A 144,179-nucleotide genomic window follows, 5' to 3' on the forward strand; every position below is an offset into this window, starting at 1 on the left:
TGTAAAGGACATAGCAATATGAGCTATCTTGGCCAAAAAAAAACATCTACATTGTTTGGCACAGTATGATATTGGACCTACCAGGAGGAGGGTCAGCACTGATGTCAACACCTGTGAGTCCGTCTGGTTCGCCAAGCTGCATGGGCTGTGGAGGGGCTGAGATCCGTGCTACAGATGAACAAATTGCAGGTTGGGGAAAACAAAAAAAGGACAATTGGAAGGGCAAGTATCACATTCTCTTAATGTCACACATAGGATAGTAGTTAATCTTTTCCAAACAACTCACACAATTGACATCCAAGATAATATCCTACCTCGGTGCAAAGCATCCGAATCTAAGTCCTCTCTGGGAAAGATGGTATCGGGTCCTATGATGTTCAAGAAAGGTAATTGATAATCCCAGAGAGAACTTCGTGCACGTTCATCCAGCCGACCTTGACGGTCATAAAGACCCTCCGCAGCCCATGCAATTAGCTTCTTCCGAACGGACCCACAGATGTCGTTGACCTTCTTCCGCACACTGTCACGGTGGCGAGGTGCTTCACCCAGTGCATTTACAGCATCCCGGATTTCATCCCACAATCTGTTCTTCTCTGTTACTGAGTAAGACGCGGCCCTGGTCCCATGTATCGCCTGATATCTGGCCATATAGGCGTGGACCAGGGCACAGCACTGATTGTGGGTGAAACGGGGAAGCCGGGTTAATGTGGACAAGCTGACTCTGGTGGACGGACCCGCTCCAGGACTACTGTCAGAAGAGCCAGCTTGTCCACTTGGTGTGTTAACACCTCCCCCGGCTTCCTCCTCCGGGATGGGGATGGTGGACTCCCTCATGGATACAGCTGGAGCCTCCCTCACACCAGAGCCAGACGATCTGCCCACCCTGCCCCCCCTGGCCCCCCTGGCCCCCCTGGCCCCCCTGGCCCCCCTGGCCCTTCTCATCCTTCCAGTGGGTGGGGCCATGGGAGCACGAGGTGGGCAGAGAATCTGGCTGTCCAGCAGCAGCAAAGAGCCCCAAACTCCTAAATCTGAAATGACAAAAGAGAAAACAGAAAAAACAGGATTTGCAGATTGCTCTTCATATACAGTATAATTAGTGAACAGTTACAGAACACACTTACCTAATGGCACAAACAGACTTGGTCGTGGTGGTGGTGGTAGTAGTGGGCAAAGAGCAGAAGAGGCTGCAAAGAAAAGGAAAAAAAAAAACACATAAGAAAACTCATAGGGGTACAAATCACACGAGGCCCTCCAAACACTTACCTAATGGCACAAACACAGTGGTGGTGGTGGTGGTGGTGGTGGCAAAGAGCAGAAGAGGCTGCAAAGAAATGTAAAAAAAAAACACATAAGAAAACGCATAGGGGTACAAATCACACGAGGCCCTCCAAACACTTACCTAATGGCACAAACACAGTGGTGGTGGTGGTGGTGGTGGTGGCAAAGAGCAGAAGAGGCTGCAAAGAAATGTAAAAAAAAAACACATAAGAAAACGCATAGGGGTACAAATCACACGAGGCCCTCCAAACACTTACCTAATGGCACAAACACAGTGGTGGTGGTGGTGGTGGTGGTGGTGGTGGCAAAGAGCAGAAGAGGCTGCAAAGAAATGTACAAAAAATACACATAAGAAAACTCATAGGGGTACAAATCACACGAGGCCCTCCAAACACTTACCTAATGGCACAAACACAGTGGTGGTGGTGGTGGTGGTGGTGGTGTTAAAGAGCAGAAGAGGCTGCAAAGAAATGTAAAAAAAAAACACATAAGAAAACGCATAGGGGTACAAATCACACGAGGCCCTCCAAACACTTACCTAATGTCACAAACACAGTGGTGGTGGTGGTGGTGGTGGTGTAATCCTTTATAGGCAAAAGGAGGCTGCAAACATTAAACATACATGAGAAATCGCATGACCTACATACGTGCACATAATAAATTACAGTTATCAGGAAAGCAAAAATGGTGTCTTTGGAAGCTGGGAAGGTAAGGGGGCAGGTTTAGATGCCAAATCTAGACTGCACACCTTTAACAAACATGAGAAAACACATGTCCAAACCACATGCACATGGGGCCAACTGCCAATGATTAAAAGACACTTGAGGGGTTCCCAAGCTATTGTGGGTTGGAGGGGATTCACCATAGACAACTTAAGCACACCCAAGATAAGTACAAATTGTCTCCTTCCTTTTTTTTGGGAGAGAGAGATACAATTGTCTTACCTCCAGATAATGTAGGTTGTGGGTCACAGGGTCTTGCTAGCACATAAGAAACATCGATCTATAACATCCAGCAGCCATATTGGCCATGTGCTCCTTTTATAGCTGGCTCACAGGTGTGATAATTAGCGGCCGTTTCTATATATATCTGCGCATTCGCGAATTTGCGCGTTCAAAATGGAGGACGATATCCCAGACGCATTAGATGGTGCAATGCTGGCATTTATTGGTGCCTTGTTTGAGGAGGCCCTGGCACAGGAGGCAGCAGAAGGTGGGGAAGCTGCAGCAGCAGCAGCAGCAGCACCTTCAGCAGCAGCACCTCCAGTCCGTGTGCCCTTACCTCGCCAGCCACGCATTTTTGCTCCAAGGATCTATTTGGACAAGCTGCGGGATTCTGATGTCAGGAGGAAGTTCCGGCTCGAGCGAGGAACTATTCTACACCTCTACCAGCTCATAGCAGAGAAAATTGACCCGGACACACAGCGCGGCCATGCGGTGCCCGGCATGGCCAGATTGCTGGCCACTTTGTATATTTTAGGGCGTGGCAGCTTCCAAGCCACTTCGGGAAGTATCATGGGCATTAGCCAGCCCACAGTTTCAAGGGTGTTCATGTTGGTCATTAATGCCATAGTGGATATAGTGCCCAATTTTATCCACTGGCCACAGAATGAAAATGAGTGGAATGAAGTCAAGTTGGGTTTCTACCGGCGGGCACACATGCCGCAAATCCTAGGGGCAATCGATGGCACCCACATAGCCATTAGGCCCCCAAGGAGCCACGAAAGTGAATACCGGAACCGCAAGCAGTACCACTCTGTGAACGTCCAATTAGTGTGTGACGCCAAACAGCGCATCATGAGTGTCAACACTGGTCACCCAGGGTCGTGCCATGATTCCAGTATGTTAAGAACAAGTACTCTGTACGAGGTGTTTGAAAGTGGACAAATGCCCGAAGGGTGGCTTATTGGTAAAGTATTTTGTCTTAACAACATAAACTGTAAGATTACATAGACATAGGAATAAGCTACATCGGTGTACACCCTGATTTAAGCAAAGCCTACCTAAAATGGATGTGTTATTAGTTGTCAGGCTGTTCACACACAACCAGATCAGCAGCTTAGCAGCTCACAAAAGAAAGATTTGCAAAGTTGTCTTTGAGTCCAATGAAGGTGGTTAACCAATGTGTAAATGGTGTCCTCTAGCCACCCAAAGAAAACCTACAAATGATTCCAATGGTATTGCCATATCCCCAAAGTACTTTGCATAAGTGAGTCAATATTGGTTTCCTCACTCTAGTTGCAGATATATTCCAGAAGTAAGACCTAGGCTAATGTAATAGGAACAGAATAGGGGCCAAGTTGTAACTTGCAAGAGAAACCCACCACTTTGTGTGTCCTTTTTCCCATTTGTATTAGTGATTTAGGCAGTTAGACAGAGTTGAGATGTTTCATATGATTTTTTGCAAACAGACGAGCAGGTTGTTTAGTAAAATGCCTAATTGTCTCCCATTTTGAGGAGTCATCTAAAGTCACATGATATGAATAACTAATGTATATTTTTCTTATTTTTCAGGGGATGCTGGTTACCCGCAGCTGACGTGGCTGATGGCTCCAATCAGGTACCCCCAGGGCCCAGCAGAGAGGAATTACAACAGGGCCTTGCGGAGAAGCCGGAGTATCATTGAGTTGACCATAGGTCTTCTCAAGTCCCGGTTTCTCTGCTTGGCCCGGCCTGGGGGTGAACTCCTGTACTCTCCTACAAAGGCTTCCAAGATCATCCTGGCGTGCTGCGTGTTGCACAACATGTGCGTTGCCCGGGATGATTCTTGGGAGCTGACGGAGGAGAGGGAGCCAGAGGTCCGTCAGCCGGCGGCCCCCAGGCGGCGGAGCACCGCTGCCGGTATGGCCACCCGGAATACCCTGGTTGCTAGCCACTTTACATGTAAGTACTGTAACCGGTCAAGATAGGGCATGTGTATTAATTAGCTAGTTAGCAGAGGTGCCACTCACAGGGAGACAGAGGGTGATTATCATCTGCCAATGACACTTGCCATTGTAGATAAAGTGTAGTCAACATTGGTAAAATTGTGTTACTTGAGCAAAAACATGCACCTCTAACCATAAACATGTTGGTATTGTGAATAGTGTAAAGGGCTGAGAAGAGCTGGCAGGTGTTTATTTGTGTCTATGCCACCTGTGTAGTTATTGATAACATGAACGGCTGCTTGGTATCTTATGGTGTTGTAATTTTCCAGAACATCAACATCTTGGAATCATGGCACGTACCATGGGAAGCCTGTGGTGATGGGCTGTCTGGCGTCACAGGTGTGTATTCAAATGTTTACATTAATGATTTCTGGTTTGTGTAAGTTGGCATAAAATGTGTTATTTCACTCGTGATGTCGAAATTAAATGAAGTTCAGAATGAAGCAAACAGGCATTAAGATGTGATTTTCATAATGAAATGTCTTATCCTTTGTTTTATTTTTCCAGGAGTGGTACTGCTTGCGGGTGTAGGTGGTAGAAACCCACCTTGATGGACTCCACTCATTTTCTTTTGTGGTCAGTGGATATTTGGTAAGGCACATGGCCAATGACCAACATGAACACCCTGGAACTTCGAAAGTGGCTTGGAAGCTGCCCAGCAACCTTGCCATGCCTGTCCCCTATGAGCTGGTAGAGGTGCAGAATGGATTCTGAACTCTGCCGGAAGTTGTGGAAGACATCAGAATCCCGTAGCCATGGAGCAAAGATCGTGGTCTGGCGCTGTAAAGGCACACGGACTGGAGAGTGACAATATTCTTTTGCTGCATCCCTCCTTCTGCTGTCATTCTCAAATAAATAAATACATTAGAATTGAACATGTGTTTTTTTGTTTTGTGTGGGTGCCTACAGACAAAAGGGCCATCCACACTGTAAGATTTAGAGAAGACTTTATCCTTCCGATTGACATTTTCTATGTAGTGCAAGGGCCTGCCTGATTGCATCCAAATTGAAAGTGTTGAGGTTTGAGCTTCTATTATATGGTTTGGTTAAGTCTACAGGAAAAAGTCTAGACAAATTCTTAGTGTATGTGCCATTAAGCTGCCAAGGCCGGAGTTTTGCACTTTGCATGCTGCTTGTACTGGTGATGTGAGGGGTTGTAATGTAGAGTAGGGATGTGACAGTGTTGTGTTGAGGTGTGAGGCAAATGTAGTGTTGGACTATGAGGGCCTGTGTTGTTGAAATATGGAGAGAGTCCAATATCAGACACCTATGTTTATTGGTCAAGAAATTGTAAGAACCATGGTAAATATGTAAAGAATTGCATCTCGATAAAACTAGGACCACACTCATAAAATCAAAATTGTGTTGTTTCCATTGATGTGCTTGAAATTTGGGTAGGACACCCCCCTCCCCCCCCAAATTCAAGATAGTTTAAAAAAACTGTTTAAAAAAATGAGAGTGAAAAGAGATCCCAAGTGTAGTGATGTGATTTGAACCCATGACGTTGTGAACTGCAGTGAAGTTGCAAAGCACTTAGCTATTGTGCAGAATAAAGCTGTATGGTGGAAAAAATGGAGTGTGTTAAGGCTAAAAAGCACATATAGCTAAAGAACTAAACATTGTATGGAATGTGGGAAGAAGACCATGGTAAAATTGTGAGGTTTCATCTTGCCCTGAAGTAGGGTAGGGGTTTGGTCACTTGCCTTTGGTACTTTCCTTCATAAGATCGATTCGACACACAGACAAGATCAAAAAAACACTTAAAATGGTGTAAGCTTGCAAGCGCTTCTGAGTGTAACATTATTTAGCAATATATATGATGTAATCCGTTCCATTTTAGCAATATAAACAAAAAAAGAAAATAAAAAAAGTAGGTGGAGATGGTAAGCCTCGAACCTACAGCAGAGGGAGATGAATTACAGACATGTGATGTGTGCACTAATCCACTAGCCCACATCGCTATGTGAAACTGCTATAAGCAGGAAGACATAAGTTTGCGAATTGGCGAAGCCGCGATCGTAAGTGAATCCCGCTGACGGCGGAATTCATTATTGCTGTTTTACTCGCCAATTCGCCGCAGCGCCAGTTAATTGATTTGAACGCGGCGAAACTGAAACACGTCATAGATGTTTGAAGCTGCAGTTTCTTTAAATCCGGCCCCCCGTAACAACTCGTATATGTCCCCAGTCTCCAAAAACTCGTATATATGTCCCTAGTCTCCACCAATTTGTGTACGTCCCCAGACTCCAACAACTCATATATGTCCCCAGTCTCCATTAACTCGTATATGTCAACGATCTTCAACAACTCATAGAAGTCCCCAGTCTCCAACAACTCGTATACACTGTATGTTCCCAGTCTCCACCAATTTGTATTTGTCACCAGACTAGAAACAACTCGTGTGTTTCCCCAGACTCCACAAATTCCTATATGTCCCCAATCTCCAACTACTTGTATATTTCCCCAGTCTCCACCAGTTCATATATGTCCATGGTCTTCAACAACTCGTGTATGTCCCCAGTCTCCACAAATTCGTATATGTCCCCAGTCTCCAATAACTTGTATATATCCCCAGTCTCCAATAACTTGTATATATCCCCAGTCTCTAACCAATTCATATATGTCCACGGTCTTTAACAATTCGTATATGTCCCCAGTCTCCAATAATTTGTATTTGTTCCCAGTCTCCAACAACTCGTATATGTCCCCGGTCTCCAACAACTGAAATATGTCCTCAGTCTCCAATAACTCATATATGTCCACGGTCTCCAACAAATGATATAAGTCCACAGTCTCCAACAACTCGTACATGTCCCCAGTCTCCACCAATTTGTATATGTCCCCAGACTGCAACAACTTGTATATGTCCCCGTTCTCCACCAACTCGTCCATGTCCACAGTCTCCAAAATGTTGTATATGTCCTCAGTCTCCCAACAACTCGTGTGTGTGTCCCCAGTCTCCACAAACTTGTATATGTCCCCAGTCTCCACCAACTCGTATATGTCCACGGTCTCCAATAAATGATATAAGTCCACAGTCTCCAACAACTCGTACATGTCCCCAGTCTCCACCAACTCGTCTTTGTCCACAGTCTCTAACAACTTGTCTATGTCCACAGTCTCCATAAACTCATCTATGTTCACGGTCTCCACCAACTTGTATATGTCCCCAATCTCCATCAACTCGTATGTGTCCTCAGTCTCCACCAACTCGTCTTTGTCCACAGTCTCCAACAACTTGTCTATGTTTACAGTCTCCACCAACTCTTATATGTCCGCAGTCTCAATCAACTTGTAAACTTCCCCAGTCTCCAATAACTTGCATATGTCCTCAGTCTCGAACAACTCGTATATGTCCACATTTTTTTAACAGCTTGTATATGTCCATAGTTTCTAACAACCCATATATGTCCACATTCTTCAATAACCATTACATGTTTTCAGTCTCTAACAACTCATATATGTCCCCAGTCTCCAATGACTCATATATGTCCCCAGTCTCCACCAACTCGTATATGTCAACAGTCTCTAACAATGCATATATGTCCCCAGTCTCCAATGACTCATACATGTCCCCAGTCTCCAACAACTTGTATATGTCCCCAGTCTCCAATAACTCATATATGTCTCCGGTCTCCAACAACTTGTATATGTACACAGTCTCTATGGATGCCCTGTATCATTTCTGCAAAATCTCTGATCATCCCTTGTAACATGCCCTTTCAATAGATCACAACCAAAACAAGATCTCATCCTCTTCGATCACAATTGAGGAAGGGACATGAAAAATCTACGGCCGATCAACTGCAGGAGTTACAACCAATCAGGTAGCCTCTCCATTCACCTCTTAAAACCACCCCAAAAAAACTCTCAAAAGAAGTTCATTTTAGGTTAATCAACCAGTTAAATACAAGATACAGCACCAATGCAATCAATGATGCACTACAACTAGATGCCTCAGAAGGTCCTATTTCCCCCCTCATGCATAGCAAATATCAAATTACAGCCTTCTCTTCTCAGTCCAAAATTAAGGAAAATCACCATTTTCTTCCCTTTAAGAGGTCTGAAGAGTCAACATACAGGACACAGCAGGAGGATGTAGAGGAGGAAGGAGCAGAAAAAGATCTATCACACAGCATGAAAAAAGTGAAGCGTCATTGAAGATGTTTAACTCATCCACATACAATTTATCTGCTTTGGTTCTGTAAAACCACATCTTTTTGAATGAATTGAAAATGTACAAAGCTTTGCAAGGAAGCCTACTTTGCAAAGAGTTTTGCATGCCTATAGTCTCTAACCATCTCCTGTGTCATGTTTGCAGTCTCTGACCACCTCTTGTAACATGCTCATAGTCTCTAACCTACTCTTGTTGCATGTCTACCGATTCCAACCATCTCTTCTAGCATGCTCATAGTCTCTGGCCATCTCCTGTAGCATGTTTGCAGTCTCTGACCATCTTCTGTAGAATAGTTGCAGTTTCTGACCATCTTATGTAGCATACCCATTGTCTCTGACCATCTCCTATAGCATATCTGTAGTCTCTCACCATCTTCTATAGTATGGTTGCAGTCTCTGACCATCCTATGTAGTATGGTTGCAGTCTCTGACCATCCCTGTAGCAAGCCCATAGCCTCTGACCATCTCCTGTAGCATGTCTACAGTCTGACAATTTCTTGTAGCATGCCCAAAATCTCTCACTATCCCCTGTTGCATGTCTAAAGTCTCTGACCACCTCTGTTAGCATGTCCAAAGTCTCTGACCATCTCCTGTTGCATGTCTGCAGTTTCCAACCATCTCTTATGGCATGCTCATAGTCTCTGGCCATCTCCTGTAGCATGTTTGCAGTCTCTGACCATCTTCTGTAGAATAGTTGCAGTTTCTGACCATCTTATGTAGCATCCCCATTGTCTCTGACCATCTCCTATAACATATCTGTAGTCTCTCACCATCTTCTATAGTATGGTTGCAGTCTCTGACCATCCTATGTAGTATGGTTGCAGTCTCTGACCATCTCTGTAGCAAGCACATAGCCTCTGACCATCCCCTGTAGCATGTCTACAGTCTGACAATTTCTTGTAGCATGCCCAAAATCTCTCACTATCCCCTGTTGCATGTCTAAAGTCTCTGACCACCTCTGTTAGCATGTCCAAAGTCTCTGACCATCTCCTGTTGCATGTCTGCAGTTTCCAACCATCTCTTATGGCATGCTCATAGTCTCTGGCCATCTCCTGTAGCATGTTTGCAGTCTCTGACCATCTTCTGTAGAATAGTTGCAGTTTCTGACCATCTTATGTAGCATCCCCATTGTCTCTGACCATCTCCTATAACATATCTGTAGTCTCTCACCATCTTCTATAGTATGGTTGCAGTCTCTGACCATCCTATGTAGTATGGTTGCAGTCTCTGACCATCTCTGTAGCAAGCACATAGCCTCTGACCATCCCCTGTAGCATGTCTACAGTCTGACAATTTCTTGTAGCATGCCCAAAATCTCTCACTATCCCCTGTTGCATGTCTGAAGTCTCTGACCACCTCTGTTAGCATGTCCAAAGTCTCTGACCATCTCCTGTTGCATGTCTGCAGTTTCCAACAATCTCTTATAGCATGCTTATAATCTCCTACCACCTCCTGTAGCATGTCTGCAGTCTCTTACCATCTTCTGTGGTATGGTTGAACTCTCTGACCATCTCTGTAGCATGCTCAGAGCCTCTGACCATCTTTTGTAGCATGTCTACAGTCTCTGGCCATTTCTTGTAGCATGCTCGTAATCTCTCACCATCTCCTGGCACTGGCATCGCTACGAAGGGAGACAGGAAGTGAAGCCTTGCGGCTTCAAAGCCTGTTTCCTACTGCGCATGCGCAAGTCACACTGTGCCTTATGAATGGGCCCCTAGTCTTCTGGGACCTGTGATGTGTCCCAGAAGACTGCAGGGAAGGGGCGGGGAGGCAATTTTCGGCTCAGTTCGGAATCCTGTTTCTTTGATTTTGCTCATCACTGCAAACATGAGTTTGATTCCTCTAACCATTATGAAATCAAACTTTCTTGAAACAAAAAAGATTTCAAATGAAATCCTACTAGTGTATGGCCAACTTAATATAGATATTGTAAAGGTTCAAAAAAATAGCACGAATCGGCTAAAATAATTTGCATTAGGGGGCAAATATAAATACTTTTATTTCAGTCCTATAGAGTGAGGGTCTTGGAACTACAGACTGTTGGCCACATCCAACCCGCTAAAAGATTTTGTCTGGCCCACAGCTAGGGTCAGTGGCGTATCCTCAACTCTGATCAGTTGGTCCCCGATTCTGATGGGAACCCCGATATAAGGGGGAGCTAATGGGGATCCTGATGTATAGGGGAACTCTGGTAGGAACCCTTATGTAAGAGGGGCTCTGAAAAATGGGGGGCTCCTGATGTGAAGGGGGGCTCTGATATGACGGTAAGGCTTTGATGCGAAGGGGGACTGTGATGTAATGGGGAGGCTCCTGATGTTAGGGGAGGACTCTAATGTGAAGGAGGACTTCTGATATAATGGGGGCTCTGATGTGTAGGGAAGACCCTGCTGTGAAGGGGTAGCTCTGATGTAATGGTAAGACTTCTGATATGATAGGGATGGGGGGGGGGGGGCTCTGATGTGAAGGGAGGACCCTGATGTGAAGGGGGACTCTAATCTGAAGGGGGTAGCTCTGATGTCAAGGGGGCACTCTGATGTGAATGAGGTTGTGCTGATGTCAAGGGGGCACTCTGATGTGAAGGGGGTAGCTCTTATGTGAAGGGGGTAAGGCTGATGTAATGGTAAGGCTTCTGCTGTGCAGGGGGTCTTCTGATATGATGGGGGGGGCTCTGATATGAAGGAAGAACCCTGATGTCAAGGGGTGACTCTGGTGTGAAGGGGGTAGATCTGATGTAATGGTAAGACTTCTGATGTGAAGGGGGACTTCTAATATTATGTGGGGGCTCTGATGTTAAGGGGAGGCTTTGATGTAAAGGTGGACTCTGATTTGATGAGGGGGCCCTGATGTATAGTGAGGACCCTGATGTCAGGAGGGCTTTGATGTAAAGGGGGTAGCTCTGACATAACGGTAAGGCTTCTGGGGGGGGGGGGGCTTTGATGCAATAGTAAGACTTCTGATGAAAAGGGGGGACTTCTAATACAATGAAGGAGGGGGGGGGCTCTGCTGTTATGGGGAAGCTTCTGATGCAAAGGGGGGGGGACTCTGAAGTGAAGGGGGGCACTGATGGGAAGGGGGAACTCTGATGTGAAGGGGGTAGCTCTGATGTAATGGTGAGACTTCTGATGTGAAGGGGGACATCTAATATGATGTGGGGCTCTGATGTTATGGGGAGTCTTTGATGTGAATGTGGACTCTGGTGTGATGAGGGGGCTCTGATGTATAGTGAGGACCCTGATGTCAAGGAGGGCTTTGATGTAAAGGGGATAGCTCTGACATAACGGTAAGGCTTCTGGGGGGGGGGGGGGCACTGATGGGAAGGGGAGAATCTGATGTGACAGGGGTAGCTCTGATGCAATGGTAAGACTTCTGATGTAAAGGGGGGACTTCTAATATGATGGGGGGGGGGGGGGGCTCTGCTGTTATGGGGAAGCTTCTGATGCAAGGGGGAGGGGGGCTGTGAACTGAAGGGTGGTTACTGATGGGAAGGGGGAACTCTGATGTGAAGGGGGTAGCTCTAATGTAATGGTAAGACTTCTGATGTGAAGGGGGGACATGATGTGGGGGCTCTGATGTGAAGGTGGACTCTGATGTGATGAGGGAGCTCTGATGTATAGTGAGGACCCTGATGTCAAGGAGGGCTTTGATGTAAAGAGGGTAGCTCGGATGTAACAGTAAGACTTCTGAGGGGGGGGGGGGGCGGACACGGATGGGAAGGGGGGACTCTGATGTGAAAGGGGTATCTCTGATGCAATGGTAGGACTTCTGATGTAAAGAGGGGACTTCTAATATGATGGGGGGGGGGGCTCTGCTGTTATAGAGGGGTTTCTGATGCAAAAGGGAGGGGCTCTGAAGTGAAGGGGGAACTCTGATGTAAAGGGGGGGCTCTGATGGGAAGGGGGGGCTCTGATGTGAAGGGGTAGCTCTAATGGGAAGAGGGGGGACTCTGAAGTGAAGGGGGGACTTTGATGTGATGGGGGTAGCTCTGATGTGATAGTAAGGCCTCTGATGTAAAAGGGGACTTCTGATATGATTGGGGGGGGGGGGGGCTCTGCAGTTATGGGGAGGCTTCTGACGCAAAGGGGGGGGGGGAACTCTGGAGTGAAGGGGGGACTCTGGAGTGAAGGGGGGGGAACTCTGAAGTGAAGGGGGTAGCTCTGATATGATAGTAAGGCCTCTGATGTGAAAGGTGACTTCTGATATGATGAGGAGGGGGGCTCTGCTGTTATGGGGAGGCTTCTGACGCAAAGGGGGGGGGGGGAACTCTGGAGTGAAGGGGGGACTCTGGAGTGAAGGGGGGGAACTCTGAACTGAAGGGGGTAGCTCTGATGTGATAGTAAGGCCTATGATGTGAAAGGGGACTTCTGATATGATGGGGGGGGGGGGCTCTGCTGTTATTGGGAGGCTTCTGATGCAAAGGGGGGGGGGACTCTGAAGTGAAGGGGGGACTTTGATGTGATGGGGGTAGCTCTGATGTGATGGGGGTAGCTCTGATGTGATAGTAAGGCCTCTGATGTGAAAGGTGACTTCTGATATGATGGGGAGGGGGGCTCTGCTGTTATGGGGAGGCTTCTGATGCAAGGGGGGGGGGGACTCTGGAGTGAAGGGGGTAGCTCTGATGTAAAGGGGGTAGCTCTGATGTGATAGTAAGGCCTCTGATGTGAAAGGGGACTTCTGATATGATTGGGGGGGGGGGGCTCTGCTGTTACGGGGAGGCTTCTGATGCAAAGAGGGGGGGACTCTGAAGTGAAGAGGGGACTCTGATGTGAAGGGGGGGGGGGCTCTGATGGGAAGGGGGGGGCTCTGATGGGAAGGGGGGGCTCTGATGGGAAGGGGGGGCTCTGATGTGAAGGTAGTAGCGCTGATGTGATAGTAAGGCCTCTGATGTGAGAGGGAGACTCCTGATATGAAGTTATTTCTTGGAGTGTAATTATTCATTCATTTATAACACTTTATTTTTCTGCACAGAATATTTGTAGGATGCAGAGTGTTGGACTCTGGAAATCTTGGAGATCCTCAGTAGAAGATTTTGTATAATTGTCGGTGAGGAAGTCATTCCCCAACCAATCGTCCTCCTCCGAAGCCCCACAATTACGGCACACAGGAAGGATCAGGACAGACAGGAGCATCTGGAGACCCTTTGATGGACACTCGATGGCTTGGGATGAGCCCCATCCATAGCAACAGGCTGCAGTCGGTGGAGTCCCGCATACCATTTGGATGCTGCCAATGGGAAGACACTGTAAACTCCTCTAAGGGTCCCTGAGGGGACAGTGATGCTCCAAAATAAAACATTTATCAAACGCAACATTTGTTCAGGGTGAGAAAAGAAGCCAAAAAAGCTTCTCTGCCATGTCTGGAATCAATGAGATGCGTCTCCCAAATCAGCCAACCTTATTCTTTCCATTAATAGCCGGGTGATTAGGGCTGTGCCGGGGAGGTGATTAGCATACACTGAGCACTTGGTTAAAGGACTTGTTTAAAGGATGGATGCCCTCATGCCAACAAGTTGAACAAAACAAATTTATAAGAGCAGATAACACTGATTATATTCTTACATTGAATTTAGTGTTTAATACATTTGTGGTCTAATAAATCTAAATAAAAGCCCGCTTTAAGCACAAATGCACTGCTAATGTCATTTCTTGGGGGGTACCCACCAAATTTTAGATGATGGGGTTTCGGCAGAACTGACCTTATTCATGACAATTACCATAGCTGCCAACTGTCTCTGATTTCGAGTAGTGATCGACCGATATCGTTTTTTCATTGCCGATATCGGTATCGGCCGATGTTGGCCAATATTTTCGTACATTTTTTTTTTTTACTTGACAGGTACTCTTGTCGAGGGATCTGGGGATCTAAAAGACCCCAAACCCCTCCTCTGCACTTAAAAGCATTAAAAACGCCAAGTTTGGCTGGTTTGAATGCTGTCATTTTTTGAATCTGGGCCGAGTACCCGGAAATGATCGCATGACATCACTTCCGGGTTTTTGCATGGAGACCCGATCAGAGCCAAATTCGGCTTTGATCGGGTCTTTAGTGGCCATGCAGGCTGGTTGGCGGCGGGAGGGGGGGCGGTTGTCCCCTCCCGCTCCTTGTAATGACAGTTCAGCGGCTTCTCAGCCACATCGGTTGTCATTACAAGTCAGCCGACCGTCGGCTATGGACGCCGGTACCGGGGTAATGCCTCTAGCTGCAGGCATCACTCCAGTATAATACTTTCCGAAATATCTGCAATATCGGTAACCTCCGGGGCCGATTCCAATATATCGGGGAAAGTGCATATCGGCCCTCGATATATCGGCTTTGCCGATAATTGGTCGATCCCTAATTTCTAGGAACTTTCCCCGATTTGGAACAAAGTCCCTCTGTCACTCTTTCCTCCTCATGTGTCCCTTATTTTGGTCTGATCTATATAGTTCTATATAGAATGCACTTTTTATCTTTCAAAAAGTGTTTCCCAGTGCTAAACCTTTCATCCAATCTCTAAATTGCTGCATTGGTAAATTGCTGCATTGGTATATGTCAAAAGCCGGTATAAAGGAATATTAGTGATAAAAAAGCACTTTTGGGTTTGACTAATCTTTCTTTTTTCTTTTTTGCATAATTCTCCTTTAAGGGGGTGTAGCAGGAGGTGTGTCCTATCCTATGCCTACATAACTTTGCTAATAGGTGTCCATCTCAAAAAGTTGGGAGGTGTGCGATTACCATCAAATTCTCACCAGTATCAGAGGTTGTCCATTTCTTCATAAGTCCTTGAATGATCGATGGTTGCAGAAGCGCAACTAGAACCTTCAAGGCCCTGGAGCAACAAACCATGACCGCTGGGGCCCTTTCCATCAGTCCCAGGACCCTTTCCATCAGTCCAAGTGCCCTTTCCTCTGGTCCAGGGCCCCTCCCTCTGAGCCCGGGGCCCTACCTACTGATCCTGGGGACCTTTACTCCTGTCCTCAAGCCCCTTATAAGCCCTGATTCACACTGCTGTGAGTTATCATGCGCTTTGTGACACATAAAGTCGCATTGCAAGTCAAAACACATTCATTTCAATGGGTGCTTCCCGGTTTATGTTCACATATATGCAAATTGGATGCGTTTTGCATCATATTCAATTCACATGACTGTCAAGGTCCTACTATGCCCTCCTTTTAGCAGCTATCTTGGACATGTGCAGACTGCTGCCTCTTATATACTCTGATTGCATCATCACTTGCCTGCTGGCTGGGTGTTGCACAGTGATGATGCAGCACACCTGACTATATCTATCACCTGATGGGTTGCAGTCCTTGCCCTTGTGTTTGTGCTCCAAGGTGCATCTCTGCTAGCAGTCTTCTGTTCTCCGTGTTCCTCCGTGTATGACCTGGCTTGGCTGGTGACTCTCCTGGCTCTCGACCACGCATCGGCAGACGACTCGGCATCGGCAGACGACCCACTTCTGGACTCGACCCCTGGCTTGAATGACTACCCGATTCTGGACTCGGCCCCGGCTTGGATGACTACCCGCTTCTGGACTCGACCCCGGCTTGGATGACTACCCGTTTCTGGACTCAACCCCGGCTTGGATGACTACCCGCTTCTGGACTCAACCCCAGCTTGGATGACTACCCACTTCTGGACTGGACCCTGGCTTGGATGACTAACCGCTTCTGGACTCGTCCCCGGCTTGGATGACTAACCGCTTCTGGACTGGACCCCGGCTTGGATGACTACCCGCTTCTGGACTCAACCCCAGCTTGGATGACTACCCACTTCTGGACTGGACCCTGGCTTGGATGACTAACCGCTTCTGGACTCGACCCCGGCTTGGATGACTACCCGTTTCTGGACTCGACCCCGGCATGAATGACTACCTGTTTCTGGACTCGACCCTGGCTTGCATGACTACCCGCTTCTGGACTCAACCCCGGCTTGGATGACTACCCGCTTCTGGACTCAACCCCAGCTTGGATGACTACCCACTTCTGGACTGGACCCTGGCTTGGATGACTAACCGCTTCTGGACTTGACCCCGGCTTGGATGACTAACCACTTCTGGACTCGACCCCAGCTTGGATGACTAACCGCTTCTGGACTCGACCCCGGCTTGGATGACTACCCGTTTCTGGACTCGACCCCGGCATGAATGACTACCCACTTCTGGACTGGACCCTGGCTTGGATGACTAACCGCTTCTGGACTTGACCCCGGCTTGGATGACTAACCACTTCTGGACTCGACCCCAGCTTGGATGACTAACCGCTTCTGGACTCGACCCCGGCTTGGATGACTACCCGTTTCTGGACTCGACCCCGGCATGAATGACTACCCACTTCTGGACTGGACCCTGGCTTGCATGACTACCCGCTTCTGGACTCATGTTTAGCTACTTTATACATAACATTTTAGGCCCCTTACACAATTATGCGCTTTTGCCACTCATATGTGAACAGGGGCCATTGAAATTAATGGGATTTTGCTTGTTGGGCGTTTTGAGACTTCAGAGATGAGCGTTTTATGAGCTGAAATATGCTCAGGTGTGAACAGGGCCTTATGCATCTGTGAACTGAGGGAATGTGATCACTTATAAAAAAGGGAACAAAATATTTATAATGTTTTCTTCTATCTATACACAATTTTTTGCCTTTCGTTTCTATTACAAACTTAATGGGTTGTTTTACAAGATGATTGTTTACAATCACTTTATTTTTTTTTATTTGAAGCTGCATATTTAAAAAAAAGTTTTATAAGGCAATTTCAAACTGTACAATAGATTAAACTGATTGGGTTTCAATCGACTTTAATATAGTTCTATGATTTGTTCAAGGTCTGAGCCTGCTGACACACAAATCCGTCAAGCTCCTCGGCCACTGAAAAGACTATTCAAATGTAGATAATTGATAATGAGAGCATATCATAGGGTAACAAACAGATAATAGATTAGATCCCCCAACTCTCCAGAGGATCCTACAAGAAGCCGAAATGATTGTTTCCCATCCCGTTCCGCGCACTGGTTCCTCCCAGTGGCTGGTAATCTCTCTCGGACAGGCTCCATGGATGGTGGCAGGTTGCCCCCAACTAATGTGTGTGAAACATATTTATGATCCCCCCCCCCCCCCTGTACATTGAAGGGGTGGGGAATGGGCTCTTGATTGCTCGGCTTCACAATGGGCTGACCATCAAGATGTCGGTTCTCAGGGTAGAATCACTGCAACGTGAAGATAACCAGAGACACTGAGATGATGGAGATTACTCCAGCTAATGCCCATAGGATAATACTAAAACACTATCATGAACATTGCCTTCAAGATGACATCTAGATACTGATAACTAGCAGAAGAGCCCCCCCCCCCCCCTTATATAATGAGAATTACACAGCATCAGCATAGATAGAAAAGTGTTAAGAGGTATGCTGGTGTAAACAAGGATAAAAGCTGAATTACAGACGAAACTCTTATCAGTGCCACGTGCATCAACATCTCAGTGTCAGCTCATTGGATTATTGGCCATTATACCAATCGCTAAGGATAGTTAAAGGATAACTAAACCCAAGAACAAAAAATATAATGTATTGCATCTTACCAGTCAGTGAGGTGGCTGCATTCGTTTTAATTTTTCAAGCTTAGAACATTTTCAGCAAGTACAGAAAATTACCTGTTGATCTTGCCTAAATATCCGTGTCCTTGTCACTTCCTGTGAGCTGAGCCGAAATCAAGAACAATGTTATTTTCCTTCTGTACATCACAGCACCTTTACATCAGTGTCCTCAGTCCCCTCGTCATATCACAGTCCCCCCCTTACATCACAGCCCTCCATTATATGAGTGTTCTCAGTCCCCTCTTCATATGACAGTCCCCCCCTTACATCACAGCCCCCCTTTATATGAAAGTCCACAGTCCCCTCTTCATATCACAGTCCCCCCCTTACATCACAGCCCCCCTTTATATGGGTGTCCTCAGTCCCCTCTTCATATGACAGCCCCCCCCCCTTACATCACAGCCCCCCTTTATATGAAAGTCCACAGTCTCCTCTTCATATCACAGTCCCCCCCTTACATCACAGCCCCCCTTTATATGAAAGTCCTCAGTCCCCTCGTCATATCACAGTCCCCCCCTTACATCACAGCCCTCCATTATATGAGTGTTCTCAGTCCCCTCTTCATATGACAGTCCCCCCCTTACATCACAGCCCCCTTTTATATGGATGTCCTCAGTCCCCTCTTCATATGACAGTCCCCCCCCTTACATCACAGCCCCCTTTTATATGGATGTCCTCAGTCTCCTCTTCATATGACAGTCCCCCCCTTACATCACAGCCCCCCTTTATATGAAAGTCCTCAGTCCCCTCTTCATATCACAGTCCCCCCCTTACATCACAGCCCTCCATTATATGAGTGTTCTCAGTCCCCTCTTCATATGACAGTCCCCCCTTACATCACAGCCCCCTTTTATATGAATGTCCTCAGTCCCCTCTTCATATCACAGTCCCCCCCTTACATCACAGCCCTCCATTATATGAGTGTTCTCCGTCCCCTCTTCACATGACAGTCCCCCCTTACATCACAGCCCCCTTTTATATGAATGTCCTCAGTCCCCTCTTCATATGACAGTCCCCCCTTACATCACAGCCCCCCTTTATATGAATGTCCTCAGCCCCCTCTTCATAAAACAAGCCCCCCTTACAGACAAAGACCCTTTTCACATCACAGCCCCCCTTTAGGTCACAGCCCCCTTTCACATTACAGCCCCCTTTCACATCACAGCTCCCCTTTACATCACAGCCCCCAATTCACATCATAGTCCCCTCCTTTACATACCCTTCAGTCTTTAGTCACCCCTCCATTTCCTAGACCCATCCCCCTTTTACATCACATCTCCCTGTTCACTTCACAGTCCCTCCCATTCACATCAGTGTCTATAGTCCCCCTTTTATATCACAGTCCCCCTTTATAGCACAGCCCCCCCTTAAACACACTCTCCTTTTTACTTAACAGTTCCTCGTCTTCACATCAGTGTCTTCAGTCTCTCCCTCATTTCACAGCCCCCCCTTACATCACATCCCCCAGTTCACTTCACAGCCCCTCTCCTTCACATCAGTGTCTATAGTCCCCCCTTTATATCACAGTTCTACCTTACATGACCCCCACTTACAACACATTCTCTTTTTCACTTCACAGCCCCTCACCTTCACATCAGTGTCTTCAATCCCTCCTTCCTATCACAGTTCCCCCCTTAATTACAGCCCCCCTTTAAATAACAGCCCCCCTTTACATTACAGTCCCCAATTCACTTGACAGCTCCCCCCTTTACATCCCCTTCAGTCTTCAGTCCCCTCTTCATATCATAGTCCCTCCTTTACCTCACAGATCACCCTTACATCATGGCCCCCCTTTACCTCACCGACCCCCTTTACATCACGTCACGGCCCCTCACTTTCAAAACATTCCCCTTTTCATTTCACAGCTCCTCCCCTTCACATGAGTGTCTTCAGCCCCCCCTTCATATTATAGTCCCCCTGTCACCCCCAATAGTCCTTACACCCCCTTAATCACAGACCCCCTTTACATCAGCCCCCATTTACATTACAGTACCCAATTCACTTCACAGCTCCCCCCTTTATATCACCTTTAGTTCCCTCTTCATATCAGTCCGTCCTTTACATCACAGACCCCCCCTTTACATCACAGACCCCCTTTACATCACAGACCCCCCCTTTACATCACAGACCCCTTTTAGCTCACCCCCCCCTTTACATCACAGACCCCTTTTAGCTCACCCCCCCCCTTTACATCACAGACCCCCCCCCGTTCACTTCACAGCCCGCTCTCCCTTTACAAGCCCTTCAGTCTTCAGTCTCCCCTTCATATCACAGTCCCCCTTTTTTTTTACCCCCCCTTAATGACCAGGCCATTTTATGCGATTCGGCACTGCATTACTTCAACTAACAATTGTGCGGTCATGCATTGCTGTACCCAAATAAAATTGATGTCCTTTTTGTTCCCCACAAATAGAGCTTTCTTATGGTGGTATTTGATCACTTCAGCGGTTTTTATTTTTTGCGCTATAAACTAAAAAAGAGCGACAATTCTGAAAAAAAAATATATATATATATTTTTTACTTCCTGCTATAAAACACAGCCAATAAAAAAATGAAAAAAAAATCCAATTTTTTCATCATTTAGATCAATTTGTATTCTGCTACATATTTTTGGCAAAAAAAAAAAAAGTGTATATTGATGGTTTGTGCAAAAGTTATCGCGTCTACAAACTAGGGGAAATATTTATGGCATTTGTATTTATTTATTTATTTTTTTACTAGTAATGGCGGCGATCAGCGATTTTTAGTGGGACTGCGACATTGCGGCGGACAGATCAAACACCTAACTGACACTTTTAAGGGGACCAGTGACACTAATACAGTGATCAGTGCTAAAAAATATGCACCGTCATTGTACTAATGACACTGGCAGGGAAGGGGTTAACACCAGGGGTGATCAAAGGGTTAAGTGTGCTCCTAGGGAGTGCTTTTTAACTGTGTGGGGGGTGGACTCACTAGATCAGGGTTTCTCAAACAGGGTTCTTCCTGAGGTTGCAGGGGGTTCCTTGAGCAATGAGCAATTTCTGCCTCTCAGATAAGTTTCCAATGACACCATTGTTACTTTTAGCTATCTGTAAGGGGGTAATTCTTCCCAATGATGAGAAGAGTAAGGAGCATTCTTCCCACTGACTGTCACACTAATGTGTCATGAGTTGTAGATTTTTCATTTTTAGCAAGGGTTCCCCAAGACCAGAAATTTATTTCAAGGGTTCCTCTGTGCTGAAAAGGTTGAGAAAGGCTGGAGTAGATGAACACAGAGACCTGTGTTCCTGAATAGCAGAAACACGGGATCTCTGTGTTCATCTGACAGAACAGCGGTCTGCCTGGTTTTATAGGGAGTGACCGCGGGTGGCTGGTGGACATCGTGCCCGCCGGACCCACTGATTGGCTCCCCCTCTGGCGCCCCCACTGGCTATTACACCAAACGATGTACAGGTACGTCGTTTCGTGTAATAAAGCCGACCTGCCGCAGTATATGTGCGGCGGCTGGTCGGCAAATGGTTAAATTACACATTTATTTAGGAATAGGGTTTATTGTAGTCCAACCATGTGTCATTTTTAATTTATTTATTAAGTTATAAATGAATGTTTTCGTTGTTTTGGATAGAGTATGTAAAAATTGGAATTCTTGTTGAGTTGAACTGCTTGCCAGGGCTCTGTTAGATTTATCCCCACTTCCTGTCCTGCTGACAACATGCTAACCAAATGGGAAGTGAGGAATTATAATATCCTTGTTGTGTCCTTGTTGCAGATTTTTTTTGGCAAAAACATTGTCACTATGAAAAAAAAATGGGAAAAGTCTCTCTAAGTGCCGGTTCACACTGATCCGACTTGTCAGGTCGCCTGACAAGTAGCGGTCCATGCAGTGCAATGGAACCGTTCTAATAGGAGCGACTCAAGTCGCTCTGACTTAGAAAAAGTTTCCTGCACATTTTTTTTGCAAAGTCGGAGCGACTTGCATTGACTTTCATTACGTGAAGTCGTTGCAAGCCGCGCCGAAGTCGCAGTGCACGGGGGACTTCATTAGTCGCCCGAAGTCGGGGTGACTTCGAGTCGGATCAGTGTGAACCGACTGTAAAGCTGGCCATACATGATACATTTTCTTATTCAATTTCCTTTAGGTTTATTTTCAACTATGTAGTGCAAGGGCCTGTCTGATTACATACAAATTGAAAGTGTTTAGTTTTGACCTCATATTATATGGTTTTGGTAAATCTAAAGTTCAAAAAATTGTGTTAAAAAAAAAAAAATTGTATATTGTATGGCGAGCGTAACAAAGCTCTGGATAGGCAGCTGACCATGCATTATGCAATTTTCCTATTCGATTTCAGATTTACCTTCAGCTATGTAGTGCAAGGCTCTGCCTGACTGTGTAAAAATGTAATTGTTTAGGTTTCACCTCATATTATATGGTTTTGGTAAATTTAACCACTTCTGGACCAGAAGGATTTGCCCCCTTAATGACCAGGCTATACAGTATTTTGCGATTCGGCACTGGGTTACTTTAACGGACAATTGCGCAGTTGTGCGATGCTGTACCTAAATAAAATTGATGTCCTTTTTTTCCTACAAACAGAGCTTTCTTTTGGTGGTATTTGATCACCTGTGCGATTTTTATTTTTGCGCCATAAACATAAAAAGAGCACCAATTCTGAAAAAAATATATATATATTTTCACATTCTGCTATATGACATTCCCAAAAAAAAAATGTAAAATCAAATTTTTTTGAGATTTTAGAACAATTTGTTTTCTGCTACATATCTTTTGTAAAAAAAAATCGCAATAAGCGTATTTTGATTGGTTTGCGCAAAAGTTCTTGCGTCTACAAACTACGGCAAAGATTTATGTCATTTTTATTGTTTTTTATTTTTTTACTAATAATGGCGGCGATCTGCGATTTTTTGCGGGACTGTGACATTATGGCGGACAGATCGGACCCCTAACTGACATTTTTTACACTTTTGGGGGGACCAGTGACATTACTACAGTAATCAGTGCTAAAAAAATATGCACTGTTACTGTAATAATGACACTGGCAGGGAAGGGGTTAACATTATGGGTTATCAAGGGGTTAAATGTGAGCCTAGTAGAGTGATTCTAACTGTATGGGGGCAGTGCTTGTGAAATGATCATAGAGACATGTGATCCTATATAGAAGGATCACAGGCGCTCTGTGATCATTCCAGGGAGAAGAATGGTCAGCTGTGTTTACAACATCTGATCGTCCTTTTCTCTCAGTGGGGAACGATCGCGGGTGTCAGGCGGCAATCGGAGCTGCCTGCCTCGTGCATCAGAGTCCCCGTTGGTGAATGGGGGCGGCAGCGCGCACTCGCCCCCTAGCTGCAGGCGCACGAACCGACGTATACCTACGGCGGTTCGCGCAGGAGCGACTGCCTGCCGCAGTATAACTGCAGCGGGCGGTCGTTAAACGGTTAAAGGAAAATTGTACAAGAAAATTGTATAATGTATGGCCAGACAGGAGCCGTCATTTTCCCCATTCAGAAACTAAAGAAAAAACTCTTGGCTTGACATACACTTTAACCACTTCAGCTCCGGAAGATTTACCCCTCTTCATGACCAGGCTATTTTTTGCAATACGGCAATGCGTTACTTTAACTGACAATTGCACGTGTGACGCTGCACCTAAATAAGATGTATGTCCTTTTTTTTCGGACAAATAGAGATTTCTTTTGGTGGTATTTGATCACCTCTGCGGTCTTTATTTTTTGCACTATAACCAATAAAAGACAGGCAATTTTGAAAAAGAAAACAATATTTTTTACTTTCTGCTATAAAACACATCCAATAAAAAAATGTAAAAAAATCAAATTTCTTCTTAAATTCAGGCCAATTTGTATTCTGCTACATATTTTTGGTAAAAAAAAAAAAAAAAATCCTACTAAGTGTATATTGATTGATTTGCACAAAAAAATATACCGTAGCTTCTACAAAACTATGGAATCAATTTATGGAATATTTATTTATTTTTTACTAGTATTGGCGGCGATCAGCGACTTATAGCGGGATTGCGACATTGCGGCAGACAAATTGGACACTTTTTTTGGGAACCAGTGACACCACTACAGTAATCAGTGCTAAAAATATGCACTGTCACTGTACTAATAACAATGTCTGGAAAGGGGTTAACATCAGGGGCGAACAAAGCATTAAATGTGTGCCTAAAATGTGCTGTGGGGGAGGTGCTTGTACTGTGGGAAGGCAGAGATCCGTGTTCCTGCTTTACAGAAACATAGGATTACTACCTTCCCTACTGACAGAACGACAATCTGCCGTGTTCACATAGTCAGACCACCGTTCTGCTTCTGTCCCAAATGATCTTCGGATCCCGGTGGACATCAAGCATACCAGAACCACTGATTGGCTCCCGCTGTGTCCAATCACAGTAAATGTGGGTCGCCGGTGGCACACGTGCATGCCCTAGACTCAGAGGTGCAGGATTACGTATAGGTACGTGATTTTTCACAGAGCGGCAGAAAATCTACGTGGGACGGTCGGGAACCGGTTAAATAATATTTTGGCTCTTTTTCTTTTTTTTAGACACTTTCATACACTTATTAAGCTGTTCGGGGCATTTTCTTTTGGTTAAATCTAGACAAGAATTATGTAGACAGTGCCTGAAAAAGATTACTCAGAATTTATTCTATATATATTAATAAATAATTATTTTATTTATTTTATATTTCAGTTCCTAAAATATTTTCCTAAATAAATTATCAATAATGTATTGTATATCTTTACATATTTATTTATTTTTATATATTATGCAGTGTAAATTATATGAAACAATCGTTCAAAAGATACACAAAAAAAAAAACAATTTAAAAAATCTAATTTCTTCATAAATTTAGGCCAATTTGTATTCTGCTACATAATTTTGTTTAAAAAAATAAATAAAATACCAATAAGTGTATATTGATTGATTTGCACACAAATTTTAGCCTCTACAAACTATGGGATATATTTATGGAGTTCTTGTTTATTTTATTTATTTTTTACTAGTAATGGTTAAATCTAGACAGGAATTTATTTTATATATATTAATAAATAATGATTTTATTTATTTTATATTTCAGTTCCTAAAATATTTTCCTAAATAAATGACCAATAATGTATTGTATATCTTTACATATTTATTTATTTTTATATATTATACAGTGTAAATTATATGAAACAACCGTTCAAAATATACAAAAAAAAATTAAAAATCTAATTTCTTCATAAATTTAGGCCAATTTGTATTCTGCTACATAATTTTGTTAAAAAAAAAAAAAATACCCCAATAAGTGTGTATTGATTGATTTGCACAAAAATTTTAGCCTCTACAAACTATGGGATATATTTATGGAGTTCTTGTTTATTTTATTTATTTTTTACTAGTAATGGTTAAATCTAGACAGGAATTTATTTTATATATATTAATAAATAATGATTTTATTTATTTTATATTTCAGTTCCTAAAATTTTTTCCTAAATAAATTACCAATAATGTATTGTATATCTTTACATTTTTAGTTTTATATATTATACAGTATAAATTATATGAAACAATTGTTCAAAATATACAAAAAAAAAAATGTAAAAAATCGAATTTCTTCATAAATTTAGGCCAATTTGTATTCTGCTACATAATTTTGTTAAAAAAAATCCCAATAAGTGTATATTGATTGATTTGCACAAAAAAATTAGCCTCTACAAACTATGGGATATATTTATGGAGTTTTTATTTATTTTTTTACTAGTAATGGTTAAATCTAGACAAGAATTTTATAGACAGTTCCTGAAAAAGTTTACAAAACAGTTTACTAAGAATTTATTTTATATATATTAATTAAAAATTATTTTATTTATTTTATATTTCAGTTCCTAAAATATTTTCCCCAAAATATTACCAATAATGTATTGTATATCTTTACATTTTTATTTTTATATATTATACAGTGTAAATTATATGAAACAATCGTTCGAAATATCCAAAAAAAAAAAACCTAAAGCAATATATTTTCTAAGTTTCTATGGAAATAATACAATAGGGTAAGTGAAGTCACCTGATTGAATGACCCTTCCATGCATGCATACAATGTTTTTGTTTTTTTTAGAGAGGAATTTGGTTTTAAATATGTTTAGATCCTATTATAACGTTAGATAAACATTGACATCCAGGCTTGGACTAGACTTGGTTTAATAAAGCGACAGACTGCGTGTCTTGTGTGGTTTGCTCCAGGCTTCAGCTGGATACGGAGTTGGCCATACATATACATACAGAGTCATCTAACCTGACTGGGAAACCCAAGAAACCATGAAAAAGTTCAACCATCTTGGTTGTCTGCTACCAAACGTCTAGTGTGTGGTTGCATGACCTGATTTTCCAACCTGTACAAAAATGAGCAATTAGCAATCAGGCATAGAAATTATGTTTTTCCATACCTGCTGATAAGTTAAAGCGAAGGGCTCATTCACATGAGCTAAGAAAAAATTCACAGTGTATGGCTCTCTGTGCCTAAGTGAATGAGCTATTTGTATAAGGGCATCTTAACCACTTGCCGACTAGTCACGTTGACTGTACTGCGGCAAAGTGGCTCGTTATCGTCTGGCGACGTAGACCTACGTCACCAGACATTCCCCTCTCTCGGCAGCGCATGCGCGCCGCCGGAGGCTCGCTCCCGCTGTATTCAGTTACAGCGGGAGTCGGGCCAGGGGAGGAGTGGCGGTGATCACCGCCGCTCTTCCCCGATCATCGGGGATCGAGTGTGGAGATCCGCCCGCTTGTGTAAACAAAGCGGGCGGATCTCCTCTGTGACAGGCAGGGTCAGATTGCAGGGTTCAGCATAGCTGAACCTGCGATCTGTCCCTGTATCACATAGTCACCTCCCCCCACACACGTTAGTAAGCACCAGGCATACATTAACCCCTCCCTCTCCAATAAAATTAACCCCTTCCCTGCCAGTGTCATTTTTACAGTAACAGTGCATATGTATAGCACTGATTACTGCAGTAATGTCACTGGTACCCCCAAAAGTGTAAAAAATGTCAGTCAAGGGTCCGATCTGTCCGCCGCAATGTCGCAGTCCCGCAAAACAAATCGCAGATCGCCGCCATTACTCGTTAAAAGAAAAAAAACACCAAAAATGACAGAAATCTTTCCCTTAGTGAGTAAACGCAATAACTTTTGTGCAAACCAATCAAAATACGCTTATTGCGATTTTTTTTTACCAAAAATATGTAGCAGAAAACAAATTGGCCAAAAATGATAAAAAATTTTGATTTTTACATTTTTTTGGGGGGGAATTTCATATAAAAAAATGTGAAAAATATTGTTATTTTTTTCAAAATTGTCGCTCTTTTTTTGCTTATAGCGCAAAAAGTAAAAATCTTTTTTGGGTACAGCGTTGCACGACCGCGCAATTGTCCATTAAAGTAACGCAGTGCCAAATCGCAAAATATGGCCTGGTCAGGAATGGGGTAAAACCTTCCAGTCATAAAGCGGTTAAAAATACGCTCATTGAGAATTTTTGTTTGTCCAAGACATGTAGCTAAATACATTTTGGCCTAAATATATGACAACAATTGAATATATTGGATATTTTTTAACTGTCAAAGTAGAAAAATATTGTTATTTTTTAAAAATTGTCGCTTTTTTTAATTAATATCGCAAAAAATGAAAATTGCACAGGTGATCAAATACCACCAAAAGAAAGCTCTGTTTGTGGGAAAAAAAGGACGTAAATTTAGTTTGGGTACAGCGTTGCATGACCACGCAATTGTCAGTTAAAGTCGCACAGTGCCGAATCGCAAAAAGTGGCCTGGACGTAAGACAGCAAAATCCTTCGGTGGTAAAGTGGTTAAGAAAAAGGTGCAACTGTGAACCTTTGGTCTGGATTGCAAACACAAGCCAACACAATTGGTCCTTCCTAGAAGGGACAGATTTCTTTGGGTTTAATAAAGTCAAGTGTGCCATTGTGCCTCATTGGCAGGCGTAGTGAAAGGTGGCTGTCCCTAAAGGATGTGGTTTATTTTGACACACCTTCTAACACTGTTCAACATCCGCTTCCTTTGCGACTCATGACATTTGATCACATGACATCCTGGAGATGCAAAGTAAGATGGTCCTGGAAGAGTTCCCTCTGCTAAAGTTGACCTTACATGGATCAAAATTTCAAATTGGCAGGCTTATTGTACCCATGCTGATCCAATGATTTAGGTTTAACCATCCTGTTGGGTTTTTTGGCATGTGGGTTCTGCTAGCCAGGAGATTCCCCCATCAACACGGAACCTGTGGTAGAAGAATAGACAATCAAATAATCTCTGGGATGCCTAAGCAATGTGATTGCAGATCTAAACAGGGCATGTAGATGATGGGCAGACTATGTCACTGACTGTAGGACCTGCTCTGACAATGTTTGTATCTCCTCTTAGGGCCATCAGCCCAACATATCCTATAGCACTTGCCCTAAGTCTAAAGCCCCGTACACACGATCAGATTATCGAACGATCTGTGGTCCGTTTTTTGTGGCATGCTAGTCTGATGTGGAAATTGAAGAGGTTATTTTCATATGAATTTTCCTGTATGACAGAATTCTACTTCAGAAGTGACGTCATGTGTTGGATTGCTTTGTATGTGTTCTGTCTCTCTGAGTATGCCTAGTCTTGCTCTTAAGATTTTTTTCTGTCGAAATCTGTACTGAGACGAAAATCGGATGTTGTATTACGGACAACAAAAATTATATAGCCTGCACATCAGGATTTTGTCAGCTGAAAAGTCAGAGTCGGCTGTCGAAAGCACCATACTAACAATCCGAAAATTGGCAGATCGGTCGTCGGACAAATTTTCCCTACAGATTTTCTTATCGTGTGTACGGGGCTTTAGTGTTAGCAATAACTGATACCCACACTGCAGCTAACAAGAATCTGGGTGCAGTCCACTAGCAATTTATATTCACATGTAGCAAGATATGGGCATTCTTGAGATTCGACAGGAGGACTTCTCAAAACATTGCTTTGAATTCCAACATTTTGGCAAGGTGAAGACTTTGATTGTGTGAGTGCCCAGATCGTGATACAAATATCAAGGGAGGACTGTGAACCTTTAGTCCTGATGGCAAACACAACCAAGTACGTGGTTCATTCCTAGTAGGGACAGATATCTTTGAGTTCAATAAAGTATACCATGAAAAGTGCACCATGGTGCCTCATTGATTGGCGGGCATGGTGATGGGTGGGTGTTCCTAAAGGATGTGGTTCATTTTGACACACTTGATGTACAAGGGACGTTTGAAAACTTCTCCTGAACGCTGGAACTTGACAGCTAGTAACTGACGGTTAAAAATAGTGATCGACCGATATTGTTTTTTACCGCCGATACCAATATTTTGGTCATCGGATATCGGTATTGGCCGATATTTTCGGACATTAAAAATGTATTTATTTATTTATTTTTTTAAATATCTACAGGTACTGTGGTGAAGGGATCTGGGGGTCTAAAAGACCGAAAAAACCCCTCCTCTGCACTTAAAAGCATTAAAAATGCCAAGTTTGGCTGTTTTGAATGCTGTAAGTTTTTGAATTCTGCGCCGCCAGTACAGGGAAGTGATGTCATGTCATCAGAACATCTGGAGTTCAAAACATCTGGAGTGCCAAGGTTTGCCATCACTGTTCTAGAGGATTGTAGAAATATAATGGGAGGAAGGACAGAATAAGCAGCCTTAATGTTATGGCACTCCAGCCAATCCTTGGGGCTTGCCCAGAAGGAGGTAGAGAGAGCTTATAAATAGTCTGAGGCCTGAGCAGCAAGTGGGTCCAGTCCTGCAGGAGGATACCCCTGGGAGGAGGCTGTGCCACGTGTGCAGGATCCTAGGGGACACCATGAGTATAACACAGAGGTCCTAGTTAGGCTTAGCTGGGGTGCCTATTTGCAGATCCATGTCTGAGAAGTAACTTGGAGAGACCCAGGAGGAAGTTGGAGGGTAAAAGTCCAGGTGGTGTAAGTCCACATTTCCCTCGCTAGGAAGAACCTGATGTATATCAACAGGAGGCAACCAATGATCCTGTAGCTGAGTAGGTAGATGACCCCCAGTGCTGAAGGAATGTGAGTTTGTGAAGCTCTTAACTCTGGAAGTATAGAGATCCTGTGGGACATTCAGCAGTTATTTTGTAGTGCAGCCAGAAATTGAGTTTTCAAGTAATCCAATTCTAAAGTTTTTGGGTCTCCTGTGCTCCCAACTCCAGCATTTCCTTGTTCACAATAAAAACCCTTCAAAGAACCTTTAGATTGTTTTCTGAGCTAGTGGAAGAATTAAGAAAATGCTGTGGGCCTAGCTGTGGGTGCTCTAAATGGGGAGATAGCACTGTATTCACCAGCGGCTCTTACAAAGGGTTTGCTACATATATACAGTATACTGTACTGTATATATTAGGGGAGGACTGCAGTGGCGGCAGGTGTGTTGGGAGCGCAGGGGTGCCGCCCCCCCATCCATGCGACCGACCCCCTAATCTACATGCAGGGCGCCGGACGCATGGAGTTCAATGGGCTTTTTATTTTTTTTTCATCACTTGATTAGAGCCAGAGGCTCTAATAGGGTGGTGCAAAGGGTGGACCCGGGGCGCAGAGCAGTGCGCCCTGAGCCCACCCATTGTGTGACATTCGATATTGTCACATGGATCCTCCTCCTGGCCAATCAGAAAGCGCGTCCAATACGCGCTTCCTGATTGTCCGAAAGGCAAACCCCATGCAATTGGCTGGTAGAGGAGGCGGGAGCCGGGAGCCGAGGACTGAGGACTCAAGGAGACACCGCCATGCCGGAGAAGCCGCGAGCCGCCGCTGGAGGACTGTGAACCTTTGTCCATTCCTAGTAGGGAAAAATTTCTTTGGGTTTAATAAAGTATACCATGTAAAGAGTGCCATGGTTCCTCATTGGTTAGTGGGCATGGTGAAAAGTGGCTGTTCCTAAAGGATATGTTTTTTTTTTTTTACATAGCTTTTAAGGCTCCATTCACATTTGTGTGACTTGTCATGCAACTTTGAACATCAAAATCGCATGACAAGTTGTTCCCTATGTTTTCCAATGATACCCATTCATATACAGTATGTGTGATTTAACGTTGCATCAACTTCAAAGTAGTTCATGCACTGCTTTGTTCCGTATTTTATGCAACTTGAGGGCTATAGACTTCAATGTTAACCCTCAAAAGTTGCATGAAAGTCGTACCTGAATGTTATACAATGCAACAGTTGTCCAATATCACTGGTCAAAGCCAAAGTCGTATCCAAGTCGCACCCATCCAAAGTTGCGTCAAAGTTGAACCAAAGTTGCACTCCAACGTCAACGCAACTTTAGAGTTATACAAGTGTGAATGGAGCCTCACGCTTTCCAGCATTCCTTCATTCAGCCTTACCAAAATGTTGCAACTAAAAAAAATATATATATTTATTAATAGGTATAGCAGACACTCAAAGGACTTCCACAGATGATCAAGGAGGATAAGCACGGTCAAATAGTACAGATATTTTGGCGAGTCAGAGCCCGCCTTTCTCAAGTTTATGCAATAAAGCTATTATACCATCCTGCTTGTTTATCTGGGGAATCCCTTTGGGTGCCTACCTATTATATCTGTTGCTACAATATTCAATTTGTGTGGAGCACCAAGGCATTGGGGTGCTAATGCTGCAATGCTGCATTATTTTGCTTATATTCAGTAGATATACACTCACTGGCCACTTTATTAGGTACACCTTACTAGTATCGGGTTGGACCTCATTTTGCCTTCAGAACTGCCTTTATTCTTCATGGCATAGATTCAACAAGATATTGGAAACATTTCTTAGAGATTTTGGTCCATATTGACATGAAAGCATCACGCAGTTGCTGCAGATTTGTCGGCTGCACATCCATGATGCGAATCTCCCATTTCACCACAACCCAAAAGTGCTCTATTGGATGAGATGTGGAGAATGTGAAGGCCATTGGTGGTGAGATGATTGAAGCTTTGTGACATGGTGCATTATCCTGCTGGAAGGAGCCAAAGAATTTCTGCACAAACTGTCAGAAACCATCTCAAGGAAGCTCATCTGCATGCTCGTCGTCCTCATCGAGATCTCAACCTGACTGCAGTTCGTCGTCGTAACCGACTTGAGTGGGCAAATACTCACATTCAATGGCGTCTGATGTTGGAAACATTTCTTAGAGATTTTGGTCCATATTGACATGATAACATCACATGGTTGCTGCAGATTTGTTGGCTGCACATCCATGATTCCAATCTCCTATTTCACCACAACCCAAAGGTGCTCTACTGGATGAGATGTGGTGACTTTGGAGGCCATTGGAGTACCGAAACCTCATTGTCATGTTCAGGAAACCAGTGGTGAAGATGATTTGAGCTTTGTGACATGGTGCATTATCCTGCTGGAAGGAGCCAGAGAATTTCTTCACAAACTGTCAGAAACCATCTCAAGGAAGCTCATCTCCATGCTCGTCGTCCTCATCGGGGTCTCGACCTGACTACAGTTTGTCGTCGTAACCGACTTGAGTGGACAAATGCTCACATTCTATGGTGTCTGGTGTTGGAAACATTTCTTAGAGATTTTGGTCCATATTGACATGTTAACATCACACGGTTGCTGCAGATTTGTTGGCTGCACATCCATGATGGGAATCTTCCATTTCACCACAACCCAAAGGTGCTCTATTGGATGAGATCTGGTGACTTTGGAGGCCATTGGAGTACAGTGACCTCATTGTCATGTTGAAGAAAACAGTGGTGAGATGATTTGAGCTTTGTGACATGGTGCATTATCCTACTGGAAGGAGCCAGAGAATTTCTGCATAAATTGTCAGAAACCATCTCAAGGAAGCTCATCTCCATGCTCGTCGTCCTCATCGGGGTCTCGACCTGACTACAGTTTGTAGTCGTAACCGACTTGAGTGGACAAATGCTCACATTGTATGGTGTCTGGTGTTGGAAACATTTCTTAGAGATTTTGGTCCATATTGACATGTTAACATCACACGGTTGCTGCAGATTTGTTGGCTGCACATCCATGATGGGAATCTTCCATTTCACCACAACCCAAAGGTGCTCTATTGGATGAGATGTGGTGACTTTGGAGGCCATTGGAGTGCAGTGACCTCATTGTCATGTTGAAGAAACCAGTGGTGAGATGATTTGAGCTTTGTGACATGGTGCATTATCCTGCTGGAAGGAGCCAGAGAATCTCAAGGAAGCTCATCTGCATTAGTGATCGACCGATATCGTTTTTTTACCGCTGATACCGATATTTTGGTCATCGGATATCGCCCGATATAGGCTGATATTTTTGGACATTAAAAAACTTGTTTTGTTCTTTTTAATCTCTACAAGTACTGTGGTGGAGGGATCTGGGTGTCTGAAAGAACCCAAACCCCTCCTCTGCACTTAACAGCATTCAAAACGCCAAGTTTGGCTGTTTTGAATGCTGTAAGTTTTTGAATTGGGCGCCGCCAGTACCCGGAAGTCATGTCGTGACATGACTTCCGGGTACTCGGCGGCGCCAAATTCAAAGAAATGGATACCCGGTCAGACGGCGGCGGTGAAGGTAGGATGCCTGGGTCTCCCGGTGGGACAGGAGACCCGGGCGAGCCACGGAAGGCAGCGGGGGGGGGGGGGGGTTCCTTCCCACTCCTTGGAATGACAGCCGAGCGGGTTCTCAGCAGCATTGGTTGTCATTACAAGACAGCCAACCGTCGGCTATGGACGCCGGTGCCGAGGTGATGCCTCTAGCTGCAGGCATCACTCTGGTACAAGCACTTTCCCGAAATATCTGCAATATCAGTAAATCAAAAGGCCGACTCCAATATATCGGGGAAAGTGCATATCGGCCCTCGATATATCGGCTTTGCCGATAATCGGTGGATCCCTAATCTGCACGCTCGTTGCCCTCATCAGGGTCTCGACCTGACTGCAGTTCGTCGTCGTAACCAACTTGAGTGGCCAAATGCTCACATTCGATGGTGTCTGGCACTTTGGAAAGGTGTTCTCTTCACGGATGAATCCCGGTTTTCTTAGATCTTTGAGTTCAGCTCATGAAAAATGGGGGCAAAAACAAGTGTTGTCTTTATAATTTTGTTCCTTATAGATTACGTATATAATATGTATAGTATTTATATTGCAGAAAATAAAGATAAAAAAAGAAGCCGCCACATTCTCCTGATATGAAACAGAGAACAACACCCTTGAAATAGTGCGGCGCTGACAAAAACAAACGCGCTTGCTACAGTTGTCCTTTTATTGACTTTTTTATGCTTTCCGTTGTGATTCCTTATTGTATCCCTCGGAGACTGCGTGCTTCTATAAACTGACTTGGTTTTCCCTTACAGGAAGTGAGGGTTTTCCACATCTGCTTTTAAAGAGAGAAATAAAAACAGAGTTTTGCTAAATATTTATAAGACGACTTTGATTTCCTTTGTTTTCTCAAACACGTTTTTGGATGGATTTTGCCTTAATGTCTGTTCCTTCTTCCTGTTTCCTCGTTACTTCCCAAATTAAGTAGCCATCACATTCGCAGTGTAAACACAAGCCAGCGGCACCACTGACAGATATAAACGACCTCGCGGTGAACCTTCTCCGTTTACCAGTGGAAGGTTTTTTCCTTCTATGTCTACCTACTCTTCCCAGACGTGGTTTTTATTATTCCCTAATAAAACCCTTCCGTACATTCCATGCGTCCTGTCACATCCAATGCCCTGATTTATTTTTATACGATTAAACAGAAGGAACGCCGAAGAATGGCAAGTATTATGAATCATGGATGCCGCAATCCAATCGCTTCCAAGAGAAAGTGATGGCAGCAAAGCGAAGAAACTTTTCATCCCCCTCCCCCCCACCTCCTCTCTATTTTATGTCTATTTATTTCATTTAATTATATGGCAATAAAAATAAAAATAATAATAATCATAATAGGCTTCAGAGACTCTTCCAATCATTATTTTCACCAAAAATCCTTTCATAAGCTTATATTTGCATTTAACCACTTCTGGACCGGAAGGATTTGCCCCCTAAATGACCAGGACATTTTTGCGATTTGGCATTGCGAAAAATTGCGCAATTCTGCGACGCTGTACCAAAATAAAATTGATGTCCTTTTTTCCCCACAAATAGAGCTTTCTTTTGGTGGTATTTAATCAAATGTGCGATCTTTATTTTTTGCGCTATAAACAAAAAAAGAGCGACAATTCAAAAAAAAAAAAAAAATTTTTCTTATATATTTTAGGCCAAACAAATAAAGAGCGACAATTCTAAAAAAACAATATTTTTCACATTCTGCTATATAACATTCCCCAAAAAAAAAATTTTAAAATCAAAATTTTCTTATATTTTAGGCCAAACAAATAAAGAGCGACAATTCTAAAAAAACGATATTTTTCACATTCTGCTATATAACATTCCCAATAAAAAAAAAATTAAAAAATCTAAATTTTTTTATATTTTAGGCCAATTTTGCGCTATAAACAAATAAAGAGCGACAATTCTAAAAAAACAATATTTTTCACATTCTGCTATATAACATTCCCCCCAAAAAAAATTTTAAAATCAAAATTTTCTTATATTTTAGGCCAAACAAATAAAGAGCGACAATTCTAAAAAAAAACAATATTTTTCACATTCTGCTATATAACATTCCCAAAAAAAAAAATTTTAAAATCAAAATTTTCTTATATTTTAGGCCAAACAAATAAAGAGCGACAATTCTGAAAAAAAAAACAATATTTTTCACTTTCTGCTATATAACATTCCCAAAAAAAAAATTTAAAAATCAAATTTTTTTTATATCTTAGGCCAATTTTGCGCTATAAACAAATAAAGAGCGACAATTCTAAAAAAAACAATATTTTTCCCATTCTGCTATATAACATTCCCAATAAAAAAAATTAAAAAATCTAAATTTTTCATCCTTTTAGGCAAATATGTATTCTGCTACACGTTTTTGGTAAAAAAAAAAAAAAAATCGCAATAAGCGTATTTTGATTGGTTTGCGCAAACTAGGGGAAAGATTTATGTCATTTTTATTTACTTATTTATTTTTTTACTAGTAATGGAGGCGGTCTGCAATTTTTAGTGGGACTGTGTCGGACAGATCGGACCCCTAACCTACATTTTTGACACTTTTGGGGGGGACCAGTGACATTACTACAGTAATCAGTACTAAAAATATGCACTGTTACTGTAATAATGACACTGGTAGGGAAGGAGTTAACCCAGGGGTGATCAAAGGGTTACTTGTGAGCCTAGGGGGTATTTTCTAACTGTTGGGGGAGGGACATGTGAAATGATCATAGAGACCTGTGGTCCTATATAGAAGGATCACTGGTGCTCTGTGATCATTTCAGAGAGAACAACGGTCAGCTGTGTTTAAAACAGCTGAGCATCGTTCTTTCTCTGCGGGGAGCGATCGCGGCTGCAGGTCCCATGGACCACCAGCGGCGCACGCTCGCCCCTCAGCACCACTCCTGCGAACCGACGTACCCCTATGTCGATTCCAGCAGCTGAGCCAGCCTGCCGCAGTATATCGGCAAGTGGTTAAAGCTAAACTCCAGGATAGGTAAAAATTTTCTAAATACATCCGTCATATATATTCTTCTTGAACCTTGGTGTGATTTTTGTATTTCTTCCAGATCTGTGCAGTAATCCTGTGTGAGACTTCCTGTAATAATGACCCTTCACTGCTGCGCTTTCTCCTTGTGCAGGGGGACTGGTCTGGTCTCCGCCCCTTCCTGTAGCTTTCTGCAGGCAGCCTGTAGTGGGTGGAGCCTGCTGGACCCCTCCCACAGCTCTATTCTCTGCACACGCTATGTACAGCATTGTGATGATGTCACTGCTACTTTTACAAGGTGATATCTGAGTTTGCGAAAGCAGTTGGTGCACAAAAAGAGGATTTATATCCTTTGTGGCTATTGAGGAGTATGTTTAAATGAATGTATTTGTGCCTAGAGTTTAGCTTTATAGGGTAACTTTACTTTCGCGGGGGAAAAAAATAGCAAATAAAGAAAAAACAATATAGCGTATACAGTTGCGACACAAATCATATTGTAATTGAATGTTATTAAAAATGACCTTTCCTTTTCAATCTGCAACTGCTGTAATTTTCTGAAAATGCAATGCAATATGGCCGCCTGGAGGTGTTTTGTACACAGAATGTATACTGACCATCCCCCAGAAACATAATTTCCTGCTTGTGTGATTGGCTCCCCAATTTTCCCAGAAGTCTGCCTAAGATACAAGTCAGATTTTTGGCATCCCCTGCAACAAAAAATTAAATTTTTGGTGAGATACTCCCAGTAGGAACATGTCTAAAGGGATGCAGGCCCAGCAGCTTTACTCATTAGTGCCTTGCAGCTGCCACAGCTGATAGATAATTATGAAACCACTCCCATTACACCCACTCAGCACAGATGCATAGAGAAACAAGCAGTGATTTCTTCAGAATAACAAAAGGTAGGAATCTGCGACAAAGTTTGGTAAAATCCCTGCAAAGTACAGAGATCACCCAGAGGGGAATGGTTTTTTTCTCAACAAAAGTGGAGTTATGCTTTAATATATTTGATGCATATTACTGTATCTGCCTGTGTAGGCATCCCAAAGCCCTGAGACGGCTGCTGGGTGTTGCCATCTTCGATGTGGTGTCTGCAGTCCCGGCAAACTCACTCAAGTAACACTCTATTTCAGCCTTTTTCAACCAGGATACCCAGGTTTCTTCAGGGGTGCCTTGGCAAAATGCCTGAAAAGTTCCCAAAATTGTATAAAAGCAAGCGTGTGGATGAAACCTGCCTTTTAGTTACACAAAGCCACAGTTATTCATTATAGTCCAGTGGCGGTCGGTGCGTTGGGGCCTAATTTACATGCGGGGCGCCGGACGCATGGAGTTCAATGGGGTTTTTTTTTTCTTCTGAAGCACGTGATTAGAGCCAGAGGCTCTAATAGGCTTCAGAAAAGGGTGGATCCGGGGTGCAGAGCAGTGCGCCCTGAGCCCACCCATTGTGTGACAATAGTGAATGAATATTGAATATGAATATTTGCTATTGTCACACGGATCCTCCTCCTGGCCAATCAGGAAGAGCACTGGTCACTCTGCATTGAAGGGGGCACGCTGTGGTCACTCAGCATTAAATGGAGCACGCTGTGGTCACACTGCATTGAAGGGGGCACGCTGTGGTCACTCTGCATTGAAGGGGGCACGCTGTGGGGCACTGACCGGATTGTTCTGGTGGGGGGGGGGGGCTGTCCCCCTCTCATAGTTACATAGTTACATAGTTACATAGTTAGTGAGGTTGAAAAAAGACATCAGTCCATCCAGTTCAACCTATGATGCGTGTGTGTGTGTTTGCTTTTAACCGTATATTGTATACCCCTGTATGTTGTGGTCTTTAAGGTGTCCATCTAATAGTTTTTTGAAACTATCAATGCTCCCTGCTGATACGACTGCTTGTGGAAGAGAATTCCACATCCTTACTGTTCTTACAGTGAAGAACCCCTTACGCACTTTAAGGTTAAACCGCCTTTCCTCTAGTTTTAGTGAGTGGCCACGTGTCTTATTGTATCTCCTTTCTCTGAATAGTTTGTTCCTTATGCTCGGGTCACCAGTACAGTATTTGTACATTGATATCATATCCCCCCTCAATCGTCTCTTCTCCAGAGAGAAAAGGTTCAGTGCTTGTAGCCTTTCCTCATAGCTGATGTCCTCCATTCCCCTAATTATTTTTGTTGCCCTTCTCTGGACTTTCTCCAATTCCAGCACATCCTTCCTGAGGACCGGTGCCCAGAACTGGACAGCATACTCCAGATGTGGCCGGACCAGAGTCTTGTAGAGTGGAAGAATAATCTCTTTATTTCTGGAGTGAATCCCCTTTTTTATACAACCCAGTATTCTGTTGGCTTTGCTTGCGGCGGCTTGGCATTGTATGCCACTGCCAAGCTTGTTGTCAACCAGTACCCCCAAGTCCTTTTCCATCCTAGACTCGCCCAGAGGTTCCCCCCCTAGTGAGTAGCTTGCTTTCTGGTTTCTGGCCCCCAAGTGCATTACTTTACATTTATCAACATTAAACCTCATCTGCCATGTAGTTGCCCACCCCGTTATTTTGTTCAGGTCTGCTTGCAAGGTTTCCACATCCTGCATAGAAGATATTGGCATGCCTAGTTTAGTATCATCTGCAAATACTGAGATTGTGCTAGATATCTCCTCCTCTAGATCATTTATGAACAAATTAAACAGGATTGGTCCCAGGACAGAACCCTGGGGGACCCCACTTTCCACACCCGCCCAATCCGAGTACTCCCCATTAATCACCACCCTCTGTACTCTCCCCTGGAGCCAGTTCTCTATCCAGGTACTCACCTTATGGTCCATACCTACCTTCCTTAGTTTGAACAGTAATCGTTTGTGGGGAACGGTGTCAAAGGCCTTTGAAAAGTCCAGATACACCACATCCACAGGCTTACCTTTATCTAGGTGGCTGCTCACTTCATCGTAGAAGGTTAATAGATTGGTTTGGCAAGAACGATTTTTCATAAATCCATGCTGATTACTACTTATAATACCGTTTTCATTACTAAAGGCTTGTATGTGGTCCCTTAACATCCCCTCCAAAATTTTGCAGACTACAGATGTTAGGCTGACCGGCCTATAGTTACCCGGGATATATCTCGGCCCCTTCTTAAATATTGGTACAACGTTGGCTTTTTTCCAATCAGCTGGCACCATACCCGTCTGTAAACTATCCTTAAAGATCAAGAATAATGGTCTGGAAATCACCTGGCTGAGCTCATTAAGAACCCTCGGGTGCAAGCCATCCGGTCCCGGGGATTTATTTATGTTAAGTTTCTCTAGTTTAGCTCTAAGTCTATCTTCTGTTAGCCATGGCGGCACTTCCTGAGGTGTGTTGTTTAGTTCGGCCTTACAAGCTGGGTTCGTGTAGCCCCCCGATTCTTTTGTGAAGACTGAAGAGAAGAAATTATTTAACACTTCCGCCTTTTCTTTGTCCTCAGTGGCCATATTTCCTTTATCATCTTTTATGGGGCCAATATGCTCTGGCCTCGCTTTCTTACTGTTTATATACTTAAAGAACTTCTTGGGGTTCTTTTTACTATCCTCCGCTATATGTCTCTCGTGTTCTATTTTAGCCGCCTTGATTTCGTCTTTACATTTCTTATTACACTCTTTGTAATGCTTAAATGCTGCCAATGACCCCTCAGTCTTGTATTTTTTGAAGGCCTTTTCTTTAGCACTAATATACATTTTTATGTTGGAGTTTAGCCATCCAGGGTTTATTTTTGCTCTTTTAAATTTATTTCCCTGTGGAATGCACTGGCCCACCCCCTTGTTAAGTATGCTCTTGAAGCGCTCCCATTTTTCCTCCCTGTTCTTTGTTCCCAGGGTTCTATCCCAATTGATATTTTCTAGCAGCAAGCGCAGTTTAGGGAAATTGGCTCTTTTGAAATTCAGTGTTCTTATATTACCCCTCTGCTTCCTATTACTGTAATTAATACTGAAACTTATTGCCCTATGGTCACTGTTTCCTAAGTTGTCCCGTATTTCTATATCCGTGATCAGGTCTGTATCGTTGGTAATCAGTAGGTCAAGTACCGCATTGTTTCTTGTCGGTGCATTCACCATCTGACCCATAAAATTGTCCTGCCAAACATTTAGGAACTGCCGAGCCTTGGCTGAGTGCGCAGTTCCTTCTGCCCAGTCTATCTGGATAATTAAAGTCCCCCATTATAATGACATTTCCCATCCTTGCTGCCAATCCTATCTGTAAAAGGAGGTCCGCCTCACCCTCCTCCCTCTGGTTGGGGGGCCTATAGCATACGCCCAATATTACCTTCCCCACCGTGCCATCCCTTTGAAGCTCTACCCATAGGGATTCTGCCTCATCCATAGCTCCATTATTAATATCATCCCTCATATTTACCTGTATGCTGTTCTTAATATACAGACATACCCCTCCCCCTTTTTTACCTTCTCTATCTCTGCGATAAAGGGAATACCCCTGAATGGTCGCCATCCAATCATGAGAGCTGTCAAACCAAGTCTCAGTTATCCCAACAAAATCTAAGTCCTCCTCAAACATCAGCAGCTCCAGCTCTCCCATCTTGTTGGCCAGGCTTCTGGCATTGGTATACAAACCTCTTAATTTTGATCGGTTACATTTATCCTCATTTGATGTTTTTAGGCTGCTCTCTTGATTTTTCCCCATATCCACCCTGGGTATAGGAGCTCCGAACACCCTACCGCTAATGACCCCATTTCTGCCCTCTGAAACTTGCTTTCCACTGTCTAATTCTACATCTGTACCCTCCCCCCCATTCCCTAGTTTAAAAGCCCTTCTAACTTTTTGGCCATCCTTGCACCCAGTACGGCTGCACCCACCCCATTTAGGTGCAATCCGTCCCTACCAAAGAGCCGGTGACCGACTGAGAAGTCAGCCCAGTTCTCCAGGAACCCGAAACCCTCCTTACTACACCAGCTCCTCAGCCACTCGTTAACTTCCCTAATCTCCCGCTGCCTCTCTGGTGTGGCTCGAGGTACAGGTAGTATTTCGGAAAATACTACCTTGGAGGTCCTAGTCCTCAACTTAGCGCCTAAGTCCCTGAAATCGTTTAGGACTCTCCGTCTTCCTCTGCCTATGTCATTGGTACCCACGTGTACCATGACAGCTGGGTCTTCCCCAGCCCCACCCAATAATCTGTCCACCCGATCCGCGATGTGCCGAACCCGAGCGCCCGGCAAACAACAGACTGTTCGGCACACACGGTCTATGTCACAGATTACACTGTCTGTCCTTCTAATAATTGAGTCCCCTACCACCAGCACCTGTCTTTCCTTTCCCTTTCTCCCGGCCTCACTGGAGGAGTTCGTCCCCTGGCAGCTAGGGGCGTCGCTCTGCTCTAGCAATGCTGGTCCCTGACTGGTTTCCCCAACATCACACAACGGGGCGTATCTATTGGGGTGCTCCAGCCCAGGATCAGCCTCCTTGCCTTGTTCCCTTCTACCCCTCCTAACTGTCACCCCTCTAAACTGCTCTGATGCCTGCACCTCCGATACTCCGCCCACCTCTGTGCAGACCCCTGCCTGCACCTGACTGGTACAATCCTGGCTCTCCTCCGGTATGGACATTCGTCTCAGTGTTGCCAGCTGCTTCCTTAGATTCAGGACCTGAGCTTCCAGGGAAACAACGTGCTCACATTTTGCGCATATGTATTCGCCCTCGATCACATGTCTGAGGAACGCATACATATTACAAGATGTACACCGAGTCGCATCTCCACACCAGCCGGGCATTGTACCTACTATCTAATCTAATGGGGATTCAGCGATTTAAGTCTATCCTATGTGGCTATTTCCTGGCTTCCTAACTCTACCTTCTCACCCTCTGGTACTCCGCTTCACTCACTTGACACTCAGTTGCACAACACTCACTTACTTACCAGTCGCAAAGATACCTCAGACGCAAAGATACTCACCAGTCGCAAGATACTCACTAGACGCAAGATACTCACCAATCGCAAGTTACTCCCAGTCGCAGAGATACTCACCAGTCGCAGAGATACTCACCAGTCGCAGAGATACTCACCAGTCGCAGATACTCACCAGTCGCAAATATACTCACCAGTCGCAGATACTCACCAGTCGCAAATATACTCACCAGTCGCAGATACTCACCAGTCGCAAAGATACTCACCAGTCGCAAGGATACTCACCCGTCCAAAGATCTTCACCAGTCGGTCGGTCACAGAACACTGTCAGTCAGTCGCAGAGCACAGTCAGACAGTCGCAGAGCGGTCAGTCGGTCGCAGAGCGGTCAGTCGGTCGCAGAGCAGTCAGTCGGTCGCAGAGCAGTCAGTCGGTCGCAGAGCGGTTAGTCGGTCACAGAGCAGTCAGTCGGTCACAGAGCAGTCATTCGGTCGCAGAGTCAGTCGGTCGCAGAGCGGTCAGTCGGTCGCAGAGCAGTCAGTCGCAGAGCGGTCAGTCCATCGCAGAGCGGTCAGTCGGTCGCAGAGCGGTCAGTCGGTCGCAGAGCGGTCAGTCGCGGTGATAGTAGTGTTGTGCTTTTAGTCACCCCACCAGCTGATCAGTTGTTACCTTACGTCAGAACACAATAGAAAGCAGGGGAGATCGTTGTACTAATATTGAATTGTTAGTACAGCGGCTCCGACCTGAGGTGTCAGGTTTTTTTTTTTGTTGAACCCGCTGGTGTGTACAAGGCTTTATACCCTGACTGCTAAATAAAAGGTTATGTAGGAAGATGAGAGGAAGACAGAGCAGCTAGGCCAGCACAGACAGTAATTAACCACTTGACCTCCGGAATGTTTACCTCCCTTAATGACAAGGCCATTTTTTGCGATTCGTAACTGCGTTACTTTAACTGACAATTTCACAGTCGTGCGACGCTGTACCCAAATAAAATGGATGTCCTTTTTTTCCCATAAATAGAGCTTTCTTTTGGTGGTATTTGATCACCTCTGCGGTTTTTATATTTTGCGCTATAAAGCCAAAAAGATCAACAATTGTGAAAAAAAAAAAAAACAATATTTTTACTTTCTGCTATAAAACATACTCAATAAAAAATGCAAAAAAATAAATGTCTTTATCAGTGTAGGCCAATATGTATTCTGCTACATGTTTTTGGTAAAAAAAAAAAAAAAAAATCCTACTAAGCGTATATTGATTGGTTTGCGCAAATGTTATAGCATATACAAACAATGGGATATTTCTATGGAATTTTTCTTTTCTTTACTTGTAATGGCGGTGATCAGCCACTTATAGCAGGACTGCAACATTGCGGTGGACACAAAGTGACACTTTTTTTGCGGACCAGTGACACCAATACATTGATCAGTGCTAACAAAATATGCACTGTCACTGTACTAATGACACTGGCAGGGAAGGGGTTAACATCAGAGGCGATCAAAGGGTTACATGTGTTCCTAGGGAGTGCTTTCTAACTCTGAGTGTGGGAGGTTCTTTAACTGTGTGCCACATCCCTAATGTCAGTCACGACATTAAAAAGAAAAGAGACAAGAAAAATCCCTTAATGTTGGGACTTTCAAGGCACTTAGAAATTCAAAAAAAAGTAATATAACATAAGTACATTTTATTGTAAAGTTTTCTTTACAATAAAATTTATTTATGTTATATTACTTTTTGTGAATTTCTAAGTGCCTTGAAAGTCCCAACATTAAGGGATTTAACTGTGGGAAGACAGAGATCCGTGTTTCTTTGCAGAAACACAGGATCTCTTTCTTCCCTTGTCACAGAAGAGGAACAGAAGGGTTCCAGCGAACATCAGGTCCGTCTGAGCCGCTGATTGGCTACCGCTGTGTCCAATCACAGCGGGAGCGGGTTGCCAGTGGCGCGCCTGCGTGCCACAGACCTGGAGGGGCAGAGTCATGTACAGGTATGTGATTCTGCACAGAGGAGCTGTTGATCCACAGTACATGTACGTGGGGCAGTCGGCAAGCGATTAAACACTCCTGCCGAGGGAATGGATGTGCTAGGAAATTGACTCTTCCTGGAGTAGTCACATTTTCTAGTTCAGTGGGCACACTGAAAGTAAAGAGGGACAGAGAGGCTTGGTTCTAAAATATGGACAGTCCCTCCAAATGGGGAACAGCTGAAAGCTATGGATTCCCTCACTTTGAAGGAATTTCCTCTCACTTCCTGTTTTGGCTATGAGACAGGAAGTGAAAGGAAACCTCTCCAATGGGACACAGATGGCAAAAAAAAAAAAAAACATGATGGGGGTTATAACCAGACTTGTATAAAGTACTCGAAATTTCTACTTGAGTAAAAGTACAAGTGCTCGATCAAAAAATTACTTGAGTAGAAGTGGAAGTGCTCGCAGAAAAAGTTACTTAAGTAGAAGTACTAAAGTATTCAACATTTTTTTTACTTAAGTATTGCAAGTAGTTTTTTCAAAAAATTTGCTACTTAAGTACTAAAAGTAAAAAGTACCAGTAGTTTTGAAAAAAAATTTCTACTCAAGTACTGAAAGTAGAAGTACAAGTACTGTGTTATGTAGTTATTAAAGAAATAAGTCAAAAGTTTGAACATCATATTGTTTTTATTATTTCAAATGATTTATTCAAATGATTAACCTGTGTTTGTTAGTAGTTTCTTGATGCACTTTAAGCGCTGTAGCACCATTTATTTGTTTGTTTCATATTTTCTTTTTATTGGAAAGATTTGGTATAGCAGCTTTTATTATACACAGCCTTTATTTTCGTATGCGCTGATTTACAAATGACATTATACACATTTTTTTGAGCTTTATGCAACCTGCCATCTACTGTTCTGGCAGTGGTAATTTTTTTAAAAGTAACGAGTAACTATGCAGCACAAAAAAAAATACTTGAGTAGAAGTATCGAAATCATCGAAAAAATGTAGTGAAGTAAAAGTAGAAGTAGGAGGAAAAAATTCTACTCTAGGAAAGTACAGATACCGCATTTCGGTACTTAAGTACAGTACTTAAGTAGTTCTACTTCGTTACTATACATCTCTGGTTATAACCCTCCCTTACTCTATCCAAAATGAAAAGAAAAGGTTTGCATTTAGCTATACTTACTTTTAGTTAGCCAAAGAGGGATCCAAATCTGGCTGGTTCAGCAGGGACTGGCCGAATTTTGATCCATCTATGACCATTTCAGCTCCACAGAAGTCTTTCTAAAGCCTCGTACACACGTACCGATCGTCGGCCGAACGATCGGCCGTCTTTTGTCCGAGGGCTATCGTGTCTGTTGAAAACTGCAAAAGACTGCACATGAATTTTGTCGGCCAACAACAGCCGACTGCAGAAGTGATGTCATGTGATGGTTAACTTTCCGTGTGTTTTTTCTTTTCTGAGCATGCTCAGTCTTGCAAATCTGCTGTCTGTCGGCCGAATTCTGTACTGACTGGCGAAAAATTGGCCGTTCTGGTGTTGGCCAACAAAAATTTTAAATGCTTGCACGACAGATTCTTTTCGGCCGAAAGTGCGCTGTCGGCTGTCGGAAGCATCATACTAACAAGCCGAAAATCGGCCGATCGTTCGGCGGCCGAACATCTTCGGCCGACAATCTGCACGTGTGTACGGGCCTTAAGGGCTCTTTCACACTAGGAACGGACTCCGTTTATGGATCGATTCGCTGATCCCCCGCTGAGCAGGAGGATGATAGCTGTTCTCCGTGATGTGTGCGGAGACACAGCTGTCAGGTCCCCATGCATCTCTATTGGTCCGTTCTCATCAGATCCGATCCGCTTGACGGATGGAAAATAGGGTTTGACAGATCGGATGTCAGTGGACATGTCTCTGCTAACATCCGTTGCCCCATAAAGATGCATGGGGGGACCGTTCAGATCCGCCAAAAAAACTGACAGGCGGATCTGAATGGTCGGCCTGTGTGAAAGGGGCCTAAGGATTACCTTCTGTCGAGCGGGACTGTTGGAAAACTTTAATCTGATCAGTATCTGTGTATTTTGACAACAGTGAGTCCTCGTTGTTAGAATATAATAGTAAAGCAAGGAGTAAAGCACTTGTGTGAAAGGGGGAATCCGTTTCTTTTTCTTTATTCGATCAGTCTTTTGGTTGATTACAAAAAAAAAAAGAATCATTCGGATTAGTGGCCATTCACACTACCGTGACTTGTCAGGCGACTGGTCAGCCTGACGAGTCACGGTCCATGCAGTGCTACGGGAACCGTTCTAATAGGAGCGCCTCAAGTCGCTCCGACTTAGAAAATAGTTCCTGTACTACTTCGGGGCGACATTGGGGTGACTTGCATTGACATTCATTATAGGAAGTCTGTGCAAGTCGCGCCGAAGTCGCGGTGCACGCGACTTCACAGGTCGCCCCCGAAGTCGTGCCGCGGTAGTGTGAACCGGCACTTAAAGAAAAAAACAAAAAAAAACAAATCATCTATGGCCAGCTTTGGTAGTTTATTTTTCTTTTAAAGGACAACTGAGGAGAACAGAGGGATTGCAGGGACAGTCCCTCCAAATGAGAGACCACATTCCAAGTTTAGGAGATAAATCCACGCTCGGAGACGTGCTGCTATAAGAAAACAATGCTGACAAGTGCTGTAATAAAGGCACAGTAGGCAGAGTCAGGCATGGCTTTTGTTGATAGATTTACCTCCAAGTTGTGACCTTTGAGGCCTACTCTAAACAAACAGAGCCTGGTGGCACCTCACACTCCGGACTGTCCGTCTGAGGGCTCCGCTGACAGCTGAAGTGGTGACAGAAAGTGTGGCTCGTGCTTTATTTAAGAACAATCAGTTCGGAGCTGACCCCCCCTCCCAAGTTCCCTGTGATGCCTGAGATAAAATATTTCAAGGCCCCATTGAGAGGTCAGGGGGACAACCAATAAAACACCTCTGAAAGTAATCAAGAGCTGATAAGCAACAGTTTGACTGCAAAGACCACAGAGCAGTAGGTTCAAACCACCTACAGAGAACTCGAAAGGTTGATTAATGTGACTGGAATATAAACTTCCCAAGAAGTGTGTCAGGACCTTGGGGCAAAATTAATCTCTTCTTTAAAACCAGCAAAATCATAGTTTTCAGGTTTTGAACATTTAAGTTGGCTATACATCAGGAGAAGTTTGTGGTCCAACATTCATATGGAAATTCTGAAAAATTGCCCCTCAGAACATTTGATCTTGGCATCAATGTGTCAACTAATTTTGTTTTGAAAGCCCTTAACCACTTAAGCCCCGGAAGATTTTACCCCCTTCCTGACCAGGGCCTATTTTGCGATTCGGCACTGCGTGACTTTAACAAACAATTGCGCGGTCGTGCGACGCTGTACCTAAACTAATTTGGCGTCCTTTTTTTCACACAAACAGAGCTTTTTTTTGGTGGTGTTTGATCACCTGTGCGATTTTTTGATCATGCGCTATAAACAAAACAAGAGCGTCGATTTTGCAAAAATAACAATATTTTTCACATTTTTTAGAAATGGAAATAGAAATTCTGTAACATTTTAGGGCAATTTATTTTCTGCTACATATTTTTTGGTAAAAAAAAATCATAATAAGCGTATTTTGATTGGTTTGCGCAAAAGTCATTTTTATTGTTTATTTTTTTTTTTACTAGTAATGGCGGCAATCTGCGATTTTTTTTTGCTGGACTGCGACATTGCGGCGGACAGATCGGACCCCGAACTGACATTTTTGACACTTTTGGGGTTACCAGTGACATTACTACAGTAATCAGTGCTATAAATATGCACTGTTACTGTAATAATGACACTGGCAGGGAAGGGGTTAACTTTATTGGTGATCAAGGAGTTAAATGTATGCCTCATGCTTACTGACGTGTGTGGGGGGAGGGGATTGTGTGACACAGACACAGATCGCAGGTTCAGCTATGCTGAATCCTGTAATCTGTCACTGTCTGTCACAGAGGAGATCCGCCCGCTTTGTTTACACAAGCGGGCGGATTTCCTCACTCGATCCCCGACGATCGGGGAAGAGCGGCGGTGATCACCGCCTCTCTTCCTCTGGCTCGACTCCCGCTGTGTCTGAATACAGCGGGAGCGAGCCTCCGGTGGTGCGCGAGCGCCGCCGAGAGGGGGCGTTGTCCAGCGACGTAGGTCTACGTCGCTGGACGATAACTAGCGACTTTGCCGCAGTACCAGCTCAGTGAGCGGGTCGGCAAGTGGTTAAGATTTCCTCCAGACCGGCTACTTGAACAGGCTATCATATGTATTAAACAGGTTTCTGTTGTGCCTACAACATGCGCATTACAATTTGTAAAATTTTTCCTGAACAAAAACCACATTTGAAGTTAAAATTTCGTTCAATTGAGAAAAAAAAATGACCATCCTACTCCTAAATTTTGAAAATGAACATCAATTTGACTTTTCTAATCATTACAAAATCTATGGAACCTTCCAAAAATGAAAAATGTCGAACAAAGTTAAAGTGGTACTAAAACTTACCTGAGCCCGATCTTGATACAGTGATGTGCACAAGAGCAGACGCTCTCCCATGCCTCTCTCTCCTCAATGGCTGAGACACAGTAGTGGAAGCCATTAGCTCGCTGCTGTCAATTACAGCCAGTGAGAAAGGAGCTGGGAAGGGCCCACGTCGCGCTTTGTATATCCCATAGACAAACAGAGGTGGCTCGAGTGTAAGCATCCACCAGTGCCCCCAGAACAAGCAGCTTTCTATGGGGGGCACTCAGAAGGGGGGGGGGCAGGAGTATCAGCAGGAGACCCATGAAGAGGAGAATCGGGGCTGCTCTGTGCAACACCACAGCACAGAGCAGGTAAGTATGACATGTTTGTTTTTAAAAGAAGAATCTAAACCTTTACAAAGGTTCAAATTGGTGTATGACCTGCCTAATCCCTGAGGGTTTCCTTCCTGTGCATGGATCAACGCTGGCTCAATGCAAGGGCGTATGGAAAATATTTGTGCTCTGTCCACACCCCAATGCTATGTCGAGATGTGTTGTGATGTGTGCATAAAAATTCAGACATACTGCATTTTTTTTCACACTGCACCTCGTTTCACATCAGCGCACTGCAGCGCCTTACATTGGGGACACCAGCCCATGCACTAAGGCACATGTGTCAAACACAAGGCCCGCTGGCCGAATCCGGCCCTCCAGGACATTTCATGTGGCCCTCGCACATCATCTGCAGCTGCAGGAGAGTTCTAGCCCTCCTTTGGTCCTCCTCTAGACCCTGCACTCTCTGCTTCCCCGCAATGCCCCAGCTTCTTCCCAGCAGCAGCACAAGGTAAAGGGGGGGGGGGTGTACTGTGATGTAAGGGAGGGTGGGAAACTCTTGACTTCTGATGGTGGGGGGCTCTTGACATTTGATGTAAGAGGGGGTGGGGTGCTCTGGACAACTAGTCTTACAGATTCAACCGGCCCTTTGAAGGCAATCATAATGCTGATAGCAATTTATAAATATGATAGCAATTTATAAATATCTCAATGGGGATCTCAGCTTAGAAAAAAAGCTGTTCAGTCGAAGGGATTGCATGAGGACTCGAGGGCATACAATGCGATTAGAGGAGAAGCGTTTTAACCTCAGGCAACGTGGGGGGTTCTTTACTGTTAGGGCTACAAGATTGTGGAATTCTCTACCACAAGAGGTGGTTCCTGCGGGAAGTATGGTGGCTTTCAAAAGACTCTTAGATGCAGGGGCAGACTGGCAACTTTTGGCCCAGGGGGCAAGTACAAACCAGAGGCCCATGGTGCAGTGACTCGCCCCCCCCCCCTCCCACTCTCCCTCACCCACCTCCCAATCCTCCTACTGACCCCCATTCCAAGCTGAAGTCCTGCTCCAGATACTCTCTACTTACCATCTGAATCTGGGTTTCTGACCTGGCCAGCAGGGGGTGGTTGGGGGCAGCTCGGTTGGGGCAGAAGAGTCTCTAGTGGGGCATGGAACCGGCCTCTGCTCAAACACAGTTAACACCATCTATACTTGGGGGGGGGGGGCATGCACTTTGTCCTTGTCTTCAACCCGCAGTCAGTAGCAGGGGCTTTTTACTTCTTTTCACCACTAATAATTTAGGCATGCCTGTGGCAGTAGCGGTGCGGCCCTTGTACGGGGCATCAGAGCGGCCCAGGGGGCAATTGCCCCCCTGCCCCCTGGCCCAGTCCTCCCCTGCTTAGATGTACATCTCAAGGATCAGGACATTCAGGGCTATGTGAGATGATTACAGCCACACACACCTACACAGGTTGAACTGGATGGACTATTGTCTTTATTCAACCTCAACTACTATGTAACTATGATGCGGCCCGAGAAGAATTTTAGCTTGACACCCCTGCACTAAGGTCTCATTTACACTAGCAGTGCTCTATTAAGGGCGAAATGCTTTCAGATCGCTCTTCGGTGAGCGTTTGACAGGAGGAGAGGAGGCATTCTTTCTCCTCCTCACTGCCTGCTTTAGACCCTTGAACCCCGCACTCGTGGGTTGCAACCATATGCATTGCACACAGTTGTGGGGCGATTGCAAAGCACCTTAATTCAGTAGGTGGTACTGCCAGCTAAATGCAACGGCAGAGATAATTTTTGCCGTGCTGCAATGAAAAGCATTGAAACATACTGGAGAAATAAACTAAATGATTTTTTTTTTTTGACCATACATTCAAGTTTCCCACCCTCCTGCCTATAAATTTGGATTTGAGGTATACTCTACAAACCACATCAAGAAAGTCTTTGCAATAATAATTAAAAAATATCTGCTCATTAAAACACCATTATATCTTCCCTTAAAAAATTTTCCGTCTCTTACTACATAAGACTGAGTTTGGAAAAAAAAGAAAAAAAAAAACACCCAATCTCAATGTAATGCACTTACGCACAAACAAGACAGTAACTCGTTCAATGCTCCCTACACGACACAGATCGGAAGATAACAAGACCATTAAGGTTGCCTTGAATCCTGATTATTTCATATATAAAAAAAAATTGTCTGTTATCTGCGCAGGATATTCAGTTAGGATGAGGGAATTAGAAAGCGCAACTGAATCCGTTATCATCTCATTAGCAAAAATGTTGATAAAGCAGATACAATCGTCTATGATTAGGATCCTTTTAAAAAGCATTCCATTAATTAAAGAGACGGAAAGTGAACCTGGCTTGCTCCCTAGCCACTGAATTTTTACCGTAATCTCACCTCTCTCATCAGCGGGACACTTTGGAGGAGTCTCGGTGACAACTGATTACTATTGATTTCTGCCCTGTGACTCTGAAGGTTTGTATGGGGTCTGAAAAGTATGTTGCCTCCAGTTTTGCATGCAGAGGAGTTATCTTAATGACTATGCTGATAAACAGCACTTAGGTCACCAGAACTTTCTCTCCGCAGGTGGGGCAGGTTGCTTTCTTTTCTACCACGTTTGTTCTTGAGATGGTAGATACCGTAACGTTTGTTGCTAATGAAAGAACCGGCACCTTGGGATGTATTCGTAAGGCCATCTCCGGGGATCACCAGTACAATGGAACTTTGTCAGTCAAGCTGTTGGGATTCAACAATGTCTAACTTGCCATGCGTGGTCATCCTGGGACACGTGAGGACATTGGATACGTTCGCGTAACCTGAAAAGCTATATTGCGCTGTAGCTTAAAATCTTGCTGCGTTGACACACACTTACCCATTATATTAGGAGGCAGACTCTGTATAATTTTGTCCGATGGTAAAAAAAATAAACACTACGGGTTGATTTTCTAAATGGGTATAGCCTCCTTTTGCAAAGTTCACTTGACATGACAACAGCTGCCGGCTATTGTTTTATAAGATAAAGAAGATGAAAAGTTGGACTTAAATCCATTTATCCTTTAAGGCATATTGGTTGGGCTTCAAGACCTAGCCTTAGAATTTCAACTGCAAAGACGCAATTGCCTTTTCAACGTGGAAATCAAACTGAAATCAACAAAAAGAGCTCCAAAATGTGGTCTTTAGGCTTCCAAATGAATTTATTTTTGATTAAAATTAGACATTAGGAAGAAGAAAAAAAATTCAAGCACTGGACTTGAATCCATCCGTCAATCAAGCGTTATTGGTTGGGCTTGAAGACCTAGTCTCGGCAATTCTACCGAAAAGAGGCAATTCCCTACTTAACTAACTGAAATGATCAAGATGAGCACCAAACTGTGGTCTCCAGGCTCTATAATTAATTTATTGTTAATTAAAATGAGACGACAGAAAGAAGAAAAAAAAGATTGAAGCACTGGACTTGAATCAATTTATCCGTCAATCAAAGGATATTGGTTGGGCTCGAAGACCTAGTCTCGGCAATTCTACCGCAAAGAGGTAATGGCTTCCCCAACTGAGAAATCTAACTGAAATCAGCAAGATGAGCGCCAAACTGTGGTCTTCAGGCTCCCTAAATAATTTATTTTTGATTGAAATGAGACAACAGGAAGATAAGAGGTATCCAAAATGTTTCAGGGCCAACAATCCCCATTCATCAGAGCTTAGATGGAAAAATGACAAAGCTTCTAGAGAACTCTATCCAAAAACGCTGATTGGACAACTTCTTTCGACCCGTCTCTTCGATTTTTCAGTCGAAGTTGGTGTAGTGGTGTTGGCAGGGCAACCCGTGGCAAAATTTGAGCTGTGTATGGTGAGCTTTGATGAATAAGGTAAAGCTGTGTGGAGTTTGAATACCCAATCATCTACAATCAAAACTAAGAATTTTTGCTTGCACGTGATAAGGGGTTGAAATGAACACAATTTATTAATAAAATTATTATAACCCTAAAAAACATGCAGGGCCTATTCATACTTGTCAACTTTTCTCCAATAAAACTAATTTTATTTTCTGCCTGAAAATGCATTTCAAGTAGGAATCTCATTCTTTCCTATGAAGCTGGTTCATATTTATACGCTGCAGTTTAGGGTGTTTTTAAAGCCCAATTCTATGGTCAGCTTAATTGAACAGCACCATAAATCACACCTTAGTTGGCAAGTGACAAATTGAAATTTGGCTGGTTCACCAGGAACTGGCAAAATTTCGATCCATCTACGGGCAGGATGGCTGTACTGAAGTATCAATTGACTTTAGTAACACCAGCCTTTTTGTTTTTTTTTCATGCGATCACTGCCAGCGGATATAGCCACCAGCAGTGATCATCGCATTCTGACAGCTGGGAAACCTCCCACTGTCAGAATAAAAAAGTGCCGTGGGAGGGTTTCCTCCCAGCTGACTGTTGATGAGGAAATAAAGCCATTTTCTTTCCTTCAACCAGCAGTTGAAATTGCACAATTTATAGACAGCCTTATGTGCATTGCAACACAGATTTGAGGTGTGTTTTTGATGCACATACAAAGACAAATATAAGCCTCTGCACATGTTTTAATGCCTGTTAAAACTCGCACTTTAAAGGAAGCTTGGTCATGATAGTGTTAATCGAAAACACTTTATTAGACCAAACAATTCTATGAACCTGTAAGCAAGGAGCACAAAAGCCTATCCTTGTCTAGGGTCATACAAAGGCTTAAATTGGCCCTAGTATGTGTAGGTATGTGGGGTAGGGGACCTTAGTTTATATGCTCTTTGGTGGTGGGGAATAATGTTAAAGTACATTATATGTAAAGCAGAGGGCATCAAACTATGGCCCGTGGGCTGGATTCAGCCTTTTGCTTGCCTTTTTCTGGCCCCTGGGGCACTTTTCTTCCCATTGATACAAGGCACTATTCCTTCCACTGACACCAACGATGAGGCACCAATTCTTCCTCTGACTTCAACAGTGGGGCAGAATACCTGCATTGGACACCAACAATGGGGCACTATTCCTCCCACCAACACCAATAATGGGGCACTATCCCTCCTACCGACACTAACAAAAGGGGCACTATTTCTCCCACCAGCACCAAAAATAGGGAACTATTCCTCCTATTGACACCAACAATAGGGCACTATTTCTCCCACTAGCACCAACAATGGGGTACTATTCTTCCCACTGGCACCAACAATGGGGCACTATTTCTTTCACCAACACCAACAATGGGGTACTATTCCTCCCACCGAAACCAACAATGGGACACTTTTCCTCCCACCAACATCAACAATGGGGTATTATTCCTCCCATCGACACCAATAATAGAGCACTATTCCTTCCATTAGCGGCAACAATGTTATACTATTCCTCCCACTGGTGCCAACAATGGGGCACTATTCCTCCCATTGACACCAACAATGGGGCACTATTCCTCCCACTGACACTAATAATAGAGCATTATTCCTCCCACCAACACCAACAATGGGGCACTCTTCCTCCCACCGACACCAACAATGGGGCACTATTCCTCCCACCAACACCAACAATGGGGTGCTATTTCTCCCACCGAAACCAACAATGGGGCACTTTCCTCCCACCAACATCAACAATGGGGCACTATTGCTCCTCCTACTGACCACAGGCACTGTATTTTTTCTCCCACTGACCACCATGCCTGAAGCATTATCTACTCTCACTGGCCACAGTCTAGCCCCCCTAAAGTCTAAAGGACAGTAAACTGGCCGTTTGTCTAGACATTTTGGAGACCCCTGATGAAAAGCGCTGAGTTTATTGTCAATGCTATAAAACTAGCTGTAATAAAATAGTAATGGGATTGCATCTCTCTGGTGCCATAGTATTGATCACTTGGTCTCCACCCAAGGACCTTAGCAAAACTGCAATTAAAGTCAGCCGGTTAGTCTTTACCTAGACAGTCCACCTCTGTATTGCCAGACAGCATTTGACCAACACACTGATATTGGTCACATGGCCACGCACGAAAAGATAGACATATTGACTATTGTATAGAAGAAGGACATATTTTTTTTAAGCGTTCATGACGTCCTATAGGCTAAATAAAAAAATAAATAAAATAAAAAGGATATGACTAATTTTTAATATTTTTAAATCAGACTAATAGGGAAAAAATGTACTGCTTCTATCAAATACTTGCACCCTTCATACCAGTTAACCCTTACTGCAGAGCCTGCGGTACTGTGGTGGGGTTAGTGGTTGTCTTAATGTGAGATTGTTATTTGTATCACCTCCTCTTCCTTTCCAGACCTCAGTCAATCAGCTGGCAGTGGTTAATATTTATTTCCACTGAAACCAACCCACATCCGATCAAGATGTTTACCTCTCACAATATTAAACCAATGGAAACTGATGGCATGTGCCATTCCAAAGCTATAAGACGGAACTGCAGCAGGCAACGTAACGGGTGCAGGTCTACACTCTACTGGTGGAACTGAAGAAAAAAACGTATTCAAATTATAATGGTGATCGCATATTTGGTAACTATATTTTATAATATTTTGGGCACCATTTTCTGCAAGTAAAGCCAATATGTGTGACTGTTTAAGAATATGTGTGTCTTACTCCACCTTGTATCCTACCTCACTAAATAATGTACTTGAAGAGTCCAAACTTAAAGCTGAACTTTGGGAAAACAGTTAAATACATATAAGGGAACTGTTACCTACCAGAGAATTTGTATTTCTGTCCATCCAATCCTGAGATTTACACAGCTTTGTCACACAGCACAGACCTGTCTGACAGGGCAGGACCTATATTTTTTCTGCTGTGGTTAAGAAGGACTTATAGGTCTTGGCCCTCCTCCAGCCTTTGGACAGTGAAAGGAAATTTACACTTTAAAGAAGATCTATGGTGTGAAATGTGTGCCCAAAAAAACGGCACGCTAAGAAGAAAATATTAGTCACCTGTATTGCTTGTGGTCTCCCCGCAGATTATCTTTTCCTCCTTACTGACTTACCAGACCTTGTTCCATGCTGCGGCAACCATCTTGATAGAATCTCAGCTTTGCTTCTAAATATCAGCAATAGCTCTCTTATTGAGGAATACTTAAGCAGCGGAAAGAGAGTTTCAAAAATAGATGTAGAAGAAGCAGGGAGATTCTTGCACTGCAGGTCCTCAGGTACAGCTCCCCCCCCCCCCCCCCCAGCAAGGAGAGCAGTGAACAGCACAGTGGTGACATCACCAAATCTCACTGTAAATATGGTGAAATTAGCAGTCGGAGGCAGCAGTGCCTTAGATCAGTGGTCCTCAACCCTGGCCTACAGGGCCCACTAACAGGCCAGATTTTAGGTATTACCTTGGGGAGATGCAGACTAGAGTACTGCAATCACTGAGCAGCAAATTATATCACCTGGGATGTATTTCAGTTATCTTGAAAATCTGGCCTGTTAGTGGGCCCTGTAGGCCAGGGTTGAGGACCACTGCCTTAGATGATCTCATACTGCAGATATACAGCCATAAGGCTCAAGACACATGAAGTACGCTGCCATTTTTCAAGATGAATTTCCGACAAAGGGTGAAGTTTGGAGGCAATTCCCATTTCTAGATGTTCGCTGTAACACAATAAATCTTCACAATTTGAGTTCAGCTCTACTTTAATGTTGAATTCATGTCTAGAACTAACTAAGCTTAAAAAAAACTCCCATCCACCCCCCCATCCCCCCTTTCTAATGGCACTTTTTCACTGCAAGTACCGGCTCGGCTCTACTCGGCCCTGCTTGGCCCGGTTTGCTTTTCCACTGCTGGTACCGCATGGTACGGTGTTGGAACGGTTCGGTACGGTACGGTATGTTTTGCTTTTCCACTAAAGTAGTACTAAAGTTAAGTGGGTGGGATAACAACGGGGTGGGTGGGATTCTCTGACCAATCAGTGGCTAGTAGTGGCTGCATGCAAAGGATTGTGGGATATGGTACCGGGTATGGTACCTCTTGGAACCACAATCAAGGTGGTACTGTTTTTGAGAGCCGTACCGTTCGATTCCATGCAGTGGAAAAGCGCCGCTGTACCGTACCGTACCGAACCGTTCCTACACCATACCATGCGGTACCAGCAGTGGAAAAGCACAAAAGCGAGCCGAACCGTTCGGTTCCATGCAGTGGAAAAGCGCCATAATACCTATACTAGCTACCCTGTAGAAGGAAGATGCATATCTCAGAGCATACCTATTCTCAGAGCGCTCCGGTTAAGTCATGTGATCTCAGCGGCGACTTCAGGGTAGAGGAGAGAGCTATGACAACAGATGGAATGCCTGGGCTGTGACTTCACCCATAGGCTTTCTATGGGGCATCTGTTGTCGACTGTCCGTCTTGTCCCCTACAGCCGCTACTGGAAGGCAATCACATGACCAGACCGGAGAGCCCTGAGAATAGGTAAGTATAAGCATCTACCTTCTACAGGGTAGTTAGTATAGGTATTAGAAGGGGGGGGTGAGCACTTTTAAGCTTAGTTAGTTCTAGACTTGAATTCCTCTTTAAACATACACTATATTGTTAAAAGTATTGGGACGCCTGCCTTTACACACACATGAATTTTAATGGCTTCCCAGTCTTATGCTGGCCATGCACTATACGAAAAATCAGTTGAAATTCGGTCATTTGGACATATATTCAGTTTTTCGGCTAGTAAATGGGCCCATTGTGATGTTTTTGAGCTGAAAAAACAAAGGACAAGTTTGGAATTTTTTTGCCGAACTAACGATAAATTGAAAGGTTAATGTGTTTCTCGTCCAAAACTGTTTGGACTAGGTATATGTGAAAAAAACTAACAAAAACAGATTCATTTATGTCCATTGAATGATTTATCAGTTATTTCTTGATAGCATGATCTCTTTGCTCTCACGGCCGAGTGTTCGTTTTTCGAAAAAATTAGTTTGAATGATTTTTCATGTAGTGTATGGACAGCATAAGTCTGTAGGGTTCAATATTGAGTTGGCCCACTCTTTGCAGCTATAACAGCTTCAACTCTTCTGGGAAGGCTGTCCACAAGGTCCACTGGCTTACAGTCTCCGCTCCAATTCATCCCAAAGGTGTTCTGTGGGGTTGAGGAGGTGCAGGCCAGTCAAGTTCCTCCACCCCAAACTCGCTCATCCATGTGCGTGTAAAGGCAGGCATCCCAATACTTGTGAAAATAAAGTGTATGTAAAAAAGTACTAAATTAAATATCATTATGCTAGAACGATTAATTCCTTTAAGTTTTTTTTAGTATGCCAAAAAAATATATATAAAAGGAGAAAATGTTTATTATACACAACATATGCAATAATGCTCTTTCTATACAGCTTCTATCTTCAGAGCTAAAAATAGGATAATGCAACTTTTGTATAACGCAAGTCATTTTTTTTTTTTCCTATCCACAGCAAACAACTTATAAATATCAAGTGAGAGGCAGTTGAACAATAATGACATCTGCTAATAAAATCCAATTATGCTGCAATATCTCTTCATCTCCATCAGGGAATGTCTTCTTTGTTTTGTTTCTTTCCCTTTTTATTTTATCTCTTTTGCCACTGTTAGGAATTGTGTAATAGGATTTAAATCCCCTGCTTGTTGCACAGTGAGCAGTAAAAACCCGCTGAAAGAAGACAATTCCTAAAAAAAAAAAAAAATAATAATAATAACGAGTCTTTCTTTCTGCTGAAAAGTACTTTGAATGTCAAGGATGTATTAGTAATGTGCGATAAATGCAGAAGAGTAATTCATGGGCCCCGGGCTCTGATGCAGAACAGCAGGGGATGGGGCTTCATTCTAGTACAGAGTTAGATGGTGCTCCTAATATATTCAAAAACTTACATATTTCCTGTCTACCACACCCTGCACGCAGTTGACCTCATAAAGAAAGTATTGCTTTATGGAAAAATGAAAGTTTATGTTCAGCCAAAACTTTTTTCATTGTTTTGTAAAGAGTGGATAGGAGTAAAAAGTGTTCAGTCTGTTGGGTGAGTCTACGAGAAACAGGAACAAGAAAGGATGGGCACATATGTCCTTAACCTTCACTCTCAAAGAAACATTTGACCATCCTAAAACTACTCAAAGGCATGTGATGATCATCTATGAAGAGTTATTGCCTTAATTGCCAATAAGAATGCTCACTGGACAAAGAAGTCAACATTAAAAGAGAAATATGGTATTTTTTATTTATTTTTTTAATCCTAGGTGGATGCTGTATCTGTCCCCCGTCAGCTCTAAGACTGAGAACTGAGCGATCAAACACAGCTGATTGCTCAGTTCTCAGAGCTCCGTAAGCAGAGAGCTGGTAAGTGTCAGTCACCGGCTCTCTGCTCTGCTTGAGCGCTGGGCTGTGGAGGGAGCTGGAGTGGTCAGCTCAGACCCTCATCGGCTCGCTGAGAGGCTGAGCCGGGTGCCGGTCCAGGCATGTGGGCTGATCTCAACCATATGGTCACGACTTTTCCTGAGCCTGGATCGGCTCTGCTGAAAACGCAGAACGAACTGCACTCCTGTGATCCACATAAGAAGTACAGCCAAAGCTTGTTTGGCTGTATTTTTCCTTTAAAGGTGCACACAGATTTTATGTTCGCAAGTCTATACTCATTTGATGGAAATCTCCTCAGGCCCTTACTTTGGACTTCCGGAAGTCTGTAGTTAACAAAATGGTGCCATTGTATAAATTCACTTACGGGTTTAGAGGATGCCCCAAAAAATTGGTGCCATTGTATAAATTCACTTACGGGTTTAGACGATGCCCCAAAAAATTCTCTAAGGTATGGGACATCTGGAAGGAGTCCAAAGACACTAGTCTCAACGACAATTCCCCAATAGTTGGTACTAGTCTGGTTCCTATTAACTGATATAGGTAATTTCATTGTACTGTTGGAACACGTTCCCTTGACATCTACTTAGTGCCTACCACCAGTATCGAGTAAGGTTACCTTTGTTATTGGTAGCCAACCATCTCAGTTTTGTATGTTTTGTATTGTGCTTTTGCGTTCTTAAGCTTGAGTATGCCCAATGGGCTTTGTTTGTAAGTATACCCTATCTTATTTAAATGTAATAAAAATTATTTACAACAAAAGAAAAAGGTGCACACAGATGAAGGTCTTTCTGGGTATTAGCAGGCACTACCCAATACTTGCCCTAGGCTGGACATCTACTCTTTAAGATCTACCAAAAAGGCTGACAGGTGTTGTTGTGGAAATTAATAGGGCTTGGAGCATAGAAACCTGCTCAGTGCGCTCAAGATTAATACGCACCAAACGCTATTAATAGCTTGTACTGAAAAGTACAAATGTACAGCTCTTTTGTATAAGGTTTCCAAGCGCACGGCAGCAAAGTAAATGAACAGACAAGCTTGCTGTAGTCAATTCGATGCTATCTGGAGGGTTCCTCTGAGTGACTGCCTCCTCCAAGACACAGTAGGTTTATTTAACAAAAGGGTGTTACAGGGAGTGGCTTCAAGACCACCAATCACAGAACATGTATACATTCAAAAAAGTACAATAGAGTGGATGCCCATGAATGGATACGGCCGAACAAAGGGAATCCCAACTGTAGCACATGGCTTTCCTATTGTTCACCCATGTCAATCCATAACCATGGACTCATACCTGTTAGTGGGTCTAATCAGACATGATTCATATATAAACCAAATATGACAGTGACCATTCTAACTGTTCAAGTCGATGAGGCTTTATCTGCATAAGATAATAGTAGCATCGTTTCAGTCACACGGATCGAATGGGACTAAAAGATGCCTTCTATTAATCTTGGTAAAATTATAAAAATTTCCATATCACAAACATAACTCAGCAGTACGGGGCCCCAAATTGCGGATATAGATCTGTGCGATGGACTCTCTTTGCTACTAGTTTTGTGCCATCTCATCCAATGGAAGGTTTTCACTAACAAGTCTTTCCTGCAATGACAGTTAAAGCGATAATCACTGTGAATAGCAATTATCGGTAAAACCGACACTGGGAGACATCATGACTATTTAACTAAAGAAAATGTCCACAATTAAATTTCCACAACAGTGTGCTTTAAAAAGACTAATTCACTTTGCCCATTCAGACTCATTCTTACCCTCCCTCCTTGGCATTGGAAGGCAAACCCTGTGTAAAGCTGGCCATGGATGGTGCTGTTGCTGTTTGACCTCCCATCTCATAGTGCCTTAATAGATCCAGGTCCATCACCACTTGGCACAGCCATTGGCATGGTACCAATGATCATTAAAGCTTTCTGTAAGGGTGGCACTCTAACCACCAATGTAAGGGGCATTTTCCTAATGACCACTGATGAACTAATCCTAATGGTGGTTCCCTGGGACATGACAATGATTTCAATGGTTTCTCAGGGGTAAAAAAGTTTGGGAAAGGCTGCGTTAGATGGGGATTTTTATGTCTATGGCAGGATAATGGGTGCTGTGACACCCCCTTATTTTTATTCTGATCGAGTTCCACCAGAATCCAAACTTAGCTAATGCTCAGATTTGTTTCCTTTCCCTTTTCTGTGGAGAAAACGGAACAACTACCAATCGATCATTTACAAAGCAAGACGGCAAACCGCGCTGCATAAACTAGAAGAAGTCCTTAGCATGGCAGCAAGATCAATTCCAGCCAAGGTTCAAAGGAAAGCACGCTTATAAAGCTCTTCAAAGGATTCGGGGTGGAGGGGGGGGGGGGGGGGGACAGATAATTACAACAAGCAGTAGCAGCGAGCGTGGATTGCTGTGGAATCATGAGATATTAAATTAGAAATGAATATAAGGCAATACGCAAATGTATGATGAGTCCCATGATTACAATCAGGCTGCTAAATGTCATTTGTGCGCTTTTCAAAGTACAGACAATGCTGTGTACAAATGATGCTATTCATTGGGCCTGGCAGAAAACGCTTATGTTATACAAACTCTTCAAAGGATTCTTTTAAGACAAAAAAAAAAAAAAAAAATTATTAAATAAAGACTTATGTAACAGTCACATTGTAAGATGCTACAATCTAGAGCGATGGCGGTCAACTTAGTGAAGACAGGGAACCTCATGTGTGGCCCACGACATGTCCAGAGGGCTGCACAATAGTTTACTTTTCATAAATTTTGCATTAATGTGTAGTAAAAACCTATATCGTACTGCTGTGTGTTACAGTAACAAATATGTCTTGCCGTGTACTACCGCAACACATGCTAACCTGTGCACTGCTGTGGGTGCATTGAAATGCCATTCAATTTTTATCGTGTTAAGGTGCATTAAACTTGCTGCAAATCCTCAATCACATTATGTGTGCTGATGCAGTAAAGACTAATATTTTTACATACACTACTACAAGCTTTTATTAGGAGGGGGAAAGGGCATAGTGTATGTTTGCTTTACTTTTATGCTACCACATTTACTTACTGTAAATTATTGCCAACCTATGCTACCATACAATGTGCCGTTGTTCATACGAAGCTCTGTAAAGCCAATCAGCTTATGGCACAGCCTATTGTTATATTACGTGGCAGTGTGTTTTGTATACCATGTGTAGTGCCCCCCCCCCCCCCCTAAGGCAGGGGTCCACACTATGGCCCTCCATTTGTTCAGGAACTACAATTCCCATCATGCCTAGCCATGTCTGTGAATGTCAGAGTTTTACAATGCCTCATGGAACATTTAGTTCCGTAACAGCTGGAGGGCCAAAGTTTGAAGACCCCTGCCCTAGGGAGCCTCAAGTAGACTGGGATCCCCCACCCTGCACAGCCAGGCACACCAAATTTTCACGGCATTCCTAAATCAGAGAACAGTCCGTGACTTTGTTTTTCATTATTTAACCACTTGCCGCCTGCTCACGTTGAGCCTACTGCGGCAAAGTGGTTAGTTATCGTCTGGCGACGTAGACCTACGTCGCCAGACACCCCCCTTTCTCGGCGGCGCTCGCTCCCGCTGTATTCAGTCACAGCGGGAGTCGGGCCAGGGGAGGAGCAGCGGCGATCGCCGCTGCTCTTGCCCGATCGTCGGGGAATCGAGTGTGGAGATCCGCCCGCTTGTGTAAACACAAGCGGGCGGATCTCCTAAGTGACAGGCAGGGTCAGATTGCAGGGTTCAGCATAGTTGAACCCTCGATCTGTCCTTGTGTCACACAGTCACCTTCCCCCACACACGTTAGTAAGCACCAGGCATACATTAACCCCTCCCTCTCCAATAAAATTAACCCCTTCCCTGCCAGTGTCATTTTTACAGTAACAGTGCATATATATAGCACTGATTACTGCAGTAATGTCACTGGTACCCCCAAAAGTGTCAAAAATGTCAGTCAAGGGTCCGATCTTTCCGCCGCAATGTCGCAGTCCCGCAAAAAAAAAAAAACCACAGATCGCCGCCATTACGCGTTAAAAAAAAAACACCAAAAATGACAGAAATCTTTTCCTTTGTTATTAAATGCAATAACTTTTGCGCAAACCAATCAAAATACGCTTATTGTGATTTTTTTTTACCAAACATAGGTAGCATAAAACAAATTGGCCAAAAATGTAAAAAAAATTAGATTTTTACATTTTGTTGGGGGGAATTTCATATAAAAATTTTTTAAAAATATTGTTATTTTTCAAAATAAACGCTCTTTTTTTGTTTATAGCGCAAAAAGTAAAATTCGCACAGGTGATCAAATACCACCAAAAGAAAGCTCTGTTTGTGGGAAAAAAAGGACGTAAATTTCGTTTGGGTACGGCTTCGCATGACCGCGCAATTGTCAGTTAAATTCGCACAGTGCCGAATCGCAAAAAGTGGCCCAGACGTAAGACAGCAAAATCCTCTAGTGGTAAAGTGGTTAATGAGGGTAAAAACTTGGAAGGGGATGGGAGGTTATGGAATGTCCATTGACTTTAACAACAACTTCAGGGACAACTCTTCCTATATACAGTCTGTATATACAGCTTTACTTTTTCCTCCAGCACTCATTTGCTTGCAGAAGGGCCGCTGATAGGGGGGGACCACCACCCCTCTTGTAGGGGGCCCGAGCACACAGGGGGGCCCACACATAGAGGGGGATTAGTGATGGACAACAAATACAGAAATCTTCCTCCAGCACCTGCATCTGATCTTTCCCTCTCCCTGCTATCAGCTTTTATCTGTTGAGAAAGCGACTGTTGTCCCTCACTAATCCCCCTCCCTTGTGTGGGCCCCCCTCCCAGCACTTATCTCTGCTCAGGAGTTTATTTGTAAATTGTAACATTGTTTCTCTCTCTCTGATCCCGGAGCTCCAACTGCCCAGCCTGTATATTTTTCTCATCTTTTTTATTCAACATAGTTTTTTTTTTAGATTTAGCAGGAATTATGCGAGTTATGTTATATTTGTGTCTGATAATAGTGATTTTGTTGTAATTTTAGCTAAATATATCTTTAATATTTTCTTGGGGGGGGCCCTGCCAGGTAGTCTGTACGGGGCCCTGCGATTTCTAACAGCAGCCCTGGCTTGCAGTACCCAGCTGGATCACTGTAAAGATCTGACAGGCTCTCAATCAGATTTAAAGCAATGGCCCATTACAGGCAGGAACCCGAGGCCCCTTGGTTGTGTAGCAGAATTTCAGTGTCCAGCTTGCATCACTCCTGTGGCTACTAATCCCAGCACGACCTCTTCAGGCACTGAAGGGGAAGCTGCAGCTTCCCCTTTCACTAGCCCACCAGGCTAATTTCTCCCCACACTCCTCCAGACCGACATGGCTGTCTCTCAGAGGATCTCCCAGACGTGGCTGACCTGCTCCTGCTGTCTCCTCTCTCCTTGCTCCAATGCCTCTAGAAAAGGCTTCCTCCATGTGTTTTGGCAGGATCATTCCAGCTCCCGAGCCTCAGTCCAAAGTCACCCCCCTCCCCAGACTAGGGGGCACCTTCAAGGGCCACCGGCAGCCTCCTCAGGACTCCATCTCCAATCCGACTGCCCCCCCCCCCCCCCGGCATGACTCATGCCTATTTTTGAGGTGGCCTGCCCCCTGCCAGCCCTTCACTGGGGATTGGCTGAGGACCTCATAAATATTCCAAACAGCTCCTCCTAACCTCCATCCACTATGTCTAGAACATTCTCCAATTGCCCAGATACAGGAGGGACCTTAGAGAAGCTGCTAGAATGAGTAACCCAGCCCTGACTCACTGAACCCAGACCCTGATTCCAAGCTCAGGCTTAGCCCTGAGCCTGAGCCAAACTAATTTTTACCTACACTAACAAACTTTTACTAACTCCTAGCACAGTATAGCTGTCTGGTTGCTAGGTCAGTTCCAACACCAGAGACCTACCATCAAAGTTTTCAGCGAAGATAGGTCAGAGATCCCAGCAACCAACCCTCTGGTTCACTAAATTTCACAGCTTCCTCACAAAAAACAAGCTTACGGTACACACTTATGAGAGGCCTCTCCAATTTCAGTGGTTCCAGGCCCAGTTTACCAGGGTCCCGCCGATCACCCAAGACCCATGAGACATCTTTCCACGGGCAGACAAAAAGACCCTCCTCCAATTTCTCCTGCAGACAGAACAGTGTGGGACTTCATGGGATATCATGTATGCTGCTCATATACATGGGACCAAGTATTAGAGATAAAAGATGTTATTTCATAAGCAGGGGGAAGCTCCTTTTTTATGTAATTAAAAGTAAGTGGTAGCACAAAGGTAACTAAATATTTAACACGGTAGATCAGACAGTTGAGTATATTTTATAGTTGTTATTGGATAAGATACTTATCTATTTAGCAGTATTATACTGAGCCTGGGTATGCCTAATAGGCTCTGTTTTGTACTATAATTTTTAAAACTGAAATAAAAAAAAAAGAAAGACTCTCCTCCTTTAGGCCAAAACTAATTTCGAAACTGAACCTTCTACCACAACCCCCCGGGTATTGGCCTTATGGAAATTTTCTTAGGAAGATTATCCAACTAGTCCAGCACTTGCTACTTCACAACAATTATCTTGCTTCCCAGTTCGTGCCAAGCCAAACTTCCTTTACCTGTGTTGCTAGTCATCACCAAAGACATCGCAAAGACATGTTTGACTTTTAATTACTTTTAGCCTTGTCTTTTGTAGTGCCTATTTTGGGCAACGCTACCCAATGCAGCCCAACAAGCCTGGCGTAAACCAGCCCTAAATGTGTAGTCCAGAGTTTCTCAAACAGGGTTTCATGGAAGTCTAGGGTTCCTTCAGAGGTTGCCAAGGGTTCCTTGAGCAATGAGCAATTTCTGACTCTCAGATAAGCTTCCACTGACACCATTGATTTTTTATCTATCTGTAAGGAGGTAATTCTTCCCAATGACCACAAGTGTAAGGAGCATTCTTTCCACTGACCATCACACTAATGCATCATGAGTTTTAGATATAGTCATTTTTAGCAGAGGGTTCCCTGAGATCAGAAAGATATTTCAAGGTTTCCTCTGTGTTAAAAAGTGAAGAAATGTCATCAGCACACCAAGGATTTCTCAAAAGGGTCCAAAGCTTTATTTTCAGGGGCAGACTGGCAACTTTCGGCCCAGGGGGGCAAGTACAAACCAGAGGCCCATGATGCAGCAACTCGGCCCTCCTCTCACTCTCCCTCTTCCCATCCTCTTCCTGACCCCCATTCCAGACTGAAGCTTCGCTCCAGGTAGTCTCTACTTACCGGCTGAATCCGGGGTTCCCAACCTGGCCAGCAGGGGGCGGTTGGGGGGAAGCTGGGACAGCTCGGTTGGGGCTGGTTGGGGGAGGAGAGTCTCTAGTGGGGCAGGGAACCAGCCTCTGCTCAGACACAGTTTACACCGTCCATGCTGGGGGGGGGGGGGGGGGGGAGGCCTGCTCTCTATCCTTCATGCCGCACTCAGTAGGTCAACGGAGGGGACTTTTTACATCTCTTCACCAGGAATCTTTTAGGTATGTCTCTGGCAGAAGCGGTGCAGCCTTTTTTTTATGGGGCATCAGAGCAGCCCGGGGGGGAATTGCCCCCCTGCCCCCTGGCCCAGTCCTCCCCTGTTTATTTTCGTGGTCACATGATAAACATACAGCAATGCTTCGGAGCCACGAAGGGCCCCTTCATTAGGCAAGTGAAAGTAAAAGCTTTGGATCGTTTTGAGGAATCTTTGGTGTGCTGACGACATTTCCTAACTTTGATCATCCACACACCCAGCACGACTGAGCAGCCAGTTTCTTGAACATGTGCGTGGGGAATATTGCACTCCGTGTTAAAAATGTTAAAGGCTGGTGTAGACAGATGCCAGATGGTGATTGGATGGTGATTGCACAACCCATTCAGCTATCTCCATAACCTGGTGGGTCCATAAACACAAATGTCTGGCTCAGCTTAATGTCTGTGCTTATGTCAGCGGAGATAGGAAGGAATGGAGGAATTGTCTGTTGGTACTGTTTATCTAATTGGGAAAACTTAAACTGGGTCAATAACCAGCCTGACTCATTACTTCTGTGCACAGTAGCTGACCAGTGGGTCAGGCCTCCTGGAGACATAATATCATTGCCTGTCCTAGGCTGGCCATAATACATGGTGCAAATTTCTATCCTGCAACAACGGGTTGCAGACGGAAGAAGCCATCCCCGTCGGGAGAAGACAGTGATTATTGCTAGCAACTATAGCAAAAGCTAGCGATAAGCGCAATAATCTGGCAGGCTGGTTGATCGATCGGTTGATTGATCAACTTGGTACATCCAATCTACTCATTACCGATTCAAACTGTGTATGGCAGCTCTTAGCCAGACTGTCATTGTAGACTGTAAAGAGACCCTGTCGCCAGACAACATGTCAGCAAAAATCTTCCCATAAAATTATAGATGCTTTCATCATATTCTAAGCCAGGTATTTATCCATAAAAGCCTCCCTTGTATAGCCATCCATAAGCCCTGTGATTGCTGTTGGGTGCCGGAATCTTGGATGTGATATCAGCAGCTCCAGCAGACTCAAAACTGTCACTCAAGCAACACTTGTTAGTATTTCTCTTTGCTTCTCTCCCAGCAGCTATATTAAAGGTTATGCAGGGAGGTGAGAAGAGGGATGGAGGAGCTGGGTCAGCACAGTAATTAGACACTCCCAGAAGAGAAGAGGGAAGTGCAAGAAGTCAGTGTACATATGAGATATATATAGTTCATATTCCTAGTTACAAGTAAATACATATTCGCCAGCACACCAAGGCCCTTGCAAAAGCAGTCCAAAACTAGTGCAACGTTTCGGAGCCGCACAGGACCCCTTCGTCAGGCATGTGACATGTTCACATGCCTGACGAAGGGGTCCTGTGCCGCGCCGAAACGTTGCACTATTTTTTGATGTGATCGTAACTTCAATTAAGTTTTGGACTGCTTTTGCAAGAGCCTTGGTGTACTGGCGAATATGTATTTAAGTGTACATATGAGAACACGCACCCCGACGTCTATTAATATGGGACCAGAGGCTGGGTCTGTGCAGCCACTGCATTCCAACAGACATAAATGGGACTGCCTGCACACATGGAACACCGGTGCATCCCATGTGGGCAAAGAATGACCTTCGCATGGGTATATGGATAGGTAAGTCCATGTGAAGGAGGCCTAAATTTGTGTATTTAAAGCGGCTGTAAAGTAAATTGTTTTTTAAATTAAAATAACAAAAATGTTATACTTATCTGTTTTATGTAATGATATTGTGTTCCCAATCCTCCTCTCCCAGGGTTCCCCACCAGTGCTCTGTGCTCCTCCTCTCCTGCGTATGCCCCCATAGCAAGATGTGCGTTATGGGGGCACACGTTCGGGTGTGCTCCTGAGCTGGGCTGTGTGCATCCACAAACACCCACAGCACGGCTCAGCCACGCCCCCGCTCCCTCCTTACAAGAATAAACTGACAGCAGAAGGAGCCGATGGCTACTACTGTTTTCAGTAAAGCCTGTGAGAGTTGGCAGAGAGGAGCTGAATATCGGCATAATGCATAAAATGCATTAAAGTAATAAAAACCTCTTGACTTTAGAACAACTTTGGTGCTGTACATGAAGTTCCTTCCACTGTCCAGTCACAGGCTTGGGGAGGGACAAGACTTGGAAGTGTTACCTACCAGCAGCAGAGAAAATTCAGGTCAGCATGAATCTTCCCTACACTGTTATATGTTTTTTTATCCATGACCTTTATTTTAAGCCATGCATTATTTAAGAGATATAAATGTTAAAATATATATATATATAGGCTCTCCCGATCAACATTTCTTCAGTTACAAGATATTATCAAAAGTATTGGGACGCCTGCCTTTACTGGCACAAGAACTTTAATGGCATCCCAGTCTTAGGGTTCAATATTGAGATGGCCCACCCTTTGCAGCTATAAAAGCAGCTATAACTCTTCTGGGAAGGCTGTCCACAAGGTTTAGTAGTGTGTCTATGGGAATGTTTGACCATTCTTCCAGAAGCGCATTTGTGAGGTCAGGCGCTGCTGTTGGGCGAGAAGGCCTGGCCCTCAGTCTCTGATCTAATTAATCCCAAACGTCTTCTATCGGGTTGAGGTCAAGTTCCTCGACCCCAAACTCGCTCATCCATGTCTTTATGGACCTTGCTTTGTGCACTGGTGCGCAGTCATGTTGGAACAGGATCCCCAAACTGTTCCCACAAAATGTCTTGGTATGCTGACGCCTTAAGTGTTCCCTTCACTGGAACTAAGGGGCCAAGCCCAACCCCTGAAAAACAACCCCACACCATAATTTCCCCTCCACCAAATTATTTGGACCAGTACAACCAAAGTCTATAAAGACATGGATGAGGGAGTTTGATGTGGAGGCTTGACTGGCCTGCCTCAACCTGATAGAACACCTTTGGGATGAATTAGAGCGGAGACTGCGAGCCAGACATTCTGATCTAACATCAGTGCTTGACCTCACAAATGTGCTTCTGAAACAATGGTCAATCATTCCCATAGACACACTCCTATACCTTGTGAACAGCCCTCAACAGAAGAGTAGAAGCTGTTATAGCTGCAGAGGGTGGACCAACTCAATATTGAACCCTATGGACTAAGACTGGGATGCCAGAAAGCTCATGTGTGTGTAAAGGCAGGCGTCCCAATACTTATGGTAATATAAGCAGGGTCTTGGCAATCTTCTTATAGTCTAGGCCATCTTTATGTTAACATTTATTTTTTCAGATCCTCAGAGAGTCCTTTGCCATGAGGTGCCATGTTGAACTTCCAGTGACCAGTATGAGAGAGTGAGAGCGATAACACCAGATTTAACACACCTGCTCCCCAGTCACACCTGAGACCTTGTAACACTAACGAGTCACATGACACTGGAGAGGGAAAACGGCCAATAGAGCCCAATTTGGACATTTTCACCTAGGGGTGTACTCACTTATGTTGCCAGCGGTTTAGACATTAATGGCTGTGTGTTGAGTTATTTTGAGGCGACAGCAAATTTACACTGTTAGAGCCCATTCACACTGGGGCGGCACGACTCTGTTCTACTTTGGGGGCGACTTGTGAAGTCCCGTGCACCGCGACTTCGGCGCGACTTGCACGGACTTCATATAATGAATGTCTATGCAAGTCGCCCCGAGGTCGCCCCGAAGTAGTACAGGACCCTTTTTCTAAGTCGGAGCGACATGTGTCGCTAATATTAGAACAGGTCCTGTAGCAGTCAATGGACCGCGAAGGACCGCAACTTGTCAGGCTGACAAGTCGCCTGACAAGTCGCTCTAGTGTGAATGGAGTCTTATACAAGCTGTACACTCACTACTTTACATTGTAGCAAAGTTTAATTTCTTTCATGTTGTCACATGAAAAGATATAATAAAATATTTACAAAAATGTGAGGGGTGTACTCACTTTTGTAAGATACTATATATATATATATATATATATATATATATATATATATATATATAGTATATAAATATTATATTAAATAAATAAAATGTGTTAAAGCAGATCTCCACCCACAAATAATAAAATAAAAATGAATAGTCCATTATAAGATATAGTAATAAAAAAAGACTGTTAGCTACAAAATTCACCTTCAATCAAAAAATCTCCCCTGAAAAAAAATGTTTCACTGCCCCCAGATTTCCCAGTCTGATGACCAGCATCATTCAACCCACTTCCTCTAAACCCAGATCATCCTGGACCAGCTCCCAGCCTGTGACTGGACAGTAAAAGAAGAAGCAACACAGCCAAGGGTTCATCTCTCTGTCACTCTGCCCTCTCCTCCTATCAGCACACTTCTTATCAGCACATGAACTGATTGCTTCTTGTGCTGCTTCTTCCTCTCTCCCTCTCCAGCCCTGCTGTATAGAGACTGCGAGAGGCTGATACCAGGTTCGCTTTAGGTACTTCCACTGCTTGAACTTAAAATAAGACATTCAATTATATATTAATGTCTACAGAGCATTTATTTCTTTTATATCTGCCCGGAGTTTAGCATTAAATCGGTCTTCATTATAATAACATTATTATTATTTTTTCATTATTATTATGCTATTTTTTTTAGATGAAGATTAGATCATATGTTAGAAGCTATTATTGTAGGAATCCACTCTGCCCCCATATATATATATATATATATATATATATATATATTTATTTATATTTTATATATATATTTATATTATATATATATCTTTATATATAATATATTATATATATATATATATATATATATATATATATATATATATATATATATATATATATATTATTGTAGGAATCCACACTGCCCATATATATATATTATATATATATATATATATTTTTTTTTTCTTTATATAATATATATATATATATATATTTATTATTGTAAGAATCCACATTGCCCATATATAAATACATATATATATATATATATATATATATATTTCTATATATATATCTTTATATATAATTTATATTTTATATATATATATATATATATATATATATATATATATATATATATATATATACACACACATAGAGGTAAATGGAGGTTCACAGTACTCTTATACATATATATAGAAAAGGAGAGAAAGGCGAAAGTGAATTTGCATTACATCCTGACTCGTAGTGTAATAATCCAAGCCTATTTACTCCATCCCTCTCCAGAACAACCGATGTTATCACAGTCTGATTTAATTTCAAAGACGGATTGTGATTTGGCAGGGAGTGGGAAAAATAGCTAATCAGTAGTAACCATCTGCTCAGTTGCCATGGGAATATTACTCCAAAATAAATGTGCTTCTTAGCCAAAATCAGAGATAACGGCGGCATAAAGAGAGGGAGGAGCTTTGATAATGCAGGAAAGAGGAATACTCGGAGGGGAAGGAGAAGGAGAAGAGAATGGGACTTTTGAGAGAAGGGGTGTACTGGGACAAGGCAGATATGAAGGGAAGAAGCTTTGTAGGAAAGAAAGTAACAATGGAAACCATATCTGTATCAAAAGGACGGAATCAGAGGCCGCGATACGGCTGAGCTGACTACACCAAATCCCTCCACCTCTGTCTCCGTTACTTTAGAACTGCTAGTAGGGGCTACAGAAGTTGAGCTGGAGCTACTTAGGGATGAGGAAATCTGCTTGGAATCCATTCTTGAACAGTTTTGGAAATGCTGCTCAAAGTTCATGAACTCTGACAAGATCCCATGAAGTGGGGGCAATGTTGTAATTCAGTTCTGGCCATTTGTAGCAATCTATTTTCCAAAAAAAGTCAAAAGAGGTTGAGGACTACCATGGGGCAATGTATCAATACCAATATGGCTGCAGTAAAATTATTATTTTACAGGTGGGGGGCTGGGTTATCCATTCTTTCAAATCATTGGCTCTTGTGACTAGGGATGAAGTTTGGCTTGGTCCGAACCTATAAGGAAGCGGTCATCGCCACTTCCATTAGGTGCCGGAAGGGGATTCCCTACCCCACAGCTGCATGTACACAAAGGGAAGGAGAGTAGTTGCAGGAAAGAAAATTGCACCATCTATGGCTGGCTTAAGGAAAATTATTCACTTCATGTTATGTAGCTCAGCCCTCAAAAATTCCACTCGCCTGCTCGCATTTTGCGAGTGGAATGAGGAGGATGGCAAGTAAGGGATGTGCTGTATAGGGAATGTATTAGTGCCTGCCGCTGCCGTTCACAGCCCAGCCTGCATTCTTCTTCAGAAAAGGGTGGACCCGGGGCGCAGAGCAGTGCGCCCTGAGCCCACCCATTGTGTGACAATAGCAAATGAATATTCGCTATTGTCACACGGATCCTCCTCCTGATCCTCCTCCTGGCCAATCAGAAAGCGGGTCCGAGACCCGTTTCCTGATTGGCCGAAAAGCGAACAATTGCCATTGGCCAAGGAGGAGGAGGAGGGAAACGCGGAGGATTAAGGAGAAACCACCGCTGCATCAGATAAGTGCACGCTGGTCTCCCTGCACGCTGTGGTCACTCTGCATTTAAGGGGGAACGCTGTGGGCACTCTGCATTGAAAGGGGGCACGCTGTGGGCACTCTGCATTGAAAGGGGGCACGCTGTGGGCACTCTGCATTGAAAGGGGGCACGCTTTGGGCACTCTGCATTAAAGGGGGCACGCTTTGGGCACTCTGCATTAAAGGGGGCACACTGTGGGCACTCTGAATTATAGGGGGCATGCTGTGGGCACATTACTGTCCCTTCACAGGAGTTGCTGAACAGCTTTGCTGCTGAGGGAGACGGAGGAGGTAGGGGGAGGGATCTGAGTTTGCCTGATGTCCGGCTCATTGGCGGACTTTCTGGATTTTGCCCAGGACACGCTCAGACTGGGACATTGGTCTAATTTCCGGGAATGTCCCTGGCAAATCCAGACAGTTGGCAAATTTGCACATGTGGAGGTCTCATGCTTCCCCATACCTGGAAGCCCTGTCCTAATTGGTCAAAGTGACCATGTTTCTTTGAAAGGTCCTCCTTGGACCCCAGGTAGAGCCTTTGCCTAGGCTAACATGATGTTATAAGTCTGCTTCAGGCATTACCACCCTAAGACAGGAAGTGCATTACTGGCAGGATCACCATGCAAGTGTGGCCCAGGCTCACTGCCCGCAGAGAAAGAAAACTCACATGGAGGCTGGTTGATGCAGCAGGGTATATTAATATGATGTGGAAAAGAACAGTGAACTCTGCAGACCTAGTCACACCAAAACATCTACAAAGAGCCAGACAGAGATTACATTGCACAATGGAGACACTTGACAGTATCTGGCAGGGAAGGCGGCTGGAAGGCAGACTGAAAACTGGGCCTGGAACAGGAAGACTACTGATGGTGCACAGCATGAGTCCTTGCTTTGTCCCTACTCCACAGGATCCTCACCCTATGCTACTTTGACTGTCCCTAGCCAGCAGGGGATCTGTCCCTAACCTACCCACTGTGCTAAATGCATGCCAACCTGAAGGGTACAGTGCTTTTGATAAGCACTGCCCACTTCAAAGATGGCTGCCAGATCAACCAGTTTTGGCAGCGTCCAATCAGACAGCTGCTTTCCTAAAGAGACCAATGGAGACCTTGGAGGGACCAGGGTTCCCTTTGGCCTCCACCCTCTCTGCACGGCAGCTGCCATAAAGCACCACCCACCTGTCTACAATCGTGTAAATTAAAGCAGATCTTCACTGCATCTGAGCACCAAAAACCAAAAACACTGTTTAATTAATTTTTAAAATTCAAAGCAAACTCACCCAGCCATCCACATCTCCATGCTTTATTTTGCATGAGAAAACACTGGCTGTGGCCATCTTAAGTAAGGGCAAATAATTCATATAGTATTTACTTCCTGGAATCCATCTGCCCTTAGCTCAAGCATGCATACAGGAGGTGTGCTTAGGTGAGAAAACCCCTCCACCCTTCCTGAAGACTCCTGGGATGTATGCCAAAATTTGCCTAGGCAAGAAACCAGGTAAATATATTGTCAAAAGTATTGCCTTTACACACACATGAACTTTAATGGCATCCCAGTCTTAGTCCGTAGGGTACAATATTGAGTTGGCCCACCCTTTGCAGCTATAACAGCTTCAACTCTTCTGGGAAGGCTGTCCACAAGGTTTTGGAGTGTGTCTATGGGAATGTTTGACTATTCTTCCAGAAGCCCATTTGTGAGGTCAGGCAGAGAAGGCCTGGCTCGCAGTCTCCGCTCTAATTCATCCCAAAGGTGTTCTATCAGACTGAGGTCAGGACTCTACGCAAGCCAGTCAAGTTCCTCCACCCCAAACTCACTCATCCATGTCTTTATGGACCTAGCTTTGTGCACTGCATTTTGGAACAGGAAGGGGCCATCCCAAAACTGTTCCTACAAAGTTGGGAGCATGAAATTGTCCAAAATGTCTTGATATGCTGACGCCTTAAGAGTTCCCTTCACTGGAACTAAGGGGCCAAGCCCAAAGCCTGAAAACAACCGCACACCATAATACCCCCTCCACCAAATGAGGTCCATAAAGACATGGATAAGCAAGTTTGGGGTAGAAGAACCTGACTGGCCTCAACTCGATAGAACACCTTTGGGATCGCAGACTTCGAGCCAGGCCTTCTCATCTAAACATTAGTGCCATGACCTGACAAATGCGCTTCTGGAAGAATGGTCAAACATTTCCATAGACACTCCTAAACCTTGTGGACAGTCTTCCCAGAAGAGTTGAAACTGTTATAGCTGCAAAGGGTGGGCCAACTCAATACTGTATACTCAACACTGAACCCTACGGACTAAAAATGCCAGAAAGTTTAAGGCAGGTGTCCCAATACTTTTGACACTATAGTGTGACTGAATAAATGTTAATTGGGAAAGCCTGGGAACAGAAAACAAATGTGGCCAACACAACCAGGTCTTTTTTGTTTTTTGTAATCACACCAGCAAGAGATGATATTTGTGGGGTTACTATGGGTTATTCCACTTTGGAGACTGCTCTGATATGGCACTTTTCCACTGCAAGTACCGGCTCTGCTCTACTTGGCCCTGCTTGGCCCGGTTTGCTTTTCCACTGCTGGTACCGCATGGTACGGTGTTGGAACGGTTCGGTACGGTACGGTATGGTTTGCTTTAGTAGTACTAAAGTTAAGTGGGTGGGATAACAATGGGGTGGGTGGGATTCTCTGACCAATCAGTGGCTAGTAGTGATTGCATGCAAAGGATTGTGGGATATAGTACCGGTATAGTACCTCTTGGAACCACAATCGAGTAGGTACTGTTTTTGAGAGCCGTACCGTTCGGTTCCATGCAGTGGAAAAGCGCCGCCGTACCGTACCGAACCGTTCCTACACCATACCCTGGGGTACCAACTGTGGAAAAGCACAAAAGCGAGCCGAACCGTTCGGTTCCATGCAGTAGAAAAGCGCCAATAGAGTTCGAAACAATGAGCCGAGGCACCTTCAAGGGAAACTGATAAAAAAAAATAATCTTTTAAAGATAATATTCTACTTGGTTTTAATTCTTGGAATGTACAAGGTCAATGCTATGCAAGAAAGGGATTTCTGGATAAAAGAATTACTTATTGTTTTGAACGGTTGGGTCCCGCTGTTTTGTGTGAGCTTCAGAAGCAGGTAAACTCTTGATGGTGTCACCGGAAAAAAAATTAGCTTATCGCGTCGTACAGTGGAGCTAATTACAGATCTGGGCCTCTGATGTTGGAGGCAGATACGGTTCTCGAGCCTCATAGCGGGAAGAATGAAAATGACCATCTCTTTGCTGCTACAGAGGGCTTGTTGACCTATTGCACGGAGGATTTATTAGCACATATTACCTACCACGTTCTGAACTGGTATTCCTTACTCGGGTGGGTCTACGGAGGACTCTTCTCTTCATGGCCTGACCTATGATGTTTAGATATCAATAGGAAGTGATGAATGGTACATTTAGGTGCAGTAAGCGTGACTATACTGACCAGAACACCTGCCACTATTTGTGCGGTCTTCCTCCGGGTATATGGTGAACTTGCAGCTTGTCTGACTCATTTCATGATTTAATGTACCTTTTTCTTTTTTTATTACAGATATGAGGGCAGGTCCGCCTGAAATTCCCCACAATCTGGATTTGATTTGCTATAATCTCCAACCTGCATCGACATTAAAAAATACTAAATCTTTTTGTTTCTTGTAAGAATGTAACTCTATTAAAGACAGACGCTATGATTTCAAGATTGGGAACTCTCGGCAGCAGGCATGGTTATTAAATAAGGTGAAGAGAAACAGTGGAGAAAACCAGATTAACCAATCAGAATTCATCTTTCATTGCTCTCACTGTTCTGGACTCATGAAGGGCAAAATTGGATTGATGTGGGTGACTGCATTAGGGTTGCACCAATACCGGTATCGTTATCGGTGCCGATACTAAGCATTTCCATGAGTGTTTGTGCAAATGCTCTGATACCTTTAACCAGAGTTGTATAAAGTACTCGAAACCCATACTTGAGTAAAAGTACAAGTGCTCGATCAAAAAGTGACTTGAGTAGAAGTGGAAGTGCTCGATCAAAAAGTGACTTGAGTAGAAGTGGAAGTGCTCGATCAAAAAGTGACTTGAGTAGAAGTACTAAAGTATTCAACATTTTTTGTACTTAAGTATTGCAAGTAGTTTTTTTTTTTAATTTTGCTACTCAAGTACTGAAAGTAAAAGTACAAGTACTGTGTTATGTAGTTATTAAAGAAAGAAGTCAAAAGTTTAAACATCATATTGTTTTTTATTATTTCAAATGCAGCTTTTATTTATACATACAGTAGCATTTATTTTCGTATGCGCTGATAATACACATGTTTTGAGCTTCATGAAACCTGCCATCTACTGTTCTGGCAGTGGTAATTTTTATAATTGTAACGAGTAACTATGCAGCACAAAAAAAAAAATATCGGAGTAGAAGTATTGAAATCATTGAAAAAATGTAGTGAAGTAAAAGTGGAAGTAGGAGAAAAAAATTCTACTCCAGGAAAGTACAGATACCGACTTTCGATACTTAAGTACAGTAGTGAAGTAGTTCTACTTAGTTACTATACATCTCTGATTTTAACCAGGGCTTTTTTTCGGCAGGAACGTGGGGGAACGCATTTCCGGCACTTTCAGCACCTCCAGCACTGAATGTATGTAATGGCAAGGGGTGTGCTGTAGGGTCTACTGATGCTGGATGCTGGGGGATCTATTGTTGCTGTAGTGGATATATTTTTTGAGGTGGTCTATTGTTGCTGGAAGGGATCTACTTTTGTGGGAGGGATCTATTGTACCTAACTGCTGGAGAGTCTATTGATGCTGGCTTTTGAAATATCTGTTGTTGCTGCCAGGGGTCTATTGTTGCTTGGGTGATATTTTGTTGCAGGGGATCGACAGTTGCTGGGGGAATCTATTGTTGCTGGGAGGGGGGGGTATATTGCTGCTGGCTGAAGGGGGGGGGGGTCTACTTTACAGCTTTTCTTGTTATCATTAACAAATTGCATACAAATTACTTAACACAGCAAAATTATACTTGGCTCTGTATTCCTTAACCACTTGCCGACCGCCGCAAGTACATATACTGCGGCGGTCAGCCCCGGCCAGGCAAAGTGACGTACCGGTACGTCACTAGCGTGTCACTCGCTTGTGAGCCAATAGCGGGCGCGCGCCCGCCCCGGTTCGTTCCCTAACAAGTCAGTGCGTGTGACCGGCGGACCCGATGTCCGCCGGTCACTCGCGATCGTTCGCCGGGAAGGGAGAAAGGCAGGCGGCTAATGTAAACAAGCCGCCTGTCATTCTCCCCTGTGTAAAAATTGAGATCAGACGGTTCTACTATGTAGGACCGTTGATCTCTGTTTTTACACTAGTAGCCATGTCCAATCACAGTTAGAAGCACACCCCTAGGACACACTGAACCCCTCCCTCTCCAATACAGTTAACCCCTTCCCTGCCAGTGTCATTTTTACAGTAACAGTGCATATGTATAGCACTGATTACTGCAGTAATGTCACTGGTAAACCCAAAAGTGTCAAAAAATGTCAGTCAAGGGTCCGATCTGTCCGCCGCAATGTCGCAGTCCCGCAAAAAAAAAAATCGCAGATCGCCGCCATTACTCGTTAAAAAAAAAAACACCAAAAATTACAGAAATCTTTCCCTTAGTTAGTAAACGCGATAACTTTTGCGCAAACCAATCAAAATACGTTTTTTGCGATTTTTTTTTACCAAACATATGTAGCATAAAACAAATTGGCCGAAAATGTTAAAAAATTTAGATTTTTACATTTTTTTGGGGAATTTCATATAAAAAATGTGAAAAATATTGTTATTTTTGCAAAATTGACGCTCTTTTTTTGTTTATAGCGCATGATTAAAAAATCACACAGGTGATCAAATACCACCAAAAGAAAGCTCTGTTTGTGGGAAAAAAAGGACGTCAAATTTGTTTAGGTACAGTGTCGCACGTCCGCGCAATTGTCCGTTAAAGTCACGCAGTAAAAAAATCGCAAAAAAAAACCCTGGTCAGGAAGGGGGTAAAATCTTCCGGGGCTTAAGTGGTTAAATGAGGTGGTGCTTAGAGGTGGGTAGGGGGTGGAAACAAGGGATGGTGCTCGGAGGTGGGTAGAGGGCAAAGACACGAAAAAACTCAGAAGGGGGAGCTCCAGCACCTTTTCACTGAGAAAAAAAGCCCTGCCCTTAACCAATACCTTTGTGGTGCGATTTGAGCCTGGTCTGGTTTACCTGTGGCACTTTTCCACTGCAAGTACCGGCTCAGCTCCACTCGGCACTGCTTGGCCCAGCTTGGCTCAGTTTGCTTTTCCACTGCATGGTACGAGTCAGGTTTCAGCACTGTATAGGCTCTACTCGGCTCGGTTTGCTATTCCACTAAATAGTAAGTGGGTGGGATTACAACGATTCTCTGACCAATCAGTGGCTAGTAGTGACAAACAATCAATTCTGCATGCAAAGAATTGTGGGATATGGTATCGGTACGGCCCGCTTGGAACCCCAACCGAGGTGGTACTGTTTAAGCGAGCCGTACCATGTAGTGGAAAAGCGCCGCTGTACCAAACTGTACCGAACTGTTCTAACACGTACCATGCTGTACCATGCAGTGGAAAAGCGCCAAACCGAGCCGTACCATGCAGTGGAAAAGCGCCACTGGTGAATAGTTACTGGTAGGTATCTCAGTGGAGTGTATGGAAGGAATCGCTTCCCGTAGGTTGTCACCCAATGGTGGATAGTTATGATAGATGGTGATGATGGGGTCGTTTCAGCAGAAGACACTTGGGTGAAATTGAAGGACCGCCTGGTGTCAGAATAGGACTCACCTGATGGAATGTTAAAACGTTTATTGCAAATACGTACGTGTAATCAGGGCCGCTGATAGGGGGGGACCACCAGCCCTCTTGTAGGGGGCCCGAGCACACAGGGGGGCCCACACAGAGAGGGGGATTAGTGATGGACAATAAATACAGAAATCTTCCTCCAGCACCTGAATCTGATTTGTCCCTCTCCCTGCTATCAGCTTTTATCTGTTGAGAAAGAGACAGTTGTCCCTCACTAATCCCCCTCCCTTGTGTGGGCCCCCCTCCCAGCACTGGCTCTAATGTTATCTCTGCTCAGGAGTTTATTTGTAAATTGTAACTTTGTTTCTCTCTCTCTGTCTCTCTGATCACTGAGCTCCAACTGCCCAGCCTGTATATTTTTCTCATCTCATCTTCTTTTTTATTTAACATCGTTTTTTTTTTTTAGATTTAGCAGGAATTATGCGAGTTATGTTATATTTGTGTCTGCTAATAATGATTTTGTTGAAATTTTAGCTAAATATATCTTTAATATTTTCTTGGGGGGGCCCTGCCGGGTAGTCTGTACGGGGCCCCGCGATTTCTAACAGCAGCCCTGCATGTAAGCAGACTAGGGATCCACAGATTATTGGCAAAGCCGATAATCGGATGGTCGATATTCACTTTTCCTGATATATCGGTAATGGCCCCGGAACTTGCTGATATTACCGATATTGTTGTGGCGTCATTGCGTATAATGCGCCACGCGAGTGGCTGTATTCGTTTTCTTTTCTTTGGCTTTTTCCCCTCGGTTTTCACCTGGTGATCAGGCCAGTAATGCACCTCCTGTATTAGTGAGACACAACTCTGGAGGAATCAGCACCAGAGGCACATCAGACAGCAGCACTGTCAGACTGGGGGGGAGGGGAGTGTTAGATGCACCAGCAGATTTAAATACACTAACAAAAATGAAACCAAACTCCAACTCATACTTTATAAACAGTTACAGCAAACAGTTTTGTTCCTTTTTTGGATAAAGGTTTTACATAAATAAAATCTGTTCATTGTAAGCACCTGTGTCAGTGTTAAATGGTTTGTCTCATCCATGTAAACTGATACATTCCGCTGGAGAGTTTGTGCTGCTAAGAGCTGGTAAGCTGAAATATAATAAATGCTTTCTTTTGGGTTTAATAAGGCTTTAAAGGGATTGTAAAGGCAGAAGGTTTTTTTATCTTAAACAGTTCCCGACGGCCACCCGCAGTTATACTGTGGCAAGCAGCCACCCCCTGCGCAAACCGACGTAGGTATATGTCGGTCGAGCGCCTGCAGATAGGGGGCAAGTGCGTGCCACCGGCGGCACGCTCCCGCCCCCACTCGTCAGCGGGGAAGCCCAATGCACGGGGCAGGTGGCTCCGATTGCCGCCTGACACCCGCGATCGTTCCCTGATGAGAGAAAAGAACGGTCAGCTGTGTTTACTCTATTCTATATAGGATCACAGGTCTCTATGATCATGTCACAAGCCACGCCCCCCTCACAGTTTGAAACACCCCCCTAGGTACACATTTAACCCCTTGATCACTTACTGTGTTAACCCCTTCCCTGCCAGTGTCATTATTACAGTAACAATGCATATTTTTAGCACTGATTACTGTAGTAATGTCACTGGTCCCCCCAAAAGTGTCAAAAATGTCTGTTAAGGGGTCCGATCTGTCCACCGCAATGTCCCAGTCCCGCAAAAAAAAGAAAAAAAAAAAAAAATAAAAATCGCAGATCGCCACCATTACTAGAAAAAAAAAAAAACAATAAAAATGATATAAATCTTTCCCGTAGTTAATAGACGCAATACATTTTACCCAAACCAATCAAAATACGCTTATTGCGATTTTTTTTACCAAAAATATGTAGCAGAAAACAAATTGGCCTAAAATGTTAAAAAATTTTGATTTTTTAATTTTTTTTTTGGGAATGTTATATAGCAGAATGTGAAAAATATATATATTTTTTTTCAGAATTGTCGCTCTTTTTTTGTTTATAGCACAAAAAATAAAAATCACACAGGTGATCAAATACCACCATAAGAAAGCTCTACTTGCGGGAAAAAAGACACCAATCTTATTTGGGTACAGCGTCGCACAACTGCGAAAATGTCCGTTAAAGTAACGCAGTGCCAAATCGCAAAATATGGCCTGGTCATTAAGGGGGAAAATCTTTCAGGCCAGAAGTGGTTAATGCTTTCTATGCAGCAGCCCCCCTAATACTTATCTGAGCCTATCTTTATCCAGCGATGTTGCAGGAGTGTCTAAGCTGCCTGGGATTCCCCTCCTCATTGGCTGAGACAGCAGCGCGGCACGATTGGCTCCGGCTGCTGTCAATCAAAATCATTCAGCCAATCAAGAGAGAGGGGGCAGGGCCAGGCCACAGCTCCGTGTCTGAATGGATACACAGAGCTGTGACTCGGTTTGGGTGCCCCCATAGCAAGCGGCTTGCTGTGGGGGCACCCCACAGGAGGGAGGAGCCAGGAGCACTGAAGAGGGACCTGAGAAGAGGAGGATCCGGGCCACTCTATGCAAAACCAACTGCACAGAGGAGGTAAGTATAACATGTTTGTTATTTAAAAAGAAAAAGCGAGACCCCATCACTAAAGCGGTAGTATCCCGCTTTTTGACACTTTTAACTACAGGTAAGCCTATAATAAGGCTTACCTGTAGGTACAATTAATATCTCCTAAATCGGCATGGTTTAGGAGATATTTGCAGTGCGTGCAGCCGCTCACGCAAGCGGCGCATGCGCTCTGAAGGTCCGGGGGGACCTTCAGTTTTCCTTGCCGGGAGCTTGCCGGAAACTCACTCCAGCACGCATGCGCGGGAGTGACGTCATCGCGGCTCCGGCCAATCACAGCGCCGGAGCCGCCGAACCCGGAAGAGACGCCGAGGGATCATGGCAGCACCCGCAGCGGTGTCCAGGGGTCCGAGTCAGGGCTTCGTTCTAAGGTAAGTAATACATAATGAGCTAGTATGCGATGCATACTAGCTCATTATGCCTTTGTCTTGCAGGTTTTTTTTTTTTTTCGGATTTACAACCGCTTTAAGTCAAGTTCATCTAAATCTCTTAGTGCACCCTTCCCCCAGATTGACAATGTTGCTGTCCAAAGGTGTCTCCATTGCTCCTGCATAGAATGGAGTCACCCTAACAGGAAGTCTGTAACTGGCCGGATCAACAGGTGAAAATAAAATAAAAAGAAGTCTGAAAAAAAGAAAATGAATGCAGCCATCACATCTAAGGACCGGTAAGCTGCAATGTATTACATTTTTTGTTTTGAGGTTTAGATACCCTGTAAAATCTTGTTACAATTGTGATGATTTTTGCCGATCGGTGACCCATTTTTCTGTCCCGGTGTGAGCAGTTTCCTTCCCCTGTCATCCACACCGAGCATAACTTACTGGGACCCGTTCACTAACAATATCATACATCATCCTAATATTCCCAAATTGCCAATTATCCCCATGGTGGGACTCATCTATACTCATTAGTTCCTCCTCAGTATAAACAACATGATCTTTTGTCACAACACATCTCCGATGTCTGGCAGTAAGTGGTCATGAAAGGCACTTTGACCAAACTAGAGGGACATTACCCCCGCCCGGTGTCATGGAGCTGATGCACCCTTGATTGAATTTATCCCCAGTGTGGGAAATAGAATGGACGTGGGACATTACTCTCTCCTTACGATAAATTTCCAGCCGCCATTTTTTTACGTCCCAGAGGGAGCCGACAATAAACTGCGACGGTTGCAGTCACTTCTCTGGAAGTTCAGCTTGTCCTCCCGATAATTGTATCAATCAGTGTCGGGTTTCTGTGTTGCCAAACAATTACGCTCAAGTGTCAGAATTCACGAGAGTTCCAAGTGGATAATGCAGTCGGGGGCCATTCGTCATAGGCTAATGCATGGTTAAATGCTCGCTTTACTCATGAACGAGGTCAAGGGTGAGCGCGCTGTTGACCTCAAGGAAGGGATTTTTAACTCCTGATTGGTCCAGCCTTGGCCGTGTGATGTCATAATAGTTTCCTGTCATTATCACCAGACTACTGTCCCAGCCACTGATTTATGAGTCGGGAGCTTTTCTTCCCATAGGACACCTGCAGTATAGGAAGGTTGGTTCAACACGGCCGGGGTCAGCCTGTTGTTTGATGCGTTGGCGAAGTTCGTCTGCGCCTTTTCCTGCCATCTGAAAGGAGTCTGTTAGGGCACGTTCACACCAGCCGCATAGACAAGGCAAGCTGCCTTATGACCTATTGCTTCATGTCACATTAGCGATGGGTGCTGAAAAAATTGGACATGCTGCATTTGTACAGCACATTCTAACGCACTATAACGCACTGCAGCGTACTGCTGCATTTACCCCTTTCCCTGCCACCCATATATGGGGGACCTGACGAGCCAATTGTCGGCTGTCAGACGGAAGCACTCAATTGCTTCCACACACTCTCACCCATGTGTTCCCCCACCATGTTTCCCAGGCTCCACGCTCCCATCAGTGGACCCGGCAGTGGGTGCCGCCATGTAGAGGGGAGGGAGATTCCCGTACCTGGGACCAGCATTGTGGGTGCTAACTGTTGGGGGGAGGGGGATCCTCGGACTGGCATAGCAGGTGCAATCAGGTAAAAGGGAGTAAGATCCCAGGACCAGCGTGGCAGTTGCTGCCAAGTAGAGGGAGATCCCCAGATCCAGGATTGGTATGGCGAGTGTCACCAGGTAGAGGGAAGGGAGATCCCAGACTTAGGACTGTAGTGGTGGGTGCCACCAGGTAGAAGGGAGATTTGCAGGCCTGGGACTGGCGTGGCGGGGGTGTCACCAGGTAGAGGGGAGATCTTCAGACCTAGGACTGGCGTGGCGGGTGTCACCAGGTAGAGGAGGGAAGATCACTGGACCCAGGACCAGCGTGGTGGGTTGAGCCATGTAGAAGGGAGGGAGATCTTGAAATCCAAATCTGGTATGGTGGGTGCCACCAGATAGAGGGGAGGGAGATCCCCAGACCCAAGACCGGTATGACAGAAGGGGAGGGAGAGCACCTGGACTCGGGACTGGTATAGCAGGTGCTGCCAGGTAAAGGGGAGGGAGATCCCCATACCCAGGACCAGCATGGTGGGTGCCAGCAGAGAGAGGGGAGGAAGAAAACCGGACTCAGTACTGGCATAGCAGGTTCCGCCAGGTAAAGGGGAGAAAAATCCCAGGATCAGAGTGGCGAGTGCTGCCAAGTAGAGGGAGATCCCCAGACCCAAGACTGGTATGGCGAGTGTCACCAGGTAGAAGGGAGGGAGATCTTCAGACCTGGGACCAGCTTGGCGGGTTTTACCAGGTAGAGGAGGGGAGATCACTGGACCGAAGACCAGCGTGGTGGGTGTCACCATGTAGAGAGGAGGGAGATCCCTGTACCCAGGACTGGCATAACAGGTGCTGCCAGGTAAAGGGGAGGGAGATCCCCATACCAAGGACCAGCATGATGGGTATACAGGGGAGGGAGACACCCGGACCCAGAACTGGCATAGCAGGTTCCACTAGGTAAAGGGGAGGAAGATCCCAGGACCAGCGTGGTAAGTGCTACCAAGTAGAGAGAGATCCCCAGACCTAGGGCTGGCATAGCAGGTGCCACCAGCTAAAGAGGAGGAAGAACCCCGGACCTAGAAGCAGTGTGGCGGGTGCTGCCAAGTAGAGGGAAGATACCCAGACCCGGAACTGGTATGGCAAGTACCACCAGGTAGAGGGGAGGGAGATCCCAGATTCAGCACTGGCATGGCGGGTGCCACCAGGTAGATGGGAAGGGGGATCACCGGACCTAGGACCGCCCTGGCAGTTGCTGCCAAGTAGAGGGGAGGGAGATCCTGGGACCCAGAACTGGTATGGTGGGTGCCACCAGATAGAGAGGAGGGAGATCCCCGGACCCAGGACCGCCACCAGGTAAAGGTGGTGGCATGAGATAAAGGGGAGGGAGATTCCCCAGACCTGGGACTGGTATAGCGGGTGCCACCAGGTAAAGGGGAAGGAGATACCTGGACCTGGCGTGGCGGGTATTGCCATTCTAACTTTTTGTCCCCAAAAGTTTTAGCATAGGTTCACATATGCAGGCATGTGCAGCCAAAAAATGCTTCTCTTTAGCAGATACCCAGCGGTGCCATTCATTCCTAATAGCATCCCCGGGCATCAGCAAAATTCCTGTGTCTTCACACGTGTGAAACCTCATGGTACTGCAGCACCATGCGCTTCCATGCAGCACGTTTTTAAAACAAGTGTCGGGGACTTCTTTCCATGCATTTCTCATGGGTACAAAAAAGACTCTGGTAGTGAGTTAAAGGAGATCTATGGTCCCAGCATACACTTTAAATTTAAAGCATCAGAATTGTAATAACAATACAAACAATACTTAACCACTTCCCGACAGCCCCATAGCAGATTTAGTGCTACCGGGTGTCCTTTCTGTGCAGAATCATACGTGATTCTGCACTTCTGGGTAGCGGGCATGTGCACGCATCGCTGGCATGCAGCTTCTGCAGTGATTAGTCACAGCAGAAGCCAATTAGTGGGTGCCGGCCAATGTATGTGATGCTCTGTGATCATTCCAGAGAGAACGGTCAGCTGTGTTTACAAGCGGGGAGCGATTGCGTGTGGCCGGCAGCAATCGGAGCCACCGGCCCCTTGCATTGGAGTCCCCGTTGGTTCGTGCAGGAGGGGCTGCCTGCCGCAGTAAATCTGCGGAGGGCAGTCCGGAACCGGTAAATGGAGGCTACGGTTGCACACGAGGAGACTCTCTGTATTGGCTAATTTCACTCTCCAGGACACCGATAAGGACTTACACACCAGTAGCTACATGCGCTATTGCTGTCTTACAATTTGGACAGCAACTAGCTCTGGTGAGTGTGCACTTTATATATACGGTGGAGGACATCCTTCACGAGTGACAGTATTTTTTTGTTCTTCACACCTTCTCTTGTATTTAATTTATAATTTTTTGGACTCACATGGGACTTTTTCACGATATATTTGATTGATTTTGAGCACTGCAATTGTTTTATATATATATATATATATACAGTTAGTGCCTAGGTGCCCGAGGAAGACGCCATCTGTGACGAAACACATCGGGTCTGCGACGTGCTGACTTCACCGCGCTTTTGAGAGATCCCGGAAGGACGGGCGTTGTTTGTGTAGCCGGCTGTCTTGTTTTATGCCTTTGAATACTACGATTTTCTAAATTAAATCTTTTTTACTCACAATAAAATATAAGCTTTTACGTTATGGAGCATTTCTTGTTATATCTTTTTGGGATCATTATCCTTTGACAAGTTGCCCACTACCTGGAGAACTACAGAGGACAGGTTTCATTTTTTCCATAGGATACTACGGCTTTTGTTGGGTTATATCCCTAATGCTGTCGACCCTTGTGGTCTTTGTTTCTGGTAAGCAGGTTATATGAGCGGTGGTGGATACTGCTTTCGTGGTGGAATCTTCACTTTTCTACATTTTCAGTCCATTGGTCAATTATATGGTCGGAAATTCACCTAGTCACTATTTGTTGGACTATCACTGATGTTCACTTTCATTTAAGAGCTTTGGTCTCCTGGCTCTATTGTGTTATATTTATGTACTTTTCAGTTTTTTCCTGTCACTATGCATTGATAATATACATGTAAATTTTGATATCATCTCACTATTAGTGCAACTTAGTTTTGTGCTTATATATACAGTTAGAACAACAGAAAAATTTATTTCTTAATAAGGGGCTTGGTTTCATGATCACGTGTTACTTTTTGGCATACTACACAAGTTTAAACTGTTCCCAATTTTCCTGTCAGATGTTATGTGCAACTATTTCTGCAGAGTCAGACACAGCCAAACAAACAAGATGTTATGACTATAAATTAGGCATTAATGCAGGAATAACAGAGAAGAATATACAGCATGAAAACACCATTGACCTGTCAGTGCCCTTTAAAGAGTGATCCGTGTTAGGACCGCTTTTCAGAAGGCATTTGAAAGTGGTGAGGAAGCATTATATCGCCTTCTTATCACCTGCTTTAACCCTGTAATGCCGCACAACCACACTGCAATCGCACATATTGCACATGGTTGCAGTACGGCCACAGTGAACTCAATGGGCGAGTTTGACAAGCGGTCTCTCTTTTTGACTGGCAGTCAGGGGGCAGTAAAAGTGGGCAACTGAGCTGCGATTTTACCACTCCAAACCCCCAACATTGCCCCCCCTGCTTGTCAAACTCTCATTTGAGCTGAATGGGGCTGCGTGGCAGTGCACTCATGGTACTGCGGCATTATAGGGTTAAATTAGGCAGCAAGGAGGCAATCACCTCTTGGCCTGTCAAATGTCCCCTGAAAAGTAATCCAACCTGGGATCGCTCTTCAGAAGGCACTGCAGTCCACCGGGAGTGTGAAAAAGCACCCAGAGGTATGTACAGCCTTGTATTGTGACAGTTCAGGTGGGTGGCTGGGGGTAGGGTGGGCAGTGGTGGCAATACTGTGGCTCAGCTGCCCGGTTTTAACCTCCCCCTGGGGAAGAACAAACCAATGTGTGCTTTTATTTTGGAGAGCGGCGCTCAACGGCAGCAAGGCAATGCGCTTCGTCTAACAAACACCCGATAAAAATCCAGATTCGAGTTTTGCCAAAACCATAAAATATTTGCAACCAGGAGGCCACCTGCCAGTAGAATGCGGTCAGCTAGTAAACCAGACTGCCAGGATCCCTGCGATAGACCGGCCGCTCAGAACTGGAGGAACACGCCATCCAACACGGGCAAACGCGTTATGTGATGTGCAAGCCAAACAACACAATAATATTCCAATGTAAGTGCTTTCCTGGCAGATCCTCAGAGGAGCGCACAGCTCCTATCACCATTCAGAAGATAAGAAAATATATACAACGTGCTGGGGGCAGAAACATCGATTTAAAGAGGCAACAGCGCCGATCCAGAGCGCACTGCGGTGTGTGTGCTGCAAATCACAACTCCTGTGTTCATAAGGCAAGAGAAAAGACATGAGAGGAATGCGGTGACATCACTGAGAATGCCAAAGAAATTATCAATCTCTGGGAAAACACCGGAGAGCAGGAAGGATAATTTCCTGACAATGTATCAATCTTTATTAACCACTTCTGGATCGGAAGGATTTGCCCCCTTAATGACCAGGCCATATTTTGCGATTCGGCACTGCGTTACTTTAACAATTACGCGATCGTGTGACGCTGTACCCAAATAAAATTGATGTCCTTTTTTACCCACAAATAGAGCTTTCATTTGGTGGTATTTGATCACCTGTGCGATTTTTATTTTTTGCGCTATAAACAAAAAAAGAGCGACAATTCTGAAAAAAAAAAAAAACAATATTTTGCACTTTCTGCTATATAACATTCTGGAAAAAAAATTTAAAAATCAAAATTTTTTAACATTTTAGGCCAATTTGTCAATCAATCAAAAAATCGCAATAAGCGTATTTTGATCGGTTTGCGCAAAAATTATCGAGTCTTCTAACCACGGGAAAGATTTATGTAATTTTTATTGTTTTTTTTTTTTTTTCTACTAGTAATGGTGGCGATCTGCGATTTTTAGTGGGACTGTGACATTGCGGCACACAGATCGGACCCCTAACTGACATTTTTGACACTTTTGGGGGGGACCAGTGACATTACTACAGTAATCAGTGCTAACAATATGCACTGTTACTGTAATAACGAAACTGGCAGGGAAGGGGTTAACACTGTGGGTGATCAAGGGGTTAAATGTAAGCCTAGGGGAGGGATTCTAACTGTGGTGGGCGTGGCTTGTAAAATGACCATCGAGACCTGTGATCCTATATAGAAGGATCACATGGGTTCATGTGTCAGGCGGCAATCAGAGTCCCCGCTGCCGCGCTCGCCCCCTAGCTGCAGGTGCGTGACCGACGTAGGTCTACGGCGTTTCGTGCAGGAGGGCTGCCCTGCCGCAGTAAAATTGCGGTGGGCGGTCCGGAAGCGGTTAATAAAGTAGAATTCCAACCCCCCCCCCCCCCCCCTCCAAAAATGAAAAGTCAGCAGCTGCTGCTGGCTTTTAATATTAGGACACTTACCTGTCCTGGAGTCCAGCGATGTCGGCACTGCAGTCGATGTTTCCATTGGCCGTTGGGTGCTGCCGCCGCCATTGGCGTTACGGGAACCCAGCAGTGAAGCCTTACCGCGCATGTGCAAAGCGCGCTGCGCTGTCTTACTGGCTCGGCAGCGCAGGAAGGAGGAGGGAGGAGAAGGGGGCCGAAACAGTGACGTACCTTGCTGCGGCAAAGTCCGACAGAAGTAGGAAAAAAACAGGTACCCGCTTCCCACCCCCCCCCCTTTCCCCGAGAGGTGCCAAATGTGGCACCGGAGGGGGGGGAGGAATCGGATGAGCAGAGGTTCCACTTTTGGGTAGAACTCCGCTTTAAAGTGGCTGTAAACCTCAGACATGAAATATGACCAAAGCATATCCCTCTATAGTGTGTACTTGTCTCATTCCAGAGCACCTAGTCCTGGTCCACACTGGTGCGATGCGGGAAACCCTGCGATTCAGTGCTGGATCCCACATCGCACAGGAATCGCACACTGGTTCACACTGACATCTGAGCATCGCTGGGGGTGTCAATGTAAAGTTAATGACACCCCCAGAACGGTGCACAGGTCGCAGTGAGAATTGTCAAATGGTGCAGGAATCGGATCGCATAGGTGTGAACACCTATGCGATCCGATTCCACTGCAGAAAAAAAAAAGGGTCCTGCACCATTCTGGCTCTCCTCACTGAGCTCTGCAGTGTGTAATTCCATCTTCCCACCCCCTGCTTTCTGAAAGCTCAGACAAGCTTTATAAATGCTGGACTTTGATTTGCTGCAGACAAACAGGTACAACTTATGTAGGAGGACTTGTTTATTCTCTCTGTATCACCTGAGGATAGTCACTGGGTATATGTAAGGGTTTTCAACCATTTTAGGCTGATCTCCAGCCTACCCATTAGTTTTGTTGTACAGGCTTTGCTCTGGTAGTGTGATTTTACAGCACACTGTGAGCCTTTCGCAGTGTGCATTAGAAGCTGTACCAAATCAGATAGAGCTCCGCCCCATTCCCTGGCAGGAGGAGGTCCAGTCTGACACGCCATTTTTATTAATTGGATTCTACTTTTTTCAATCATGGAGGTTCAGCATCACATGTGGGCGTCCCTCCCAACTTTTTGAGATGGGAATGAGGGACACCTTCGAGCAAAAGTATGTATGCATAGGACACACCCCCTGTCACGCCCACCTAAAGGAGAATTATATATATAAAAAAAAATAGTTAAAAAACATAAAAGTGCCTTTTTTTACCACTTCTGTTCCTTTATATTGGCTTTTGAAAGTCACAAATGCAGTAATTTAGAAATTGGATGAAAGGTTTAGCACTGGGAAACACTTTCTGAAAGATAAAAAGTGCATTTTATATACAACTATATAAATCAGACCAAAATTAGGGACACATGAGGGACAGAGGGACAATGTTCCAAATCAGGGACAGTCCCTGGAAATCAGGGACAGTTGAGAGCTATGGGCATGGCCAGGGCCGCTGATTGGGCGGGGGGGGGACCACCAGTTCTCCTGTAGGGGGCCCTGGCACACAGGGGGGCCCCAACAGCACGGGGAATCTGTGCGGTCAGACAGAGGGGCAATTACAGAAGGAAGCCCTGTACAGCTGAAAGTCAGTTTCTCCCCCTCTTGCCAGCTTTCAGCTGCTGCAGGGAGAGGCACAGACACAGAGCATCATTCCTGTAATTGCTTCTCAGACACCGATCCCCCCCCCCCCCTGTTCTGCCTGCTTCTGCTTCTGACGCCCCCCCCCCCCCCATCCCGGAGTGCTGCAGGCATCCATGTCCTGTAAAAAAAAAAAAAAATTGTCAAAAAAATAATAATAATTAAACATTGTAATAAATAATTCTAAAAAAAGGTAAAATAAATTAATTTGAAACATTTTTAAAAAAAATTATATATATACTTTTTTTAATGTAAATAACAATTAAGGGCTAGTTCACACAAGTTCTCTGTTATGTTTGCGTCCGGTAATAATGATATTGGTGTATTTTTAGTGAAAATATTGAGGGGCTGGGGGCTGCCAGGTAGGCTGTACGGGGCCCTGTGATTTCTAACAGCAGCCTTGGGCATGGCTCCCAACTGTCCCTGATTTGGAACAAAGTCCCTCTGTCCCTCTTTCCTCCTCATTATGGTCTGATTTATATAGTTCTATATAAAATGCACTTTTTATCTTTCAAAAAGTGTTTCCCAGTGCTAAACCTTTCATCCAATTTCTAAATTGCTGCATTTGTAAATTTCAAAAGCCAATATAAAGAAATAGTAGTGGTAAAAAAAAATAAAAACAAAAGTACTTGTGAGATTAACTAATTCTTTATTTCTTGTATAATTCTCCTTTAACCAATTAGGCCCCCGGAAGATTTTACCCCCTTCCTGACCAGGGCCTATTTTGCGATTCGGCACTGCGTGATTTTAACGAACAATTGCGCGGTCGTGCGACACTGTACCTAAACGAAATTTACGTCCTTTTGTTCCCACAGAGCTTTCTTTTGGTGGTATTTGATCACCTGTGCGATTTTTACTTTTTGCGCTATAAACAAAAAAACAGCGCCAATTTTGCAAAAATAACAATATTTTTCACATTTTTTTATATGAAATTCCCCCCAAAAAAAGTAAAAATCAAAACGTTTTAACATTTTGGGCCAATTTGTTTTATGCTACATATGTTTGGTAAAAAAAAAAAAAAAAAAAAAAAAAAAAAAAAAATCGCAAAAAGCGTATTTTGATTGGTTTGCGCAAAAGTTATTGCGTTTACTAACAAAGGGAAAGATTTTTGTTGTTTTTTTTTTAACGCGTAATGGCGGCGATCTGCGATTTTTTTTGCAGGACTGCGACATTGCGGCGGACAGATCGGACCCTTGACTGACATTTTTGACACTTTTGGGGTTACCAGTGACATTTCTACAGTAATCAGTGCTATACATATGCACTGTTACTGTAAAATTACACTGGCAGTGAAGGGGTTAACTTTTTTTGAGAGGGAGGGGTTATGTGTGTCCCTAGGGGCGTGATTCTAACTGTGATTGGCTGTGGCTTGAGGTGTAGGAACAGTGATCAACGGTCCTACATAGTAGAACCGTATGATCACTATTTCTACACAGGGGAGAAAGACAGGCGGCTTGTTTACATCAGCCGCCTGCCTTTCTCCCTCTCCACCCGACGATCGCGAGTGACCGGTGGACATCGGGTCCGCCGGTCACACGCGCGGGGGGGCCCGTGACCACGCGGGAGCGCACCTCTGGCAGGCGCGCGCTCGCTGCCTAGACCCTCACAGGCTAGCGACATATCCCTACGTCACTTTGCCTGTGAGGGGCTGACTGCCGACGTAAATAGTCGTGCGGCAGTCGGCAAGTGTGTCCTATGTCTACTTACTTTTGCCAATAGGTGTTCCTCATTCCCATCTCAAAAAGTTGGGAGGTGAGCATGTGGGCGTTACCTAGGGTGGTCTTTGTGCAAATATAACCTGCATAGGAACGCCCACTCCTCTACACTGACACCAAACCATATTCTGAAATTTGCATAACTCCTCCCAAGATCCAACCCACTGCTTGCAGCTGAGGGCTCATGGGAGGAGTACCGAGGCTCGGGTGCTGTGATTTTTCAGGAAGTATTCAGGAAGCCATGAACCGCATCCTGCCGGCCCCTCCCACCAGCCAAGCCAATATAAAACAACATTGCGTGTAATGTGATTTTTTTGGCTTCATGTGAAGTAAAGTGAGCTCTTTGTTCAGCACCTTTGTGCTTTACCCTTTCAGGCCCCTTTCACAATTGTGCGACCTGAAAGTCGCGCGACTTCGAGCAATGCCTGTGTATTCTTGAGATCTATGGACCTCAAGTCGCATCATAGTTGGATCAAAGTAGTGCAGGGACTTCACTGAAGTCACTGCACTTGAAGTCGCACAGACATGAACGGTACTCATTAAAAAATCATGGACTATGAATTGTCATGCCACTTTGCAGTCCCAAGTCGCAGGACAAGTCGCACAAGTGTGAAAGGGGACTCAGATCCTAATATACTGTTCTCCAGGGAGCTGTTGGCAGAGAGCTCAATGAACGGCTCCCTTTCACTATAATGCCCGCAAGGCCTTCAGCAGGATAATATTGCCAACACAGCCACGTGCCCCGGATAAAGAGAGTTTGCAGAAGAGCTTCGAGGTAAACTCCACTTTTGTGGGAAAAATATAGCAAAGCCCAATTGTAATTTAAGGCCCCATTCACACTGGTGAGATGCAGGAAACCCTGTAAATCAGTGCCGGTTCCTGCATCGCAGCAGAATCGCACAGTGGTTCACAATGAGATCTGCAAATCGCTGGGGGTGTCAATGTAAAGGTAATGACACCCCCAGACTGGTTTGCAGGTCGCAGTGCTAACCGTGAAATGCTGCATGAATCGGATCGCATAGGTGTGAACACCCGTGCAATCCAATTCCAGTGCAAACTAAAAAAAGGGTTCTGCACCATTTTAGTGCGAATGCGATGCGATTTCAGCCATACATTTTGTATGGCTGAAATCGCATCAACCAGACATCGCATGTGATCTGCACAGCAATGCGGTGCGAATTACATGCAATGTCTGTCATCGCACTAGTGTGAACCGGCACTCAACGATAAGTTTGGGCAAAACCTAACTAACGGTAAAACCTGCTCTGTGCCACAACTGTATGGCTAAGTTCACATTTGCACAGACATCGCATGTGATCTGCACAGCAATGCGGTGTGAATCGCATGCGATGTCTGACATTGCATATGTGTGAACCCAGCCTAAAGGATAAGTTCAGGCAAAACCTAACTAACGCCAAACCTGTGCCACATTCTAACCCTAATCTACCCAACCCTGTAAAGCAAAAATCGCTGTACTTACCTATTCTGCAGCCGATCTGGTCCTGTCCCACGCTGAGCTGTGAGCGCTGGCTTCAGTATGAAGGCGGGTGCAGGAGAGGCACTCAACAACGGAAGCCCCATAGTTAGTCTATGGGTGACGTCACTTCCCATTCATTTCACAGCCATTGTCGATCCTCTCCTGCACAGAGCTTCTGTTGTTGGAGATTGGACCGGATCGGCTGCAGAATAGGTAAGTACAGCGATTTTTGCTTTACAGGGCTAGGTAGATTAGGGTTAGAATGTGGCACAGAGCAGGTTTGGCGTTAGTTAGGTTTTGCCTGGACTTATCCTTTAGCCTGGGTTCACACATATGCAATGTCAGACATCGCATGTGAGTCACACTGCGTTGCTGTGCAGATTACATGCGATATCTATGCAAATGTGAATTCAGCCGTACAGTTTTATGGCTGAACTCACATTGGATTCACAGAAAATAGTGCAGGAACATTTTTTTTCCCCGCACTAGAATCGGATCACATGGGTGTTCACACCTATGCGATCCGATTCCTGTCCGAATTCACAGTTCGCATTGCAATCTGTGTACCAATCTGGGGGTGTCATTAACTTTGAATTGACACCCGCAGCAGAGGGCAGTGTGACCTGCCTGCTGGGGAGATGCGATGCGGGAACCCAAACTAGAATCGCGCTGGTTCCCGCATTGCATATTTGTGAACCCAACCTCAATGCTAATAAAATGACCTTTCAACCTGCAGCTGCTGTCATTTTCTGTAAATTTTAATGCAATATGGCAACCTTGAGGCACTGTACAGAACGCCCCCAGAAATGCCATTTCCTGCTTGTGTGATTGCCTCACTGATTTTCCCAGAAGTCTGCCTAAGATACAAGTCAGATCTTAGTTCCTGTTCACACCTGAGCAGTTTTCAGCTCATAAAACACTCATCTCTGAAGTTCCAAAACGCCCAACAAGCAAAATCCCATTCATTTCAATGGCCCCTGTTCACATATGAGCGTTTTGTCACCTGAAGCTAAACGTCTGACAGCGGGTACTGCTGGCTACTGCTGGCTTGTACTTCTAGTGGGTACTGCTGGCTTGTATTTTTGGCGGGTACTGCTGGCTTGTACTTCTGGTGGGTACTGCTGGCTTTTACTTCTGGTGGGTACTGCTGGCTTGTATTGCTGGCGGGTACTTCTGGTGGGTACTGCTGGCTTGTACTTCTGGTGGGTACTGCTGGCTTGTATTGCTGGCGGGTACTTCTGGTGGGTACTGCTGGCTTGTACTTCTGGTGGGTACTGCTGGCTTGTACTTCTGGTGGGTACTGCTGGTTGGTACTTCTGGTGGGTACTGCTGGCTTGTATTGCTGGCGGGTACTTCTGGTGGGTACTGCTGGCTTGTATTGCTGGCGGGTACTTCTGGTGGGTACTGCTGGCTTGTATTGCTGGCGGGTACTTCTGGTGGGTACTGCTGGCTTGTACTTCTGGTGGGTACTGCTGGCTTGTATTGCTGGCGGGTACTTCTGGTGGGTACTGCTGGCTTGTACTTCTCGTGGTACTGCTGGCTTGTATTGTTGGCAGGTACTGCTGGCTTGTATTTCTGGTGGGTACTGCTGGCTTGTACTTCTGGTGGGTACTGCTGGCTTGTACTTCTGGTGGGTACTGCTGGCTTGTACTTCTGGTGGGTACTGCTGGCTTGTACTTCTGGTGGGTACTGCTGGTGGGTACTGCTGGCTTGTACTTCTGGTGGGTACTGCTGGCTTGTATTGCTGGCGGGTACTTCTGGTGGGTACTGCTGGCTTGTACTTCTGGTGGGTACTGCTGGCTTGTATTGCTGGCGGGTACTTCTGGTGGGTACTGCTGGCTTGTACTTCTGGTGGGTACTGCTGGCTTGTACTTCTGGTGGGTACTGCTGGCTTGTACTTCTGGTGGGTACTGCTGGCTTGTATTGCTGGCGGGTACTTCTGGTGGGTACTGCTGGCTTGTACTTCTGGTGGGTACTGCTGGCTTGTACTTCTGGTGGGTACTGCTGGTTGGTACTTCTGGTGGGTACTGCTGGCTTGTACTTCTGGTGGGTACTGCTGGCTTGTACTTCTGGTGGGTACTGCTGGCTTGTATTGCTGGCGGGTACTTCTGGTGGGTACTGCTGGCTTGTACTTCTGGTGGGTACTGCTGGCTTGTATTGCTGGCGGGTACTGCTGGCTTGTACTTCTGGTGGGTACTGCTGGCTTGTACTTCTGGTGGGTACTGCTGGCTTGTATTGCTGGCGGGTACTTCTGGTGGGTACTGCTGGCTTGTATTGCTGGCGGGTACTTCTGGTGGGTACTGCTGGCTTGTATTGCTGGCGGGTACTTCTGGTGGGTACTGCTGGCTTGTACTTCTGGTGGGTACTGCTGGCTTGTACTTCTGGTGGGTACTGCTGGCTTGTATTGCTGGCGGGTACTTCTGGTGGGTACTGCTGGCTTGTACTTCTGGTGGGTACTGCTGGCTTGTATTGCTGGCGGGTACTTCTGGTGGGTACTGCTGGCTTGTACTTCTGGTGGTACTGCTGGCTTGTATTGTTGGCAGGTACTGCTGGCTTGTACTTCTGGTGGGTACTGCTGGCTTGTACTTCTGGTGGGTACTGCTGGCTTGTACTTCTGGTGGGTACTGCTGGCTTGTACTTCTGGTGGGTACTGCTGGTGGGTACTGCTGGCTTGTACTTCTGGTGGGTACTGCTGGCTTGTATTGCTGGCGGGTACTTCTGGTGGGTACTGCTGGCTTGTACTTCTGGTGGGTACTGCTGGCTTCTATTGTTGGTGGGTACTTCTGGTGGGTACTGCTGGCTTGTATTGCTGGTGGGTACTGCTGGCTGGTTCCAGACCATCAGTGGGACAGGAGCCACGCTGGCGGAAGCATGCATCTGCAGTAGAGAGCAGAGCCGATGCTTCCTGTATGGCTCCTGTGCCCTGTCACAGGCGGATTACATTTGGTATCACTTCACCTGTGACAGGAGCCGGCGCTATGCAGGAAGCATCGGCTCTGCTTCCTCTAGTGCCGGCTCTGTTCCTTCACAATAATGCTCGGGGGTGGTGAGTCAGGAACCCGCAATCTGGGCATAACGCCCTGCCATCCCAGAGCAGAAGCTGGCGCACAAATTCTGTTGGGGGGGGGCCAGGATGCAGCTGCTAACAGGTACGGCGTTACCGCAGTGGAAAAAGTACAGGAACGCCATTCTCATGCATTCCTGCAGGATTCAAGCCCTGATTATAACTAACCAGACCTTTCCATTCAAAATCAGTCTGGTGAAACTAACAGCAGGTGAGCAGAAGTGTAGTGACTTGGTGAGTATTGTATGAGATTGTCTATGAGGGAAGTTTTGAATCTACGTTTCTTGGAAGGGCATTCACTGGCAATAAAGTCATCAGCTTGTTGAGCATACAAATGGCGGGGGGCCAGGGCCGGTGCTAGACTATTTTACGCCCTAGGCAAGACCAGCTACTTGCGCCCCCAAAAAAATAAAAAGGGAAGGGGTTAAAAACTCCTCTATGTCATACCCAGTGACCCTGATCTGATGGCTCCTCTATGTTATGCTGTCATACGCAGTGACCCCCCATATTCCTCCATGTCACACCTGGGGACCCTAATGTCCCTCTATGCCACACCAAGGGACCCCGATGATCCTCCATGTCACACCAGGGGCACCTGATGTTCCTCCATGTCATACCCAGAGACCCTGATGTTTTTCCATGTCACACCTGGGGACCCTGATGTTCCTCCATGTCACACCTGGGGACCTCAGTCCCCCATGGCACACCAGGGACCCTAATTCCTCATTGCACACCTGGTGACCCAGAAACCCTGTTACACCCGGTGACCCCTATCCCCCATGGCACACCTGGTGACCCCGATTCCCTTTCACACCAGGGAACCTCCATGTCACACCCAGGGACCCTGATCCCCTGTTCTGGGGACACTCACTGGGCGGTATGAAGAGAGTGGCCTGCACTCTGCCCTGCTTCACCGTGATCCTGCTGATTCCTTCTTCTAGGACGCTCCTCTTCTGGACCACAGTGCTCACCACAGCTCCAACCGGCTCCTGGTGAAGGGAGAAGCAGCAGTCTGAGAACTCCGCACGTCCCTAATCCCAAACCTCCTCAGACCATTCCGGTGCCTCGTCGCTTCTGCTCCAGTAAAGGTGCCGCCCTCCAGTGCCAAGCTAGGGGTCAGGTTCAGCTCTCCTCCGCTCCCTGCTTAATACAGACCCAGGGAAATGAACGACCAAGAGCTCAGTGTAGAAAGTCACTTCCTGCCCAGGGTTTACACCATTCAGCTCCAGCCAAAGAGAATCATCATGCAGGCAGCACTCCTGTGGGCTCCCTTCCTGCCTCTTGCCCCCCCAACAGTGGTGGAAAGCCAGGGCCTGGTAGTTCAGCCACTGCCCCAGACACCTGGTATCTTCCTCTGTCCATTTTTCCTCCCCCACTGCCGCCCCCTCCCCTCAGCTCACAAGGATCATTCATGATGGACAGAGAGTGCAAACTCATGGCTGCGCCCCTAGGTTGCAATGCGCCCTAGGCGGCTGCCTAGTGGAAGCACCGGCCCTGCGGGGGGCAGGCAGGTTATATTGGCTCATGAGTAGTGGGAGGGGCAGGGCTTTACCAGAGGAGGGATCAAACAATTAGTGGGAATTTCCCTCTTCATACTGAGAGACTGGCTTTTGAGGGGACAGTTCTATCGAAGGGGTCAACTTCCTTTTTTTGGACAAATATCCAGCGGTCCTACATGGTGTGATTGTGGCTCCAAACAGGGCACTCCCTTGAAGTCCTAGAGAGCATTGAAATAAAGAAGTGGATATAATATCCCTGATGAAGAAGTTATTGATGTTCAATTTGAAACGCGTTAATACCCCCACCTACTTGGAACCATCCTTGGTTGTAACAATCACCATGGAATGCAATAAGCAGTAGTTGGGGAATACCACTTCTTTGGCAATTTCTCAGATTTTATGATCCTTGATGTGTCATTATAGGTCGTTTTTCTTGGCATACACGATACAATGCATGAATTGTTTTTAATTATTTTTTCTGAAGTGAATAATTTTTATACATATTTATACATACTGTCGTATAATTGTCCTAAAAGTCCCATCCAAAGAGGAGATACCTTTACATATATACAAAAAGTAAAATAAGGGATGTTGGCAATTGCACCTTCAACCATCTGAGAAATTCTATTTCTAATCCTGTGTGACACACTTACATTTTAAACACTTCTGGACCGGAAGATTTTCCCTCTTAATGACCAGGCCATATTTTGCGATTGGGCACTGCGTTAATTTAACGGACAATTGCACGGACGTGCGGCGTTGTACCCAAATAAAATTGATGTCCTTTTTTTCCCACAAACAGAGCTTTCTTTTGGTGGTATTTGATCACCTGTGCGATTTTTATTTTTTGCGCTATAAACAAAAAAAAAAAAGCGGCAATTCTAAAAAGAAAAAAAAAAAAGCAGTATTTTTCACTTTCTGCTATATAACATTCTCAAAAAAAAAAAAACAATTTTAAAAATCAAATTTTTAAACATTTTAGGCCAATTTGTTTTCTGCTACATATTTCTGGTAAAAAAAAAAGCGTATTTTAATTGGTTTGCGCAAAAGTTATCGCGTCTACTAACTATGGGAAAGATTTATGTAAATTTTATTGTTTTTTTGTTTTTTTTACTAGTAATGGTGGTGATCTGCGATTTTTAGCGGGACTGCGACATTGCGGCGGACAGATCGGACCCCTAACTGACATTTTTGATACTTTTGGGGGGACCAGTGACATTACTACAGTAATCAGTGCTATAAATATGCTCTGTTACTGTAATAATATATAAATAAAGTTATACAGCGCCACTGCAAAAAATATGTACAAAAACGCAGATATACTGAATTACCAAGATCTGCATTTTTGTACATATTTTTTGCATTTGTGTTAGGTATACATCTATTGATGATGTGAGCACTTTACAAGTATATATAGCAATATTTGGTTTTGATTTGCAATCGCATATAGGGCACCCATTTGCACATTTTGCACATATCATTTTTGCTTGTTGCACCTTATTTGGATCAGTGGCGCTGCACCACTTTATTTATATCTCCTTTTTATGTGCCGTGATTCACATGCTTGGATATAGCTGCCACGATCATTAATAATAATTATACTATTTAGATTTTTTTTTTTTTTGTGAGAATTCATACTTAGTCGCGCTGGTACTTTCACTTTTAGGTTACTGTAATAATGACACTGGCAGGGAAGGGGTTAACATTGTGGGTGATCAATGGGTTAAATGTGAGCCTAGGGGAGTGATTTTTTTTTTTTTTATTTCTATATAAAACAAATCAACCCCCCCCCCCCAAAAAAAAAAGGGGGGGGAGGAGAGGGATATAGGAAATGATCTCCTCCCTTTCTTGCCGAGTTATCATTTTATTACTCAGGGGTCTATCATATCCTCCTCCAACAGGGTTCTCCCTTGATTCGAAAGCATAAACGAATTCCATGCACCCCATGTTTCTGTATACTTTTCTCTTTTATGTTGAACTGTCAAAACCAAATCCTCCATTTTGTTTATTTCTTCTACTTTACGTATCCAGCATTCTATTGTTGGGGGTATTTTTTTAGGGGAGTGATTCTAACTGTGTGTGTGTGTGTGGGGGGGGGGGGGGTGGCTTGTGAAATGATCATAGAGACATGTGATCCTATATAGAAGGATCACATGGGGCTCTAGGATCATTCCAGGGAGAAAAACGGTCAGCTGTGTTTACAACAGCTGACCGTTCTTCTCTCTCAGCGGGGAGCGATCGCGGGTGTCAGGCGGCAATCGGAGCCGCCTGCCCCGTGCATTGGCTTCCCCGCTGCCGCGTGCCCCCAAGATGCAGATGCGCGACCGACGTAGACCTACGTCGGTTTGCACAGGAGGGCCGCAGCAAAAAGGCGGCGGGCGGTCCGGAAGAGGTTAAAATAAAAAAATTGAAACTACCGCTATTTTATTCTCCACGGTCTCCACTTTCAGAAAATATAAAATGTAATGTTTGGGGGGCTTTAACCCCACAATATTAGTGTTAATTAGGGATGTCGGTACCCTTTTTTACTACCTGTTACAAACACTTGATTCTACAATGTTTGGGGGGTTGGGGGGGTTCAGGCCTAAAATGATTTCTTTTAAACATGCAAAAAAAAAAAAGGTAAAAACGGCTCTGGCAGCGCAAGGGTTCTTTTACTATAAACTTGCAGAACCCTCATAAGTTTTGTTCTGTATGAAGATTGATAGGAAGACATGTTTGATGTCCAGTCTGGGTGACAGCCATAGCTCCCACCAGAGATAGTGCGTGAGCTTTGTCACCCCAGGACAGGAGGGGTGTTACTGGCAGGATAACCTAGATGAAATAAAAAAGAAAAACTAATGCAGCCACCACATCTAAGAATTAGTAAGCTTCACTATATCACATTTTTGTTTTTTAGGTTTAGTAATGCTGTAAGCCTTAAAACGCCAGAAAATTGCATCTCTGCTGTAGAGAGAGGAGCCCCTGCAGTGTATTTAGTGGGGCCGCTATTTACAAAGCAATATGCTAATGAATGTGAACAGAGCTGGCCCATTAAAAATTTACAGCCCCTGAACCCTGTGCCTTATCATCAAGCCGTTATGGAGCAGACATTAGACGTCAGGGTCTTGAAAGAACAGCAAAAAACAATAATCTGCGTTTCGATCTGAAAAGAAGCAATAAAGCCCCCACCCACCCCCATATAATTCATGTAAGGGTGTACACAATGATTCCCTCCATTATTTATTACCAGGACTCTGTAAACTGGACCTGCCACCTACACCCATACAGTACATACAACAGACATGTTACACCGGGTGCAATGCTGCCTATACACACATTTCTGCCAAAAAACATTGTATTGAAGGCATTCTAAGGCCCCTTTCACACGGTCTTTCCGATCAGGGCCACCGGTCAGTTTTTCAGGCGGTGCTGATCGGACACTCCATGCACCCCTATAGGGCAGCGGATGTCAGAGGTGACATGTCCGCTGACACCCGCTGCTATCCAATCTGATCCTGTCTTTGAAATCCAGACGGATGGTGACCCTATTTTCCAGGAGGATGGGATGGGTTCAGATGAAAGCGGACAGGCAGTCCGTTTTCATCCGATTTCCCATAGAGGAGAGAGGGGCTCAGAGGTCCATCTGAGCACAGTGAGCATAGACAGATCTGTCATCCGCCTACTCAGCGGGGATCAGTGGATCGATCCTCCGCTCAGCAAAGCGGAGTTTGCTGGGCGGAAAGCCCGTTTGAAAGGACCCTAAATCCTAAAACAGTGTTCTCAACTTTTGTTCAGTTTTGAACCCCTTAAAAGTATGGTAAATGTCAAGGCATCCCAGCCTAAAATATAAAAATGTAAATGTTACTTATCAATGGAAAAGCTGAGCCTGGGACAATGCACACAAGCACCTTGTTGAAATTAACTTCATATCACGAGCCCCCATCACATCATATGTTCTCCTATCATATCAGAGGTCTCCCATCATATCAGAGTCCTCCATTCACATCAGAAGCCCCCATCACATCAGAGGTTCTCCCATCACATCAGAGGTTCTCCCATCACATCAGAGGTTCTCCCATCACATCAGAGGTTCTCCCATCATACCAGTGGTCCTTCCGTCACATCAGAGACCCCTTTACAATCACATCACAGACCCTTTTCTAATCACATCAGAGACCCCCCACCACATCAGAGGTTCTCCAATCACATCAGAGGTCCTCCCATTACTTTGGAGACCCCCCATGACTTTGGAGGTCCTCCCATCACGTCAGAGGTCTCCCATCACATCAGATGTCCTCCCATCACATCAGAGGTCCTCTCATTATATCAGAGGTCCTTCCATCAAATCAGAGGTCCCTCCATCACATTAGAGGTCCCCCAATCACATCAGAGGTTCTTCCATCACACCATCACATCAGAGGTCCCCCCATTACATCAGAGGTCCCCCCATCACATCAGAGGTCATCCAATCACATTAGAGGCCCCCCCCATCACATCAGAGGTCCTCCCATCAAATCAGAGGTCCTCCCATCAAATCAGAGGTACTCCCATCGCATCAGAGGTACTCCCATCGCATCAGAGGTACTCCCATCGCATCAGAGGTACTCCCATCGCATCAGAGGTACTCCCATCGCATCAGAGGTACTCCCATCGCATCAGAGGTACTCCCATCACATCAGAGGTACTCCCATCACATCAGAGGTCCCCCATCACATCAGAGGTCCCCCATCACATCAGAGGTCCTCCCATAATATCAAAGGCCCTCCCTTAACATCAGAGGTCTTTCCATCACATCAGAGGTCCTCCCATCACATCAGAGGTCCTCCCATCACATCAGAGGTCTCCCATCACTTCAGAGCTCCTCCCATGATATCAGTGGACCCCCCCCCCATGAAATCAGAGATCCTCCCATCATATCAGTGGTCCACCTATCACATCAGAGGCCCCCATCACATCAGAGGCCCCAATCACATCAGAGGCCCCCATCACATCAGAGGCCCTCATCACATCAGAGGCCCCCATCACATCAGAGGCCCTCATCACATCAGAGGCCCCCATCACATCAGAGGCCCCCATCACATCAGAGGCCCCCATCACATCAGAGACCCCCATCACATCAGAGGCCCCCATCACATCAGGGGCCACCCATCACATCAGAGGCCACCCATCACATCAGAGGCCACCCATCACATCAGAGGCCACCCATCACATAGTCATGTTCTCCCATCAGCAGGGCCCACCCAATACAGATAACTACAGGATGGGTCAGAGACAAGACCAGTCACCCTGTACAAGGAGAGAGGGCAGCAGTGAGCGTTCTTTATTACAGGAAGCTCCTGCACAGAGATAAAGTCTCACACTGGATTACTGCATAGGTCTGGAAGAGATATAGAAAATACACCAAGATTCAAGGAAGAAGACACATGATGATTGTAAAAAAAGGGGGGGGGGGGAGATTGCATGAGAGCACTTACCACTTTATTTAGGATTACCCATTATTTTAATGTATAATTAAGATACCCTTAATATTGCTTTTTATTTAATTTTATATTGCTTTTTATTTCATATTTTATATATTGCTGTGTACTATATTTGTATTTTTGAAATTCCATCACATATTGTGCATATTCATTCAGAATACTGTTCACTTAGGTAGTGCCAAATACTATACCCCTTACCTTTCATACGTATATATTCCATCATACATTGTGCATATACTGTATATACAGATCACTTCTTTACCTAGGCAGCGCCAAATACCTTCCCTCTTTCTTTCATACATGATGATTGTATTTAGATAATATTCAGTTATCCCAGAGTTAATAGGTAGCAATTTTAGAAGTAAGACCAAGCTACTTTAAAAAAAAAAAAAACTGCCCAGTAGCTTTAGTTTGAAGTCCAAAACAAATGATCAAATCAACTGAATGATCACCAATATTTTTCATGAGCACTGGAAAGCCAATATCAAACTTTATGCTCAGAATACATCTCTTCTCTTCCATTACAATTCAGTTTCGGGAATTGCTTCCATGGCTTTAAAAACTTCCTTCCCATCCTCGGAGTCTGGCATAAAAAAAACTCCCATCATTCCCTCTGTACCGCTCAGCAAATTCAAAAACGAACCCGATGTCTTTGATACCCAAAGGGTTACTCCTCCGACTGATAACGCCACGTAGATAAAGCGGCAAATGAGAAAAAGGTAGCATAACATTAAATGCAAGAGACATTACCACACTTGTCTTAAATTGATATTTAATTAAAAAGTTAATTATTAATTAAGTTTATCAATCGCAGAATCAGTTGTTCAATAGAAAAGAGCTCATTCATTTAATTATCTGTGTGCGGCTGATAGGATATGCTTTTTAGCCAGGAAAGGTTATCCCTGAATCTCTGTCAATTTAGATCAGTTTAGCTTCTAATTTATCCAGAGTGCTTCCTTTGCCAGCCTTTTGATTTGATCTATAAATGTTTGCTTACAGAACCGCTAAGTATTAAAGCCTGATCAAATAAAGAGATGGTCTGACTTACATTACATTTACTTAACAAGTCCTTGATGTTTATGTTTCTTCTGTGTTTCCTCCCTAATGTCTGAGCTTCGGCTCTGCTGATTAAAGCAGCATTTTATGTTTAGTGGAGGGAAAAAAATGCTCTTTCTGCCGTAGTTTATAGCATAGTTCATACCGTACCATAATGTACGAGATGCCTTGCATAGTTATTCTAGCATTGCTTTAGTTATGCTACATGGCCAACAAATTCTACAGTTTTAAGGTGTAGCTAAGCCCCAAAACAAAAATGTAATATGTTGCAGCTTACCAGGCCTTAGGGGTGTTGGCTGCATTAGGTCCACGGCTCTCACCTGTTCAACCACCATCTCAATACACAGCTCTCATATGTGCAACCACCACGCTCATCCACAGCTCTTACCTGTTCAACCATTACCCCCATCCACAGCTCTCATCTGTGCAATCATCACCCCAATCCATAGCGCTCATCTATGCAACCACCGCCATTCACAGCTCTCACCTGTGCAACCACCACCCCCATCCACAGCTCTCATCTGTGCAACCACCACACCAATCCATAGATCTCTTCTGTGCAACCACCTCCATTCACAGCTCTCATCTTTGCAACCACCACCCCAATCCATAGCTCTCTTCTGTGCAACCACCTCCATTCACAGCTCTCATCTTTGCAACCACCGCCATTCACAGCTCTCATCTGTGCAACTACCACTCTCATCCACAGCTCTTACCTGTTTAACCATCACCCCCATCCACAGCTCTCATCTGTGCAACCACCACCCCAATCCATAGCTCTCATCTGTGCAACCACCACCCCCATCCACAGCTCTTACCTGTGCAACCACCACCCCCATCCACAGCTCTCACCTGTGCAACCACCACCCCAATCCACAGCTCTCATTTGTGCAACCACCACCCCCATCCACAGCTCTCATTTGTGTAACTACCACCCCCATCCACAGCTCTTACCTGTGCAACCACCCCCATCCTCAGCTCTCATCTGTGCAATCATCACCCCAATCCATAGCGCTCATCTATGCAACCACCGCCATTCACAGCTCTCACCTGTGCAACCACCACCCCCATCCACAGCTCTCATCTATGCAACCACCACACCAATCCATAGATCTCTTCTGTGCAACCACCCCATTCACAGCTCTCATCTGTGCAACTACCACTCTCATCCACAGCTCTTACCTGTTTAACCATCACCCCCATCCACAGCTCTCATCTGTGCAACCACCACCCCAATCCATAGCTCTCATCTGTGCAACCACCACCCCCATCCACAGCTCTTACTCGTGCAACCACCCCCATCCACAGCTCTCACCTGTGCAACCACCACCCCAATCCACAGCTCTCATTTGTGCAACCACCACCCCCCATCCACAGCTCTCATTTGTGTAACTACCACCCCCATCCACAGCTCTTACCTGTGCAACCACCCCCATCCACAGCTCCCAACTGTGCAACCACCCCCATCCACAGCTCGCACCTATGCAACCAAAACCCTCATCCACAGCTCTCTCCTGTGCAACCACAATTCCCATCCACAGCACTCATCTGTGAAACCACCACCCACAACCACAGCCCTCACCTGTGCAACCATTACTTACATCCACAGCTCTCACCTGTGCAACCACTACCTCAATCTACAGCTTTCACCTGTGCAGCCATTACCCCCAACCCCAGCTCTTTCCTGTGCAACCGCTACCTCCATCCACAGCTCTCACCTGTGCAACCACCTCCTCCATCCACAGCTCTCACCTGTGCAACCACCTCCTCCATCCACAGCTTTCCCCAGTGAAATCATTACCTTTCCACAGCTCTCACCTGTGCAACCCCCCCCCCCCCAATCCACAGCTCTCAGCTGTGCAACTTTCACCCCCATTCACGACTCTCATCTGTGCAAGCACTGGAACAGGAAAGGAGACAAACAGCAGCGCCATCTAAGTGTAGCAGTCAAGTATTTTAATAAAGAAGTATAAATTAGACACTCACAGAGGTAAATAAAACCCAGTATGGATAGGTGTGTATGGATCATCTGCTCTGTCCCAAGGATGGAAGTATGCTTCCAGGTAGTAGTGGCCGCCACAGGTCTGGCCGTGCTGTTGGCTCTTAGCATGTCCTTTAGACTCGGCAGTACTCGGCAAGACTCAGAGAGACTCGTGAATGCAGGTGACGTCACTTCCGAGTACAGGGCCAACAGGCAATAGCGCGCATTCGGAGCATGCTTGCTCCCTCATCAGGCTCTATTGGGGGCCATCTTAGAAGTGGATTTATAGTGCTGGCGATGTAAAGAACACAAATAGTGGCCGCAAATCAGCATCTAATTATGCACAACATAATATACAATCATATCATATACTTACACTTTCGACCAGTAGTGACAATTGGGGTAGGAGGGACCTTAAGAGTCCTACCTAGACAGAAATATATATAGAAAAGGACAAGATATATTATAAATATATAAATGTAATATGTGTATTTCATAGTACTAGAATCAAAGTACAAATAGACTAAAAAATATATAAGAATATATGTAAATATATAAAAAAATAATAAAAATATTTATAAAAATAATCATAGGTTCTAGATCAACAATAAAACCAGGACGAGCCCTATATCAATATTATTAGCAGCTTCATAAGGATATAAAGGTGTGCAAGTAAAAAAGGGGGAATGATAACTGGTGTGCAGTTGAGTATAATAGTCACGATAGACATAAATGCATGCACCATAGTATAGTGTGTATACCTAGGTGGGTGAGTAATAAGAGGGTATTAATCTCAATATCCTCAGTGAGACCCCCAGGCAACAAACTATTTAAGTCACTTATAACGTTCGGCTATAGGGAGACTCTTCTATAACCCAAACTTGTAATCCTTGGGAGGATTGTTGGTGATAATCAGTAAAGTGTCTAGGGACACTATGTTTGTTGAAGCCCTTCTCCACAAGGCTCTGGTGTTCGCTGAACCATTTCCTGAGAGTACGTATGGTGCGACCTACATAAAGTAGGCCACAAGGACAAGCAGTATATCACGTATTAGGGCTTTTAGATTTTTTTGCTCATCTGTGTGTGATTTTGGGTCAATCGGTGAGTGTGGATTGTAAGTGTGGATCTTCCTTAAATATGGGCCAGTGTTTTTGAAAGATCCTCCTGAACTGAGTGTGAAATTGGGTTATGAAACGTAAGGGTTGTTGGATATTTTCTTCAACCTGGGCTTCTCTATCCCCTCTAGGATCTTTATTGAGGTAAAATTGGAAGGTTTCATCAATGATGGTGTCCGGATACCCTTTCTCTAGAAATTTCTCTAGTTTCAGAAGTAGGCCATGACTATAGTAGTCCTGAGTCCGGGTACAGTTATGTTTTAGGCGACAAAATTGACTTCTAGGAATGTTTTTTATCCATTGTGGGTGATAGCAACTTCTATAATGCAAATAGGAGTTGCCTAAAGTCGGCTTGTTGTAGTTCTGTGCACAAATTATGTCGTCATGGTGATATAATTCCAAATCTAAAAATGCCAATTTATTTGCATCAGATACCAATGTAAAGGGCAGTCCCATGGTGTTGTTATTGCAGTGTTGTAAAAAGGCAGGCAAAATAGATTCAGGGCCATCCCAAATGATGACCACATAATCTATATATTGGCCGTAAAATACCAAGTTGGAAGCATAAGGGTTGTTATGCCAAATATAGAGGTGTTCCCAGTGGCCCAAGGTCAGATTGGCATAGCTGGGGGTGAAGTTGGCTCCCATAGCTGTGCCCTGTGTTTGAATTTAGAAATCTCCATTAAACTCAAAATAATTATGTGTGAGACTAAATTCTATGGCTTCCGAAAGGAATTGAGATTGGAGAGGATTGAGGAGTGGGTCATAGTTGATAAAAAAAACTGTACAGCCTGTAACCCAGTATGGTGTGGTATGGACGTGTACAATGAAACTACATCCAGGGAAAGCCAGAGATAAGATGGTTGCCAAGAGTATTCTTGCAACATATTGAGTAAGTGAATACTGTCTTTAATGTATGATGGAAGGTTATGTACAACAGGTTGCAGAAAGTGATCAATATATATGGAAAATTAACTAGTAACACTTTCCATAGCAGCAACAATGGGCCTTCCAGGTGGGTGACTCAGATCCTTGTGGATCTTTGGGAGGTGATAGAAATATGGTCTTTTGCAAAATTCAAGTTTCAAGAAGCCAACTCCCACTGGAGAACTGATGATGGAGTAATCCCCCCCCGCACAGCTCTCACCTGTGCAACCACCCCCCCATCCACAGCTCTCACCTGTGCACCTATACAACTATCATCCCCATCCACAACTATCATCTGTGCTACCACCACCCTCATCAATAGCTCTCACCTGTGAAACCACTACCTCCATCCACAGCTCTCAGCTGTGTAACCACCACCTCCATCCACAGCTCTCACCTGTGTAACCACCATGCTCATCCACAGCTCTCACCTGTGTAACCACCATGCTCATCCACAGCTCCCACCTGTGCAACCACGACCCTCATCCACACAGTCCTCACCCTTGCAACCCTTCCTCCTCCCACAACTCTGTCACCCATGCAACCACCACCCTAATCCACATTCTAGCATTGCCTTAGTTATGCTTCATGGCTGACAAATTCAACAGTTTTAACGTACATCTAAACCCCAAAACAAAAAATGTAGCATGTTTCAGCCTACCAGGCCTTAGATGTGTAGCACCCTACAAGGTAGGTGCTAGGTAAAGTATAGTAGGCCTTGGCTGCCTAACAGCAGGGCCATGATTTTCAGTCAGGTTGTCATAGTTCCCAGGTGTGGCTGTTGAGAGGGCTCTCATTGGGCAGTGGAGGAAATCCAGCCAATGGCACACCCAGGCTTGTATCTACCCCAGAAAGCCAGATTCTGTCACACAGCATTCTGGGAGTGGGTATAAGTTTGAGTCCCAGGAGGGAGAGTAGGGCTGTCTCTCCTCCTGTCAGAAGGATTGGGTGTCTCAGGTGGCTTGCCTGAGGATACAGAGAGAGCTGAGCTGCAGAGGATCCGGTGTGCCGAGGACCAGCGGAGTTGAGGGGGGCCCAATTTCAGGAAAATAATCCAAGTTCGTGAGTACTGTAACTACCCCTGGGGGTCTGCCTAGCTGTCAGAGGGGACCGCTCAGGTGAAGGTCCAAGGGATCCAGGAGCTAGCTAGCGGTAAGGGGGGTGCTTAGTGAGAGGACCCTGAAGTGTCAGAGGGGGTGCCTAGTGAGAGGACCCTGAAGTGTCAGAGGGGGTGCCTAGTGAGAGGACCCTGAAGTGTCAGAGGGGGTGCCTAGTGAGAGGACCCATAAGTGTCAAAGGGGGCGCCAGCGGTTGGGCCCTGAAGAGTTAAGTGTACAGCATGAAGTGTGCAGTGTACAGTGTTGAGAGTTGCAGCAGCACAAGCAGTTACAAGGAGCTACCTCAGTCAGTGAAGGGCTGGAGGGAGCTGTTCACAGGACTTTTGAGCTTAATAGTGTCAAGAGTCAAGTTTCACTACAGTCCAGGATCCTTAAGTTATAACCCTCGAGTTAACCCGAGGGTTATAAGTCAAGTTCTAGCACAGTTCAGTATAAAGCAATCTTCAAGCGTCAGTAAGTCTTGGTCGGCATCCAGCTGGCGTCAAGACAGCACTAACAGGCATTTTTCTACAAAGTGTCCCAGTTTTACCTAGTTGAGCCAGAGGAGTATCCCACTTATTCCCTTCTCCCATTCCCAATATAAAATAAACAAATCAAAGATGCCGGAATGGTCGTTGTCTCAACTCTCACACTTGGGTACTCAGCTTAAATGGGCTGAAGGTGTCACCGGTAACAATGGCAGACCAATCTCAGGCCCAATGCCTGGAAAACCTGCTACAGATGTGTTGGCTGCATTAGGTCCACAGCTCTCACTTGTGCAACCACCACCCCCATCCACAGCTCTCACCTGTGCAACCACCACCCCCATCCACAGCTCTCACCTGTGCAACCACCACCCCACTTCACAGCTGTCACCCATGCAACCACCATCCTCATTCACAGCTCTCACCTGTGCAACCACCACCTTCATCCCCCTCCTCTATCACCTGTGCAACCACCACCCTCATCTACACAGCCCAAGCCTGTGCAAACCCTCCTCCTCCCACAACTCTGTCACCCATGCAACCACCACCCTAATCCACAGCTCTCATCTGTGCAACCACCACCCACATCCACACACCCCTCTCCAGTGCAATCCCTCCTCCCCCACAACTCTCACCTGTGCAACCAGCATCAACTACCACCCTATACAAAGCTCTCACCTGTGCAACCCCCACCTCTCCACAGCTCTCACATGTGCTACTGCCACGCCTCCTTTCACATAGCTCTCATCTGCTGAACCACCACCCCATTCAGAACTCTCACCTGTGCAACCAGCACCAACCCCCCCCCCCCCATATCCTTAACAGCTCTCACCTCTGCAACCAGCACCATTATTCATACACAAACACAGTTCTCGTCTGTGCAATCACTCCTAAAACTGTAGAACACTTTTACTAGAATAATTCAAACTAATTTTGCTATGTTTTTAGGGGAGGAAACACAAGCGAGACAATGGTAAGCAGGACATTCTCTAGTTAATATAATTGAGACATTTAATAGATTTTACAGTACAGGGTCACAATCAATTCACTAACTATATTATCCATACCAATTGATCAGTTGGTGAATTACACATTAAACCACTGCAAAGACACACAGACTGTTAGCTGGGGACTGTCAACTAAGCTGATGATGAACGACTTCCAGTTTTATCAGCAGAAAAGAACATCTGATGTAAAAGTTGTCAATATAAATTGAAATGTGGGCTGTTAGTGATGTCATGTGCTGTACATGACTCCCACGAGACTCTAGTCACTATGTATTTGTACCCTGTATATCAAATGAGGACCATTTAAAGATCCACCATTGGTGTATTGACAGGGTTAAAACATATGTCAAGAGAGTTGCGATCAATAATTCATACTCTGAATGGGTCTAAGGTTATAAGAGGTGCACCTAAAGGCTCGTTTTTTAGATTATCACCCTTTAAGTTGGTGCACTGGTCATGCCACCTGGGCACCTGTGTACTACAGGCCCCAGGTGTGGGATTTGACCTCTTAGGAACTGGACCTGTAACCACACAGAGCAGAGGCCTCTGAAGTAGTATGGAGTATTCCTGTCTAGGGTCTAAGAACTTTGGGTCACTGACCTCGAATAGCTGCAGAGGTCCTCTTTTAGGTCGGGGAACTGGCTGAACACCTGGACACTAGGGGTCTAACTACATCAGTCTTTTTCAAAATGGAATAACCCTTGAAATAATTTTCAGGTCTCTGGGAACCTCTGCCAATAATTACTATATCTACAGCCAACAGAACATGAGTGTGAGGTTCAGTGGGAAGAATGCTCCTTTACATTTATGGTCGTTGGGAAGAATTCCACCTTTACAGATAGCCAAAAAAAACCCAATGGTGTCAGAGGTTACTTATCTAAGAGGGAGAAGTTTCCCACTGTTCAAGGAACCCCTAGCAATCTCTGAAAGAAGCCAACGGAGCCCTGGTTGAGGCTGTCCTACATACTAGAAGTCTAAATAATATTTGGTTTTGGGTAAGCACCCAAACACAGACTACTGTCTGCAGGGCCCTAAGGGCCACGCAAGCAAGAACTAAAGGGCCGCAGGTTGGATGCCAAGGCCCTTAGCATTCTAGGCCCTCATAAATGGCTTTACTGCATGCCCAATTCAGAGCCAGGTTTAAAGATACATTTTTTTCAGAAAGTAGCATACCTTTTAAGGACCCCCAGCCTAATGTAAACTACATGACCTGCTCCCTCCTGTACTCAACAGATGTTTATAGGATTCGTTTAGCTCAGCTAGAAGACATTTATAAAGAGTGTATCCAAAGGCTAAATTTGTTAGGCCATCACCCTTTAAGTCAGTGTACTGGCTGTGTCAACTGGTCACTTGAGCACCATAGGCACCAGGTGTGGGATGTGACTGCTTAGGAACTGCGTCTGTAACCACATAGAACAGAGGCCTCTGAAGTAGTATAGAGTACCCCTATGTAAAGTCTGAGAACTTTGGCTCACTGTCCCTGAAAAGCTACAGAGATCTTCTTTTAGGCGCAGGAATTGGCTGAAAAACTGGACATTGGGGTCTGTATACATCAGCCTTTCTCAACCTTTTCAACATAAAAGAACCCTTGAAATAATTTTCAGGTCTCAAGGAACCCCTGCTAATAAATATGATATACAGCCATCAGAACATGAGTGTGATGATTAGTGGGAAGAATCCCACCTTTACAGATAGCCAAAAAGATCAATACAGTCAGTGGTTACTCATCTTAGAGAAAGAAGTTGCTCATTGCTCAAGGAACCTAGGAGCAATCTCCTAGGGTTCAGTGGAGCCTTGGTTGAGAAAGGCTGCCCTACATACTAGACCCCAGTCTAAATAACATTTGGGCTTGGGTAAGTACCTAAACACAGAGCGCCAGGGCCTGTTTGAGGGCCAAAGGTTGGATGCCAAGGCCTTAAGCATCCTAGGCACTAATACCTGGCTTTACTGGTAGACCCTGCATGCGCAGTTCAGAGTTGGGTTTAAATATACAGAAAGTAGCATAACCTGTTAAGGACCCCCAGCCTTGTGTAAAGTGGATCACCTGCTCTCACCCAAACTCTATGGATGTACATAGGATTTGTTTAGCTCAGCTAGAAGTCAATTTGCTTTTACTTGAATACGGCACTTAGATCGGCGCTGCTCTTTCTTGCCTTCCTTTCATAAGAGGTGTAACCAAAGACTCATTTTTTTGACCATCATTCTTTTGGTCAGTGCCCTGACTGTTACTTGGTCAACTGTGTACCACAGGCCCTAGGTATGGGATGTGACTGCTTAGGAACTGAGCCACATACAGCAGAGATCTTTGAAAGAAAGTATGGAGTACCCCTATCTAGAGCCTGAGAACTTTGGCTCTCTGTCCCTGAAAAGCTTCAAAGAAAGTAAGGTCCTCTTTTAGGTATAAGAATTGGCTGAACACCCGGAGGCTAGGGTGTCCTCCTACATACAAAATCTCTGTCTAAATAACATTTGGTCTTGGGTAAGCACCTAAACACAGAACGCTGTCTGTAGGGGCCATGGGCCAAAGGGCTGCAAGCTGGACACCAAGACCCTAAGCATTCTAGGCCCTCATGGGCTTCAAGGGAGCCGGGTTGAAAAAGGAAATGATACATACTAGACCCCAGTCTAAATAACATTTGGTGTTGGGTAAGCACTTTAACACAGAAAGCTGCCTGCAGGGGTCATGTGCCAAAGGGCTGCAAGTTGGACACCAAGACCCTAAGCATTCTAGGCCCTCATGGGCTTCAATGGAGCCCTGGTTGAGAAAGGCAGTGCTACATACTAGACCCCAGTCTAAATAATATTTGGTCTTGGGTAAGCACCTAAACACAGAACGCTGTCTGCAGGGACCATGTGCCAAAGGGCTGCAAGCTGTACTGGACACCAAGACCCTAAGCATTCTAGGCCCTCATGGGCTTCAAAGGAGCCCTGGTTGAGAAAGGCAGTGCTACATACTAGACCCGAGTCTAAATAACATTTGGTCTTGGGTAAGCACTTTAATACAGAAAGCTGCCTGCAGGGCCATGAGGGCCACGGAGTAGGAACCACAGGGCCGCAGGTTGGATGCCAGGGCCCTAAGCATTCTAGGTCCTCATAGCTGGCTTTACTGGTAGACTGAACATGTCCAATTCAGCCTTGGGTCCAAAGATATATAGTTTCAGAAAGTAGAAGGACCTGTTAAGAACCCCAGGCGCCATGCAAAGTAGACCCCCCACTCTCACCTGTACTCTACGGATGTTTGTGAGACACGTTTAGCTCAGCTAGAAGACAGTTCAACTCATCCCTCATAATAAAACTGTTGCACTGAGTCAACGGTGGGTGATTTGAAGGAAAACAGAGCATGTAATCAGGACCAGGGAGGGGGGATCTATGATGCCAACAGACTCTTGTGCTGTCAGCTATAGAAATAATTAGAATGTCATCCCCCTGGCAAAGAAAATGTAAATACATCTAAAATACGACATAATGACATTCTCCTCTGTGAGCCAGGAGGATCTGCTTCAAATAAAGGCAGCATTAGAGGAACAATTACATCTCAGGGACAGGTTGGGAGAGACACAGACCTCACTGGAGCCAGCAGGCTGAAGGAGGGGAGCTCCGTAAATCTTGTCCCATCACAGGCAGGAATGTTATTAGCAGCTGCATTGTAAAGCCTGCGGCTGCCAGCACTATCTCTGCAATGGATCATGAGCACTTTCTTCCCACTTTCATTCACTGAGTGCAATGGCCAGAACATTTTTAAAGAGGGCTTTAAAGAAAGTAGGTGGACGGAGGGCCTATAACTTATTTATCTCAACGATGGCCTGCAGCACTGGGCCTCATTTACAGCAACAAACATCACCAAAGGCCATGCTTTAAAGAGAAATGTTTTTTTTTTTAAATTTCAGCAAGGCATTATTGTAAAATAATTGCTTTTTGATGCAGTTTTTTACATTTTGTTTGCTTGCTGCCCCATGTTTTCCATATTAGATGAGCCTGTGGCTGATGAGCTGTGGCTGATAAGCTGTGGCTTATCTGGCATCTCTGGCACCCTGGACGGATAATTTTTTTCAACACCCTTTCCCTATTCATCAAAATTATTTTGAGTAATAATGAAGAAAATAAATGTTATGCATGCTGGGGTTAGGAGTAGAATTGGCAAGTGGAGGGTGTACAAGGGCAGCTGTAATTACGGCTGCAACTTTATGGAGAGATACTTACCTAGCATATCAATCCACCCAACATGCAGGAGCTCAGAGACACTACCTTTTTTATCAAAGACACCTTTTCCACCCATCCCCAGGTTTAGGCTGTGATAAGCTCCCCATATTGGTGGTCAGTGGCAGGCTCAGGCTAGATAACCCATCAACCATGGAGGCCAGGCTGTGATAACCCCCAAACATCAGTGGTCAGCGGCAGGCACAGTCTGTAATAACCCCCCAGAACTGGTGGTTGGTGACAGGTTTAGGTTGTGATAACCTCCTGATATCAGTGGTCAGTGGCAGGCCAACAATGTGATAATCCCAGAACATCGTGGTCAGTGGCAGGCACAGGCTGCTATAATACCCCCCTCCCCACAACATTGGTGGTCAGTGGCAGGCTCAGACTGTGATAACCCCTTAACATCAGAGGTCAGTGCAGGCTCAGGTTGTGATTTTCCCCCAACATCAGATGTCAGTGGTAGGCTCAGGATGCGATAACCCCCTAACACCAGAGGTCAGTGCAGGTTCAGGATGTGAATCCCCCAACATCAGAGATTAGTAGCAGGCTCAGGTTGTGATTACCCCCCAATGTCGAAGGTCAATGGAAGGCTCAGGCTGTGATAACCCCCCTCAACATCGGAGGACAGTGGCAAGCTCAGGATGTGATAACCCCTAACATCGGAGGTTAGTGGAAGGCTCACACTGTGATAACCCACTAACATCAGAGGTCATTGCAGGTTCAGGATGTGATAACCCCCCAACATCAGATGCCAGTGGGAGGCTCAGGATGCCATAAACCCCTAACACCAGAGGTCAGCGCAGGTTAAGGATGTTATAACCCCCCAACATCAGAGATCAGTGGCAGGTTCAGGCTTTCATTACCCCCTGAGATCGGAGGTCAGTGGCAGGCTTAGACTGTGATTACTCCCTAATGTCAGAGGTCAGTGGAAGGCTCAGGCTGTGATAAACCAAATCAGAGGTTAGTGGCAGGCTCAAGCTGTAATAACCCCCTAACATCAGAGGGGAGGTCAATGCAGACTCAGGTGATAACCCCTTAACATCTGAGGTCAGTGGGAGGCTCAGGCTGTGATAACCACCCCCCCCCCCCCAACATCGGAGGTCAGGGCAGGCTCAGGCTGTGATAACCTCCCAACATTGGAGCTCAGTGGCAGGCTCAGGCTGTGATAGCCCTCTAACATCGGAGGTCAGTGGCAGGCCAGGATGTGATAACCCCATAACATCTCAGGTCAGTGGCAGGCTCAGGCTGTGATAACTCTCTAACATTGGAGGTCAGTGGCAGGCTCAGGCTGTGATAACCTCCTAAAATGGGAGGTCAGCGCAGGCTCAGGTTGTGATAACTCCCAACATCAGCGGTCAGTGTCAGGCACAGGTTGTGATAAACCCGTAACATTGAAGGTCAGTAGCAGGTTCAGGTTGTGTGAACCCCCTAACATTGGAGGTCAGTGGTAGGCTCAGGTTGTGATAGCCACTTAACATCAGAGGTCAGTGTCAGGCTCAGGCTGTGATAACCCCTAACATCAGAGGTCAGTGGCAGACTCAGGCTGTGATAATCGCTTAACATCGGAGGTCAGTGGCAGGCTCAGTCTGTGATAACCTCCTAACATTGGAGGTCAGTGCAGGCTCCAGTTGTGATAACCCCCAACATCGGAGGTCAGTGTCAGGCTCAGGTTGTGATAACCCCCTAACATTGGAGGTCAGTCGCAGGCTCAGGCTGTGATAACCTCCTAACATTGGAGGTCAGTGCAGGCTCCGGTTGTGATAACCCCCAACATCGGAGGTCAGTGTCAGGCTCAGGTTGTGATAACCCCCTAACATTGGAGGTCAGTGGCAGGCTCAGGCTGTGATAACCCCCTAACATCGGAGGTCAGTGTCAGGCTGTGATAACCCACTAACATCGGAGGTCAGTGTCAGGCTCAGGCTGTGATAACCCCTCTAACATCGGAGGTCAGTGTCAGGCTCAGGCTGTGATAACCCCCTAACATCGGAGCTCAGTGGCAGGCTCAGGTTGTGATAACCCCCAACATCGGAGGTCAGTGGCAGGCTCAGGTTGTGATAACCCCTCTAACATCGGAGTTCAGTGTCAGGCTCAGGCTGTGATAGCCCCCTAACATCGGAGCTCAGTGGCAGGCTGTGATAACCCCTAACATCAGAGGTCAGTGTCAGGCTCAGGCTGTTATAACCCGCAGCAATGATGGTCAGTAGCAGTCTAAAGCTGTAATAACTCCCCAACGTTGGATGGTCAGTGGCAGCTCAAGCTGAAATAACCACTCACCTAGCATTGGCTGTCAGTGGCATGCCAGGCTGTGCTACAAAATTACATTGTTGCAGTCTGATCACTGGGGGAGAGGAAACAGAGGACATGTATCATGCACAGTATCTCACAAAAGTACATCCCTCACATCTTGTAAATATTTTATTATATCTTTTCATGTGACAACACTGAAGAAATTACACTTTGCTACAATGTAAATTTGCTGTCCCCTCAAAATAACTCAACACACAGCCATTAATGTCTTAACCGCTGGCAACAAAAGTGAGTACACCCCTAAGTAAAAATGTCCAGATTGGGCCCAAATAGCCATTTTCCCTCCCCGATGTCATGTGACTCATTAGTGTTACAAGATCTCGGGGTGAATGGGGAGCAGGTGTGTTAGATTTGGTGTTACCGCTCTCAGTCTCTCATACTGGTCATTGAAAGTTCAATATGGCACCTTATGGCAAAGAACTCTCTGAGGATCTCAAAAAAAGAACTGTTGCTCTATATAAAGATGGCCTAGGCTAAAAGAAGATTGCCAAGACCCTGAAACTGAGCTGCAGCATAGTGGCCAAGACCATACAGAGGTTTAACAGGACAGGTTCCATTTAGAACAGGCCTCGCCATGGTCGACTAAAGAAGTTGAGTGCACATGCTCAGCATCATATCCAGAGGTTGTCTTTGGGAAATAGACGTATGAGTTCTGCCAGCATTGCTGCAGAGGTTGAAGGGGTGGGGGGTCAGCCTGTCAGTGCTCAGACCATACGCTGCACACTGCATCAAATTGGTCTGCATGACTGTCTTCCCAGAAGGAAGCCTCTTCTAAAGATGATGCACAAGAAAGCCCGCAAACAGTTTGCTGAAGACAAGCAGACTAAGAACATGGATTACTGGAACCATGTCCTGTGGTCTAATGAGACCAAGAAAAACTTATTTGGTTCAGATGGTGTCAAGCGTGTGTGGCGGCAACCAGGTGAGGAGTACAAAGACAAGTGTGTGTTGCCTACAGTCAAGCATGGTGGTGGGAGTGTCATGGTCTGGGGCTGCATGAGTGCTTCCGGCACTGGGGAGCTACAGTTCATTGAGGGAACCATGAATGCCAACATGTACTGTGACATACTGAAGCAGAGCATGATTTCCTCCCTTCGGAGACTGGGCTGCAGGGCAGTATTCCAACATGATAACGACCCCAAACACACCTCCAAGATAACCACTGCCTTGCTCAAGAAGCTGAGGGTAAAAGCGATGGACTGGCCAAGCATGTCTCCAGACCTAACCCCAATTGAGCATCTGTGGGGAATCCTCAAACAGAAGGTGGAGGAGCGCAAGGTCTCTAACATCCACCAGCTCCGTGATGTCATCATAAAGGAGTGGAAGAGGACTCCAGTGGCAACCTGTGAAGCTCTGGTGAACTCCATGCCCAAGAGGGTTAAGGCAGTGATGGAAAATAATGGTGGCCACACAAAATATTGACAATTTGAGCCCAATTTGGACATTTTCACTTAGAGGTGTACTCACTTTTGTTGCCAGCGGTTTAGACATTAATGGCTGTGTGTTGAGTTATTTTGAAGGGACAGCAAATTTACACTGTTATACAAGCTGTACACTGACTACTTTACATTGTAGCAAAGTGTCATTTCTTCAGTGTTGTCACATGAAAAGATTTAATAAAATATTTACAAAAATTTGAGGGGTGCACTCACTTTTGTGAGATACTGTATATCCTGGTGCAAATGCAGTTCTTGACCCTTTCTGCAGTCTCTCACTTTGTGAATTGATACATTATTGCTGTCTGATCACTGGGGGAGAGGAGACTGAGGAAAGGCTTCCTCCTGCCTGCAGCAAACTGATAACATCATCTCAGCCTAGGCAGAGTCACTGGACTGGAGCGCAAGGATATTTTTTTAATGATAAAAGGTGGATATTTACAAAGAAAAAAAAATGATTCTGTTGCTGTGTATTTTTGCATGTAAGGGATTTATTCACGGAGGCTTGTAGAGTTACCAAAAATGCACTTTATTTTATTTTTTTTATTTAATGCTCAAATCCACAATTACATAATTTTCACTGTTCTGTTTTAGGTAGTTTTAGTATAAATCATAGATCTTACTTCCATCATTTTTGTTTAAGCAAAATTAGCCATTTTCACCCTGCTGCTCAATTAGCCAACTTTTTAAACCTGCTGGAGTTAAATTGACATTTTCAGCAGTACGCAAATCACCTGTTCCCCTCAGCGGTAATGTGATTAAAGGGTAACCTCTATAATGGGAACAGGCTGACAAATGACAATTGAACAGTGCTAATCGGATTATGGAAAAGGCAGGATTCCCCCAGGTACAATGCATCACGACTTGTCACAGAACCCACAAACTCACTTCTTCTGGCAGCAGCTCCAGAAAATTAAAATACAATTTAGGTAACAGTCTCCACTACTAAGCATGTTAGCATGTTAAACCCGATCTCCGCATCCCGACTCGTCCTGTACACCGCCTGTAATTAATGTCACATCAGCCGGGACACAAAGCAATTTTGTCAGGGCGCACATTAAACAACTTGCCAGGACGTATTACGGTTACCAGATCTCAGAACAATAGGGACCGGTTCACGTATGGGAAATTTAACACAGCACAGGTACAAAATCAAGGCAAACAGTCCTGAAAAACATATAAAGAGCATCAGATCTGTGCTTTTGTTTTGGAAGATGACTTTCTTCTATTGGGAATGTTGGGGTCCTTTAGGTCCCTTTCACACATACGGTCCGTTCAGTTCATCAGTTCAGTCACGTCAAAATGTATCCGTTTTCCATCCGTTTTTCATCCATTTTTCATCCGTTTTTCATCCGTTTTTCATCCATTTTTCATCCAATTTTCATCAGTTTTTCATCTATTTTTCATCCGTTTTTCATCCATTTTTCATCCATTTTTCATCCATTTTTCATCCATTTTTCATCCATTTTTTATTTGTTTTTCATCCGTTTTTCATCCGTTTTTCATCCGCTTTTCATCCATTTTTCATCCGTTTTTCATCCATTTTTCATCCATTTTTCATCCGTTTTTTAATCCATTTTTCATCCATTTTCCATCCGTTTTTCGTCCGTTTTCATCAATTTTTCATCCATTTTTCATCCGTTTTTTGTCCGTTTTCATCCATTTTTCATCAGTTTTTTGGCCATTTTTCATCCGTTTTTCATCCATTTTTCATCCATTTTTTTTACATCCACTACCAATGCAAAAACAGATGAAAAACGGACCGTATGTCCATTTACATCCGTTTTTCCATTTCATTTCATTTTTCATCCATTTTTTATTTGTTTTTCATCCATTTTTCATCCGTTTTTCATCCATTTTTCATCAATTTTTCATCCGTTTTTCGTCCGTTTTCATCCATTTTTCATCCGTTTTTCGTCCGTTTTCATCCATTTTTCATCAGTTTTTTGGCCATTTTTCATCCGTTTTTCATCCATTTTTCATCCATTTTTTTTACATCCACTACCAATGCAAAAACAGATGAAAAACGGACCGTTTGTCCATTTACATCCGTTTTTCCATTTCATTCCATTTTTCATCCATTTTTTATTTGTTTTTCATCCGTTTTTCATCCATTTTTCATCCATTTTTCATCCGTTTTTCATCCATTTTTCATCCATTTTTCATCCATTTTTCATCCGTTTTTCATCCATTTTTCATCCATTTTTCATCCGTTTTTCGTCCGTTTTCATCCATTTTTCATCCATTTTTCATCCGTTTTTCGTCCGTTTTCATCCATTTTTCATCTGTTTTTTGGCCATTTTTCATCCGTTTTTCATCCATTTTTCATCCATTTTTTTTACATCCACTACCAATGCAAAAACGGATGAAAAACGGACCGTTTGTCCATTTACATCTGTTTTTCGTCCAATCCGTTTTTTTGACGGATGAAAAATAGGGCATGCATTCGTTCCAAAAAACGGACATTGACAGAAGCGCATGAAAACGGATGTTAAGGGCTATTTCACACAGTATGTTCGTCGGCGGACTCCGTTTATCTCAGCGGGGGATCGATCCGCCGATCCCCCGCTGAGCAGGAGAGATGACAGCTGTTCTCCGCGCTGTGTGCGGAGACACAGCTGTCAGTTCCCCATACATCTCTATGGGGGAATCGGATGGGAACAGACCGTCGGTCCATTCTCATCCGATCCGATCCGCTGGACGGATGTAAAAAAGGGGTTTCCATCCGTCCAGATTTGACGGATCGGATCGGATGTCAGCGGACATGTCTCCACTGACATCCAATACCCCATAGGGATGCATTGGGGGACCGTTCAGATCCGCCAAAAAAACAGTCAGGCAGATCTGAACTGTCCGCCTGTGTGAAAGGGGCCTTACAGATGACCATCCGTTGTCATCCATTTTTACATAGAGATGCATTGATGTCCGTTTTTCATCCATCAACGGATGGATGAAAAACGGACAAACGGACCGTATGTGTGAAAGGGGCCTTAGGGTTAGTTCACACGTGCAGCTAACAAAGCTGCTCCTCTGAAAAATGATCTGCGGTGGATCAGTTTTTATAGGGCATTTGATAGGAGGTGAGGAGGCGATATGTCCTTACTGCCACATATTCCTCACTGCCTGTTTGAAGCCTAAAAATGCAGGATCACCATGCAACAACCACATGCATTGCATTGAACATGATTGTAGCGTGACCCCATTTACTTTACTGCTTGCCGATATACTGCGGCAGGCTGGCTCAGCTGCGCGAACCGCCGTACCTATATAGCGGTTCGAGGGAGCGCTCCTGGGGGGTGCGCGCCCGCCCCCATTAGGAAGTGGGGAAGCTGATCCGCACCCGCGATCGCTCCCCACTGAGAGAGAACGATGGTCTGCTGTTGTAAACACAGCAGACCGTTGTTCTCTCTGGATTGAACACGGAGAGCCTGTGATCCTTCTATTTAGGAACACAGGTCTCTGTGTTGATTCCACCAGTCCTTCCCCCATACAGTTAGAAAACACCCCCTAGGTGTACACTTAACCCCTTGATCCCCCCTGGTTTAACCCCTTCCCTGCCAGTGTCATTAGTACAGTAACAGTGCATTTTTTTTTAGCACTGATTACTGTAGTAATGTCACTGGTACCCCCTAAAAGTGTAAAAAATGTCAGTCAGGGGTCCGATCTGTCCGCCACAATGTCGCAGTCCCGCTAAAAATCACTGCCATTACTAGTAATAAATAAATAAATAAATAAATAAAAATAACATAAGTCTTTCCCCTAGTTTGTAGCCACGATAACTTTTACACAAACCAATCAAAATACGCTTATTTAAAAAAAAATTTCCAAAAAATATGTAGGAGAATACAAATTGGCCTAAAATTATGAAAAAGTTCGATTTTTACTTTTTTTTTTTTTATTTGGGAATGTTATATAGGAGAAAGTGAAAAATATTGTTTGTTTGTTTTTTCAGAATTGTTGCTCTTTTTTTGTTTATAGCTCAAATACCACCAAAAGAAAGCTCTATTTGTGGGAAAAAAGTACATAAATGTATTTGGGTACAGTGTCGCATCATGAACGTGTAATTGTCAGTTAAAGTAACGCAGTGCCGAATCGCAAAAAATGGCCTGGTCATTAAGGGGGCAAATCCTTCCGGTCCAGAACTGGGTAAATGGGTCGTGTCTGGTCAATGGTAGTGCCTACTGAGCAGGACAGAGGGGTTTGTCAGAACCCCCATACGCTGCCTTTGCAACTTAAAGAGGAGTCCCCCCCCCCCCAAAAAAAAATATTAAAAGTCAGCAGCTACAAATACTGTAGCTGCTGACTTTTACTAATGGGATCCAGGGATCCAGCGGTGTCCTCTCCTGAGCTAATTCTTAAATCGGCTCTTGGTTGCTGCCGCCGCAATCTTGGCTGAGGGAAATCAGTTTCGGCTCACTTTACAATGGCTAACTGAGCCGGAAGTGGGAGCGGGTACATGTCAAAACCAGGTACCCCCCCCAAAAGGTGCCAAATGTGACAGGGGGGAGGGGGGAGGGGGGGAGGAGGCAGACAAGCAGAGCTTCCCTTTTTAGGTGGAGCTTCGCTTTAAGGCAAGCCATAGATGACTCAATTTTCTTTCCTGCAACCACGGGTTGCCAGTCATTTAAAGCGTAACTCCACTTTTATTGAGAAAAAAAACATTCCCCTCTGGGTGATCTCTGTACATTACAAGGATTGTAACAAACCTTGTTGCAGATTCCTACCTTTTGTTATTTTGAAGAAATCATTGTTTGTTCCTCTGTGCTGAGTGGGTGTAATGGGAGTGGTTTCATAATTATCAATCAGCTGTGGCAGCTGCAGGGCTCTAATGAGGAAATCTGCTGGGCCTGCATCCCTTTAGACGTGTTCCTATTGGGAGTATCTCACCAAAAATGACATTTCTGTTGCAGGGGATGCCAGAAATCTGACTTGTATCTTAGGCAGACTTCTGGGAAAATTGGTGAGCCAATCACACAAGCAGGAAATGATGTTTCTGGGGGTGTGGTCAGTATACATTCTGTGTACAGAACAGCTCCAGGTAGCCATATTGCATTGCATTTTCAGAAAATTATAACAGCTGCAGATTGAAAAGGAAAGGTCATTTATAATAACATTCAATCACAATGTGATTTGTGTCGCAATTGTATACGCTATATTGTTTTTTTTTTTTATTTGCTATTTTTTTTTCCCCACGAAAGTGGAGTTACCCTTTAGGCCCTTTTCACACGGGGACACACCGCCCGACGGAGTCCGTTCTGCTCAGCGGGGGATCGATCTGCCGTTCTCCGCTGAGCAGGCGGATGACAGCTGTGTCTCCGCTCTGTGTGCAGAGATGGAGCTGTCAGATTCCAGCTGTCCTCTATGGGGAGATCGGATGAGAATGGACCGTTCTCATCCGATCCCATCTGATCCGATCCTCCAGACGGATGGAAAATAGGACTTCCATCCGATTTCACGGAAAGGATCGGATAGCAGCGAGTGTCAGCAGAGATGTCCCCATAGGGAGCATCCGATCAGGTCTGCCTGAAGAACTGTTGTAGCAAACAGAAAACAGCCGCTCAGGTGAGGCAAGGCACTCCGGTGCCGGTCAGATCCACCATCCAGTATTCAGGTATTCAAAGAGAAAATTTGACCGCACTCAGGAGTAGATGAACTGGAAGTGTTTATTCCCATAAACTTAACCGCTTGCCGACTGCTCACAGTATATTTACTGCGGCAGTCAGCCCCTCACAGGCAGAGCGACGTAGGTCTACGTCACTAGCCTGTGAGGCTCTGGGGAGCGAGCGTGCGCCCGCGGAGGCGCGCTCCCGCGCGGTCACGGACCCCCCCGCGTGGGTGACCGGCGGACCCCATGTCCGCCGGTCACTCGGCGATCGTCGGGGGAGAGGGAGAAAGTCAGGTGGCTTGTGTAAACAAGCCACCTGTCATTCTCCTCGGTGTAAAAACACTGATCACACGGTTCTGCTATGTAGAACCGTTGATCAGTGTCCCTACAGCTCAAGCCACAGCCAATCACAGTAAGAATCACGCCCCTAGGGACACACACAGCCCCTCCCTCTCAAATAAAGTTAACCCCTTCACTACCAGTGTATTTTTACAGTAACAGTGCATATGTATAGCACTGATTACTGTAGAAATGTCACTGGTAACCCCAAAAGTGTAAAAAATGTCAGTCAAGGGCCCGATCTGTCCGCCGCAATGTCGCAGTACCGCAAAAAAAATCGCAGATCGCCGCCATTACGCGTTAAAAAAAAAACAACAAAAATGACAAAAATCTTTCCCTTTGTTAGTAAACGCGATAACTTTTGCGCAAACCAATAAAAATACGCTTTTTGCGTTTTTTTTTACCAAACATAGGTAGCATAAAACAAATTGGCCAAAAATGTTAAAAAATTTTGATTTTTACATTTTTTTGGGGGGGCAATTTCATATAAAAAAAATGTGAAAAATATTGTTGTTTTTGCAAAATTTACGCTCTTTTTTTGTTTATAACGCATGATCAGAAAATCGCACAGGTGATCAAATACCACCAAAACAAAGCTCTGTTTGTGGGAAAAAAAGGATGTCAAATTCGTTTAGGTACAGCGTCGCACGACCGCGCAATTGTCCGTTAAAGTCACGCAGTGCCGAATCGCAAAATACCCCCTGGTCATTTAGCAGCCAAATCCTCCGGGGCTTAAGTGGTTAAATATACAGGTGCATCACACAGACATGGGACAGGTTGACGCGTTTCACGATTCTGCTGATCGCTTACTCATAACCAATCAACCAATAACCAAGCCTGAAAAACTGACAGGCGGATCGGATCGCCTGGGTGAAAGGGGCCTTAATGAGCATGCTGATAGAAGGAAAGAGCAGAGTGACCGAGAGATAAGCTCATCAGTATGCTGCTTCTCTGTTCACTGTCCATTCAGAGGGTGGGAGTAGAAGGAGTCCTATAAGTGAAAGAACCGCAGAAACAGATCAGATACCCTCCCCTTTCAGTGCTACGTGGCAGAGCGGTGAAAATATCAGGACTGGATGGATGGCTATACCGATCTTTTCTCTGTTTAAAAAAAAGGTCTTGTACATTATCCCATCTCTATTTTAATGTGTTTGCTTGAAGTCCAGATTTAAAAAGAGAAGACGTAAGATTTTATGCACTTCAAAGAACATATAACAAATATGGGATACTTGGGCACGAATAAACAGTTTGCTAACACCTCTTTAAAGCTAGGTCTTCCCGTCAAGCCTTCCTGATCCTTCTTTCAGAAAGTAATAGAGGGAACGTCAATCATCTGGAAAGCAAACATTCCCTAAGAGTGTAAGTTCAGGCCGCTCTTAAAAGGTTAATGAGCGCAGGAGAATGTAGTAAAACCACAGCTATTTAAATGAGCCTTAAGAAGGTAAGTGGAGGCGTACTTGTGGAGCATTTAACAGGCCATTTCTCAGGACGGCTTTCCATAACAGCTAGGCCTTTCAGCGGAGGTCTGGCACTTACCCAAACCTTATTACTCTCCATTTTATCACAATAAACCACTCCGCTGTGACTGGTTGATACAACTCTTTTCGCTGGACCAACTCATAACGTCGTATCATCAAAGGAAGCATGCCACTTACTTGTGGCAGCACAAGCTGTTTCATTATGTTTGGAAAAAATTATGAGTGTTTCTGTATAAATGTACTTTCCCGTAGATTTTAATATTGTCTTTAAAAAATGCTTCCCATCACCTCTGGAAATTTGGTTTTGATGGGATGTGCTTCTAAAGCCTCGTACACACGCATCGAAAATTGGCAGGGAAGTTTCGGCCAACGTCCGATCTGCCGATTTTCGGCTTGTTAGTATGATGCTTCCGACAACCGACTCCGACTTTTTGGCCAAAAAAAATCTGGTGTGCAGGCTATAAAATTTTTGCCCGCCGTCAAAACACGGCCGATTTTCGTGCAGTCAGTACAGATTTCGACAGGGAAAAATCTTATGAGCAAGACTGGGCATGCTCAGAGAAGAAAGAATACAAAGAAAGCAACCCAACACATGACATCACTTCTGAAGTAGAATTTTGTCGGGCGAGAAAATTTGTGTGCAGTCTAGGCACATTCCAACCAACAAAACACTGGACAAAAGTCGGACGACCGGTCGGCCGATAATCATTGCGTGTGTACTAGGCTTAACTCTACTAACCAGCAGTCCAACCATGTCTTTTACCAAAGGGGCTCCCCGTGAACGTGCTCCTATCTTCTGATCTTGTCACCACCAGCGTTCTTCGCAGTCATATGTATAAATCCTAATGACCTGTTTTTTTTTGTGGGGTTTTTCATGTCCTGTTTTTGTTTTTTTGTTTTTTTAATTCTATTTATTGTCTAGGAGTTTTGATTTTGATGTGATGCTTCTAACCTTATTTTAGACCAATGGTCCAACCCATGTAATTTACCAAAGGGATTCTATGTGAAGGTGCTCCTTTCTCCTGATCCTCCCTGCAATCATCCATATCATTCCTAATGTCCTGTTTTTTGTGTTTTTTTTTTTTTTGGGGGGAGGGGGGGGTTAACATTCTATTTTTTGTCTATGAAATTTTTGGTCTCGTTGTGATGCTTCTAACTCTACTGAGAACCAATGGTCCAACTCATGTCTTTTGCCAAAGGGACTCCACATGAAGATGTTCCTTTCTCCTGATTGTGTCACTAGCGCTCCTCGCAATCATACGTATAATTCCTAATGTCCTGTTGTTTTTTTTTTTTGTTATTGTTTTGTTTTCAGATTGCATTTTTGTCTAGGAATTTTATTTTTAAGTGATGCTTCTTACTCTACTGCAACGCAATGGTCCAACTTATGTGTTTTGCTAAAGTGGCTCCACGTGAAAGTTCTCCTTTCTCCTGATCATGTCATCAATGCTCCTCGCAATCTAATGTATAATTCCCCAACGTCCTTTTTTTTCTAAAAATATTCTATTTATTGTCCTGGAATTTTGGTTTTGATGTGATGCTTCTAACTATACTGCAGACCAATGGTCCAAGTCATGTATTTTTCCATAGGGACTCCACGTGAAGGTGCTCCTTTCGTCTGATCAGGTCACCAGCGCTCCTCGCAGTTATCTGTATATATCCAAATGTCCTTTTTTTTTTAAGATTCTATTAATTGTCTAGGAATTTTGGTTTTGATGTGATGCTTCTGATTCAACTGCAAGCCAATGGCCCAACTCTTTTGCCAAAGAGACTTCATGTGAAGGTACTCCTTTCCCCTGATCATGCTACCAGCCCTTCTTGCAATCATACCTATAATTCCTAATGTCCTGTTTTTTTATGATTCTGTTTTTTTTATGATTCTATTTAATGTTTAGGAATTTTGGTTTTGATGTGATGGTTCTAACTCTTCTGCAAGCCAATGGTCCAATTCATGTCTTTTGCCAAAGGGACTCCACGTGAAGTTGCTCCTTTCTCCTGATCATGTCGCCAGTGCTCCTTTCAATCATAAGTATAATTCCTACTTTCCTGTTTTTTTTTGTTTTTTGTCTAGGAATTTAGATTTTCCTAATGTCTTGTATTTTTTTAATATTCTATTTAATAAAGTTGAACTCAAGTCTAGAAGTAAATAGGCTTAAACCTTCTCCTACCCCCTCCTAACACCTACATTAACTACCCTATAGAATAGCCTCCTCAACCAATTTCCTTCATAGGAACCCTTGAAGTAATTTTCAGGTTTTGGGGAACCCCTGCTAAAATCAGTTTAGTGGGAAGAATGCCTCTTACATTGGTGGCCAATAGAATAAATAACCTTCATTACAGTGGTGGTCAGGCTGCCATGCTATTAGGACCATTGCTATAATGCTGCTGGCTCTGCCAAGTGGTGTTGGCTCCAAACCAATGCAGGCACGATCTGGTAGGATGTCAATCAGGTACAGCTTAGGAAACCCTTAGCAACCTGTAGAGGAACCCTAGGGTTCCGTAGAACTCTGGTTGAGATTGGCTGCTGTTGAAGGAAGATGCTTATACCTACCTATCCTGAGGGTGCTCTGATCCAGTCACGTCATTGGCTACCAGTGGCTTCAGGGGAGAGGAGGGACAGCTGACAACAGATAGCCCCATAGTAAGCCTATGTGTGATGTCACCGACCAGGCCTTCCATTCGTTTTTGGAGCTCTCTCCTCTCCCCTGAAGCCACCGCTGGGTAGATCTACTGACTGTACTGGAGCACCCTAAGAATAGAAAGTATAACCATCTTCCTTCTACAGGGTACTTAGTATAGGTGCTAGAAGGGAGGTGCGGGCTTAAGTAGCTCTAGTATTGAATTCCACTTTAAAGGAGTTCGTTTGGCTGTACTTCTGTGTTTGTTCTACACTCCTGTGACCCGTTTTCAGCTAACAGGGATCGATGTCAGATGATGTCATAGAGCCAGTCCAGGCTGGGAAAGGATCAGGACCATGGTCACAGAGCACTGAGAACTAAGAGATCAGCTGTGTTTGATCGCTCAGTTCTCAGTGTTAGAGGCGGCAGAGGACCGATGCTGCATCCACCTACAGTAGCTAATTATGATTTCTAAAAAAAAAAAAAAACCTTTTCTTTTAAAGGTTTTTAAAGAGTACAAAATAGGTAATAGGAAATTACAAACTTTCCATGTCCTTTCACATACTTATTTTTGATAGATATTTGTCAAGTTACATAGTTGGTAAGGTTGAATAAAGACATTAGTCCATCCAGTTCAACCTGTGTGGGTGTGTGTGAAAATCTCTGTATATTGCGCTCGCTGAAATGCCCATCTAAAAATTCATTTTTAAAGTATTGCCCTCTGACACCACCAACTGTGTAAGAGAGTTCTACATTCTTAAACCTCTAACTGTAAAGAACCCCCCTCAGAGTTTAAGACTAAGCCGCTTCTCGTCCAACTTCATTGAATGGTCATTTGTTTTCTTAAGTGACCTGAGACTGATCAGTTTTCTCCCTGTGCTAGTATTACCATTTAGATATTTCTAAATTGCAATCATATCCCCTCTTAAAGTAGAACTATAGGCAAAACTTTTTTTGTAAGAGAGTAAGAGAGGGTTATAACCCCTGTAAGATTTTATTTGCCATCTGTGTCCCATTGTGGAGATTTCCCTTCACTTTCTGTCCCATAGCCAAGCAGGAAGTGAGAAGAAATCCCCACAAATGAAGGGAATCTCTTGGGGACCCCCACCTCACCAGAACAAGTGTCCCCATTGGAAGATTTCCTCTCTAATTCTTTTCTGGGGACAACCCAAAATGTGGCATTTTCTTTACTTTTACTTTCAAAGATAATGATGAATAGGACAAATAGAGAGGGGAAATCTCATCAACGGGGACACAGACAGCAAGAACAACTGACAGGTGCTCTAATCCATCTCCATTCTATCCAAAACTAAAAAAAAATTGTTTTGCCTTTAGTCATTTTTTAACCACTTTATGACCAGTCACTGTGCCTCTACTGCGGCACAGTGGCTCGTTCCCGTCCAGCGACATAGACCTACGTCGCTGGACTCCTCCCCTTGTGGGCGGCGCCCGCGCGCCGCCGGAGGCTCGCTCCCGCTGTTTTCAGTCACAGCGGGAGTCGGGCCAGGGGAGGGGCGGCGGCGATCGCCGCTGCTCTTCCCCCGATCGTCGGGGAATCGAGTTTGGAGATCCGCCCGCTTGTGTAAACAAAGCGGGCGGATCTCCTAAGTGACAGGCAGGGTCAGATTGCAGGGTTCAGCATAGCTGAACCTGCGATCTGTCCCTGTGTCACTCAGTCACCTCCCCCCCCACACGTCAGTAAGCACCAGGCATACATTAACCCCTCCCTCTCCAATAAAATTAACCCCTTCCCTGCCAGTGTCATTTTACAGTAACAGTGCATATTTATAGCACTGATTACTGTAGTAATGTCACTGGTACCCCCAAAAGTGTCAAAAATGTCAGTCAGGAGTCCGATCTGTCCGCCGCAATGTCACAGTCCCGCAAAAAAAATCGCAGATTGCCGCCATTACCAAACATAGGTAGCAGAAAAGAAATTGGCCAAAAATTTTTAAAAATTTTGATTTTACATTTTTTTGGGGGGCAATTTCATATAAAAAAAATGTGAAAAATATTGTTATTTTTTCAAAATTTATGCTCTTTTTTTGTTTATAGCGCAAAAAGTATAAATCGCACAGGTGATCAAATACCGCGAAAAGAAAGCTCTGCTTGTGGGAAAAAAAGGACGTAAAGTTTGTTTGGGTACGGCGTCGCACGACCGCGCAACTGTCAGTTAAAGTCGCACAGTGCCGAATCGCAAAAAGTGGCCTGGACATAAGACAGCAAAATCCTCCGGTGGTAAAGTGGTTAATCATCTCTTCTACAGGGAAAATACATTCAGGCTGGGTACACACTTATGTGAATTGGATGTGGGTCTTCCCGCATCCATTTCGCATGACAGGAGACTGTGACCGGCTCTCAATGGAGCCGGTTCACACACCTCTAGGGCGTTCGCGGTCCGCAATGGAAAAGGGTCCTGTGCGTCTTGGGCTCCATTCCAGGTTCAAATTTAGGCAAAAATTTGGACCTGACTCGCATCGGAAACGGAGAACAGGAATGTGGCGGACCCCTGCTGTGACTCGCGTGAACCCAGCCTCAATGTTTGCAATCATTCATAACTGAGGTCTTCTAGTCCCCTTATCAGCTTAGTTGCCCTTCTCTGGACTCTCTTTGGGTCCAGCACATCCTGGAGACCAGAACTGGATGGCATACCCAAGACGTGGCTGAACCAGAGTTTTGTAAAGTGGTAGAAGTTTGTTTTAGCATTATCGAAGGTGGCAAGATTTTTTATCCGCTTGAAAATCGACCATTGTATGCCAGCTTGATGTCCAATGAGATGTCCAACAAGGTAATATATACTATATTACCAAAAGTATTGGGACACCTGCTTTTACACGCACATGAACTTTAACAGCATCCCAGTCTTAGTCTGTAGGGTTCAGTATTGAGTTGGCCCACCCTTTGCAGCTATAACAGCTTCAACTCTTCTGGGAAGGCTGTCCACAAGGTTTAACCATTCTTCCTGAAGGGCATTTGTGAGGTCAGGCGCTGATGTGGATGAGAAGGCCTGGCTCCCAGTCTCTGCTCTAATTCATCCCAAAGGTGTTGTGTCAGATTGAGGTCGGGACTCTCCCTGGGAAGCAGCAAACCAGCAGGACTTCACTTTTTGAGAGAAGTTCCTCTTAAGGACATTTTTTTTGGACCATTTATAGACTTGTGGGGCTCTTATCCCTCACAATTTTGTTGGCCCATTTCATTTCAGTGACTGCAGCTTATTGACTACAGTCACTGTTCAGCCTACCATTTTTTTGTTGAGCCAGGTGGTGTTGGCAGGGCCACCCATGGGTTAAATTTCAGCAAATTCACAAAATCCATGGCAGGCCTTGGTTCAGGTCCCATTAGGAGCATGGCATTTGTAAGTATTTTCTGTTGGTGTGGGTTTCCTCTGGGTGACCTACTATACACTAGATTACCAAAAGTATTGGGACGCCTGCCTTTACACGCACATGAACTTTAATGGCATCCCAGTCTTAGTCCGTAGGGTTCAATATTGAGTTGGCCCACCTTTTGCAGCTATAACAGCTTCAACTCTTCTGGAAAGGCTGTCCACAAGGTTTAGGAGTGTCTATGGGAATGTTTGACCATTCTTCCAGAAGCACATGTGAAGTCAGACACTAATGTTGGACAAGAAGACCTGGCTCGCAGTCTCCGCTCTAATTCATCCCAAAGGTGTTCTATTGGGTTGAGGTCAGAACTCTGTGCAGGCCAGTCAAGTTCCTCCACATCAAACTCACTCATCCATGTCTTTATGGACCTTGCTTTGTGCACTGGTCCAAATCATTTGGTGGAGGGGGAGATTATGACGTGGGGTTGCTTTTCAAGGGTTGGGCTTGGCCCCTCAGTTCAAGGTGAAGGAAACTCTTAAGACATCAGCATACTAAGACATTTTGGACAATTTCATGCTCCCAACTTTGTGTGAACAGTTTGGGGATGGCCCCTTCCTGTTCCAACATGACTGCACACCAGTGCACAAAGCAAGGTCCATAAAGACATAGATGAGCGAGTTTAGGGTAGAGGAACTTGATTGGCCTGATCTCAACCTGACAGAACACCTTTGGGATAAATTAGAGCGGAGATTGCGAGCCAGGCATTTTCGTCCAACATCAGTGCCTGACCTCACAAATGCACTTCTGGAAGAATGGTCAAACATTCCCATAGACACTCCTAAACCTTGTGGACAGCCTTCCCAGAAGAGTTGAAGCTGTTATAGCTGCAAAGGGTGGGCCAACTCAATATTGAACTCTATGGACTAATGCCTCGTACACACGCAACGATTATCGGTCGACCGATCGTCCGACTTTTGTCCAAGTTGTGTTTTGTTGGTTGGAATGTGCCTAGACTGCACACGAATTTTCTCGGCCAACAAAAACCGACTTCAGAAGTGATGTCATGTGTTGGTTTACTTTCTTTGTGTTTTTTCTTCTCTGAGCATGCCCAGACTTGGCTTATCAGATTTTTGTCGGCCGAAATCTGTACTGACTGATGGAAAATTGGCCGTACTGTTGACGGCCAACAAAAATTTTATAGCATGCACACCAGATTTTGTTCGGCCGAAAAGTCGCAGTCGGTTGTCGGAAGCATCATACTAACAAGCCGACAATCGGCCAACAATCGTTGCGTGTGTACGAGGCATAAGACTGGGATGCCATTGAAGTTCATGTACGTGCAAAGTCAGGTGTCCCAATACTTTCAGCAATATATTGTAGGTGTGATGGTCAGGTGTCTTCAACTTCTGGTCATACGGTGTAGGTGTATGGATGTCTCACATTCATGCACCATCTTCATATACAAGTCATGTTAAAATTCAAGCAAGATAACAAAGGCAATAAGGTAAAAATCAAGCCCTGTAGAATATATTTAAATCATTAGCACACATAATAAACAGACGTCCCTTGCGGCCGGTTTGGCAGAGCTCAACCACTTTCCCTCTCATTCTTATCCAGCTGCTGCTAAAGTCCTTCACTCGTCGTTTCCCCGATATTTCCCTGCTAAATGAGCGAGTTCAGAGAAACAGCTCGCAGTTTGCTTCCTGCTATTCAGCAAACTCATTTCACAGCCCAAAATACCTGCAGAAAAGCACAATGGTGGATCCCAGGGGCTATGACCTACTGTTGTAAGAATTCTAGGCAACGGTAAGCAAAAGCCGCACAAAAAAAAAAGAAAAGTCGTTTACAAAGCTGCAAAATCCTTGTCACAGATACATGAAGATGCATTGTATAAAGTGAACACTTCATTGAGCTTGTTAAAGGGACACTGCAGTCAAAATAAGCAATCAAATTTGATATGCATACAAAGGGTATAGCCAATTGAATCACTACCCAAGCCCAGCGTGTAACCTGCTTATCTGGGAACCCCTGTTTATGATGCAGGTGAGCAATTCCCAAACACACCCATTGGAAGTTTTATGCTGCCTCCCCCATACAGGATGCCTGATGTAAAAAAAATAGGAGAAATGAAATTCACATTGCTACTAAATAGATTCACATCTACTATTTAACCACTTTAACCACTTAAGCCCCGGAAGATTTTACCCCCTTCCTGACCAGGGGGTTTTTTGCGATTTTTTACTGTGTGAATTTAACGGACAATTGCGCGGTCTTGCGGCGCTGTACCTAAACGAATTTCACGTCCTTTTTTTCCCACAAACAGAGCTTTCTTTTGGTGGTATTTGATCACCTGTGCAATTTTTTGATCATGCGCTATAAACAAAAAAAGAGCGTAAATTATGCAAAAATAACAATATTTTTCACTTTTGTTTATATGAAATCCCCCAAAAAAATGTAAAAATCAAAATTTTTTAACATTTTTAGGCCAATTTGTTTTATGCTACATATGTTTGGTAATAAAAATCACAAAAGGCGTATTTTGATTGGTTTACGTAAAAGTTATCACGTTTACTAACAAAGGTAAAGATTTTTGTCATTTTTGGTGTTTTTTTTTTTAACGAGTAATGGCGGCGATCTGCGATTTTTTTTGCGGTACTGCGACATTGCGGCGGACAGATCGGACCCTTGACTGACATTTTTGACACTTTTGGGGGTACCAGTGACATTACTGCAGTAATCAGTGCTATACATATGCACTGTTACTGTAAAATTACACTGGCAGGGAAGGGGTTAACTGTATTGGACAGGGAGGGGTTAAGTGTGTCCTAGGGGCGTGATTCTAACTGTAGTGGGACATGGCTACTAGTGCAAAAACAGAGATCAACGGTTCTACATAGTAGAACCGTCTGATCTCCATTTTTACACAGGGGAGAATGACAGGCGGCTTGTTTACATAAGCCGCTCCGCCTTTCTCCCGCTCTACCGACGATCGTAGTGTGACCCAATGTCCGCCGGTCACACGCCCGCACTCCTCCGCGAACGAGCCGAGGCGGGCGCGTGCCTCAGCGGGCGCGCACTCGCCCGCTATTGGCTCAAAACCCAGTGACAGGCGAGCGACGTAGATCTACGTCACTCTGCCTGGCCAGGGCTGACTGCCGCAGTAAATATACTGTGCGCAGTCGGCAACCGGTTAAAGGCCCGTACACACTTGACGGAAATCGGACGAAATATCCTCCGATTTTTCTCTCTCTCTTGCTCAGCATTTATAACCGTTTATAGTTGACGGTGCATAAATGTTCACGAAATTTCTTGTCCGATTTATTTTATTTTTTTTGGACATTTGTTCCTAGACTTCCGGGCCGTCAGCAACTTCAGATCATGCGCAATCTTTCATATCCGATTTTTCACGGACGTACTGCATATACATTAAACAAAATTTGGTCGTCTGGGGACGGACGATAAAAATTTTGGTGTTTGTCCCTCCTTTTTTTTTTCATTGAAAATGTCAGCACCACTGGTTTCTTCACCATGAGGTCACTGTACTCCAATGGCCTCCACAGTCACCACATCTCATCCAATAGAGCACCTTTGGGATGTGGTGGAGAAATGTTTCCAACACCTTGTTGAATCTATGTCACGAAAAATTTGGGCAGTTCTAAAGGCAAAAGGGGGTCCAAACCCATACTAGCAAGGTGTACCTAATAAAGTGGCCGGTGAGTGTATATTGCAATCAAAAAATGTAAATGATTCCATTGTACTATTTGTGTGTTACCATGTAATATCTCGATTTGCATATATGTTTAAAATTTAACCAAACCCACTACAGTATGTGTCCTTTTAGACATCTGACATTTTTTCCTTATTTTGCCTAGCTTAATACTGTGATAGAACTTTGATTCTGGTTGTGGAAAGGTGAAAGGGTCAAATGGTCAGATAACTCACAAAGTACTTTTAGCTCCCCCATTGCAATTGGGTGAATTTGGATTTTGAAGGCAATCGTCAAAGCATGAAGAAACCCTTCTGGCCCTCAGTGGAGACACTAGCTGCTGTTATCTATAATAGGAATCTGCTGGTGGCATGTACTGTTCTCTTCAACCACACAGTACGTCATTGAGAATAATTCCCAGGAATGCCTTTGATAATGGTGGTCTATTGGTGTTATTTCCCCCTTGTTCTCCAGACTGCTCAGAAAAAAAATCTGACCATACCTAGGATGACTGTCAGCAGCATGGGGTACATTAGAGCTAATTTGTGGATAATCAGTGTTCCTCTTCCTGATCATTATCTGCCTGGATATTGATAAGTGATCTGGCTGCAGAATAATCACAGTGGTATATCACTCTTCCCATGCAATCCAGAAGTCTGCACCTGTTAGTAGCTGCTGCATCCCCACAATACCACCATAACTGCACATCTATGGTTGGACTAAAGCCGACCAATGACCATACATCGAAATTTGGCCAGTTAAGGAGGGACCGGACAAGTTTTGGTCTATGTATGGGCAGGCTGGCCGTACAGAAGTCTACTGATCGACTTCTGTACAAGCAACCTGTCTATTTTACCTGGAATATCAGTGCCGCCGGCTATAGACGCCAGCCAGGGCCGGTGCTAGACTATTTTGCACCCTAGGCAAGACAGCTACTTGCCCCCCCCAAAAAAAAACTGCACACTTTGTCCCCTTTCCTGCCCCGTTTTAACCCTACACTCCCCTTTCTGTATACACAGCCCCCTTAAATCCTACATCCCCCTCCTGCACACACTTTCCCCCTTTAACCCTACACCCGCCCCTTCCTGTACACGCTGCCCCCCTCCCTTCCTGCACACACTCCCCCCTTTAAAGCTATACCCCCTTCCTGCACACACTGCCCCCCTTTAATGCTACACCCCCTTTAACCCTACACCCCCTTCCCATACACACTGCCCCCCTTTAACCCTACACCCCCCTTCATATACACACTTCCCCCCTCTAACCCTACATGCACTTTCCTGTATGCACTGCCCCCCCCCTCTCTAGAGGTGATATTCACTTGGGATGAGGAGGTGACAGGAGAGGAATGTGGCACTGACCATGGCTGCGCCCTAGGTGGCAGTGCGCCCTAAGCGGCTGCCTAGTTCGCCTAGTGGTAGCACCGGCCCTGACGCCAGCAATGATCTAAATGCGAGGAAGGCTCCCCACAATCAGAACACAATAGCACAGCTGGAGTGATTCCCCCATCCACCTCCAATGTGGGGATGGGCGAATCGGATCATTTTTTTTCCTTGAACCCATTGGTTGAACAGAAAAAAATGATTAATGTATGACCAGCTTAAAGATGCCTACAAATATTAGGTACTTACAAAGGCGTCTACAACCATTAGATCCCTTCAAAGGTGCCTATGGTTGGAGTACAGATGCCAACAACCATAGATACCTACAAAGATGCCTATGGATGGAGTAAAGATGCCAACAACCATAGATACCTACAAAGATGCCTATGGATGGAGTACAGATGCCTACAACCATAGATACCTACAAAGATGCCTACAACCATTAGATACCTACAAAGGTGCATGGAAAATCCACCCCGAGTCACGCTCGGGGATACCGCTAAGCAGGTTAAATTCCAGTGAAGGGAATTCTTGAGACGTCAGCATACCAAGACATTTTGGACAACTTCATGCTCCCAACTTTGTGTTAACAGTTTGGGGACGGCCCCTTCCTGTTCCAACATGACTGCATGCCAGTGCACAAAGCAAGGTCCATAAAGACATGGGTGAGCAAGGAACTTGACTGGCCTATACAGAGTCCTGACTTCAACCTAATAGAACACAGTTGGGATGAATTAGAGAGGAGAATGCGAGCCAGGCCTTCTCGTCCAACATCAGTGCCTGACCTCACAAATGCACTTCTGGAAGAATGGTCCAACATTCCCAAAGACACACTCCTAAACCTTGTGGACAGCCTTCCCAGAAGCGTTGAAGCTGTTTATAGCTGCAAAGGGTGGGCCAACTCAATATTGAACCCTACAGACTAAGACTGGGATGTCATTAAAGTTCATGTGTGTGTAAAGGCAGGCGTCCCAATACTTTTGGTAATATAGAGTATTTCTAAAATCAAAAAACACACACTGGTGGCTTAATTGGCTTCCTCGCAGAAGATGTCCTTCTTTCTCTTCCTGGGAGGTGTGCAGATGGCTATATTATTATTATTATTATTTCAGGTACTTATATAGCGCTGTCAATTTACGCAGCGCTTTACATATACATTGCACATTCACATCAGTCCCTGCCCTCAAGGAGCTTACAATCTAAGGTCCCTAACTCACATACATACACAGTAGGGCCAATTAGCACTCTGTAAAGGGCTCCAGTCGAATATGGTGCTATATACAGTGCCTTTGCAGTGGTCTGATACTCCTTCCATTTCAATATTATCGCTTGCACAGTGCTCCTTGGGAGGTTTAAAGCTTGGGAAAATTTTTGGAACCAAATCCGGCTTTAAACTTCTCCACAACAGTATCTCGGACCTGCCTGGTGTGTTCCTTGTTCTTCATGATGCTCTCTGCGCTTTAAACGGACCTCTGAGACTATCACAGTGCAGGTGCATTTATACGGAGACTTGATTACACACAGGTGGATTCTATTTATCATCATTAGTCATTTAGGTCAACATTGGATCATTCAGAGATCCTCACTGAACTTCTGGAGAGAGTTTGCTGCACTGAAAGTAAAGGGGCTGAATAATTTTGCACGCCCAATTTTTTCAGTTTTTTATTTGTTAACAAAGTTTGAAATATCCAATAAATTTCGTTCCACTTCATGATTGTGTCCCACTTGTTGTTGATTCTTCACAAAAAATTAGAGTTTTATATCTTTATGTTTGAAGCCTGAAATGTGGCAAAAGCTCGCAAAGTTCAAGGGGGCCGAATACTTTCGCAAGGCACTGTACACTGGATAAAAAAATAAACCTATACAAATAGTGTCTGTACTGTAAAATACTGATGACTAACAAAAAAAAAAAAAAAATACAATGGACCTTTAGAGTTGCTACTTGTGTTAGTAAAAGTTCACTTGAGCAGTTCTGAGCTCTTCGAATCCACCTGGGTGACGTGAAGTGGAAAACAGTCGAGCAGCAAGGTACTAATTTAGGAGGAAATTACAACCTTTTAAACTTTTCATCGTGTGGTTCCAGGGCACATAACACACCTCACGCATCATTCCTGGAACTGATGACCGGCCCTATTTATTTCCCTCTGTCCCCTGGAGGAGACTGAACTCGGTCAGGAAGCAGGTAACACACAGTAAATAGACACATTAACTCTCTGTACCTCTAGGTAGTGTTTACGGCTTTGAGTGACAGAAGATCTACCGGTGCGTCTTGCAGGCTTTGTACACTGCTCCAGTATATGTTGGTGATTGTGAATTAGTAGGGCTGGCCATACATTAAAAAAAATAAAAAATAAATGATTTTTGTAATGTTGAATTTATTTTTTTCATAGTTAGGGCGTCAACTGGATTTACATCAAAGTTTACATCATCAAAATTTACATCAAAATCATAGATTTTAAAAGCAAAGGAAATTTTGAATGACATTTGTCAATTCTCCATTGACATTTTTTCGAAAATCTATCAGTGTATGTCCAACTAATGCCCATGGTTTTGGAATGCGATGTCCAACAAGATCCTAAAAGTGTGCCCTTGGGAGTCCTTTTTTAGTTTTTTAGAATGTTTCTGCAATTTTCTTTCACAATATTTTATATTAACCTCCCTGGCGGTATGATTATTTCAGATTTTAGGTGCTGAAAGCGGAACCATTATTTTGCTAGCAATTCTTAAGGACGAGCAGCCCAAACCAACTATTTACATATGATTTTTTTTTTACTGTGCGTTTTTCTATGTAACATCTCGGGTATGATAAAGTTCGAAACACAAAATCATAAATTATAATATAATAAATAACTATAAATAAGTTAATGTATATATATATATATATACATACATATACATATACATATATATATACGTACGCATATATATATATATATATATATATATATATATATATATGTATGTGTGTGTATATATGCATATATATATATATATATATATATATATATGTATATATATATATATATATATATATATATATATATGTATATATATATATATATATATATATATATATATATATATATATATGTATATATATATATATATATATGTATATATATATGTATGTATATATGTATGTATATATATATATATATATATATATATATATATATATATATGTATATATATATATATATATGTGTATGTATATATGTACGTATATACATATCTATGTATATATGTACATATATATATGTGTATATGTATATGTATATATATATATATATATATGTTTATATATATATATATATATATATTTATATATATATATATATATATAGACATACACACATATATATATATATATATATATATATATATATAAATATATATAAAGTACAGTAAAACTGCAGGCAAGGGCACTGGGGGGCAAACTAAGGTCAATTTATTTTATTTAGTAATGTAATCCAATAGGATTACAATATATCAGTGTGTTTGTGTGTTTTCCTTTTTGAATTTTCCACCACGTACGCATATATATATATATGTGTGTGTATATATGCATATATATATATACGTATATATATATATATATATATGTATGTATATATGTATGTATATATGTACGTATATATATATATATATATATATATATATATATATATATATATATATATATATGTATACATATATATATATATATATATATATATATATATATATATATATTTATATATATATGTATATATATATATTGACACACACATAAATATATATAAATATAAAGTACAGTAAAACTGCAGGCAAGGGCACTGGGGGGTAAACTAAGGTCAATTTATTTTATTTAGTAATGTAATCCAATAGGATTACAATATATCAGTGTGTTTGTGTGTTTTCCTTTTTGAATTTTCCGCCAAGTCCACCCCCCTGCGACGCGACGCTCGCAGGGAACGAAAGCCGGGGCACACAGCATCAGGCGGAAGATCCGGCCACTGTACACTGCCGGAATACATCACGGAATCCCGGGGACAAGGTTAGTAACCTCTTCCAGGATCCAGCGATTTCTCCCTGGCGGTACCCCGAATGTGGCTCGGGGTTACCGCTAATGGCACTGAAATTCCACCCCGAGCCACACTCGCGAATACTGCCATGGAGGTTAAAGATAATAAAAGGATTTGCATACAAAAGAACAGTTTACAGACATCAGGACCAATAGTGGTAACTATTATAAGACCAGGTCATCCGTGCCACAATCAAATAGGCCCATTATATACCATAACCAAAAAAAAAAAAATTACAAAATTAGGCTGCCAATGTAATAGTAGATTTGACTAAAAAAGAATGTTCCTTCAATTGCCTAATGGTTAGTGATGTAAAATCGGCCTTTGCTTTTACGGTAATGATGGAAATTGTTTCTCAAACAAATTTTCTTTTGGGAAATTCCTCCTAATTCAAAATCAAATGTTAAAAGCAAATGAATGACAATTTTGAATGACATTCATCAAATCGTTTCGCATTATTTCACATACTGACAAGATTTTTTTTTTTTTTAAATCTACCAGTGTGGCCAGATAAATGTCTATGATTTTGAAATTAGATGTCCAACAAGGTGTGATAGTCAGGTGTCCTCAACTTTTGGGTATATAGATTAGCTTTATTTATTTATTATTTATTTATTTATTTATTTGGTTTATTTATTTATTTGATTATTTATTTGGCATTATTATACATACTGACACTATTTTTTGTTTGTTAAAAATCTACAAGTATATGGCCAGCTTGATGTCCGTGGTTTTGAATT

The sequence above is a fragment of the Pelophylax lessonae genome (assembly GCF_965119305.1).
Source record: "Pelophylax lessonae genome assembly, chromosome: 8".
Lineage (NCBI taxonomy): Eukaryota > Metazoa > Chordata > Amphibia > Anura > Ranidae > Pelophylax > Pelophylax lessonae.